Here is a 121,896-nt window from a genome sequence, read left to right as displayed (position 1 = left end):
AGTTGCCAGCCAGCGCCAGCGTTTTCATGATTTTCACAAAAGTTTAATGCCTTCCAGAAAATGTTCTTCTTCAAATATATAAACTTACAATATACCAAATGAAAGAACAGACTCTCCAAATGAAAGAACAGACCCTCTGCTTTCAAACAAAAAAAGTTTCATCCTACCTTCAGTAGTTCCTTTTGTAACCAGCTTTTGAATATGGGTAGGTTTCTGCAAAAACACCACATTTTGAGCAAAAAGCAGAGAGAATTCTATTTTTGTAACGGACTTTTCATAGAGATCCCATTCAGAGCGATCTTTAAAACAGACATGGACATGCAGCAGCTTGCCATAGGGCAATACTTCCGGTTTTAAAATGTTGCGGAAGGTAATAGTGGATAAAAGCGTTATTGCCGAAAGCCGGAAATACTCGTCTTGGCAGGGAAGCGTTTTCTCTTAATTGATGAGATATCTTGTCAATGGCGGAGAATGAGTTAATCATGTTATCATGAATTTCGATGCAGAACGTAGATAAGCGCATTTTTAACACGCCTTTGAATGTATCTCAGACAGTCACGTAATCCTGCATGGACGCACAACAGCTTCTTCAAATGTTTGCTTCACTGCAGCCTGACTCTTTATCGATTTGCTTTTGTATGTTTTAGCATTTATTTATTTTCAGGATTTTATAAAGAATCGAAAGAAAATGCTTATTTCCATTTCCTTTGTGTTACTCGGTGGAGGATACGTTTGTGCAGAAAGCCACTGATCTGCTGTTGTGTCACCTGCTGTTATGTCTCTAATCCCACAATGTCCGCTCTCGCCGCAGGAAAAGCTGTTGCGTCTACATGGGCTGCTCGGCCAGGCTTCAGCTGGAGAAGCGAATAAAAGAAAACATCATATTTCATGACATTATCATTTCATGAGTATTACAGTATTTACACAACATGTGCAACTACACGGTAGCAACTGAAACATAAGCCACGTATTAAATCCTCTATACAGGCAGCTGCCCTACAGGTCAACATGAAATTTACAATTCACTCCATTTACTTCACGGAAAATTGGGCCATACTTTATTCATGTTAATGCCATCATAGGTGTATGACCTTTTTTCTTCAGCCAAACACATTTAGGGTTATTTTAAATAATAACCTGGCTCTATAATTTGTCTTCCGCTTATTTTAAATGTCATTTATGCATTTGGCAGACGTTGTTATCCAAACGCATTAAAAGGTATACATTTGGTCAATGTACTTGGCGGCCAAAGGATTTTCATTTAAAAAAAATCGGAAAACCAAAATTGGGAATCAGGTTTCCTGACTGTCATTTAGAAATACTCCCAAAAAAAGTTGGGTTAAAATGAACACAATTTGGGTTGTTTTGTAACCCAAAGTTGGGTTAAAGATGGATCAACCCAACGCTGGGTTATTTTTATTCATTGGGATGATTTTTAACCCGTCTGTTGTGTAGAACTAACTTTTTGTTGGGTTGAAACTACCCAATGTTTGGTTTAAAGCTGTACAAAATGTTTAAAAGTATCTTCTTATTTTTGTGAAATTTTGGTGGTTTAAATTGCTTTCATATCTTTTAATGTGGTGTCTATAAATAACAAAGCATAGATTTAATTGAGAAAGCATATTTATTGCCCATGAACAATAAAAGAGTACATAGAAGAACAAAAAACACAGAAAACAATGTGTTTTCAGTTGTTTTTTTGCATTAATTAAAGAAAACGGAAAGCGAAAAACTACCAGTTATAATTTTTTTCAAATGTGTTTATACATTTTATATTTTACCGGGTCAAAATGCGGCACCTGCATTTGCAGGATTGACTACTGACAGTAAAGCGATAGTTAAAAATCAACAAAGATTGCAAGATTTCCTGCTACAAAATTGAGAAATACGATTTCCATTTATAAACACATTTGAAAAACCGTTATTTAATTTTTTCGCTTTCCGTTTTCTTTAATCAATGCAACAACAACAACAACAACAAAAAAATTCAGATTAAGATCATATTTTTTGATCTATTTCTAAATGACAGTCAGGAAAAAATCAGATTCCAAATTTGCCCTATTTGCTCTGCTAACACAATGCTCTACAATTGAGCTATACAGTAATACGGATTATCATTTATATTACTATACAGGAATATCATTGGATGATTATGGATTCATGGCACAGGCTTCAAACAGAAGGGGTGTCAACTGTTACGAGTACATGTTGCTTGTTTCTAGAAGGCTCAGTCAAGTTCAGATTTGACTCTCTTTGTCTTATTTCCTTGTTGTCACCCACACAAACCTTTATTCTCAACACCTGACAGGTTTCATTGGTGTCTGGCACTTCAGCTCGAAACATGTCCCTTCTCTAGGGTCCTGTCGGTAGATAAATCAACTTGTTAAGGGTCAAAGAAGCAATGAAATGATCAACACAACTGCCACTGGCTACCATGAAGTAAACAAGACTACACAGCTACTCACACATACACACACAAACATGTCAATGCTTGCTTGTGTCATCCGATCAAGTAGTTTTGTTATTATGTAAATAATAAATGTTACAATAATATTATTTTTTGGCAATACCCTAGAACAGGGATGATTAGATGGTACTTACTGTCCATTGATTAAGAAATAACTACCATATTCATATTGGGGCGGTTTCCCGGACAGGGATTAGAATAGTCCTAGACTAAAATAAATGTAAGAGCTGTCCAAACTGAAAACAATTTGCACTGACATATCTTAAAATACATCAGTGCCCTTTAGGCTCCATAAGGCTGAAAAGGGATACAAAACAATCTCAAAATGTTTAGACCCTCCATCAGTCTACACTTAGACAAATTGTCTATAAAGGGAGACAGTTAAATACTGTAGCTACCCTTCCTAGAAATGGGCACACAGTCAAGATGACTCCTAAGACACCATGCAGAATACTCAATGAAGTAAAGAAGAACCCACGAGTAACAGCTAAAGGCTTGAAGACATCATTGGATCGGGCACACAGCTCTGTTCATGAGTCTACCATACCCAAGTCTTTGGAAAGGCACGGTGTCTATGACAGTACACCACGGAGGAAGCCGCTGCTCTCCCAAAAAACATTGCTGTGAGCCTGAAGTTTGCAAAAGAGCACCTTGGCAAACCCCAGTGCTACTGGGAAAATATTTTATGGTTTGATGAAACAAAAGTTGAATTTTTTGGGAAAAATTTTATGGCTCAAAATGGGCACAGCTTACCAACATCAAAACATCATCCCAACAGTGAAGTATGTTGGAGGGAACATCATGATTTGGGCTTGCTTTGCTGCCTCATGGCCTGGACCACTTGCCATCATCGAGGGTAAAATGAATTATTAAGTTAAACAAAAATATCCTACAGGATAATGTCAGGGTGGCTGTCTACCAGTTGAAGCTCAGTAGAAGTTAGTTTATGCAACAGGACAATGATCTTAAGCATTGTAGTAAATCCACTATAGACTGGCTTAAGAAAAACAAAATGCGCCATTTGGAGTGGCCTAGTCAAAGCCAAGACCTTAAAGGAATAGTCTACTCATTTTCAATATTAAAATATGTTATTACCTTAACTAAGAATTGTTGATACATCCCTCTATCATCTGTGTGCGTGCACGTAAGCGCTGAAGCGCGCTGCGACGCTTCGATAGCATTTAGCTTAGCCCCATTCATTCAATGGTACCATTTAGAGATAAAGTTAGAAGTGACCAAACACATCAACGTTTTTCCTATTTAAGACGAGTAGTTATACGAGCAAGTTTGGTGGTACAAAATAAAACGTTGCGCTTTTCTAAGCGGATTTAAAAGAGGGACTATATTTTATGGCGTAATAGCACTTTTGGGAGTACTTCGACTCGGTGCAGTAACACCCTCCCTCTCCCATTATGAGAGTGAGAAGGGGAGCGGACTTTTCAGGCGAGTCGAAGTACTCCCAAAAGTGCTATTACGCCATAAAATATAGTTCCTCTTTTAAATCCGCTTAGAAAAGCGATATGTTTTATTTTGTACCACCAATGAATGGGGCTAAGCTAAATGCTATCGAAGCGTTGCAGCGCGCTCCAGCGCTTACGTGCACGCACACAGATGATAGATGTATCAACAGTTCTTAGTTAAGGTAATAACATATTTTAATATTTAAAATGAGTAGACTATTCCTTTAACCTGTGGAATGACCTCAAGAGGGCGGTTCACACCAAACATCCTACAAATGTGTCTGAGTTAAAGCGGTAAACTTTGTAAAGGGGAATGAGCAAAAATTGCTTCTGAACAATGCGCAGGTCTGATTCAGAAACTGGAATTATTTGTGTGTTGTCACCTTATCAGGATCAGATCACATTTTATGGCAAATCACAGTAGAAAACCAGTTTATTCCTAGAGGTTCACATACTTTTTCTTGCCACTGTATACTTTTGCAGTATACACGCGTGTTACGACACTAGCAGCGCGACCGTCAATGAAGAAGCAGCTTGGCAAGTTTAACCCAAAAAAAGCAACTTGTTGTGTATGTTTTGAGAAGACCAGCACTGATGGAAGTAAGTAAGCAGCGACTAATGTTGCAGTTTGAGTTAAATCACTCCTCAAGTTGACCCATCTTTGTTCTCACCGTCACAAACGGAAATACCTATGACGCAGTTTTTTTTACCTGACTGGAGGGGTTCTAGGGGACCAATCACGGCGCTTGCGGTCTGCGTAGAACTGATGCGCTGTTAAAAATTTGGCGAGGTGCACGTCAGGCTATGCAGAGTGAACTGCCACTGCTGTCACTAGATTCAAGCTAGGCGGGCGTGGTTTCAGCAACCAGCCACCTCAGCTTTAGCCTGGTCCAACCAGACTCTCGTACATTCATTTCATTTGTACAGAGAGTCTGGCCACGCTCCATTGCAAAGCGTTACTTCCGTTAGTAAGTACGTTTAAAACTATTGGATCTGCCCAGAGTCACTCAGGATTTGCCATAGGCGATCGCTAACGTGTGGTCGTGACGTATATCATGCGCTGAAACCGGCCATAAACAACAAGTACGAATAATCAGACCAACAAAACTTAGCAAACCTGGTTCTTGCTCCGGCTTTAACTTCTGTATATTCGGCAGTTTTGCAACAACGGACCGAATAGCTTTTCTCTCGTCTTTCTCCGCTGCTATTACTGAACTACAACTCAAACTGATGCACGACCTCAATGTCATCATTCTTAGCCACCCCCCTCTGTTCGCTGATTGGACCTGCAGATTTTTGGCAGGAGAAAACGAAACTCTACACCAGTGGTTCTCAAACTGGGGGCCGGGGCCCCCAGGGGGGCCGCGAGATGGTGCCAGGGGGGCCCCAGCTTTATGACATTTTATAAAATACATTAATTTATCATGAACTCTGTCTAATTAAACCTTAATAAATAAGGCTACTAACCAACAGCACTACTTTGTATACTGTAATATGTTTTGTCTAATTACGTTTTAAAACAAAATTGTCATAAATTTTCTTTGTGGGGGCGGCGAAGGAATGCCCTGTACACGAGGGGGGCCGCACGCTGGAAAAGTTTGAGAACCACTGCTCTACACAGCAGTCCCAGACGTAGTACTGAAGCGAAATGAAAATTAAGCGGAAGCACGTAGGAGGGCGGAGCCAGGCTACCTCAGCTTCACCCACGCCCCAGCTTTTTAACAATTTTCGGTTATCCGCGAGTGATTCGCGGTGACGCGTGGTGGCCAAGATGGCGTCGGCAGGCCCCGCCCACTGTTGGCTTTAAAAAGCTCTTTACAAACCTATGGGTGACATTACAAACACCAGGACTTGAGGTCCACTAAAGTCCATGAAGAAAAATCTTTAAATGTTTTCCTCAAAAATCTTATTTTTTCGACTGAACAAAGAAAGACATAAACATCTTGGATGACATGGAGGTGAGTAAACTATTATTTTTAATGAAAGTGGAGTAATCCTTTAATATTTTAGGTCAGTTTGTTTGCCAAACAACTGTACTCCAACGTGTTGTAGGGTTGTTTAAATTTTACAAATCTATGTTGAGTACAAAAATAATAGTGTATTATACAATCCAAAAATATCTGAATGAATGAATCATCAAGATGTCCATAGAGGCAGAGAGAGAGAGAGAGAGAGAGAGAGAGAGAGAGAGAGAGAGAGAGAGAGAGAGAGATTGTGGTTGTCCGTGAAGAGATGAAAGATGCTCTCACACAGCTATTGTGCCAGTAGACTGTGGTCACACCCTCATCCTGACATCCGCACCGTGATTGGCCATTATCCTGAATCCAAGCAACAGCTCCTTGGTGTCTCCTCCCCCTTTTTGTCTCCACAAAGAGCTGAACGCTGAATGAAGTGAATCTGCCTCAGACTGCTAGAATAGTGGAAACCTTTTTCCTGTCTCTCTTTCTCTCTCTCTCTCTCCGTCTCTTTTCACTCCCATTTCCTCTTTCTCCATTTTCACTCCCGTCTCTCTCTCACACACGCTCCATTATATGCTCTCTAAACCTCCATCCATCCATCCATGCACAGCCTGGTGAGGGATCAGAGAGGGAAAAGCAACAGATTATGTTCTCTGAACCAAATCCAGAAACCAGCTTCTGAGATGAGACTCTTGTCATCTTAAATCACCTTCCTCTCCTGCAGGCTGGATTGAAAGCAAAGAGACTTTGCAGATACCAAAACAAGATCTGTCTGAGAAGTCTGGACATCGTCTTGACTGAGGAACTTGGGGATTCAAAGTAAGCCAGGTCCACAGGGACTTCGGAGGAGACGTTTTCGATTTTTCTTTCTTGTTCGTGGCTGGCGAAGGGGCCGGTGGAAGTTAGCCAAGACGCCGCGCGCCGTGCTCCGCGTGAAGAATGCCCAGTCGCGCCTGCCCAAGCCGGCGGACACGGCGCCGACGCCGGGCCTGTACATGGAGCGTTCGCAGAGTCGGATCAGCCTATCCGCTTCCTTCGAGGCCCTGGCCATCTACTTTCCCTGCATGAACTCCTTTGATGAAGACGATGCCGGTGAGTCCATGCGTATGTCTGGATTTTAAAGTTCAGGGTTGGAGGTCAGGGGTGATGTTGCTGGATGGGTAAAGGTCAATTGATGGGTTAAGGTTCAAGCCCCCTGCAGGCAAAATCTTTATGCTTTTAGGATCTTCTTCAGGCCTTGAGGAAGACACTAACCAATGCACTTTTTTAAGGTTTACTTTGGCCTAGATGGTTCCATAAAGGACCTTTAACATCCACAGAACCAGAAAACAAAAAAGGTAACCTTTGAATGGTCATTTTGGGAAACCAAAATGGTTCCTCTATGGTGTGAAGAACCCTTCATCGCACCTTTATTTTTAAGCACAACATTTTGTAGCATTTATTCGTTTTATTATTTTGGTCATTCATGCCCTGGTGCATTTAACCTAAAAAAACTGAAGGAAATATTTCTGTTTGAGATGTAAAAGCCATGCTAACCTGCCCATCTAAAACCTGTTCTGAAATAATGTAAATGCACCCAAACACTTATTAGATGCCATCCTAATCTTTGACGTCTTCATTAATGAAAGCTTTCGTTTACAGAGTTGAATTGAAATGCTAAAAGAGCTGTGACTTCCTTCAAGCACGGCTCTTGTTTCACGCAGCGTCTGATCGGAGGTTAATTTCGTGCCTCAAATCCATCAGCAGACATCACGGTGCTAATTTATCGTTCATTAGAAACGTCCTGACTTCTGGTGCGCTACATGCAAAGTGTTTTTGCATAATTTCCCAAGTGCATGCATGCAACTGCCTAAAGATTGTCATGTATTTGCATAGCAATTGTTTCCATCCTTTTCTCATTCGCCTTTTCTTTCAAAAACCTTTTGCATAGCTTCCGTCTTACGCAGACACACGGACTCTATTCCCTCGGTCTGATTACAGAATACTCTCTGAAACAATTGCGTCTAGCCAGAGATATTCATTCGATATTTGTGCAGATTCACACACACACATTTGCACAGTAAAATTATATATTTCACCTGCACCATTATAGCACCTGCCTCATATTCACATTATCAGTCATCTCAAATATCTCATGTATTATATAATAGTTAGGAATGTGTGCATGGGATAAATTGTTTTTTATAATTATGTTGTAGCGGGCTGTGCTGTTTATTTATAGATTTAACAATCTGTAATTGTTGCAGTTGGATCGAGACCTATAGAAGCACTTTGCATGCATATTTAATATAATCTTCAGTAAAAATGAAACACTATCATATGCAATATATAAAAGTGCACAAAAAGTAATTGTTTTAATACCAAACGACTATCGTAAATCAATATAAACGTGCAAACTCTGACCTATATGATCATATCACCTATTTATGCTGATACGTACTTGCATAAATCAACTTAATAAATGCAAATCGCACTAATGAATATGCTAATGAACGAAGATTACCAGAACACATGCAAACACATTTTGCATGTACTTTAGTGTAACACCTTTACTGAATTTTAAGCGATTACAAGAGACTAATAATTCACAATTCAAAACCGAATTATGGGCATATTTTTGATGTTTTCTGAGATGCTATGGCATCATTTATGATTTCTTACAGAAAGAAGAAAAAAATGCTGAACTCCGTGTAAAAAATGAACTTGTCAGCGTCACTGGTTTTATAATAACACCCATTACTCAACGCTCAAACCCCAGGACATTTGTGGCCAGAAATATAGCAACAAAATTATCTTGTGGAAAAAACAAACTCCTGCATGATATTAATGCTTTTTGGACGAATCCGGAGAGAAGGCATTAATAATGACTGATTATAAGACTGTTCAAGGGGGTCTTGTGTTCATGTCCTGTTCACAAACTACCTATTGTTCTGATATTTCATTGAAAATGAATAGATTTCCCATCAACGTGATGTTTCGTCAGAGGAGTCTCAAAGAGAAACAAATGTGTCGAGATCAGTGAACCGTGCTATGCAGAATCATAGATCTTTTAAAAAACGAGTCATTACTGACTATAATTCACTTTTTAACAGACAGTCGTGTTCTCATCTTTGTTCTGTAATTATGTTTAATAAGACTAACACTGTGTCCAATCCAGGCGTAGCACAATATGTTTTTTGTATTTACAAAGTCATTGTGCGTTTAGCAAAAAACAGTGACACAATCAGAGCCAATAACAACATTAACACAAGGTACTTAAAGGTGCAGTGTGTAATTTTTAGAAGGATCTCTTGACAGAAATGCAAAATAATATACAAAACTATATTATCAGGGGTGTATAAAGACCTTTCATAATGAACCGTTATGTGTTGATTACCTTAGATTAGATGTTTTATCTACATACACAGAGGGTCCCCCTACATGGAAGTCGCCATTTTGTGCCGCCATGTTTCTACAGAAGCCCTTAACGGACACACTTTTTTTACTAAGTTGTCTCCGACGATGACATGTTAGTCCGGTGGCAGTTACCGTAGCTTCTCTATGTGTTTCCAAAGCGGGGTAAGCAGTGGACTGAGCCGTTCACCACTAGATGAGGCTAAAATTTACACACTGCACCTTTAAAAGTTGTATTAAAATATCTCATATGCATGTTGCATTTGTGCGGTTAAAGAGCACCTATTGTCCGATTCACATTTTTACATTTCCTTTGGTGTGTAAGTGTGTATTAGTACATGTTAACAATATGCAAAAGGTACAAACCCAAAGTAAACGATGACACGAGTTATCGTCTCCAACTGAAATCTCTTTTCTTGTACTACAACAAACATAAGAATTGTAGGCAACAGTTTACTTCCTGGAATTGGTGACATAGACAAGACCGACATTATCATAATTCCTCTCGCTTTAGACTCACAGCCTGTAAGGTAAGCGAATCTTTCAAACATGGTAAGGAGCATCACATTTCCGGCTGACGTCAGAGGTGTTCAGGCCAATCACAACGTACAGATTAGCTGGCCAATCAGGGACACAGCTTTTCAAAATCTGTGCATTTCAGCAAGAGAGTGAAATCTGGAGCTATAAAAATGTATGGTATGTGGAAAATAATGTGTTTTTTTAACCATAAACCACGCAAACACATTGTATTACCAGATATACAAAATAATGTTGTTTTTAGCAATGAAATAGGTGCTCTTTAAAGTATAAACTAAAGCTCAGCTTTGAGAATAATTTAAGTAGTTTTGGCAAAAAATAAGGCACAAAACATTGGCAAAGTTTATAAAGACGTATTACACGGCTCGCTGGAATGCTTGATTCTGATTGGTACAGTTTAATATAACACAAAAAAGAAATCTAAAAACATACAGTATATAACATTATATTTACAAATTATTAAACCAAATAGTGTATTCGTCACATTTGAACCTCTTGTCTTATCTTAAAACCGAAAGTAAGCGGGTTTTCCTCGCGGAAGGTCTGCATTTATTAAAACTGAGCAAATCAAATATTTCAAATCAATATTTATTGTTCCTTACCTTACTTATTAGGTAAATACATGTGTAATAAGCATGATAATGTACTGGCAGTCGGTTGTTATTGCGAAATAAGCGATATTTCTGCGATAACAACCATACATTATCCAGTCCCTCCAGAAAAACGCGATTGTGCGATCGCGCGATATATTGCATAATCAGCCAAAGTCCGCATATTTATGCGGGGCTGCATTTTTTCCAAATACGACCGCATTAATTACATATTTCCGCGCACAAAATATGCTTGCATGATTTCATAATCTCCGCATTTTCGTAGCAAAAAGTCACATATATATTAGCAGAAAGTTGAAAAATGTTGCATTTAAGTGACGTGATTATGTGACGTGAACATCATTGCAGTTTTTGCAAGTTCCCGCAATTTTCGCAAATTCCCACAATTCCATCGCATAAATTGCATAAATATCCTGCATATTCCATCGCATTTTTTAAGAAAACGTGCCGCAAAATCTAGGATTTTTGCCCGCAACAATCACAAAAAAACTCCACGTTTTTCTGGAAGGACTGATTATCTCTAACATAACCCAGGAAAAACTATGGAACCCAGGAATGACTATAGATTGATTCAGTTATGTCACACAACTTGGAAGTTGTTGGAATTTGGGCAAGGAGGACCTTGAGAATTGGACTAACATGATTTTTAAGATAAAGTTGATAATCTTAACTTGAGGCTTTTTATTGTATATCCTCTGCGCTCAGAGTAGGTCTGTCTTAAAAAGTTTATACATTTTAAAAATGTTTTTTTAAAGGTGCAGTGTGTAATTTTAGGAGGACGACAGAAATGCAGTATAATATACATAACTATATTTTCAGTGTTATATAAAGATCTTAAATAATGAACCATTATGTTTTTAATACCTAAGAATGAGCCAATTGTATCTAAATACACCGCTGGTCCTCTTACATAAGTCGCCATTTTGTGCCGTCATGTTTTCACAGTAGCCCTAAACTGACAAACTGCTCTACAGAGCGTGCTTTGTCAGTATGTTGTCTAAGACGATGACATGTTTGTCCTATGGTGGCTACCGTAGCTTCTCTATGCATTTTGAAAGGGAGGGTGTACTTAACCAGGGTCGGACTGGGAACAAAACTCGGCCCTGGCAATTTTCTCGTGGAACGGCCCACCACTGGACCGACATCCCCCCCCCCCTCCCCCCCCCCACACACACACTCCACACACAAGCCCACTGATGCCAAAATCACCTCCTGATTCCCCCCATAAATACCAAACACACAGTATTATGCTGAATAAGAGTCATCATGTAGCAACACTTCATAAACTGAACTCAAACATTTAGCTACAATGTAAAGACTAAATGAGGTATTTCCCACAGATCGGAAATATAATTGTGGTGGTAGCCGGTGAAAAAGGCAATCATTATTACCCACCGACAAAAAATTGTCTACTATACGTGTGACAAACAACTAGCAGGCTATTGTGTGACCTAACCCAATGCTTTGATTTATTGAACATTTATATTCAATATTAGGCAAGCGCCTAAACGAGCATTATATTAATGACGTTGAGTTTATTGTTTTTATTAATTTATATTCACAAAACGTATCAACAAAACATCGATTAAAATTAAGAGGCAAATTATCTGAAACGAAATTCATTTTAAAGTAGCAAACAAAACTTACATTAAACTGGAAAATAATGTCTGACCCATTACAATTCTCCCTTCATATTGGCCTTTACAACGCCTATATTGCGTTTAAAATTACAGTCTATCTTTCGTAAGCTAACTAAATTTAAACAAAACATAAACACTTATACTATTCTAGCTCCCCCTACAACATATTAATATGATTAATAGGTTAATTTTGATTTTATAACTAAACAGAAAGGTCTTTATGATTTAAAAAGAAAGCATTCTAAACAGTAGCGAACTTGAAGCAAAAATTAATTTCAGCAAATGCAAACTTCAATCAAACATATAGTAAGAAGTGAATTGCTTTAGCCTACCAGAAATGCTTATTGCATTATTTTTTTAAAGTGTGCGAGGTCCGTGCACGTCCTCCGCTAGCAACACACAAATAGCTAAAAGCCAAGCGCCTAAACGAGCATTATATTAATGACGTTGAGTTTATTGTTTTTATTAATTTATATTCACAAAACTTGTCAACAAAACATCGATTAAAATTAAGAGACAAATTATCTGAAACGAAATTCATTTTAAAGTAGCAAACAAAACTTACATTAAACTGGAAAATAATGTCTGACCCATTACAATTCTCCCTTCATATTGGCCTTTGCAACGCCTATATGGCGTATAAAATTACAGTCTATCTTTCGTAAGCTAACTAAATTTAAACAAAACATAAACACATTAAACCCAACAATACTCAAACATTAATATAAAAAAGACATTATCTATATGGATACATGTTAAAAAAATCCGATATAGCGTTTATAATAGCTGGTTGGTAGATGTTTACTATTTTTGGCAAAACCTCCGTTGCAAACCAACATTTACATCAATAAAATAATTTTTACTTTGAAAATGATGCGCTGTCACGTTAATATCAGCTGTTCGTTTACATAAGACTCCGTCTACTTCATTTACACTCAGAGCAACGTCTGAGTTCTCAAACTAAAACAGGGTCTTCAGCGTTTGCGAACGAATCCGTTTATGAGGGTCGAAAATGGTGATGTAGTGTAGATGAAAGGCGTAAACGTAGCAAAAGTAACGTGTTTTAAAGCATAAACGCATTAATGTAGAGGCAGCCGGTAGTTATCGGGAAAATAAGCCCCTTCACACTGTCGGGGCCCATCTCCCGATAACCACCGGCTGCCTCTACACCATCCCTTACGTAACCTGGCAGGGGTGTTTTTTTTTTTAAAGTAAGCAACAAAAATAATTTGGTTGCAATTTTTGCGCCCTGCAGAACATTTCGGTGAGAATGCATCTTGGGTGTGATTTTTATGGAGTCATTTAGTCTACAACTTTTGCGATTTTTAAAATGCGGGTTATTTTTAATCCTGCTGTGGGCAAAAAAGGGACAAACCCAGTTGACGGGAAACAACCCAGCATAGATTAAATTACAACTCAGTGGGTTGTGTTCGTCCCCTTTTGACCCAACGCTGGGTTGCCAAGGCAGCAGACAAAACTGGGCCGGATCTGCACTGGAACTGCTAACTTCGGCATGAATCCGCCCCAGAGACTTCTGCTGTAACGCAGCATTTTTTAGGTTATTTCACAATTAAAACCTATTGAAAAACCAATACGAGTTCAAGATTTGTTACCAAGGCACTACAACATCCACTGCATTTTGTTCTCTCAAACTTAAATCACTGAGCGAAAGTTTTCACTCACAGTTTTTTTTCATTCATTCTGTCCAAAAATGTAATCTTACAGCCACACAAGGGGGTACAACACCATATAACACACTCCCTAACCACACTGACAAGAAGTGCCCGAAGCCATTGTAACACACAACAGACCCAACTTTGCCACCCACCGCTTGTCTTGGCACATACAAACTTCATTTTTCATATCCCGTTTGCTGTTAGCACCGATTGATGCAATGTGCACTAAAAATCCCAAAAGCACAACGTGTCTTGCCGCCCCCTTCCCCCAGCACAGGAACAAATCTCTACTGAAGAAATGTGAACGCTCTGAAGTCTAGAGGCTTATTAACCCTCCCACGCTGACAGGTCCCGCATTGATGCTTCTGCTCAAAATAACTCACAAACAAACACGCGCGCGCCATCACCGAGATGTCGTATGGCAGCAGACGCAGATTCGGTGTTGCATAATAGCGTGTAGTGAATCGAGGACAGCGAGAGAAGTGGAAGGAGGTCAGAGTGATTGATATTCACAGCATCCTTCTCTATTGCAAGGTGCATGCGTGTGCACATGTGAGATTTTTATTGTGAGAATAATGTCTTCATGCCTAAGACCATGCATGCTAATTTATTACAAGAATAGGCAGCCTTTTAAAATCTGGATGCTGGCTGATGGAGGATAAATTTGTATATTTTGAAAAACAGGAACAGAAATCTGTATGCTGTTGTTGCTTGTACAAGTATAAATATTTGTAAAGTATTTGTATTGGTATAACCATTATGTTATTTTCAACCCACCGCTGGGTCAAAAAGGAATGAACCCAACCTGTTGTGTTGTAATTTAACCTATGCTGGTTTAACGACTGGGTTTGTCCCCTTTTGACCCAACGCTAGCTTAAAAATAACCCAGCATTTCTTCATTCCCTTATCAAACAGCTATTTTTCACAATCCAGTCCATTCATGATGCATTCAAGTCAGAATTATTTTGAGATGTTTTTAATACTGAAATTTGATTTTTTTTGGGAAAAATTTCTTCAAATAAACCGTACTGAATATGCACTTTCTTTATTCTCATTTTCCCACTGCTATTTTTTACCAGTCCTTCCAGAAAAAGCGATTATGCGATCGCATGTTTTAACTCATTTATGCGGGGGATGCATTTTTTCAAATACGCCGCATTTCGCAGCATAAATTGCAGATATCCATGCACAAAATATGCGGGGCATGATTTCATAATACCCGCATTTTCGTAGCAAAAAATTACTGTTGCCATGGGAACGTTATGAAGTGACGTGATTATGTGACGTAGACATCATTGAAAAGCTGCAAAAGCTGAAAACAGTTTTTGCAAGTTCACGCAATTTTTGTAAGTTCCCGCAATTTCATCACACAAAATTGCATAAATATCCTGCATATTCTTTTGCATTTTTTGAAGAAAACGTGCCGCAAGATCAAGGATTTTTGCCCGCAAAAAAAGCGTTTTCTGGAAGGACTGTTTTATTAAAGACCGGGTAAAGTCCAGGAATTGTTTTTAAACACAATTTAAATGTGAGAAATGTATTGCTGTTACATGTTACAAAGACTGTGAACTATATAGTACTGAATTATGAATTAACACCATTAAACAGTTTTTACACATTTCTGGGTTCAGGATTATTTGGGCGGAGCTAAAACAGGGGCTCGATGATGCACTGGAGCCACCGAGCATGGCCCCGCCCCTAACAAAATCGCGAGCATCCATTCAGGTTGTAGCGGTATTTGAAAGTTGATAGGGATGGTAACTTTCCTGCGAGCGGGCATGGTTTCAGCGCCAACTACGGGCACACCCCCAGCATTTAAGGGCAGAGAATCCTGCCTATTTTTCCGAGATTTTGATCATTTATTTTATTTACTTGGTGTTTTTTCATCATTCAAATTTGGCTGGGTGAAGAAGAACACATTTTTTTCTGTGGTGTGACCAACTGAGAACAAGATTTAATATCAGACTTTAATTGTGACCCTTTATGTCAAACACTAAAAATGTATTTTTTTTTGGAAAAAAAACAGTCTGTGGAAATATAATCTTGATTTCAAAGATTGAAATCAAACTTGCTCCTAATCTCTTCATTAGATTGAGTGATTTGAGAATTTTGCAATAGGATCAGACTGAATTAGGAGAGTGAAATATTGGGTTATAGTGTATCACAGAGGACTGAATTGTCTGTTAACTTGATCACTTGATCATCTGTTGCGCTTTTGAAAATGTCACAAGACCATTTTTCTTCATACAGATTGAATGTGTTTGTCTATTGCACCAGTTCAATTACTGGGAAAATGTCAGAATGACAAGTGTGTGGTTCTCAGCTGTCCATATAAGGCTGCCTGTGTGTGTGTGTGTGTGTGTGTGTGTGTGTGTGTGTGTGTGTGTGTGTGTGTGTGTGTGTGTGTGTGTGTGTGTGTGTGTGTGTGGTGATCTTGAATCGATGGCTGGTGAAGTGCTGTTCGATTCCCAGCCATCGTCCGCAGGTGAGAACGCAATCTGACGTTTTTTTTAAAGTGGAAGAGAGAAATAGTCGGTCAGGGTGAGAAATCTAGCACACGATGTTCTATCAGTTTCCTGTATATGACTCATAATAATTACTCATTTTTTTCTTTTTTAAGCATTTTTTCATTTCTAATATATCACAGACCTTTAAATGCAGTGTGAAATCTGCACCTACATGTGTCCAAGTGTTTAATTACTGTATAGACGTAAATATTGATTTCAATCAGATACTTACTTCAATAGGCCATTAGACATAATCAATAAAAAAATACATTTTGGGTGGTTTATACTTGAAACTAACACAGTCCTTACTTCATCATATCAATCATAAACACTCTCTGTTTAGATGTTTCTTAATAAAAAACATTTGCTTATATTTATAATACATTTTGTGATTAAAAAAATTCTTTATATTTATAATAGATTATGTAAAAAAGTATATATACATTTTTTTCTTACAGATTTTGTGGTATGCTTTTTATATTTATATTTATAACATATTTTGTGATGTTTTTATATTTTCTTATATTTATAGTAGATTTTGTGATTTTTTATATTTTCTTATATTCATAATAGATTTTGTGATGTTTTTATATTTATATTTATAACAGATTTTGTGATGTTTTTTCTTATATTTATAATAGATTTTGTGATTTTTTTTATATCTTCTTATATTTATAATATATTTTGTGATGTTTTTTATATTTATATTAATAACATTTTTTGTGATGTTTTTTATATTTTCTTATATTTATAACAGATTTTGTTATGTTATTTATATTTATAACAGATTTTATGATATTTTTTTTATTTTCTTATATTTATAACAGATTTTGTAATCTTTTTAATTTTTTCTTATATTTATCATAGATTTTGTGATTTTTATTTATCATATTTATAATGGTTTCTGTGATGTTTTTTATATACATATTTATAACATATTTTTGTGATGTTTTTTTATTTTCTTATATTTACAATAGATTTTGTTATGCTCTTTTATATTTATATTTATAACAGATTTTGTGATGTTTTTATATTTTCTTATATTTATAATAGATTTCGCAATTTTTTATTTATAATTTTTTTTGTTATTTTTTATATTTATAACATATTTTGTGATGTTTTTAATTTTTTCTTATATTTATAATAGATTTCGCAATTTTTTATTTATAATTTTTTTTGTTATTTTTTATATTTATAACATATTTTGTGATGTTTTTAATTTTTTCTTATATTTATAATTAATTTTGTGATTTTTTTAAATATTTTCTTATATTTTGTGATGTTTTTTATATTTTCTTATATTTATAAAATATTTTGTGATTTTTTTATATTTATATTTATAACAGAGTTTGTGATGATTTTAATTTTTTATTATATTTATAATAGATTTTGTGATTTTTTTTATATTTTCTAATATTTTGTGATGTTTTTTATATTTTCTTATATTTATAACAAATTTTGTTATGTATTTTTTATATTTATATTTATAACAGATTTTGTGATGTTTTTATATTTTCTTATATTTATAATAGATTTCGCAATTTTTTATTTATAAAAGATTTTGTAATTTTTTATATTTATAACAGATTTTGTGATGCTTTTATTTTTTCTTATATTTATAATAGATTTTATGATTTTTTTAAATATTTTCTTATATTTTGTGATGTTTTTTATATTTTCTTATATTTATAAAATATTTTGTGATTTTTTATATTTATATTTATAACAGAGTTTGTGATGATTTAAATTTTTTATTATATTTATAATAGATTTTGTGATTTTTTAATATTTTCTAATATTTTGTGATGTTTTTATATTTTCTTATATTTATAATATATTTTATGATTTTTTATATGTATACATATAATAGATTTTCTTTTTAGATGTTTTTCTTAAAAAAAAAAAAAATTCTAATATTTATAATAGGTTGTGTAATGTTTATCTTTAAAACATTTTCTTATAATCGATTTAGTGTGTAGATGTTTAGATGTTTTTCTTGAAAACATTTTCTTTTATGTATCATAGATTTTCAGTTGTTTCCTTTCTTTTATATGATCATATTCTTGATCATATTTATGCGTAAAAGCTTTTCTTTCCAACACCATGTGCACATGCTTTATGCCACACGTACTCCTTTCAAGTGCAACACTGACTGACCTCTCATCTGTTGTGAGTACACATGAGCTGATATGCAGCATGCAGGTGCATGTGGTCTACACCCTTTGTGTTGGCATAGGCAATGAGAAAGCACAGTGATACGGCGATGAGCCGGTCCGTGAGCAGATGGCTGAGCACAAATGTTCAGGTTGACTTGGCTGTCGTGTCCTGTATATGATCTGGAAGTGAAAAAGATGTCAAGGACATTAATCCTCAGGCTTTTTAGAGCATTACATTCAATCAATTAGCTTGAAGTGTTTAATAGTTTGTTTAGATGCGTGGTTACAAATATAATACTATTTTAATGAGAAGAAATATTGCATACTAATAGAATAATTAAACAATAATTATCAAATAATAGGATGATACTCATGCATTCTGATTTATTTTTTAATGCAATTTGGTGTAAGCGCTCACCAAGCATGTCCGTTTAAGTAGCCGTTGACCCGTGAATGCAATATGATATGTGATTCAGACACTTGAATAGTCAGCAGTCAAGGGCCAGCGAGCAGTACGACTGTTTTCGAGCGTTTGTATATGCCACTCGGATCAGATTTTCAGGACACAATAGTCACACACTCATTTGCTCAATTGCTAATGCATACATGTGTTTCATTTTCTGGAGTGTGTTTTTAATTCATCACAGCTATGTTTGCATGCTTTCTTCAATAAATAATACTTTTACTATATGAATATGCAGAAGATATACAGTGGCAAGAAAAGTATGTGAACCTTTCAGAATTTCATTCTGAATAAATTTGTAATAAAATGTGATCTGACCTTCATCTAAAAAAATTGAATTTATTGAACACACTCAGTCAACTTTCAAAATGGGAGTGGAAAAAGTAAGTGAACCCTTAGAATTAATAACTGGTTGACCCGCCCCCCTTGGCAGCAATAACCTCAACCAGGCACATCCTGTAGTTGTGGATCAGACCTGCACATCATTGAGGAGGAATTTTAGCCCATTCTTCCTGGCAGAACAGCTTTAGCTTTGTCATATTCGTTGGACGTCTCATGTGTATGGTCCTCTTCAAGTCATCCATAGCATCACTAATGTGTTGAAGTCTGGGCTCTGACTGGGCCACTCCAAAAGGTGGATTTAGTTTTTTTGAAGCCATTCTGTTGTGCACTTACTGCTGTGTTTTGGGCCGTTATGCTGTTGCATCACCCACCTTCTACACAGTTTCAGCTGATGTACAGACTTTATCACATTATCCTGAAGAATTGTCTGATATACTTGGGAATTCATCTTCCCCTCAATGATTGCAAGTTGGCCAGGCCCTAATACAGCAAAGCAGGCCCAAATCATGATGTTTCCTCCACCATACTTTACAGTTGGGATGATGTTTTGCAATGCATGTTCTACGGCATGTTGCGCTGTGTGTTTTTTCTAAATAGTTTAATCTTAGTTTCATCAATCCACAAAACATTTTGCCAATACCGCTGTGTGCTCACTTCAGGCGTGCAGCAATGTTCTTTTTAGTAAGCAGTGATTTTTTTTGTGGTGTCCTGCCATGGATCCCATGCTCCTTCAGTGGTTTACGTATTGCAGACTCATAAACAGAGATGTAAGCAAGTTCAGTGATGCCTTTAAATCTTTGGCTGTCATTTGGGGTTGTTTCTTTACCTTATTGATGAGTCTTTGTTGTGCTCTTGTTGTCATTTTGACTGGGGGCCCACTTTTTGGTAAAGTAGCAACCGTCCCAAAGCGTTGATTGTAGACTGGTGAATTTCTAAAGTCTTTGAAATAACTTTGTAGCCAACTTTATATAAAGCAACAATTCTTGATCTTAGCTCCTCTGAAAGCTCTTTTTGGCACGACATGACTCACATAAGCATGTTCTTCTTGTGCAGAGCAAACTTCAAAAGTTTGAGGGGTTTTTATCAGTCAAAGTAGCTGTTGTCCACACATCTAAACGTATTATCTTAATGTGTGCTAAAACCTGACTCCAATGAGCTTTTTTGAGGTCCTTAACTCACATGCTTTTTCCAAAAGCAATGAGTTTTTTTGGTTGTTCTTATTAAAGACATGAAAGATCAGATTTTTTGTGTTATTTCTTTTAGACACATTATGTATGTTAATACCATTTATAAAAGATTTTGTTATTTTTTATATTTATAACAGATTTTGTGATGATTTTAATTTTTTATTATATTTATAATAGATTTTGTGATTTTTTTCATATTTTCTAATATTTTGTGTTTTTTTATATTTTCTTATATTTATAAAAGATTTTGATATGTATTTTTTATATTTATAACAGATTTTGTGATGATTTTTATATTTTCTTTATAACAGATTTTGTGATGTTTTTTATATTTATAACAGATTTCGTGATGTTTTTATATTTTCTTATATTTATAATATATTTTAAGATTTTTTTTATATGCATACATATAATAGATTTTCTGTTTAGATGTTTTTCTTAAAAACAATTCTAATATTTATAATAGGTTGTGTAATGTTTATCTTTAAAACATTTTCTTATAATCGATTTAGTGTGTAGATGACATTATGTATGTTAATACCATTGACTTAGATGAAGATCATATCACATTTTATGACAAATTTATTCAGAAAACTATGAAATTCCAAAAGGTTCACATACTTTTCTTTGCCACTGTAGAAGGGCATATATAGCGAGGTTGTCTTTAAATTGATTTCTTAGCTTGGTTAAATAATATAAAACAGCCTTATTTCACCGTCTGGTTAACTTTAGACACAATATAGTCCAGCATTGAGTAACCCACTTCTAGACAAAATAAACTTGAATTTGGTTACATGTCATTTTTGCCTAAATAACTTGCGAAATATTTCCTCATTCAACAGTGCTTTCAAGGTGTTTGCTTTTATTTGTTTATTTATTTTTTGGGGGGCTGTGGTAAGAAATCTAGCCCTATTTGCCTTGTTTTAGCCTAGATGTTTGGACAGCTATTAGACATCTTTTAAACACAAAATCGTTTGCTGGAAATTGCCACTTCATTGCTGATCAAATAAAATGTATAAATTATGTTAATACAAACCAACAAGAATTAAAAAGTGATGAAACGATAAGAAACACAACACAATGTACTCCGCGTTGTAAAGTTATTCATAGATTCTTATGTTTCGTCCTTTTGCAGCTGAGCTCCGGTATATGAAAAATCAACCTCATAAAATCCCAGAAATATCTGCTATATTAATAAAACTCCTATATTTGCTTGTGACAAATGACCTCCCGAGGTCGTTTTTCTCCTCTTGCATCCATTTATAGCTCACATCAAACCTCTTACCTTCACTGTGTCCTCCTAAAGCTCATTTAGCCTGCACTCAAAACGTTGAAACCAAATTATAGCAGTACACGAGTCAATATTTGCCATGAATTTATGCTCAGCTGGACACATCTGTGTATGATCAGATCCTCGTCTTTGATTAAACAGATGGGTTTTTCTCTATAGACCAGAACATACTGAATGCCTCTGTATCTGCGGCTTTTAAAGTATCAAACTTCAAAATCTCATCATATCAAAAACATTTTTAGGTTGAGCCTATTTCTATTTTACTTCTATTCATTATTTTTATTGTCATTAAATATATGTAATTAACAAGAGTTGTTAGTTGTTAATCAGACAGACAGATTCAGGCGTGAAATCATCTCTTTATTTATTCAAAAGCAATACGGGTGTTGGATTTTGTGTCTGATTAGAGAGCACAGAGGTTAAAGCCTGTAGCCATGCATCTATCAACATCAATGTAGATCAATGGGCCTTCGGTGCTACAGATTTATCAAAGAGTTAATAGGTCATTAAGGCAGGTTGAGGTAATGCAAGGTAATGCCATGATCGATAGCTTGGACAAACCCGAAAACTGACATTCTCATTTAGATGACAATCAAGAGCTCCCTAATGATCTTCAGCTGGATTTAAATCAGACTGAAGTTAAGAGCATCCTTTTTTCTGTTTATCTGGACATGGAGGCAACTCTTAAAGAGACAGTACACTTAATAAAATTCTGGGTTATTTTCAACCAAGCGTTGGGTCATAAAAAGATGAGGCGAGCCCAGCACATGGGTTAAACTAACCCAGAACATTTTTCACGCATTAAATTCAAGTAAATGATTGAATTTCATTTTTTTGTAAACTACTTTAAAGGGACACCTTTTTTTTAGAAAATATTTTCATTTTTTAGCTCCCCTACAGTTAAATATTTGATTTTTACAGTTTTGAAATCCATTTAGCCGATCTCTGGGTCTGGCGGTACCACTTTTAGCATAGCTTAGCATAATCCATTGAATCTGATTAGACCATTAGCATTGCGCTCAAAAATATCCAAATTATTTTTAAGTCGAGTTTTAAATAGGAAAAATATCGAAACTCTTTGGTTATTTTTGAGCGTGATGCTAATGGTCTAATCAGATTCAATAGATTATGCTAAGCTATGCTAAAAGTGGTACAGTCAGACCAGGAGATCAGCTGAATGGATTCCAAAACTGTACAAAATCAAATCTTTAACTCTAGGGGAGCAAGAAAATGAGCAAATATTAAATAATATTTTCAAAAAAAGTGGAGTGTCCCTTTAAGTAAAGTAATGCACATGCACTCAAAAAATGCTGGGTTATTTTTAACCCAGCGTTGGGTCAAAAAGGGACGAGCCCAGCCGTTGGGTCAAACTAACCCAGAAAATGTTTATATTTGACCCAGCAATAGATTAAAACAACCCAGCATTTTGGGTTGAAACAACCTAGCATAGGTTAAATCACAACCCAACTGGTTAGGTTCGTCCCTTTTTGACCCAGCAATAACTCAGCATTTTAAAGAGTGTAATCCTAGCCATTTAAATTCACATATCATCAAACCAGATCTTTAATCTAATGTAAAGTTTAGTCTAAAGTCTTATAATAGGCTTTTCTTTTAGCTTTTGTCTTTTTGTAATCAAATACATGCCAAATAAATCTGATAAAGCACTCTGACAGGTGACTACATGGGTCAGAAACTACAACCAATATGCGAGTAACAAGGCTTTGATAGATAGGAAAGCTACCCATTTCCTTACTAAATTCATTAATGTCACTTTGATTAATGAGCATTGGTTGTATCGATGAAATGAGATACTTTATCTGTTGTTTAGAGATCAAATCATTGTGGGGTACCAATGGAACAAAACCTGACTTTGAATTTTTACAAAATAAAAGTTTTATTAAAAAAAACTAACCTTAAACTTGGCCTGTAATTCATCCTGCACTCTCAGAGATAACAAAAAATGCTGTATTGTTTCTTTCAACTAAACCGTTAGGTTAAATTAACCTATAAATGTCCATATTGAACCCAACCATCGGTTGAAACAACCCAGCATTTTTCAAAGGGACGAACCCAATCCGCTGGGTTGTAATTTAAGCTATGCTTGGGTTGCTGTTTCAACCCAAAATGCTGGATTGTTTTAACCCATTGTTGAATCAAATATAAACATTTTCTTGGTTTGTCTCTTCCTGACCCAACGCTTACGGTTTTTTACGCAACGGTTAAAAATAACCCAGCATTTTTATTTATTTTTTGCTACACACTATTTCAGTGATGTAATGATTTTTACCTGGGAAAAATAGCCAAGTCCTATTGACTAACATTTTTCTTGCAGCACAAAAAAGGGGAGCATGGTGCTAGCAAGTCAAAGTCATACAAAACAATGAAGTTATATGAAGTTATGTATCGGTATGCATTGAATACTAAACACATCTGTAAAACGTGTAACTGTAAAGTCGGACTTTTGTAAGATAAGTACAAGAAAAAACATCTAATGCCCTAGCAACCACATATCATTACTGTATGTTGAAACCCCATAGCAATGAAGGTGGTGGAATATTATATAAGGATATTGAAGAACAAAGAGACAAACACAGTCATTGAATCTCTGATCTTGTCTCCTGCACCACCCTGGCATTTAATGCATTTCCTGTTACACAGTGTTCTGTTGTGAAAGGTTACAGTGACATGCTAGTGCACCAGAAACACAGGAACAGACAAAAGAGGGCTATATTTTTAGGAATGGGCTAACTAGGTCATGTGCTTCGAGTCCAGGATAAAGCTGTGAAATTTTAGCTGTTTCCCCATCGATGCAGGGAGCGCTCGGATCTTCCTGCAGATCTCAGCGGATTACAATTTGCAACACAATCTTACAAAATAATCGTACTAATGTTACCTTTTGTGGAAACAACTGTGCATGTATCTATGTCACCTCAATAGGCACAACTTAATACTTGAATTAAACATGAGATTATAGTTTGCAAAAGGATTTGCTCATAATCCAACTGGTGCTTTATGTTCAGATCATGTTATCACAAGAGGATTTGATATAACTTGATTAACTTGCATGCTGATGTTTGGACAGTAATAAAGCAGTACCTGTATAAATATCTAGAGATATTTCAGATTCATAACTTGTAAGCATCTCAGATACAATTTAGCCATGAATGAAGTGGATTTTCCCTTACAGGCGCTACCATACATCCTGGCATCGAGCATTGGACAAGCAAGTGTGCTTCTGTTTCCTTTAGAGGAGGCAAAAGTCACTCTGATTGAATCAGTTTTTGGTTTAATCCATCTTGCTTTTCTTTCTTTCAGACCCCGAGGGTCGGCGGTTAAAGGGGATTCAGAGGAGTACAGAGACGGGACTGGCTGTGGAGATGCCCAGTCGCACGGTTCGACAGGCCAGCCATGAGTCTATAGAAGACAGCATGAATAGCTATGGGTCAGAGGGCAAGTGAGTGTTACGCATTTACAATGAACATCTTGAAACTGAATTGTGATATAATCTTCTGACTGGATGCAGGGTTTTTGACATCTTTTTAAACATGTAGTAAAAGTGCATTTTAAAATACTATACAGTAAATCTTTCTTCTGTTTGCTTCTGAATATGAATCAACTTCTGTATTGATTTTTGTAAACTCTGTTCGGATCTTGTATGTGCTGGACTGTGTCTGGTGTGTCACATCAAAGCACAATGTCGCTGCAGGTTTTGGATATTGTGTTATGCAACTTTACACTCGCCAGCTATAGCTCTATGGATGACAGAAACCATTTTCCATGCCAAAAGTTTTGCACAAGCTTTTATACATAAATGGAGAAGCTGCTTGGTTCTGATCAATATGCCGTGCTCCCATGATGAGTTATACTGTAGGTTTAGGACATGGCTTCTGAATTTAGTCATTTAGGGACATATAATGGTCTGTGTATATATAGGCTATCAGTATTTTCCCCCAATACACAGCTAACAGGAAACGTTCCCGTAACTTTACATTCTTGAAAAGGTTCACTTAAAGTTATCAAAAAACGTTCTTAAAACATGAACTCTTTCCCCGCCATTGACAAGTTATCTCGTCAATTAAGAGAAAAAAATTGCATAAAAACGTGTTCCTGGTGAATTTTATGTTAATCTGCAATACCGCGATAATCCACTACACCCAATTAAAACAACTGAAGAACCAAAAACGTTATTTAACATTTTAAACTCTGTGTATGTTTTGATAATCGTTTTGAATCTCTAACAAAATTCCTTAAAAAAAGGCAATTATTTAACTTTTTGCTAAAAAAAATATTTTTGAAGAAAAATACCCGTATATAAGAGTTTATAAAATATTGATAGGATGAAACTTTTTTTTCCATTTTGTTTGTTTGTTTGAAAGCAGATGGTCTGGGCTGCGTTCTCCGAAACTACCTTAACGCTACGTCGTTCTTAAGTTGTACCTTAAGCTGTACCTTATCGCTAATACGTGTTTTCCGAAACGTTCTTAGTTACGTATTACTTCTGTAAGTCGTTCGTTCGGAAGGTTGGTCTGGAGCACTCTTAGCTATACCTTATCCCACATGACTCCACTGGGGGCCATCACATTAAAGCTTACATTGCAGTCTATATAACTAAATATTTGTTTAAAAAAAATGCAATACACTCCGTGTTTAATTAGGCAAATATTTTTATATTTAAAGAATAAAACATTTAAATAATTAGACATCATTACATTGATGGTTGTTAGATTTTTAATTATGTTTTCCAACGGGACATCAACTGCGAACTATTAAATACTACAGGATTAAGAAACTATTTTAAAAATATATTTTGGGTGATGGAGTTGGTGAAACTGGCAGCTATACAGCGTATCCTACTATTTCATTTGTGCATTTCATATCCGTTAAATCTTAGTCTAACGGCTAGTATTTTAGCTGCATAAATAAATCGGGTAAAATTACAAAAATAATTATGATTATTAATGTTAATTCGACTTTGCATCGAAGTTTTTTTAATGTTTTATAACTTTGAGGCAACTGCATGCCATATTCTTTATAAACATTCAAAATAAACTGTGCACTTGATTACTGCTTGTATAGTCTAAGGTCAACAAAATTTCCACATTAAAACTAATCAAAGCTAAAACCTAAAGCAATCATACTATATATTTATAGGCTATTATATAATATTTGATATGTTATATTTAGACAGACAGGCTCCAGAAATGCGTCCATTAAGCTTTATCCGCATTGTTAACGCTACCCGCTGCTTGTGCATCCAGTGTCCAAGCACAATAAACGCGTGAACTAATGAACAACAGCAGTTTGTTTTATATACTTTAAGTGTAATGCACAGCCAAGTACTTGCACAAAACACTTTATTCCCCTGTGCAACGCACTTATTGGGAACCCCTAATATAAATGATCCTTTCAAGGCATAGCGGATGAATTGGAGCAGTTTAAACATGATACGTTTGGAAATAAAGTTGCGGGTTTTGCACGGGTTTGATATAAAATATAGAAGGTTGAATTTAGATGTTTGCAATTTGAAATATTTTTTACCAGATATTCCTAATAAATTGAATTTATTTAATAAATTTGAATTATTTAATAAAGAACACCGCTATCTCATAATGCAGCGAAACCTATTACATAAAGTGAATAATTGATTGTCGAGCAATCGATATCAACCTATTCAGCACCTCCACCATGGACAGCACCCGCTAAGGTCGAACTTAAGAAGGTTTACCTTAAGCAACATCCTAAGGTATAGTTTGGAGAACACACGTAGGAAAGGTATACCTGTAGTTAAGGTTTAACTTAAGAGTCTTCCTAGCGCGCTAAGAGACAACGTTATCGGAGAACGCACCCCTGTTCTTTCATTTGATATATTTGTATGTTTATATATTTTTAGAAGAAAATTTTCCTGGAAGGCAATTTGTGAAACTCACAAAAAAATGCTGGCGGGCAACTTTTCATAAAAAAGCTGACGGGAAATGAGTTAATATAAAAACAGGCTGAACCGTTCTAAAAAACGTTTAAAATAACATTCTCATAACCAAACAATAACGTTGAAACAATGTCTGAAAAACTGGACGTTTTAAACGTTCTAAGAACGTTAGATCATGTTTTTATTGCCTATTTTGAACGTTAAGAAAATGTTTTTAGAACATGAATATAATGGCGAATGGAAAGTTTAATAACGTTTTAAAAACGGTTTTATAAAGTTCTAAAACCATTTAAATACATTGTTTTATATCTTATTATGAACGTTAGGAAAACGTTCTTAGAACATTAATATAACAGACCAAACCGCTCTAAAAACAATTTGAAAAACGCTCTTATAACCAAACAATAACGTTAATACAACATCTAAAAAACTGGACGTTTTAACGTTCTAAGAATGTTATAAAATACACGGTTTTAAAACTTAAGTGAAACGTTATGGGAACATTTTATAACAGAAATTGTTAGCTAGTTATCGTCTATATCGGTATAGTCTGATTTAACCCTAAATGTACACTGAGGTCAGACAAAAGCTTTCTAACCAGCTCACATGTTGAATCTTATTTTCATCATACACTGTTTTAATAAATAATTGTTTGATCTATTTACAGTAGGAAATGTACAAATATCTTCATGGAACATCTTTACATAATAACCTAGTGATTTTTGGCATTAAAAAATGTATACTTTTAACCCATACAATGTATTGTTGGCTTTCGCTACACTCTAAAAACAAACGGTGCTATATAGCACCAAAAGTGGTTCCTTGCTCGCAACCACAGAAGAACCGTTTCCAGTGCCACACAGCACCGGCGAAGCACCCGTGCAGAACCACACAGTGCCACGTAGAACCAAATGTGGTGCTATAGTGGTGCTATATGGCCCCTATATGGTTCTACACAGGTGCTTCACCGGTGCTATATGGCACTAAAAACGGTTCTTCTATGGTTACGATTCAAATCAACAGTTTTGGTTCTATATAGCACCGTTTGTTTTTTTAGAGTGTTACAAATATACCCGTGCGACCTATTCCTGGTTTTGTGGTCCAGGTTCAACCGCTTAGAGCCGTGATAATACAAACACTTCATAAATAATAAAAAAAACAGCATGATTTCAGATACATTTAAGATTCGTTTAGTAAAACACAGAGACGCAGTCATAGCGAGGTTTGTCCTAAGAAGCAATGTTGAAAGAAAAATCTTATTTTCAAAGAAATATACTATTCATACTGTAATTATAGAAATGAGTTACTGAGCTACTGACAATTCAATCAGTATAAATCTTCCTCTCAATATCTTTGTCCAATACCCAGATCTCCGTTTTCAGTCCACAGACAGAAAAATATCCCCGCTACCCTTATGTAACACAGTTAGTTGCTCTTGCTGTGTAACTCCATCATGGGAACAAAATCCATCCCAATTCAGCAGGATTACTGTGTAGTTTATGGAGCATGGAGATTAAAGTTTGGGCTGCCTCCACTGTGGATATTTAATCATATAACATTGCATCTCACGAATACGCAACTAAAAAAAGGATATTTTACATAAATATTCACTATCAGAGAGCGCTCTGATCAACAACAGATATGGCAAGTTGTAGCATAAGACAGATTTGGTGTAATACCATTTTTGGATAGCTTTCCACTGAGTTTCAAAAATATTTATTCAGTATCTTCTAGGGCTTTTCGTCTGCTTTTGCATCTCTTTCCATCGAAAACTTAACATCTTTCTTATGTACACTCTCAGAAAAAAGTACAGGAAGGGACAAAATTGTCTCTGGGTCATTACCTTTTTAAAGCGTACAATTATGTACCTAAAAGGTGCATATTGGTTCCTCAAAGGTACACATTGGTACCTTGGAAGTACATACTGGTAGCTCAAAGGTACCTTTTTAAAAGGTACAGTCCCAGTGACAACTTTTGAACCTTTTTTCGGAGAGTGTATGGCAGACTGTTGGACAAAAACATCAATGTCTTGCATGTCTGACCTGCAGAAGTGCAATTTCTTTGAGTAAACTTTTAAAAGAGGACGCGTCACTGACATTTACGTAATCGACCTGTTAAAATGACCTAGAAAACTGCAACCAAATGCGCTAATTATAACTCTAAAATCGCTGTACTGCAACATTGAGTTATAGAAAACAGTGGATAGATTGAAAGATAAAATATAACTAAGTGATCCTGTAGCTCAAATGTTGGAGCACTGCGCTGGCAACACCAAGACTATTAGTTTAATTCTCAGGAGAAGCATAAACCGATCGGTTTAACTTGTTTTTCCTTGTATGATTTGAATAAAAATGCATAGAGTAAATGCAATGCACATGTTCTAAACACTATAGGGCGGTTTCCCGGACAGGGATTAGACTAGTCCTAGACTTAAACACTTTTAAGAGCTCTCCAAACTGAAAACAACTTGCACTTCCATATCTTAAAATACATCAGGGCCCCTTGTTTTACCTCAAAATGCACACAGGTAATGTTTTTAGTAAGGCATGTTTGTAAAAACTAGCTATATTCCATAATTAAACTAAGGCCTAGTCCTGGATTAAGCTAATCCTGGTCCGGGAAACCGCCCCTTAGCGGTTATCCTAGTCCCAGACTAAAATGCATGTTTGTGCTTAATTTTTAAAATATTTTGCACTGACATATCTGAACATATATCAGTGCCATTGTTTTGTCTCAACATGCACTCCAGTATTGTTTTTTGTAAGGCATATTTGTAAAAACTGCTTAAATGTCCTAATAACTAAGGCCTAGTCATGGATTAATCTCAACCCTTCCGGGAAACCGCCCCCCCCCCAAAAAAAAAATACTGACATACATTACATTTATGCATTTAGTAGATGCTTTTATCCAAAGCAACTTACAATGCATCAAAAGGTGTAGATTTTTAATAATATTCAAACGCATTGACCTTTGACACTGCTAATGCAATGCCCTACCATTGAGCAATATGTGACCCCTGCCCAGAAAAATTAGTCATAGGGGTCAATTTATTGAAAGTGAGATTTATACATCACCCGAAAGCTGAATAAATTGATGTATGGTTTATTACCCATACGGCAAAAAAAAAAAACATTTCTCTGAACAAAAATATATTTTAAATATATGCTAAATACATTTTGTAGAAAGTAATGCTCAATTAAATATAAACTGTAAAAAATTGCTGTAATTATGCAGCTGGTTGCCAGTAACTTACTGTAGAAGATAAAGACTGAAAATGTTTCATGTTCTACATAATCTAAATGTAAAATCTACAGTAAGCTATAGTTGCCAGTTATACCCAGCCAGTAATACTGTAATTTCTACAGAATTTTTTTGTAGTGTATGTTTGAATATGGAAATATATTTAGTTTTAACTTTCCTATTTTAAATTTCCTATATATATTGCAAAAAGTATTCCAAGGGAAAGCAAATACATTTCTAATTTTACATACCATATTGCAAAAAGTTGTTATTTATAAAAATATTTTAAATATATGCTAAATACAAGTTAATTTTATAAGGTATATTTTTGAAGTTGAAACTATATTTAATTTGAACCTTTTTAAAACGTATGTTTACAGGTTCGTAACAAAAAAAAAATTTCAATGCAACGTGAATATATTTCCTTGAATTGGTTTATATGGAGGGCTAAATATATTTTTTAATGCTTTAAAATGCATTTACTTTTAAAATATATTTTAAAATATAAAAAAAATTGCCAAATTGGTAAGCATATTCCAAAATATATTTCACAAATATATTTTTTGGCGTTTTTTTTGTATATTTTGATATATATTTAAAAATTTATTTTTTGCCATATGGGTAGGATAGGACAATATTTGGCCAAGATACAATTATTTGAAAATCTGCAATCTGCGGGTGCAAAAAAGCTAAATATTGAGAAAATCGCCTTTAAAGTTGTGCAAAAGTCCTTAGCACAGCATCCACTGCAAAAATAAATATTTTTAAATAAATACACAGTAGAAAATTTACAAAATATCTTCCTGGAACATGATCTTAATTGATAAATTGATCATTTTGACCCATACAATGTGTGGTTATTGCAACAAATATACCCAGGTGACATACAGTATGAGTCCACGATCACATACGTTTATAAAACAACAATACACTGTAAATTAAAATGCAACAAAATTTCCCACCTGCATCCCCAACTAGAAAACCTGAGTACATGCACGCAGGAATTGAGTATCTGTTTAGGAAAGTTTCAGCAGAAGAATAGTGAAGACAGTGATATATAAAAGCATTGGAGTGCACTGCACTGATGAACCCATAACAGAGACAAATGTTTATTGGAGTGACATAGAGAATGTGAAACAGTAATAGGTGTATTTGTCACTCTCTGAAGCATTCGTAGTAATGCGTGTGTGTTTACTGATGGGCGCTGCTGACGCCTGTGCTTTCACAGGCTACTGAGTAATAATGACTCTCCATTTTGTGAGACAGAAGCAGAAAATGTCACACGATAGAGAAGATGTGTTATGTGAGAGAAAGGATGAGGGTGAAAGGAAGAGTTGTGACGAAGACGAAAAATTCTGGCTTACCCTCACATCGGTCCAGATCCGTATGCCGTTACTTGTTTTTCGCCAAATGTTTTTTGTACATTGTGGTCACATCTGCACAAAGATAAAGCATTAGGTAAATTCGGAGGAAAGGGAAGCTTGAGACTCAAAATTCAACCTGGACTCATAAACAACTGACTTAAAGGAATAGTTCACCCAAAAATAAAAATGCTGTCATTATTTACTCACCCCCGATGTTGTAACAAACCTGTAAAAATGTCTTTTCAGCTAAACAAAGGGAGATATTTTGAGTGATGATTGTAACCTACGAAGCCCCTAAGGGGACATGGAGCAAAAATTAAATAAAGCTTATAGTTTCGCGTGCGCATGTGAAACTTTCACGTGTGCATGCAAAACTTTCACGTGCGCACGCAAAACTACATTTTTGATTTATTTACTACAATGTAACTTTAGGGGTTTGGTAGTAACCAAACATTTTTGAGCACCATTGCCTTCCATAGTAATATTGTTTCCTACTATGGAAGTCAATGGAGCTTCTGTTTCCTGCTTCATTACAAATATCAAACTTGTATATACAGACGACTCTGTGCCGGATCCGCTCCGGATCTGTGCCGAAGTCAACAGCTCTGGCGCTGATCCGGTGCGGATCCGGCCCAGAGTCGTCTGCTTTCTGGATTTATACATTTCTTTGTTCAGCTTTGTAATGAAGCAGGAAACGGAAGCACCATTGACTTCCATAGTAGGGAAAAATACTATATAAGGCAATGGTGCTCAAAAACGATTTGTAAAATAAAAACGTATTCCTTGTAATGCACTGTAAGTTGCTTTGGATAAAAGCGTCTGCCAAATGCATAAATGTAAAAACACATTTTATTTGAATTCCTGACCAAAGACTTGAGATTTGACGTTAGGGATTTGTACACGTCTGGCTCCGGTAAGTTAGTTCATGTCTGCCCAGGTAATAGATATTTAAATTCACCCTCTTGTCTACATAAATTTGGAAACACTGAAATCTCCAAAACAGCTTGTCAAGGTACATTTCGTCGGATTAGAAATATCATCTGACGACACTATTACTATATCATACAGCTGCTTAAGATCAAATCACACTAAAAACTGCACCACGGTAGATTTTTTTGTATGGGGAGGATGAGATAGAATCGAATAAAAACGAGCAAGGGAAAGAGAAGACAATAAAGGCATCTCTCGGGAGTTTGTCTGGACCCTCTCGAAAGCATTTCGAAGACGGCAAGCGAAAGAGACAGAATCCGGAATGAGTGGAGGGGCGATGGAGAGAATCGAGGTCAAAGCGCAGAAAGAAAATTAATTACGAAGCTGTTCACATTAGCGTGGAGGTTTATTGAGAACAAACAGAGAGAGCGGGGAAATGGAGAAATGAAGGTGGTGAGGCAAAGAGAGAGAAACATTTAGAAGGAGGTTTGAAGGAGAACGGGTGAACGATTGATTTCAAGTAATAGACAAAACAAACGTAAAATCAAAGGGTTTGAAAATTTACATTCATGCATTTGGCAGACACTTCATTCAAAGTCACTTCACTCTTAAAATTTAAGGTGCTTCACGATGCCATAGAAGATGTTTTCATAAAAAAACTTTAACATCTGAAGAGCCATTATGATTTGAAAGCACCTTCATTTTCACCGTAAATGCAGTGTACATGCTTAAAAATAAAGGTGGTTTAAAGGGACAGTTCAGCCAAAAATTTTATTAAACCCATGATTTACTCAAGCCATACGAGATGCATATGTCCATCATTTTTCAGACAAACACATTTTCAGTTATTTTAGAAAATGTCTTAGATCTTACATTTAATCAAATGTAGAGTTATGGGCGGCGTTACCAGAAGCTGGTTATTTTCGTTTATAAAGTTTTAAATATGGATATTTCTACAACAAAACCATGCAGATTACCCTTAAAAGGCCTTTGTTTATCATCGTGGAGCCGTTTGGATTCCTTTGTGAAGGATGGATACACATTTTTAGCACTTGAAGGAGTGGACCCTGTAACTTTACATTTGATTTAATGAAAGATCCAACATATTTTCAAAAATAACTAAAAATGTGTTCATCTGAAAAATTATGGACATATGCATCTCGTAAATCATGGGTTAATATAATTTTTGCGCGAACTGTGTAGTGTGTAGATTTTAGCGGCATCTAGTGGTGAGATCATCAATTGTACACTGTAAAAAATTAGCTGTAAATTTGCAGCTGGTTGTCAGTAACTTACTGTAGAAGATAAATACTGAAAATGTTTCATGTTCATTTAACTTTAAACAAACTGTTGCCAGTAAATAACATCAATGTAAAATCTACAGTAAGTTACTGGCAGCTAGTTGCCAGTAATACCCAATAATACTGTAATTTCTACAGACATTTTTTACAGTGTAACCAAGTCCACAACTCGCCCTTTTCTTTCGAAAACACATAGAGAAGTACAGAAATGCTCTCTGTAGAGAAGTTTGTCTGTTAAAGGAATAGTCTACTCATTTTCAATATCAAAATATGTTATTACCTCAACTTAGAATTGTTGATACATCCCTCTATCATCTGTGTGCGTGCACGTAAGCGCTGGAGCGCGCTGCGACGCTTCGATAGCATTTAGCTTAGCCCCATTCATTCAATGGTACCATTTAGAGATAAAGTTAGAAGTGACCAAACAAATCAACGTTTTTCCTATTTAAGACGAGTAGTTATACGAGCAAGTTTGGTGGTACAAAATAAGCGTAGCGCTTTTCTAAGCGGGTTTAAAAGAGGAACTATATTTTATGGCGTAATAGCACTTTTGGGAGTACTTCGACTAAAAGTACGCTCCCCTTCTCACTTTCATAATGGGAGAGGGAGGGTGTTACTGCGCCGAGTCGAAGTACTCCCAAAAGTGCTATTACGCCATACAATATAGCACGAGACTGGAAACAGGAACTCAAAATACAAACTAAAAGTCCCCAGAACACAACAATCATGACACTATTAACATTTTGTCCAATGCATGCTAAGGAATACATTTTCATTTTTGAACGATCACTTTAAAAGGAATATACAGGTACACACTGGGACATTACTCTTTAAAAAAGTCCTTATATATATTTAGGTACAGAATACATGTACCTTTAGGTGCAAAGGTGTGCTTTTTAAAAGATTACAGTCCAAGTCATTTTTGGCAGCATGCATCTTATATTTCACAAGGAGCAAGAAATTATGATGTTTATATGTGCGTGTATTTGCGTTCCTTCAATGGATCACTGGCCAACAAGAAAGCAGATCTACACTGTCAGGTTTAAAGGTTGTTTATCTTCATTACATAAAAGTGAGGGTTTGTCCTCCCATCGATCGATATGCTGTTATCGGTGTAGCCATCAAAAAATAAAGAAACATTCATACAATCTGTCAGATTATAACACCTGCATTTGATCTGCTTCAAACTTTAGTTCATATAAAAGTTTTATCTTTAAAGCAATTACAACTAACACAAATTGCACCAACATCAAACACATCTGAAAAAGAGAGAGCTTGAATTCTGAAAGGAAGGTATTTTTGACTTTAAAAGAGAAATATGGAAGCAGAATATGAGTTTTGTCAATGCACTTGAAAAATATGCTTTCAATGTGTTTGCATAACAGATTTTAAAAATGTACATATGTATCATAAAACCAATGTTAATTTGTGTACAGTATCTCTAACATATTTAAAACTCTTTTCTTCCTTTTAGTCTGAACTACAGTGGGATGTGTTTGGCCTCGGATGCCCAGTTTAGTGATTTTCTGGACGGTATGGGACCGGCTCAGTTTGTGGGAAGACAGACTTTAGCTACAACTTCAATGGGTGAGTGCTTATACTACAGTATACATCTTAGACAAATGATGCTAATGCAAATACTTTAACCTTTAATACAAAAAAGTTAGCATTAAGAAAATCCGATTTTGTATTTTCTTTTTATATGCAAATATTTTTAAATCATTGCTAATTATAATAAAAGTAGCATATACCATAACATCCACCTTTTTATTTTTATGTGAGCAACAACTTTCATGCAAAAGGTTTTGAATGATATATTTCTTTTTGGATAAATATATATTTAATAAATCTGTGTGTGTTTGTGTAAATAAATGTGCTTATCGCCACCATTTAAGATAAAAGGCCCTATTTATATAATAAAGGACGATTTTTAAAAGGCAGTGTAAATATCATTTAAGAAGTAAGTTGTGAATATGGGGGTCTATATCTATTATAAAACACAAGAACACCAGACAATGCTTTTGTATTGTTTTTCACACGTTTTTTCTGTATCTGCTGGTGTTTTGCAGGAGATGTTGAGATCGGTCTGATGGAAAGAAACGGGCAGCTGGAGGTGGAGATCATTCAGGCACGTGGACTCATTTTAAAGCCTGGATCTAAAGGCCCTCCAGGTGAGTTTTCATTATAGGGAAACCTGCTCTCTGTCATACTGAGGGATGAGACTTAAAGAACGAATACATTTGTTTAACCACAGGGAAAATTTGAAAATGTTTATAACTCGCTATGGGATCTGAAGTCTAATGATTGCTTAAATCTTTTCGTTTCTTGGATTCATGTGTGTTTCTCAGAAAATGAGAAATCGGGTCTTTTACATAATGAGTGTGATTTTCAAATCAATTCCACCTACTTTTTAAAGTTTTGACTTGTGATAGGTTGACATAATTTCTAAATTGAAATTGTTTAACTTAAGTTGTTAAGTTAAAGTAACAAAAATATTTGTTGATATAATATAATTTTTACAGTATACACTGAGTTGAAAACAACATGAATGATTTTTTGGTAGACAACTAAGTGGACTTGAAGTTCCCAGCATGCTTTGCCTGGGACTGCATTTGGAGAGTAAAATTTGAAATTAAACGCTATTTTATGTGTTTTTAAAGGTATAGCGGAGGATTTTCTCGAATTTTAGAAAAAAAAACGCCTTCTTCACTTTTTTAAAGCTCACGTAACACACACCGTTTCTGCATTTCTGATGTTAATCTGGAGTACCTATAGAGTAGTATGACATCCTTTATATCTCTGAAGAGTCTTTAGTTTAATCAGATTTATAAAAGAAAGATTAGCTTTACCGAATCTTTCCGATAACGTACGAAAAAATGAAGAAGGAGGAGTTATATCGCGGGAGGAGAGAGTACGAGTCATGCAACACTATACAACACTGTTTTAACTTATGATTCACTACATGTTCGTGTCATTTATATAATATGCACGCGACTATTTCCATCATAAGACAGAAGTCTTACTTACCACGTGCAACTCGCCATGACCTGGTTGGGAAAATCCACCGCATCAAACACACACGCAAAACTCCGCTGCTACCCCGGATAATAAACTATATCCATTGTTTCCATAAGGCTGGCTTTCTTCTCCTTACATCCAAAAACACACTTCTTCTTTCGTGCCATTGTTGACTTTTGAAATTAAACAAAGCTGAGTGGCGTGATAAGCTGTTAGCAGCTCTAGCGTCTCCCGCTGATTGACGGGTGGGCGGGGTTTTCCGGGGGAAGTTTTCCGGGGGAAGCCCATATAAAGAAGTGATGCGTATCGAAAACCCCTGAAACGTCAGTTAGAACCGTAATCGAAAAAAATTAGCCGAAACTTGTACGAACCCTGGCGAAGTGCATTCGGCACAGAAATACTCTGAAACACGCCCAACTGCGGTTTTGACACTTTGCCTACGTTTAGCATGAGGAAACACCTGTATGGGCCCTATTTTAACGATCTAAGCGCATTGTCTAAAGCGCACAGCGCAACGTCTAAATGGGTGTGTCTGAATCCACTTTTGCTAATTTAACGACGGGAAAAATCGTTTTTGCGCCGAGCGCATGGTCGAAAAGGGTAGGTCCTATTGTAATGGGAGTATTTTGGGCGTAACGTGCAGTAAACCAATGAGAGTCACAGCTCTCATTCCCTTTAAATCCCTATTTAGATGACGGACTTTGTAAACTGAAAAACTAAGCGGAGGTAGAAGATCCCCAGTTTAAGATTAATGTTAAATAAATGTTATTTTTTTATTAAAACCTTTAAAACCCGTTTTCTTTTAGTCATGGAAGTAAAAAGCAGGCTTGTAATTGCTTTAAATGTATGGCTATCCAATATCATCAAAAAATTATTTACAAGTATGTAAGAAAAGGTTTTTACTCTAAAAATACTTTATTTGTAACAAACAGGAGATAAAGAAATTACAAACGGCTCTCCTCACGTTTCAGCACTTTGGACAGCGTTTTTTTTAGCAAAGAGTTTTTTTAAGCATTACTTACAAATGTTTCTCATCTCGCCATATCCACAGGTACATCATATACAATAAATCCGTGAGGTAGCATTAAAAAAAAAACATTTAAAAACAGATGCATTTGTTTAAAGCATTTACTTATCAGGCTGCAGGTAAAGCAGCTCTTTGCGCCTTCTAACGTCTCATAATCAGTCCTCATTTATAAATATGTCCAAGAGACTCAATAATAATCTCTTAAATTCAATCCTTTAATCTTTCATATTTAAAAGCATTTTTGTGCTGCTGCGCATTTATGTACTTTGTGATAAGCAAACCCGCGCTGTCCTCCCGTTTATAGGCGCATATTACTAATGCGCTCTTTAAATAACATAAAACATATTGCGCCATTGACTTTAGACTTTAGACCAGGTTTTTGTTGGTCAATGGCGTAGTCTATTTTAGTTGCCTCAAAATAGCAACGCGCCAACAATGCGCCTGAACACACCTCGTTTTTCAGACCAGAACGCCCATGGGCGCAAAGGGGGCGCAAATGCATTTGCTATTTAAACAACGCGGCGCTAAACGTGAAAATTAGGGTGGAAACTAGCGAAAGACACTTGCGTCGCGCATTGCGCTGCATTGCGCCGGGTGTAAGATAGAGCCCTATAACTGTGTTAATAAGTCAGAATGCTTAAAATACCATTAAACCCCCCCCTTTAAAAAATTAATTGCGCAACACTCCTGATTGACAACTAGGAGGACCAATAGGCTTGATGATTCACCCGGAAAAATGAAATCCTCCGCAATACCTTTAACTAAAAAGAATGACTTAGGGGCGGTTTCCCGGACAGGGATTAGCTTAAGCCAGGACTAGGCCTTAGTTTAATAAGGAAATATAACTAGTTTTAACAGAACATGCCTTACTAAAAACATTACTGGCGTGCATTTTGTGGCAAAACAAAGAGCACTGATGTGTTTTAAGTAGGGCTGTCAATAGATTAAAAAAATTAATCTAGATTAATCGCATGATTTCATGAGTTAACTGCGATTAATCGCAAATTAATCGCACATTTTTATCCATTCTAAATTTACCCTAATTTAACACTTTTCAGGTTTTTAATATTCTAATCATATATACATATATAGATGCTTTATGCAAATGTATTTTAACAACAGCCAGTTTACATTTTAACAGAATCACCATCCATTGTTTTGTATATGCATTTTCCTTTCAGAAGATTTTTCTTTCTCCATTTTTGTTTGCTGCTGCATCATTTGTGACCTGTGCTGGCAAGTTGAGTCGGAATTAGCAAATTTAAAAAAAAATAGTTGTTCATATTTTGACATTCTCTATTAAAACATAGAACAATGCATGATTTGTTAACAAAATATGACAGAACTACACGTGTTTGAAGTTGAAAGAGTCAAATTACCACAAACATTTCCACATCCATACATTATATTACCACATCAATACCTTAAAATCACTGGTAAAACTAATAGATTTAGCACACACAAAGCAAAAACATCATCAATGTATGTTCAACTTTTTTTCCTTTTGTTTGATTGTCATTGAGACAGACTGCTTAAAATCTAAGTGATCTAATATAATGTTACACATCAGATAGTTTTACCCAACAGTTAACCAAACATTTACTTAAAACATAACAGATTATAGCGCCTACCTGCGTGAATTCTTATCAAAACAGATATTTGTAAAACTGTAATTTTGTGTAGATGTCTATATCCAGGTCGCGCACTCGCGCGTCTGTGTGCACGCGCTTCAGATATCAGTCAGTCAGCGTGAGGGGATCGCTTTTGAGTCTTGTCGCTCTTAATAACTCTTTAACATTAATCAGGTACCGAACTTTATCTCTCTTAATGACTCTTTTAACATCAAGCAAGTCCTGCAGTCTATTTTCTAAGTCATGCATAAAAGCGAAACCAAAATGAATTGAGACGCATTTTTGTATTAGATTAAGCATTAGGAGGACGGTAACGTTACACCTCTCAGACGTATAAATAAAGATCATATCAGATGTCCAACGAGCATTTAGAGCATTGGATTTGCTAGACTATTTGCTTAATGTTCTTATTTCTATGAAAACCTTTTACTCATTTAGAGAGAGTCACATTTGTCTGCGTCTCTGTTCATTCAACTATGGGCTGGACCAAGGGTCAAACAGAAATTGCGCGTTGCGTTAATCTCCGTTAATAAAATTAGTGGCGTTAAAATGAATTTGCGTTAACGCGTTATTAACGCGTTAATTTTGACAGCCCTAGTTTTAAGATATGTCAGTGCAAGTTGTTTTCAGTTTGGACAGCTCTTATATTTATTTTAGTCTAGGACAAGTCTAATTAGTGTCTGGGAAACCACCCCTTAGTGTTTAATGTTTATTTATCTTTGAGATTTAGAAAAGTTCCTGTTTCTTCTTTAAGTTTTAGTTACCACTGTTTAGAATATACTGCACTTTTAAAAGTGACCCTGGTTGACATTGAATAAATGTTACTATCTTCAATCTATCTTCCCAGCTTGTTCTTCTTCAATTGAATTTGTAATTGTTATTGACAAAGTCTGTTTATGTAAAGTTAATCACTGTAGTGCTTAGAATATAGACATTTAGATTTAGTGGCGGCCGGTGACTTCTTTTTTCGAGGGCACTCGATGCGAAGTTCGTCACAAGATGTATGTCGCCCATCATGTGTGTGGTTCCTTTTTTCAAAATGTGTGAGAGATCCTATGTACATCACGTGTCTTGTCAAAATAAGTGCCTGCTGCAGACGTATCTAAAGGGTTTATGATAAAGGAGACGCTTGCATTTGCCAGATACTCGCATAATCTCATGCATAATCAGAGTTTACAGTTAAGGGAGTGTCTTGCGTGTATTTTGTGAACGTGAGCGTCTCTTTTATCATAAACGGTTTTGACGCGTGTACACAGGCACTTATTTTGACAAAAAGCGTGATGCACATGTTTCACATGATGCAACAAACACATATTTAAAAAAACGCAAGCAACACACATTCAAAACACTTATTTTGAATTAGCGCCCCTCGGATGAGCAGTCACGAGCCGCCACTGATTAGATTTCTTTTCTGAGGTTATAGCCATGACTCAATGTTTATTCACATATGATTAGGTGAATTTTACAAAGAACATAAAGTTCATAAAACCTAATTAAATTGAGTACAGGTTACTTGTAGCAACCCTTAAATAGGTTAATCTGAGTAAAACTAGTAGTAGTAGTTAACTTGATTTTGTTGCGTCAGGGCATCTATTATACAAAATCCACTTTTACAAGGTGTTTGGACATAAATGTGTGTTGGCAAAACTACCCTACAATAATAAAAATGTTTTCCTTCTTTTTTTAATCCCTATTAAACCAAAGCAGTCTCATTAGACATGCTGTTTTGATACTCTTAACAATGTGATGTCACACTGCTAAAGCCCCGCCCATGGCCACTGACTGACAGTCCAGTTTTACCATAGTTTCTACTCTTAGTGAGTTGGACGCTGTCCTCTATTTTTTTGTGATTCTCTGCCAAATCAGATCTATTTTAACTTAAGCATCTCTTTTGTTAAGGGAGCAAAGAGCAATAGCTCATTTGCATTTAAAGGTACACACACAAAGCGTTTTTGCTCCCACCCAAATAGGGACAACTTTGACATGCTATAATAAATGACCTGTGGGGTATTGTGAGCTGAAACTTTACAGAAACATTCTGGACACACCTGAGACTTATATTACATATTATGAAATGTTACAGTGTTTATTATACTTAAAAAAGTTGACTCAACAAGTTAGATAAATTACTTTTTACGGTGTATGGGCTTCTAGGATACAGCTTACGTTGTTAAATGTATGTGTTTGTGTTCACAGCGGCCTACATTAAAGTGTACCTTCTGGAAAATGGTATCTGCATCGCCAAAAAGAAGACAAAATCTGTCCGGAAATCGCTAGATCCCCTTTACAATCAAGTCCTTGTGTTCTCCGAAAGCCCACAGGGAAAAGTTGTGCAGGTGAGATAGAAATGACAACTCTGAAACCGTAAAATAAACTTGCTTAATTTTCCTAAGGCCTTTAATAAATCAGATCGATCGGATATTAAATGACAAAGTATTCATTTTTCATAAGCTCAGATTGACAGCAAAACTTACCTTCTTTCCAGCTGAATGAAATGACTCTGTAGGTTGGGGTGATGTCAGGGGACATCTGTTTGAGTCCTTTCAGTGGAACTAGCAAAAAGAAATAGCAATGCGTGAATATTTAACTGAAGCAGAAGAGAAATAAACACTGAATATCTCAATAATATGCTTTAAAAAAAACAACAGCATTTACTTTATGACAGACTGTCACAACACACATTGCAGTTATAAACAGCCATCAGAACATACAGGAGCGTCGGGTGACAGAAGTGTAATTTGCATGTATTTATTCACTGACGTAAAGAAGCCTTTCTTCCAACATTCTCCATTATGTAACATTTATAAAAGAACTGCTACCGTATGAGATCATGCTTTTGAATTTAGTACAACCATTTTGTTTACTAGAATCTAAGTTATTCATTCAAAATCTGTCAAGAACATGTCACATTTAACTCCAAAATCATACAAAGGAAACTAGAAATTATGTTTGGATTAAAGTTTGAAGATGAAGAATAAAGTGTCACTTTATTCTGCACCACTAACAATCATTGTTTGGACAAACAGCACACATTCATTTGATTCAAATTTGACAACTGGTTGGTTACATACAGCTGTCTCTGCAGGTTAAGTATTCAAGTTAGCAATCTGGTACGAGAGGCTGTGCTGTTGTATTGTGGAATAAGTCGTGGCTGAGGGCGTGATGGGTCAAGTAGGGAGCTCACGGTTAAGAAAATTGGCTAATAAATTGTGACGATTATGATGATTAATTTCCTGTTTTACGACTTTGACGATTATTATCTGTTTAATTGCTTTGACATTCAATTCTCATAATTTTTTGTTTGTTCATGAAATAAATATTTTTTCAAAAACTGAAAATTCTTCATAAGAAATAAACACAAAGTGTCTGAAAAATAACTGAAAATAAAAATGCAATCAAAATAAACCGACTATACCAGAACAGGCCTTAAATAGTAGCCAATCTGATAGGAGACATCTGATACTGTCTCGTTTATACAGGCGCTGCAGCTCCCCCTTGTGTTTTTTAAAGAGATGAGCAATCATTGCAGTGATCTGAAATCATCGCAGTGATGTCAAACAATCGCAATGACGCGATTATTTAATCATTGTGACAGACCTAGGGTCAATGCAACCCCCTTAGTCGTAACTTATTTACGATATAGCACAGCCGGGAGTACCTTATTGCTTTTATAAAACAGTATTAGCGTAACTTTAATTAGGTAAAAATCACAAAAAGTCTTCTTTCGCTAAAAAAATAGTCCCTGAACGATTGTGAACAGAGCAGTGATATGCAGAATCAAGTTGAATGCAGCGGTCATAGCTGTGTTTTATCAGAATCAAGGACTGGAACTAACCGTTTTATAAACAAAAATGCATTACACACTTTACATTTAAAGTGGCCATGAAATCAAAACTGACAATATTTTTTTTCAGTGTTCATTATAAAAAAAATGTATCTGTGTGGGTCTTTTTTTTTATTAATTTGCCCTCATAAACTTCAAAATCCCAAAATTTACTCATTCAATGATGATGTCAGCTAGACGGCTTGGGCGGAGCATCCGTAAACGCCGCCCCCTCCAACTGTCAGTATGCTGCCAGTTCCATTTCTGAATGATACGCCTTCTTTTCTATATCCAATAAATTTACAGTGGAAATCACAAGCCACGCCCACTTAAAAAAAACGTCATAATGTGGAATTAAAGTTGATTGCGACTTTAAAATAAAACTCTAAGTAATGACAATTTATGGGTTAAAGGTGCTTAAATTGTCATAAAAATATAAAAAATAACGTAATGGTTTAAAAAAAACGTACTGTCTTTTTGTAAAATAGGACCTGTATATGTTTTTAATTGGAGAATTTTATTAATTTACAGTTCTTCTTTTCCAACAGGTCATCGTTTGGGGAAACTACGGCCGGATGGATCGTAAATGCTTCATGGGCGTGGCACGCATCCTATTGGAGGAGCTGGATTTGACAAACATGGTGATTGGCTGGTACAAGCTTTTCCCGACTTCTTCTATGGTTGATCCCACAATGGCACCATTGATTCGACACTCATCGCAGCTCTCTCTGGAGAGCAGTGTGGGACCGTGCTGCGAACGTTCCTAAGACTACTAACTTAACCTGGTTTATTTTTCTCTGAAAGGGCTCTCGAAGCCCTTTATCCTAAGAGTGCTGGTTGTGCATGACTGCGGCGCTGAAACCCTCTGAATTTCCAAGAACAGAAAACCACCTGGAAAATTCCAGTTTTTGTCACAGGAAATGAGGAAATGTTCTCGTTCAGCCTCTGGGAAAAGACTTCAGGACAGACCAAACGTCTAGGCTTTATTTTAGCTTTACACATTAGCCTGTGGTGGTCTGTGTGTCTTTAGAGAAGGAGACGTCCTCCGGTTTAGACGCGAAGGTTCGTGCGCTCATCGGTTTGAACGCTGCAACCTGTTTATTTTTATTACCGTATAGGTTGAACGGATGGGTTTGTGCAATATGACACATTATAGATGAATGTATTGTTTAAAAGTGCGGGTTTATATTCATTTTCTTGCATTATTAATGATAAAGAAATAGATATTTGTCTTTACAAGATTTAATATGTATAGTTCGAGGAGTCAGTGTTTGTGGTTCATGCTTTCGTTTGTCATATCATTGAACGGTGCCAATGCTACCAGCAAGTGGCTTTACTTTGTAGTTAGTGACTAGATGCTTTACAAAAAAATAAAAAACGATAATTTAGGCAGACAAAAATATTTTAAAAGACAGATGCTAGTTTTACACAATCTTTACCGATGTTAAAACATACACTATTCAAGGTGAGGAATTTTTGTTGTACGTTGTACATTTCCAATAAATTATGGATAAAGATGATTTTAATGGGTGTAAAAGCCTTTAAATAACATACAGGTCATAAAATGTTCATGGAAAAAGGGAGTTGATGTTTTTAAATAAGTTACAGCTTGATCGATACATCTTTTTAAAAGCGAGATATACTGCAGATACTATTTTAAGTGAATAAGACTTTAAAACGTTAAAAATATCTGGTAGATTTTAGAACTGACACCAGGCGGATTGAACACTTCCTGCTAATCGTCCAATCGGCAAACAGTTATTAACAGATCTCTTAATCTATCACCAATTATAAACTAATAATTTATGTTTGCACTTTATAATCTTAAATTTCATATTTAACTGCAAGTTTGGCATGAGTCTTTACTTTTCTTCTTCTTATTCTGGTTACATCGGGAGGCAGAATTTTTAAGTAGCATTGATACGGTCGTAGCATTAGATAGTAGCATAGGCATGAACGATTTAATGAGATTTTGCATGGAAGGGGTATAGATGACTTTAGAGGCAACAATGTAGCAGCAGATGATCAAACATACTGTTACATTGCACAAATCGTACTGTGTGCCATTCTGACGCAAAAAAAGAGTCTGGTATTTATAAACGCAGGTGTGTGATGTTCTGCTCACATGTCCTGAAAATATGATATGCCAGCAAACTAAAGGGAAGAAAGCAGAATTCTGCATAAATGAGAATTCATATAAAAAAATGAACACATGAACACTTTTTAATAGAAATTCTTGAAAGATTGTTTCCAGTTTAAGAAGCTTTGGATTCATGCTGAAAAGTATACCTCAATTTATCGTAACATGATCACGCGTGAAGGCCATATAGAAAACACTGCCAGATTATTTTTCAAGAATTAAATGTTTATTGTCTTTAAAGCAATAACTTGTCAATTTTGCTCGCTTTATGTTTTATGGGAGTAAAGCCAGATTTTTCTCTGCATTGACATCGGTAATTTCTGCATCCATGTAGCAATACTTGGTTTTCAACAAAGCAGTGAAAAACATGTACATTTTTGAGAAATTAGTGCCAAAACTTATAGATGTGCTGGGCTTATACGAGTGAATGGTTTGGAAAAATGTAATAAATTGCTCTGAATTGAAAACGTGAACTGTAAAAAATCCTACATTTTTAAGATGAATCAACTTGAATTTACAATTAATTTCTAATAAGTAGTTGCTATAAATTATGAAAATAAATTTGAAAATTACTAATTTTACTTAATATTTATAATTTATAGTAACTCGTCACTTAACTAAAAATCTAGGATTTTTTACAGTGTAGATTTTTGTTTATTAATATACATCAGTTTAATATATAGGAATTTCATACGTTTTACTCTTATTCTTAAATGTCAGTCACTGTCCAAAAAATTCAATATGATTCATGTTCATGTTGGTCGGTTCATGTAAATAGACTTGGATATACAATAGTTGGCAAAATTAATGGTAGTGAATTTGCTGAACGAAGGTTTTTGGATGTTAGATATTGAAATTTCTATACTTTGGCTTAGTCACACGATTATCTTGTATGTATCAAGATGTGATCATTTGAGAATTGGATACTTGTTGCTTCGAATCCACCCCATTTTTTGGCACCAGATGTTCTAGAAAATAAACACATTTTTAATTTATTTTTAAACAAATAGGAATTGTTTATGTGAAGCCTTAAAGGAACACGCCCACATTTTGGGAATTTAGCTTATTCACCGTATCCCCCAGAGTTAGATAAGTCCATACATACCTCTCTCATCTCCGTGCGTGCTGTAACTCTGTCTGACGCAGCCCCCGCTAGCTTAGCTTAGCACAAAGACTGGAAATGCATGGCTCCAGCTAGTATACTGCTCCCAATAAGTGACAAAATAACGCGATAATTTTCCTATTTATGTGTTGTGATTTGTATAGTCAAACCGTGTACAAATAACAAGGTGATATGAGACACAGCGATCTTTTAACAGTATACATACTGAGAACTATATTCTCTGAAGATGAAGCACTGCCGCATGGGCGGAGTGATTTGCACAATTCTGACCGAACTCTCTGCTCCTCACCAGGGGCTTCTCGTGTGCTGCGAGCAGATCACTCCGCCCATGCGGCAGTGCTTCGTCTTCAGAGAATATAGTTCTCAGTATGTATACTGTTAAAAGATCGCTGTGTCTCATATCACCTTGTTATTTGTACACGGTTTGACTATACAAATCACAACACATAAATAGGAAAATGATCGCGTTATTTTGTCACTTATTGGGAGCAGTATACTAGCTGGAGCCATGCATTTCCAGTCTTTGTGCTAAGCTAAGCTAGCGGGGGCTGCGTCAGACAGAGTTACAGCACGCACGGAGATAAGAGAGGTATGTATGGACTTATCTAACTCTGGGGGATACGGTGAATAAGCTAAATTCCCAAAATGTGGGCGTGTTCCTTTAATAACTTGTAAACCAGAGGTCTTAACATGATTCCAATTGCATTGAAGAGAAAGAGACATGCAAGAATGTAATTCAGTTTTTGTGTACATTGTATTTTTCTTTTGTCTTTTTCTTTTCAAATAGTTTTTTTTTACCAAATCAACTGCACTTGTTGGGGTTGATAGGGCAAAATAATCATCTTTTTTTTTTTAAATTAGATGGTGTGACATTTTTCTTTATCATATAATTCCTCGTTTAATTCATAAAAAACAATAACGTCACTGTTAATTAATGCACAATTTGGTGTATTGTTACTCTGTTGAAGATGGTTAAAGGAATAAAATGGCTCACTCTGATTTACAAAACATGACGTCCGATTACTGTCTGAGCTCTCAGAAACACTGCAGGTTTAGTTGTATGCTGTCAGAAAAACCGTCTGATAAGCTTTGACAACAAACAGCTAAAGGTGAGAGAGGAGGTTTTCATTGAGCTCATCACAGAGAATCATATATTTTGGATTGATTTAGTCTGGTTTTGTGTGCAGATGAAATCGCTTTTTTAAGAGTTACATCAAGGAAAATATGATCAAAGACTCTTCATCTGAGAATTGAAGCTCGGTGTTTTTGCAGGGATTGAGCGAGATGAGCTTAATTCTAATTCATGTCAGTTGCCGCTGTTTTGTGAAAAATTTGACTCGTTTTATTTAGACATCATGTGGTGACCCGACATGATAACAAAATTAAATATCAAACAAAAGTAAAAAATATGTCCTTAGAATCAGACATCAAAATTGTTTTTCTTTATGTTTTGCTTTATGCAGTTTTGTCACATTTTCAAGAAATGTAAATTAATTCACACACATACACTTTAAAAAAAATAAAGGTTCCTAAGAGGTCCTTTTAGAATCATTAACCTGTCGATTGCATAAATGGCTATTTTAGGAACATTTAAATACAAGGTTCTTTTTGGGAAAATAAAAATGTTTATTTTTGGAATCAATATGAAGACCTTTCCAGAAACTGTGATGTACAGTACACCTTTAAATTAATTTAACTCCGTCATTTTTTTTTGGTCTAGAAGCCTTGGTCTTGTTTTAAAGAAGACAATTTAAAAGATTTTCACAGATGTGTCTGGAGGTGAAAATATTAAATAAAAAAATTTAATAAATAAAAATAATGCAATAACATATTAGTTTTATAAATAAAATTATCAAAAATATTTATTATTTAAAAACAGTGCATGGCATCAGGTTACGTTTCAAACACGCAGGCTCTTCATCTTCACCAGTCTGATGAAGAGCCTGCGTGCTCGAAACGTAACCTGATGCCATGCACTGTTTTTAAATAATAAATATTTTTGATACTTTTGGAGCTTTGGTGTCGCCGACTTTGCATTACTATACTACCACGTTTTTTTTGGTCGAGCACCCAATTTAAATTGATGTGCGTGCTTTAGCCTGCTTATAAATAAAATTATAAAAATGTAAATGTTTCACAAAAGTAATAATGTGAAGCCACAAGTTTCAAGTAGTTTTGATCCAAATATCAAGTTAAAATCTCAAAAAATGAGGTTTGTGTCACACTTTTAGTGGGTTTACCAACAACGGCCACTAGGTGTCAATGGTTAGCTGCATACTCTTGTCACAAATTAATAAATTACTGTCACTGCATTATTATTAATGCAAAAGATGCACACCTTCAGAAGTAAAGGTACAAAAGTTCCAAAAGTTTAAAAATGTCCTAATATGTGACCCTGGACCATCATAAGTTGCACAGGCATATTTGTAACAAAGCCAAAAAACATTGTATGGGTCAAAATTATGAATTTTTTATTCCAAAAATCATAAGGATAGTGCAGATGATGTCCAATGAAGATATTTTAAAAAAATGTCCTACAATAAATATATCAAAAATGTATTTATCATTAGTAGTATGTGTTGCTAAGGACTATTATTTTGCACCCTCAGATAGTTGTATCTCACCCAAATATTGTCCTATCCTAACAAACTATACATCAATAGAAAGCTTATTTATGTAGCTTTCATATTATGTGCCTGTAGGGAACTAATATGCACCCTTTAAGTGTGCTTTTTGAAAGGGTACAATCCCATCGACAGCTTTTCTACCTTTCTTGTACCTGTGAACTATTTAAATATATTTTAAAGAAAAAAGAACATTGCAGATGAAAATGTTTTTTCTCCTTTGGGTTTTATTAACCTAAAGAGAGGGAATAATTTCCAGATCAAAACAATAAATAAGTTTTTAACACTACACATGATCAAATATCTTCGAATGTTTATAACAAATCCTTCTGTAAGAAGACTATCATGCTTTCATTTTGAAAGAGGTAATTACATCAAACAACACTAAACTAGACAATAAAACAATAATAAATAAATTTAAAATGTTCAGGAGGAAAATAATAACCTTTTGCATATCAGCACGCTAAAGATTCTCACATGGGCAAACTGATTTGTATCGAAATGCAATACAGACGAAAGGATTACAAGCAATGTGATATTATTTGTGAATCCAGTCAGGACCTCATTGGCATTCTGAGGATGCCTGATATTTGACGTGCGAAGAGACAAACACGAGACGCTCAATCTTCTTGTGTAAACTGTGAATAAAGAGTCACTCATCCACCACGTGAAGCCTTTAACCACTAAAACTCCACAGACGGCACTTTTAAAATATATCACGTACCAGAAAGAACACAGAAGTTCATATGTTAACGTCTGGGAGTTTTCTGGGACCTTCTCAAGGGTCTATGGTTTCAAACTTCCAAAAATTTTATAAATAGACATTCCAGCTATGACGGTTTTAGATATTGAGACTGTCAAGAGCAAGCAATCTATTTACGTCATATTCAGTATTGCCATTTTTAAAATAAAGGTTCCTAAAATGGTCCTTATTGGCTGTTTGGTTCCATGAAGAACCTTTAAAAGAAAATAATTACTACCCCTACGAAAATGAACTAAGCTTTGAAATGAAATGGCTTTACTATTAAAAAAAAATGTTTACTATACTGTATGCTTCCCACAAAATAACCGTGTTTTTTTTAGCACAACCGTTACTGTAGTAAAATCATGCATTTTTTTAATGCAAGTTTAATCAAATTGGTTATTAAAGTCCATTAAACCTACTATCTTACGTTTTAGACTAGTATTTTGTTAACACAACTTAAAAACAAGTTGCAATTATTTAACTAAATTAAAGTTAAAGAAAAACAAAAACATATTTTGATATGATTACTTTTTTGCAGTGTGGTTTCGCCAGTGAATATTAATATACCAAAAAAACAAGGTTACTACAAAAATTGGTTCATTTTCGTAAGGTTACTAGTATAGAAAAACATTACTCTCATTGTTTTCTTGTTATAAGCAACTAAGCCATACTATGATCTATTAGCATTCGGTTTTGCCAAATAAATATAATTGAGAGTAAAAAAGTTTTTAAGTTCAGCATTAAACCAAAAGAGTGATGATGACATCATCATCCTGGCCCTTCCACAGCATCTCTCCCTCAAATTCCACCATCTTGTGTTTGCGACAGCGCAACAAAATTCCAACGACTTTATCTGAGATTTTAACGTAGCGGTCGAACAGACGGCCGAAGGTGATCCTTATGCGGCCCTCCTTGTCCCGCTTGCCCATGTCGCGTATGATAAAGCACATCTCCTCCATCTCGCGATAGATGTGTTTCTGGGCTCGATCGGCTCGTTGGGCGGTTTTAGATCCATCTTTGGGCTTCCCGTATCCCGCGTCGCCCTTGTGGAGTCGAAGCGACATGGCATGGTCGTAGTCGAAATCTTCGCTGAAAGGATTGAGCTTCTGACCTTCGATGTGGTTTTCTGCAAACTGTTGCCATCTGTTCCTCAGGTCGTTCATTGTAGTCACCTTAATCTGAAATGAAGCGAAATACCAAGGTTGAATTAGGAGAACAGCAAAAGGCTTTTATTAAATTGATTCTAATATATATATATAAAAATCTTAAAGGGACACTCCACTTTTTTATAATATGCTCATTTTCAAAAAGTTAAACATTTGATTTTTACCGTTTTGGAATCCATTCGCCTGATCTCCGGTTCTGGCGCTAGCACTTCTAGCATAGCCCAGCACAATCCACTGAATCCGATTAGACCATCAGCATCGCTCTTAAAATAACCAAAGAATTTTGATATTTTTTCTATTTATAACTTGACTCTTCTGTAGTTACATCGTGCACTAAGACCGACAGAAAATTAAAAGTTGTGATTTTCTAGGCAGATATGGCTAGGAACTATACTCTCATTCTGACGTAATAAGGACTTTGCTGCCGTAACATGCCTGCAGCAGACGTAGTGATATTACGCACTGCCCGAAAATAGTCCCCTGCTATTGAAAGTTACTAAGGGGACTATTTTCGGCTGCTGCTGCTGAATCGCAACTTTTAATTTTTACACGATGCAACTACAGAAGAGCCAAGCCTCAAATAGGAAAAATATCAAAACTCTTTGGTTATTTTTGAGCGTGATGCCAATGGTCTAATCCGATTCAATGGATTATGCTAAACTATGCTAAAAGTGGTTTCTATGCTAAAATTTTTTAACTCTATTGGAGCTGGAATATGAGCATATTTTCAAAATAATTGGAGTGTCCCTTTAAGAAGAATATGCACAATAAGACCAGAGCGATAACTATTAAGAAAGCAAATGATTTAAACGTTTTGCTTTCGAGTAATCAATAATACATAATTCAAAACTAAAGGTGTAGACAAGCTGGCTGTCACCAAACAGTCAGATTACTCTACTGTCAGACAGGCTCGGTGTTACTGCTAAATATTTCCCGTGAGGTCTTCAAATGCCATTTCTTTCACAACAGCACCATCTGAAATGGTGTGAAGGCACCTTGTGAAATGTGAGATGGTGAGGCCACCAGGCCAAAGGCTGAGTCAAATAGCATGATGACACAGCGGTGATGAATATCATTTATCGAGCTAAGGGTAAGCATGCTGCCTTTTGAAGGTCAGATGGAAATTGTCCCGTTATATCACTGTCAACTTATTATATCACTGTTTATATTTACATATATTCCACTGCAGTAAAACGTGAGGTTATGATAGACGACATAACCTAATATAGATGAACAGAACATTTGCAATGATGCATTTGAGAGAGACTTTTATTCAAAATGACCTACAGTGCAGTCCAGCTATGCATTTTTGATGTGTGTTTAATGGGAATCGAACCCTCCACTTTTAGTGCTTCTAACACAATGCTTTACCAACTGAGCTACATCTGATTTAAATATGCAATGTATTATTAAATCTACAATATTTCCTCAAGTATACAAGTTCCTATCTGCAAAGCGGCCATTAAAACAATAATGCAAAAGACGTACCTTAGGTCTGCTGATGTGTTTCTTTGGTTCATTCTCATGTTGATCACTATTATCGCTCGAAGACGCTTCTTCTCCGAGACCGCTGTCCTCCGTATCCACGCTGCTGTGTCTAGATCCCAATTTCTTGACCTCCTTTTGTGCCAACGCCGATTTCCATCCACAATGGCGTCTCCTGGTTGGAGATTCATTGCCTAGGAAGTTTTTGTTGTCCTCTGATGTCAGCTGATTAGTGTTGATTTTTTCTGTGATGGTGTTAACTACATCTTTACCACATTCGCTAACATTCGGTGCGATGGCTTTCGTTACGGTTCTTGTCTTGATCTTGTCCGCCCCGTCTTCACTGTTGACGGATACAACGCGCGGTGTGACCAAAAGTTTCATCTCGCTCCTCTTCTTCTGCTTCTCTTTCTCGTCCTCAATTATGGTGTCGGGCATCCAGCCGCTTGGGATTGTGTCTTGCTTATCGGTATGGTCGTTGGCCCAGTTTTGCCAGCTTTTGGCAAGGCTGGTGACCATCGAAGCCACCTTGATCTTCCTGACGGACCTGCTGAAAGGCCGATCTTGATGGACTGCGGTACTCATCGTTTTTGTTGTGTAGTGCGACGAGGTTCGAGTCTTGGGTATTGTAATCTGTTTGCGAGTTACCCGTGGTCACAAGCGGCTTTTATATGGATAGAAAGAGGAAGTGACCTCGGAAATGGGCGGTATTGAGATTCTTCTTATTGCACATGGTGTCCACCCTGACCCCAAACATGTCAAAGAAATTTCCCCCTAGAGTAACGGAGACAACAGGTGGCCAAGTGATGATCACACAACAACATGTCGGTTCAGCCCAGCTACAGTACCAGGCAAAAAACTCTTACGTCATAACACCTGACTGTATCTCTTGTTTTAGATGCATCCATCAGAGCACAAAAATGCTTGAAGACAACTTTAGATACTGATAGAAATGGTTACAAATGCATGTCCTTCTGTACCGCCGGTGCATATTTTTGTACAGCATGCCAGCACCCTGTGTGAAAGTCTATTTTTGTAGGCTCGGTGTTGGATTGTGCATGTGCTGGCTTCTGTTGATTGATACACAGGCCTGTTCTTAAACCACGAGCCAGGCTATTTTCAGCTTGAGTCGTGCTGTGAAAAAACTCTGGATGAGATGAGGATTTGCACATGGAGTCGGTTTCATTTATGTCCCTGTGCTGATTTAAAAGAGATTAGGTGTTTTTGATAGTATTAATCTTTTACATGTTTGTAGACAGTAACAATTAAACAATGATGAACACTAAATAAACTTTACTGGATTATAATGATTACTGGAAGAATGTAGTATTCATTATAAACATTGCATTTATGCATTTGGCCCTATTAACCCCAGCTTGCAGTGCATTTAAGGTATACATTTTTTTCAGTACATGTGACAACTGGGATTGAACCCACAATCTTTTGCATTGGTAATGCAATGCTTTAACAATTGAGTTGCATGGACTGATGGCAAAAAATGCTAATTTCAAATATATGGAAAGAAATGTTGGGCCTCTTGCAATAAATGGTATTATTAATACATTTTACTGTTTGCAATGCTGCATTTAAAAGATTTAGTTATTTGAAATTTGTAAAAAAAGAACAAATAATCTGATCTATGCTACACCAAAGTCTCTTTAGTGAAGTTGCACTACTAGGCGGCAACGTACTTGAATGGGGAAAGACATATATCTTGAAAATCACATGCTAGCAATTAAACATGAAATCCATTGCACCATAACTTTTGTTTCTTAAGCTCACAATGGGCTAAAAACAACTTTTTCAAGGTTGTTTCAGCTACTGTGCATGTCTTTATCGATTGATGATTGGTCATTTTAAATGGAAGGCGGGACTTCTGTAGCCAAAGCGGCCATATTGAGCGTTGCATTGTCCCCTATTCATAGTTATAGGAGTGCTCCATCTGGTTATATCCAATATCTTTGGCTACACAAAGATAACTTGGCTTAACCATAGTGCGTTAAAAATGCACATGCACTTTAAAAAAAATACGCTGGATTTACTTAAAAATATAGTGCATAATTTTTGCATCCACTTTTTTAAATAAGTTTTACTAGAAATTTTAAGCAATTGCTTAAAATTCCATGTAAAACTTACTCCAAAAATTGGATGCAAAAATGATGCCATATATTTCTAAGTAAATCCAGCCCTATTTTTTTTTCATTGCGCGTATTGTATCTAAATTCCCTGTCTTAAAAAAGTGCTGGGTGGTTTCAACCCATGGTTGGATCAAATATGGACATTTTCTAGGTTAATTTATTTAATTTAATTTATTATATAACCCAATTATTTTTTTATTTTTCTGATTGTGGTAATTGAAGCCATGGCCTGGGCATTATTAAAGAAAATCTATATGAGGATTTAATACGGTTTTACAAATTAAAAACACAAAACCAAGCCTCAAAGTAGAGATGCACCGATATGACATTTTTCCCTCTGATACCGATAGCCGATTATTCAGACTGATATCTACCGATACCGATAGTTTGGTGGTTATATTAACTTTTAACTTTGTTAACTAAATTTAAGATTACATTTTCTGAATGTTGTTCATTCATATAATGACCATTTATAGTGAACAAACACAAAGCTCAAATTCATTCCATTTTCCTGTTCTCTTTTGATTGACAAACTGTAAAAAAGACACAGATTTTTGTCAAATCAACACATATTTTTATAAGTTATGTCAACTTTTTTAAGCCAAAACTTAAAGAGCAACTATTGTCCAATTCACGAGTGTTGTGTGTAGTACATGTTAACGATATGCAAAAGGTACATACCCTAAAGTAAATAACGACACGGGTTATCGTTTCCAACAGAAAACTCTTTTCTTAGACTACAACAAACACATGGATTGTAGGCAATGATTTACTTCTTGGGCCTGTTGAAGTAGACAAGACCGACATTATCATAATTCCTCCCGCTTTGACTCATAGCCTGTAAGTTAACTCCTGTCAGCATTGCATTGTGACCGAATCTTTCAAACATGGTAAGGAGCGTCATGTTTCCGGCTGATGTCAGAGATATTCAGGCCCATAACAATGTACAGATGAGCTTTGTACAGTACAAAATCAGAGCGTTTGAGGAAAGCAGTATATCTGTAACTACAAAAATGTACGGTGGTAAATAATGTGTTTTTTAAATCATAAACCACGAGAACACATTGTATTATACCAAATACACAAAATAACTGTTTTTTAGCAATAATATAGGTGCACTTTTAAATAGTAGGTTGAATTGACTTGCAAAACCAAGTTGTTTTAACTTCGTGCTGCATTTTTTTTTAACAGTGCAGGATAAATCGGCCATGACTATCAGCTGTTTATAAACGCTATTGGCCGATAGTGTGAAAAATTGCTTTTATCGTCCGATACATATTACTGGCCGATATATCAGTGCATCTCTCCTTAAAAGTCAATCTGTAATTGTTAAAGGATTATGAGAAATTGTTAAGCAAAAAATCTATTTCCACTTGTCTTTGCTTGATTTGGCTCCCACGCAAGATCCTTGAGTCTTGGAGGACAAAAATAAAAGGACTGTCATTGCGGATGCTGCTTTCATCGTCCTGTTTCCTCTTGTTTTTGGTGACTCACATATGGAGGAGTGAACCAAGGAAAGAAACCGGCACTTATATTACCACAAACACCACCAGCTGAATGCACACATATCCCGCTTGACACAAACACTTTAATGCTTATTAAAAGGCTTCACAGGCTGCTTAATGCAGCATCACCTAATGTGCCTGTTAATATAAGATCAAGTTACAATTCACTTTTACCTCACATCTACAGTAAGTGTGATCAAAAATCAGGGAATTTCAACACAAAGTTTGACATTGCTTTTAATTCCTTCCAGCACTAAATTACCTAAGCTATGCAAAATTACTACATACTAGCCAGCGATCAAATAATAGATAATAGGAACGCAACAAAGATGTCTGCGTTGTAGTATAACCAAGAGCAAACATTTAACCTTTCCATCCAACTTCCAATAAAAACGCATGGCCAATCTCACTTGGGCATTAGCAGCAAAGATTTCATCGACACAGCATAGTCATTTCTTTATTTACGGTCATTTCAATATGGGTCCGTGAGTAATGGGCTAATCCACACGGTTACGCTATGACGTTAGCACTTCACAGTAGTCAATCTTTTCATGTCATGGCCAACCAGCAGTAATGTACACAGCAGTAGTGCTCTGACAGCTTGGGTATCATTAGAGTCCAGCTTAGATGAGACGATTAGTGTCCTCGCAAACAGTTGGGGTCATGTAAACATGGCAACCATGCATTTCAGCGCAACGTTAGCACACAGCTATATCACAGATTGTTTCTTTTATGCTAACCAGTAAAACAAAGGGAAATGATAATTATAATGATCTCAAAGTATTAAGCATGCCTCTTATGTACTCTTGTTTAGTGTTGGGGAAAGTTACTTTTAAAAGTAATGCATTACAATAATAAGCTACTCCCAAAAAAGTAACTAATTGCGTTACTTAATTACTTTATATGGAAAGTAACACTTACATTACTTTTAAGTTACTATTGCGTTTCTTTGTCAGAAAATTAATATTATTACTTATTAAAAGGTAATATTATTAGTAATGCATTACCCCAACAAGAATAAATTGCTTATACCTACTTAAAGGACAAGTTCGGTATTTTACACTTAAAGCCCTGTTTTCAGATTGTTTATGATGAAATAGAACGGTTTTGATTAAAATTTCGACATATGCGGCGGCCCCACGAGAATTCTCGGGTGCTTGTTGTTCCACCTCCCACCTCCACAACGGCTGCATAGGTGCACTGGAACAATCCTTCCCAAAATGCATCAAACTTTCGCCCACAAAGACGTGAAACTCACCGAGTAGTCAGGGGTGGTCACTGATATGCTCACAAAAAAATCGCCGCAAAAGACGCCCTCCAACAGGTGTTTCATCATTCGTTGTAAACTTGTGGATCTATTTTTCCCAACGCCTCACCCCCGTATATTCTTCCGTTGAGAGCTTGAATAATAGACACTCCAGCCCAGGTGGTGGCGATAATACGCCTTTGCCAATTGCAAGAATACAAACAAAGTTCCCGGGCCGGAGTAATACCGTACCTCACAGCACATCTAATACAAGTTAATGGAGTTGGACAAAAACTACGATAAAATTGTTGGAAAGCATCTTTTGCAGCGATTTTTGTGTGAGCATATCAGTGAACACCCCTGACCACTCGGTGAGTTTCACATCTTTGTAAACGAAAGTTTAATGCATTTTAGGAAGGATTGTTCCTGTGCACCTATAGAGCCATTATAGAGGTGGGAGGTGATACAAGAAACACCCGAAAATTCTCGGGCCAGCATCATACGTCCAATTTTCAGTCAAAACCGTTCTATTTCATCATAAACAATCTGAAAACAGGGCTTTAAGTGTAAAATGCCGAACTTGTCCTTTAAAGGTGCAGTTTGTTGATTTTAACAGCATCTAACTTTGAGACCTGCAACCAACGGCAGTCCACTGCTCACCCCTCCTTTCCGAAGCACACAGAGAAGCTGCGATAGTCGCTACAGGACAAACATGTTGTTGTCTGAGACAACATAGTGACAAACACGCTTTGTAGAGCAATTTGTTGATTTAGTGCTAAGGTAGAAACATGGAAACGCAAAGTGGCAACTTCCATGTAAGGAAACCCGGTGTGTATGTAGATAAAAATGTCTCAAGCAAGAGAAATTAAGAGGAAACACTTCCCTACCAATGACGAGTTTTTCCGGCAATCCGTATTTCCGCTATTATCCACCAGGTGGCGCTCTTACCCAATTTTATAAAACCTGGAAGCAACCACTTATGGCAAACGGTAAGATTGTCGTGTATGTTTTGATCATCGCTCTGATTTCTATTAAAAGTCCTTCACAAAAATACAATAATCTCAGCTTTTTGCTCAAAATTTGGTATTTTTGAAGAAACCTACCCTTATTTGAAAAGTGATAAAAAGAAAATAAATTAATGTAGAATAAAACTTTTTTTTGAAAGCAGAGGGTCTGTTCTTCCATTTTATATTGCATGTTTAAATATTTAAAGTAAAAATGCGTTGTTTGGTTTAAGAAAGGAATTACAAATTATACTTTACTTTTGGTTACCCATAATAGCGTATTTAATATATTTATTAATAAAAAAATACAAGATCTCTTTACCATAGTACCACCATATTACTTTGCTTTTAGCAAGGGCTCAAGTCATACACAACAGTTTATTTACATCTTGATTCTTTACATACAACCATGACTACAGTAACTTTATACTACACTAGTATAAAGACTACACTAACCCCAAATGTTTCCATTGTCCACGTGTAAATGTTTTTTTTTCCATACATGACCACATCCTATATTAATAAACTGACATCATTGTTTGTTGAAGTCATTGAGGTATTCTTGGCTCTTGTACTATTAATAGACAATGTGTCCTACACTGTGTCTCCCTGATCTATATATTCACAGCCAAATATTTTTACCTTGTTTTGTCAATAGCTTTGGTATGGCATGCTTGTAGTGCTGTCAGTGTAACAGCTACATCATACTCTTCTTTGCAATATGGCACACGACCAAATTTGATAGCTTGTTAATATGAATTAACAAAAGAGATTCATTACAGTTTCTCCAAACAAGCAAACAAAAACACAATGATAGCGGCCAGTGTGTGTGGCTCGTTATGTCCAAAAATGTGTTTTGTCAACCTATGTGTATTAAGTCGTGTCATGTCGAAATACGTGCCTGCTGCAGACGCTTCGAAGGGGTTTTTGTGGGAAAGAGGCGCTCATGAGAGGGGTGCATTCATTTAACTGTCAGTGAACACACCAAATATTAACCCAATGATTGGGTTAGACAAAACTATTCAAAAAACTACCCAAGACTGAGAAAATAACCCAATTAAATGATCCAAAACGAGAACCTAGCGTTTGGGTAGAAAAAATAACCCAGCATTTTTTTGAGTGCAGCAGCTTCACAACATGGCGGCGGCAGCAACAATACTACAGCAAGAAAAAAAGTTACGCCATCTTTATTTGCGTATACATTTGGGCGGTGTTATGCAAATCTTCCCAAACAGTGATTAAGATATGTGTGGGCGTGTTTGAATGAGACGTTGTAGAAAGGCGTTGATGAGCAGTAACTTTTATGCTGCGTTCACACCAGCCGCGGTGGAGGTGTCAAGCATGAGTGATTTCAATGTTAAGTTAATGTAAAGACATGTTGACGTGCGAGTTGAAAAATGTGAACTTTGCAAAAAAAGTGCCGCATTAACCAATCAGGAACTTGCTAGTAGTGACGTGATTACAGGACGCGAGCGGAGTCGCAGAAGCTCCCCCCATGACGCGAATTTCCGTGTGAATGTCTCGATGACTAGAATTTCATGCGTGGTTTTCAAATGAAGCGAGTACACTCAAAATGTTCAATCGTCCAACTACGCGTGGTAGACTCGAATTTGACGCCTCAAATGCGTCTGGTGTGAACACAACATAAGAAAAAATATCACTTTGGTTTTGAGACTTTTATCTTTACGGATCGGCTCTATGCACACTAAGATAAATGATAACATGAAATCGCATCATATGACCCCTTTAAAGAAAGTAAGGCCCAATATTAGTGACTTAAATGCAATCTTGCTTTAATGAAAATGTCTTTCCTATATGGTTTGAACACATACCACTGGCAGTATAACTTAAAGGTGCAGTGTGTAATTTTTAGAAGGATCTCTTGACAGAAATGCAAAATAATATACAAAACTATATTATCAGAGGTGTATAAAGACCTTTTTATAATGAACTGTTAAGTGTTTATTACCTTAGAATGAGACGTTTTTATCTACATACACAGAGGGTCCCCTTACGTAGAAGTCGCCATTTTGTGCCGCCATGTTTCTACAGAACGGACAAACTTTTTTTACTAAGTTGTCCCTGTTAATTACATGTTTTTCCAGTGGCGGGTACCATAGCTTTTCTATGCGTTTCAAAAACGAGGGGTGAGCAGTGGACTGAGCCGTTGGTTGCAATTCGCAACCTCACCACTGGATGCCACTAAACTTTACACACTGCACCTTTAATATAAATCACTGTGTAAATACTTTCACATGTGCATATACTACTGTATGGGAAAGGCAACATGTTTACATGCACAATATTTTGTCAATCTGACTGAATTTAATACGATTAAAGGTTACATGGTTATGAACGTACACTTGAACACTGTAGAATGTACAGAACGTGACCCCATTACCTTAATAATGCGTGTCTATTGCCTTGCTATTGTACGTTTCTGTGACAAGAATTATTTGAGATGTAAATATGAGGTAATTATAAGATGTGAACTTGAGCACAAATGTTCTGCGCATGTGCACAAGGTATTTTTGCATTCGATTAAGAAAATACTACGATTCACGTGTTTACATGCATACTTTTCTCCTGATGATCGTATCACAGATCGGAGTACACCACCCCCTTCCATACGATCCAAATTTGAATCCGATTAACCTCAATTGTATTGATTAAGTTGTTTACATGAAGGCTTTCCAATACGATTGAGCCATCAATACGGATTATAACTGGATTATTATTGGTTGCATGTAAACGTACCTATTGTCTAATTATGCAAAAAAACAATTTTTACTTAGCGATCAATAAGTCAAATATCCATGGATACACACAGATCAGCACGGTAAGTTTAAATATGGCACCATGTCGATAACTTTAAATCTCATTGGTTGTTATGTGTCTCGTGACTATGTCATATGCGTGTTTGGTCAGATTCAACATTATGAACATGCATATTTGAATTTACAGTTCTGCTTTGAATGTTTCAATGAATATGAGATTAATCGGTGACTAAATAAACCTAATAATTTCCTTTACAAACGTACTATTTTGTATCCGAGTAAATGATGACAGAATATTTATATTTGGGAGAACATTTAAGTGGACATGGCAACACTCTCTCTCTTTCTCTCTTTGGGTATTGATAAGAGGGACTGCTGTGCTAGTGAGTCATTTTTCTCTGTGACTCAGATAGGATTCTTTAAATGTCCTCAGACATGTGGCACGTAGCAGCACCTGCATGAGATGCACAAGCTCTAAATAAATCTCGCTCTCCTTTTTCCACCTCATCCCTTCGACTATTCCCCTCTTTTGGAGTACTGATTTCCTTTATCGCTCTTTCTTTTCTGCTTTCATTCTTTCATTCCTTCTCGTATCAATAGATGCAATCAGGTCTGAATCGGGTGCGTGCCACGACCCCCGACCGCATGCAGACTGAAGTCGCTGATTGTGATTTGTCACATACAGTATCAGATGCGGTTTGGAAGATTATCGGTGTACGCTTTTTATGTTTAACATACCATTTTACGGCCTTTCAAACCAATCCTTGCCGAATGCTCTCGCCTGAAATCTATATGATTTTGTGAGAAAAGATTAGTGAGTAAACAGTGACAGGCAGAGGTTGTGTTTTGTACAGACATGCAATTTCGGATTGTAATGCACTGTAAGTTACTTTGGATAAAAGCATCTGCCGTGTGCGTAAAAGTAAATGTTAAAAATGGACAACTAGCCTGCTGTAGCCTATGTGTGCACTACGATTTCACCTGTATCAAGGAATAGTTCGGGTTCAAGTTAAGCACAATTGACAGCATCTGTGACATAATGTTAATGACTACAAACAAACAAATCATTTAAACTTATCACTTGTTTAATTTTAAACCAAAAAATCAAGCTAACTGCGAGTCAGTTACAATAAAAGTCCAGAAATGCTAAGATTACACTTATATTTACACAAAACCATCATTTTCAACCCAGCGTTTGGTCAAAACCCATTTGGACAAACCAAGCCGTTGGGTGAAATTAACCAGAATATTTTGGGTTAAAATAACTCAGTATTTGGGGTTTAAACAACCATAGGTTAAATTACAAACCAGCAGGTTGGGTTTGGTCCCTTTTTGACCCAATGCTAGGTTGAAAATTAGATCTAACATGATCTTCGGGTGACATATTATTGTTTTTAAATATTAAATTTCCATAAATAAAATTGTGTTTACATATAATGTTCATGTCTTTTAACTTTATTGTTTATTTTAGCATATACTGTAAAAAATGCTGGGTTATTTTCAACCCAGCGTTGGGTCAAAAAGGGACGAACCCAGCCACTGGGTTAAATGAACTAAATGTTTGTATTAGATTCAAACAATGGGTTAAATCATTCCTGCATAGGTTAAAATACAAACCAGCAGGTTGGGTTTGTTTCTTTTTGACTCAATGCTGGATTGAAAATAACCCAGCATTTATGTATATAGACTAGCCAAAATATTTGCTTTATATTGTTTTCAATCACCGTAATGCCACATACTTAGATTTGTGTTTCAGAATGGGTTGGGTTCGTCCCTTTTTAACCCAATGCTGGGCTGAAAATAACCCAGCATTTTCAGAGTGTTGAAAAGTATAGCCACAAGATTTGATTTTCGGGTGACATTATATATTTTTTAAATATTTAATTTCTGTTAATAAATTGTTTATACATATAATGTTCACGTCTTTTAACTTTATTGTTTATTTTAGCATACTGTAAAAAATGCTGGGTTATTTTCAACCCAGCGTTTGGTCAAAAAGGGATGAACCCGCCACTGGGATAAATTAACTAAATGTTTGTATTAGATTCAACAATGGGTTAAAACATCCCTGCACAGGTTAAATGACAAACCAACAGGTTGGATTTGTCCCTTTTTTATCCAATGCTAGGTTAAAAATAACCCAGCATTTATGTATATCAACTAGTCCAAATATTTGCCTTTACTATTATTTAAATAAAAAAGGGTGAGGTAAAATTACTATTTCAGTTTCAATCAACGTAATGCCACATACTTTTGTGTTTGAGAATGGGGGTTCGTCCTTTCTGACCCAATGCTGGGCTGAAAATAACCCAGCATTTTTACAGTGTTAAAAAGTATAGCCACAAGATCTAAAATAAATTTAGGATGACATTAATTCCTTTTTAAGAATATTTAATTTCCATAAACAAAAATGGTGTTTATACATAATGTTTAAATCTTGTAACTTTACTGTTTATTGTAGCATGCACTTTGAAATATGCTGGGTTATTTTCAACCCAGCGTTGGGTCAAAAAGGGACAAACCCAAGCCACTGGGTTAAATTAACCTGAACATTTTCTTTATTAGATTTAACAATGGGTTAAAACAGCCCAGCAAAGGTTAAATTAAAAACCAGCTGGTTGTGTTTGTCCCTTTTTGACCCAATGCTGGGTTGAAAATAACCCAGCATTTATGTATATAGACTAGCCCAAATATTTGCCTTACTAACTTTTATTTAAATAAACAAAGGGTGATGTAAAATAATTATTTCAATCAATGTAATGCCACATGCTTATGTTTGTGTTTGAGATTGGCCCAAGAAAGCAGCCTGCACTGTTTAAATGATTTATTGATCTTCCCATAAAAGCCACTGCATATATTTACTTTATAACCTCTTGGACAGCAGATTGGAAACATGTAATTAAAGGTGAGGAGTACAAATACTAAATTTAAATAGAGTGACATGTCTAGAATTACAGTATGATGTACTGTACAAACGCACCAGAAAAGTACAGCACAGCATGATCCAATGAAACAATATTACAGGCTTACATAACATCTATAGCTGCATAACAACTGTATAATTCATCGTAGGTTTAATTAGACATGCCTGATCCATTGCATGCTTTCCGTAATATAACAAGATAACCATGTTGGTCAGTAACGTGACAAATTAACAGCTAGCCACGGTGATCCATGTATAAACAAACCTAAATAAACACCACTTTGTATGAGAATGCTCGAGTAATCTCTGTAACGTACAGTTTATTTGGCCATGGCCACTATTAATGCTAATACAGGATTATTTAGTGGTTGGTTGTGGACTGAAATGGTACTGGGAGGCACCAGTTTTATGACATTTTATGAAATACATTAATTAACCATACAGTAAGGCTACTGTACTAACCAACAGCACTGTATAATTTATTATGTTTTGTTTAATTAAAAGTATAAGTTTGAAAATGTTTTATGTCATAAATTTTCTTGGGGGGCAAGGGATTTGCACGCTGATTAGTTTGAGAACCACTGCTTTAAGACATGAGATGCAGGCAGGGGCGTCATGCACCAATTTTTTTTAAGGGGGCACAGTGTCAACAGCTCACAGAAATTTGTGCATACACAGACATCAAACGAAATATTATAGAGCTTTCAGACTTTTCCATGGCACTTACATTTCTAACAATCTGAAAACCCCTGCTTTCATGCAAAAACCTCCAAAATAAGAGTGATGACTAACTTTAATATCAAATATTCAATCGGAATAATGACACGTTTGTATCATATTTACATCTGAAACGGCATGTTTTATTTATTTAAGTCTTAATGGCTTGTTTAATTGTGTCATTAATGCATTTTGCACAACAACTACATTATCATATATATATGTAATTTTAAATCCATAAAGTATATAAACAACGAAAATGACATAAGCTATAGCCACGTGATTGATTTTAATGTTCAATAATGATTTTAAAAAATATGTTTAGATAAAATTATTAGAGGAACGGATAAAATTTTTGCATTAAATTTTACCTCATGTAAGCATGTGAGATTCCGCGCCCGCGTGAACTCTGGCGAACTTTGGCGTTGTGCCAAGAAGATGAATCTCTACTAATATAATGTTGAGACGGTCACATTTAAAACCATACATTTTCTACACAGAGGAGGTTAACTGCACATTACCGTACTGGGATTTGGAAATGTTGTGAGCGTTTCTAACACAAGCCAGCAACAGCAGAGAGCTTGTGAGCGCGCCCAGACGCTGATGACGTCTGCAACTGCTCTGACTGCAGCGCCAATGTAACATGATCAGAACATTATCAAAACGGCGAAAATCTCCGAAAAGTGACAAAGATGCAGCACAGAATGTATAATATTGTGCATATTAAACAGATTAAAAGTCAAATAACAGATTAATGGACGCTTATTTGATTTTGAGTTTGGATGCAAAATCCATTGGCTCAAAAAAACCAAGGGGGCAGCTGCCCCCTCAGTTTGAATGGGCATGACGCCTCTGGATGCAGGCACTGGCAAGAAATTTTAAAATGATACTGAGATATCAAGCGATTTCAAGCGTTTTCATAATGACATGGCCTGCTATGGTTCATGTATTATTTAAGCACAATGAATCAATGTGGCAGTGCTGGAGTGCTTACTAATGACTAAATAGTGTGACATTTGATGATAACATTTCTAAATCAGGTACGATGGTCCATTTATTAGACATTTATTTTGACTTACTCTGCAAAAAATGACTTTCTTACTTAGTATTTTTGTTTTGTTTTCAGTACAAATATCTAAAAATTCTTAAATCAAGATGCATTTTCTTGATGAGCTTAATAAAAATAAGTCAAATTTCTGGACAAATTTTTTTAAATGAATTTGTGCTTAAAACAAGCAAAACAATCTGCCAATGGGCTAAGAATCTTGAAATAAGTTTACTTTTTGTTTTTTAAACAGTTAATTCAAGAATAATTCAAGAAAAATTTCTTACACCTTTGGCAGATTTTTGGCTTGTTTTAATCACAAATTCACTTACATGTTATATTTTTGGTCTAAAACTTATTTTCTTAGGTCATTTTGCTTATCAAGAAAATGCATCTTGATTAAAGAATTTTCAGATATTTGTACTAAACATAAGAGAAAAATACTAAAAAAGTTTTTTTTTTGCAGTTTAATACCCACACTGCAAAAAAAAAGATTTTCAAGAAAAAAAATCTTAGTATTGTTGTCTTGATTTCAGTAAAAATATCAAAAAATTCTTAAATTAAGATGCTTTTTCTTGATGAGCAAAACAACCCAAGAAAATAAGTCTAGTTTTTTGACCAAAAATATAAAATTTAAGTGATTTTGTGCATAAAACAAGCAAAAAAAATCTGCCAATGGGGTAAGCAAATTTTTCTTGAATTTAGTGTTTAAAAAAAATTTCAAGATCTGCACAAAATCACTTAAATTTGATATTTTGGGTCTAAAACCTAGACTTATTTTCTTGGGTCGTTTTACTCATCAAGAAAAATCATCTTAATTTAAAAACTTTTAGAGATTGTTAATGAAAACAAGACAAAAATACTAAGAATTTTTTTCTTGAAAATAATTTTTTGCCGTGCATTAGATGTACAAATACACTATGGTACAAACCCAGCAAGTAATTTCTCATAAAAAAGACATCAAATAGCCGTCCAAACACAGACTAAAACAAGGCAAAATTTGGGCTGCCAGTGAAATATTAACAAACGTCTAAAAATTTTTTTTAAAAATTCTGTTTTGTTAGTAAATCATACACCATGTTATGCACATAGTGTATCAAATAACAGAAAGTAAATAAATAAATAAATATGTCCATATGACTGCCCTACACTTAAACAAGAACACAGCTGAACAGGCTTAGAATAACTGATGTCCAAATTTATGTTTCTGCACGACTGTAAAAAATAACACCAGTGTAACCAATTGACGTAGTTAAACCAAACAAATATAGATTCAAATGGGGTTGAGGAGAGGTTATGTACAGAGCCACCTGCATTCAGAATGACAGGACTGAACAGCTGAACAGCACTGTTTTGGAAAAGTGTTTAACATGCCAACATAGTGGACAATTTTCCATATCAGTAGCGCATGAGATACATGGACATCGGTCATAAGATGATCAGGATGATGTGTGTTTACATACCCTACCGGCTGATGCCAGATATAATGAGATTAAAGAAATGACATAGCTTGCAAACAAGTTCAACTCTAATAACAGCAATTGTGTCAAGTGGTTGCCTACAACCAAAAATAAAGCAAAACTATATTCCAACAGTTCATTTATAAAGCCAGTCTGTTATAGGATATTAAGGATTACCAATGAAAACAATATACCTCAAAATCAAAATTTTTCTTAATAAATGGTCTGTTTTTTATTTTAGAAATTGCACATGGCAAAAAGGCAAAGACATATGATGGGAAAATGAAAACAATGCCCACTGTAAGTGTGTGACCATGTTCATCTTTGTGGTCATTGTACCCTTACTAATAGACAACTGTGACCAGCTGCCCCCTACTGGTAAAGTCTGAGTTAAAATGACAACCTCTAACAGCTACAAATGCTAGTCAAAGAGAAATACATCACAGCATGTATGAGCATCTACAACAGAAAAATGAGGTGTCAAAAAGTCAGCTTTTCTGGGATGTTATAACCTATAATGATATGCCTCCAGCATCTTCAAGAGAACAAGAGCTAAAGTGACAGAGCAAAAAAAAATTGAGATAAAAAAATGAGGTCAGAGGAGGGAGGGTGAAAAGGACAGACTGGATGAACAAAAAAAGTATCAGAAAGAAAATTTAAGTATTGAGGTCTTTATATACTACACACTGAATTCAGTTCACATTATGCATTGAGCTGTAACAATGTTATTAGTAGACCAGTCTTCATTCAGACATAATTAAAAATGTTAAAATGAATACTGATCATTTAATTTAATATAAACAGCAATATTAATATTAATCCATACTGTAATGTATGCTTGAAAGCATGAGGCACAACTTTGGTATGCAGTGCGTAACTGACCAGCTGGTCACCAGATGGCGCTGCAGAACAATAAACATTAAATGTTTATATTGTAAGACATGACCAAACAGGAAAACTGCATGTTATATATGTCTATTGATTCTGTATGGCAAAGTTTTTAAATCATGTACCCCTCAAAACAAAATGACACCTTTTTGAACACCCATAGACCTAATCACACTTAACTTACATAAATTGTACATTATATGTCATATATTACTGTTGAAACCATGAAACTATTTCCCTCAAAAATACTGTAGTAGGCTATTTACTATGCAGCTTATAATTAATACACTTTGTATACTATACTATTCTGTCATATTAACAACACTTAACTGAGTATATGTAGTAAATACGTTAGTAAAGTAGTACACTTCAATATTTATTACAATGGTATAGTTCAAAATCTTTATTACATCTTAGAGAAAATAAAACTACAGTTCACAGAATGTTTCATGTGGGTTTGTACCCATAAATTAAACAGGATTTTCTATAGTAAAACTCCAGACTTTTTAATGAGAAGTGTGTGTGTTTAACGTTACTCACATAACTTTGCAGTGTTTGGCTGTGTTGTCTTTTTCTACACCCCATTCGTGCGTGTTTATTCTTTACGCTGTAAAGTGTGGAGCAAACGTACGAGAAAGGCATTCATTTATTTACTGTTATTGACCGAGTCAATCGCCGTTTTCACTGAGGTAAAGTTTTTTTATTCACTGAGGTCAATTGTGTTTGTTTTAATTGGTGGATTGTGGGATTGACAGCTGCGCTTCGGCGTTAGGTACGCTTGAATTTAGGCTTGTTCGACTTCATGCGGCGCCGCAAGAACCGACAGCCGGATGACGTCAAAGTACCGCGAGAGCGAGACGAAATTACACTTCTCTAATCGATCTCGCGGTACTTTGGCGTCATCCGCTGTCAGTTCTTGCGGCGCTGCATAAAGTCGAACAAGCCTTTTTGCTGCACGACGTAGACCTACCGGCATGCATATGACATCAAAGTAGCGCGAGAGCTTTTCGAAATCATACCTAATATGGTCTACCTAATAACTGTTGTCACGTACTTTAATATGATCATGCTTTGATCGGTCTGCTCAGCGCCGCATAGGCTAAAGCTAACACACTTAATTTCTTCCGCTGCGGTGAATGCAACAATTTCCTCTTCAGAAATCCCAGGTAAGGTACTTATGCTACAATTCTCTAAAACATTTTTTAACTTTTTTATTGTACTAAACCAAGACAAATGATTCACTATTCTAGATTATTTCTACTGAATAGAGCAGGGTTCCCCAAACGGGCTACGCGACGGGTATGTGAGTTGATGAAAAACATATTATTACAATGTAAATAAATAATTTTACTATAAAAAAAATCGAAATTAAACACTTTTTATTTTTAACCCACCATGGGTCAAAAAGGGACAAAACTAGCTGTTGAGAGTGTGTGCAAACTACACAACAGTGACAAGGAAAAGATGGATGACACAAACATGTGTATATATGTATATACAAAAAACACCATATGAAACATACTGTGAAAAAAAATACTTCAATAAACACATTTTCATAAATTTACTATATTTAATATGGTTATTGTTGATTTATTAATAGAACAATTATGGAACATTTGTTAAAAAAAAATCCCTAGGGGTCTGCGGTGCTCAGTTAAAACACATATACAGTACAAATCATAATTAATAAAATAAAGAAATTAAGTAAATTGGAGATGTAAGGTGGATGGAGACTTTACATTTCATTATGTTCACACATTTGCATGTTATTTCTTCTTAGTCATATTATTAACAACACTAGTGGTCACATGTTCTTCATTACTCTGAAAATGGACGTTAATTGTGCCCTTTGGTTGGAATTCCTCTTTTCGTGCTTTACATGTGACAGTCAAAAAACACAGGAACAGAAAAACACCTAGAGAATAAAATAAACAGTCAATGTATTTTACACATTTATGCTAGCCTGGTTAGCCAGACCAACATCAAGATGTAAGCCCTGGCTGCAAATATATTTTGCGGCCGTTGGGGTGCATATAGATTTCTAGGCTACATTTATGCTTTAATCTAACACAATCTCATGGCAAACTGTACACATTTTACGAGGTGGCTAATTCGTATGACCACGTTTTAGCATGATTTGGTTTCATGATTGTTTTTTCGTAATAATAATCCTATGTATTTTTAGGATTCACTAAATTGATATGACTTAGCCACGTCATAAAATACATGCAAAATCCTGTTTTTATCCACTTGAAGACCTGAAAATAATTGCATAAGATATAAGTTTTAGATGACGTGAAGTTTATAAAATGACCAGTTTGTTCAGTTCCATACACTGTAAAAAATTTAGAAAGTTTTTGCTTTAAAAAGTTGACATAACATATTAAGTTAAACAATTTCAAATTGTTTTAGTAAGTTAAAGTAACATAAAAATATACTGTATGTTTATTTGAAAAAATGCAGCATTTTTGCCACATGCCAAATATTATAGTTTTGGGAATTAAAAAATGTTAGCAATGGAATTTTTAAATCTAATTTTATAATATATATTGAGCAAATATGCTACTTTTTATGCCAAAGAATATGACATTGGTGGCTTTATTGCTTTAAAAATGCTTTACCAATTGACACTTCTATTGAATGTGCAAAGTATGTGATTCATTTGCATTTCATTTCCTTCTTTCAATGGTTTTGTTAAAACTGAAATTTTTTAACAAATCTTACCCTGAAAACTGTTGAGAATGGTGAACCTATAAAGTAAAGGCAGATTCAAAGGGGCGCGGGTGAAGAAGACCAGCGACCACGGGACTCCCAGAACAAAGCAGAAGCCGTGCAGAAAAACCCAGTCTTTCCAAAGCCGCTTCTTATTATCCTTAATCTGAACATCCTGGGATCTTAACTGATGCATCTTAACCAGCACCACCACCAGCATAACCATGTTAAAGATCATCACCAGGCCAGGATAACTATTCATTGCAATGTAGCTTATCACAGTTGGTGTGGTTATCCAGCATCTAAAAAATTAAAAAGGCAATCAGTTGATACACTCATTCGGCGTAGAGAGCATGTTGAAGTAAAATATGCATTGTAATATATGAACCTTACATAGATGCATTTGTAGACTTGTCTTTTTCCTCATAAATAGCATATTTGCTATAAACTGATGTGTATTTGTCAATGATACCGTATATCATCACTGTAACCGTGGGTACACCTTTAAGAAATTGATGATACAATACTTTAATAATAATATACATATATATACATACATGCTCTACACTCAGATAAAAAGATACAAAAGTTGTCACTGTGACATTACCACTGATCTATATAAATGACTGGATTGCGCATGACGTCACACTTGTGAAGCCACCGCGCCGCCATGTTGGTATACCCAAACGTTCTATTAAATCAATGGACGTTGTCAGATTTTAATGATAAAACATCACTTTACTCGTCTTCGTTTTTATATGTGAAGTTACCCTGTACATTATTACAACACAAACGTCCAAAGCATGTAAATAGTTATTTACTGAAAGTTGTACATTTTGCGTTTTAAACAGTTATTATACATTCATCTTCATTACAGTATCAGATCAGCAGACAGACCGCAGCATATTTAGTATTAATGACAATAAACGTGCTCATTCTGAATTCTAAATAAATAATCATGCTTTGTACCGTATGTGCATGCAATAATTTGCTAGTTTTGTAATTATGTTATCTAAACTTACAAGTTACCTAAACTTATTTAGAGAAATAACGCTGACCGTCACCGTGTAGCTGAATGTCAAAAAAAACTTAATTTATACCCGTGTCATTAACAAATGCAACAGACACACTCACCTTAACGTTTTTTTGTAAATCCATTATCCTGCCCGATTAAAACATAAACATTGCAAATAACACCAGAATTAACAAATAATTAACGTACACATGTCCTAAAAATTAACCTTGTGTAACTGATACGCTGTAAAGGGGGTAAATTTTGATCATGATTTTGAATGGAAGTCAATGACGCTCTCTGCCGGTTGGGTATACCAAGATGGCGGCTCGAACTCTGCGCTGGCTTCACCTCACGCAGTTACGTCAAGCGTTCTATGCGCAGTCCAGTCATTTATATAGATCAGTGGACATTACCTTATAATTAGGTCCATATGCACATTTGGTACAGATATGTACCTTTGAGGTACCAATATGCACCTTTAGGTCCAAAAATGTACTTTTTGAAAAGGTACCACCACAGGCATCAGTTTGTGTTGAAAAGTGGTAAGGGCAAAAGATCAGATGAAAAAACTACAGCAGGATGGGAAAAATATTGAATAACGACGCATCAAAAATGGGCATAGTAGGCCAGTCAACAACACGAAAATACTCAGCATAAATCCCTCAACCATTTCGACTGCACATGTAACAGTCCCTGCAACACCAGCTCAACCGAATAGTGCCAAAGCACCATACTGTAGTAAACAGCAGCACGTTGATTACAATGAAATTCATTACATATGTAAAAGAAAACACACCATACAACGCAACATATGTGACCCTGGACCACAAAACCAGTCGTAAGTCACACAGGTATCGCTTGGTTTTCCAGAACATTTTAACCAAATGCTTGCAAAAAGCGGTGGGGACAAAATCAGCCATTTCAAAAAGTGGTGGGGACATGTCCCCAGCGTCCCCAGTGTAAATGACACCTATGGGTACCACCTTAGTGACAACTTTTGTACCTTTTATTCTGAGAGTGTAATAACTGAGCTACAGGAACATGATGTTATATTTCATCATCCACTGAATGTCATTATATACCAATGGCTACTGTGTACTGTAGGTCCGAATGTGAATTTTTTAACTCACCCCAGGCCACAAGACTTATTTTAAGCATGTATCTCCTGATGTAAATGTTAAAGACCAGCACCAGCAGCATGTACAGGTGAAAGCCCTCGATAGCTGTCCATGAGAACGTGGCCAAGAGAGACCAGTGCAGAATAAGACCTAACGCTTTGCAAACTTGATCACTTCGGTCTGAAAACACTGCACTGCACAAGAATGAGATGTGCAGTAAGAACAAGGAGCCTGCCAGCTGTGCGTGTATGATCATTGAATGATCAGAATGCTTCTTCCTGGGGAGGCAATGATCAAAAATGTATTATAAAACCACATTATACCACAAAAAAGAGATGACAGATAAAATGCTATCACTTTATGCAAAACCCCCTACTATTAGTGTGTCTGACATGTTTTCCTATAAACTAGCTTTTTTTTATCAGGCTCTTATGTTTTGGTCAGTGGTGGCTGGTGACTTCTCTTCAGAAGGGCACATATTCAAAATAAGTGTTTGCAGTGTCATGTTGCTCGTCATCTCAAAATATGTGTTGGGTGTGTCATGTGAACCATGTGCATCAGTGGCGGCTCGTGACTTCTTTTTTTGAAGCGCACGATGCGAAGTTCGTCACAACATGTATGTAGCTTGTCATGTGTGTGGTTCGTCATTTCAAAATATGTGTTCTGCGCTTTGAGAGATCGTGTGTGCATCACGTGTCTTGCCAAAATAAGTGCCTGCATGCTGCCTTGAATTTGAAAGGAGACGCACGCGTGTGTCAGATACTCGCACAATCTCATGCGTAATCAGAGTTTACTGTTAAGGGAGTGTCACTGCATTAAAACACTTATGATAAAATGTGGAATATGCAAATGATTAGGCACTTCTTGTCCTGTGTGTGTGCGTGCGTGTGTGTGTGCGCCATCAGAGAAGTTCTTAAAATAATCAAAGGCATTGCAGATATGTGGGAATTTATCTTTGTCTAAAAGCAAATAAAAGTGAACAAACACTAAAGAGCTGAAGTCAACTTAACCATTTATTCTAAACTGTCTTTCCATGGCTTGCCATCCACTTAACACAATGCAGGTGTTTGTAGTAATGAAATTAGAAAAATTGTCATTGAGAGAAACTTAAACAATGATTAAACAATGCCAACATCATATGCCAAACATGAATAAACTGAATAAAATTAATGATAAAATAAATAAATTCGTGATGTGCCATCAGTTGTGGCCTTGAAATAAAATTCCGAGTCCCCTTTGTCTGAGACCGAGATGAGACTGAGTAAAAATGCGGTCGATTCCAAGACGAGACCAAGACCTTTAAAAAGTGGTTTTGAGACCGGTCTCGAGAACTACAACACTAGTGTGTGCAGCAGGCACTTATTTAGACAAAACACGTGATGCACACATGATCTCTCCACACGCATGACACATATTTTGGAAAAGGGAACCACACACGTGACAATCTGAACACTTCTTTTGAATTAGCGCATCCTCGGAAGAGCAGTCACGAGCAGTGTTGGGTGTAACTAGTTACTAAGTAATTAGTTACTGTAATTTAATTACTTTTCCCTTGAAAAAGTAAAGTAAGGGATTACTCTTATTTTTCTTGTAATCTAATTACAGTTACTTTTGATGTAACTAAATACTGTGTATGGCCTGTAAAACAATTATGTATACTATAATACAAAAGTGGATTTAACATGGTTTAGTTTACAATTCTCACTATTAACTGGTTGATTATTATTAGCATTAATATTAATGAGATGTTGGCTGTTTATTAATACTTAAAGGAATAGTCTACTCATTTTCAATATTAAAATATGTTATTACCTTATGGTAAATGGACTGCATTTATATAGCGCTATTTATAGACCAATGGCCATCTAAAGCGCTTTACAATTTTGCCTCACATTCACCCATACATCGACGGCAGTGTCAGCCATGCAAGGCGCCATCCAGCTCGTCGGGAGCAGCTGGGGTTAGGTGTCTTGCTCAAGGACACCTCGACACTTGGTCAGGTGGAGCCAGGGATTGAACCACCAACCTTCCGATTTGTAGACAACCTACATGAACCACTCAACCACTGCCGCCCATTACCTTAACTAAGAATTGTTGATACATCCCTCTATCATCTGTGTGCGTGCACGTAAGCGCTGGAGCGCGCTGCGACGCTTCGATAGCATTTAGCTTAGCCCCATTCATTCAATGGTACCATTTAGAGATAAAGTTAGAATTGACCAAACACATCAATATTTTTCCTATTTAAGACGAGTAGTTATACGAGCAAGTTTGGTGGTACAAAATAAAACGTAGCGCTTTCCTAAGCGGATTTAAAAGAGGAACTATATTTTATGGCACAGTAACACCCTCCCTCTCCCATTATGAGAGTGAGAAGGGGAGCGGACTTTTCAGGCGAGTCGAAGTACTCCCAAAAGTGCTATTACGCCATAAAATATACTTCCTCTTTTAAATCCCCTTAGAAAAGCGCTACGTTTTATTTTGTACCACCAAACTTGCTCGTATAACTACTCGTCTTAAATAGGAAAAACGTTGATGTGTTTGGTCACTTCTAACTTTATCTCTAAATGGTACAATTGAATGAATGGGGCTAAGCTAAATGCTATCGAAGCATCGCAGCGCGCTCCAGCGCTTACGTGCACGCACACAGATGATAGAGGGATGTATCAACAATTCTTAGTGAAGGTAATGGGCGGCAGTGGTTGAGTGGTTCATGTAGGTTGTCTACAAATCGGAAGGTTGGTGGTTCAATCCCCGGCTCCACCTGACCAAGTGTCGAGGTGTCCTTGAGTAAGACACCTAACCCCAGCTGCTCCCGACGAGCTGGATGGCGCCTTGCATGGCTGACACCGCCGTCGGTGTATGAATGGGTGAATGTGAGGCAATATGTAAAGCGCTTTGGATGGCCATTGGTCTATAAAAGCGCTATATAAATGCAGTCCATTTACCATAAGGTAATAACATATTTTAATATTGAAAATGAGTAGACTATTCCTTTAAGTATTAATAAACAGCCAACATCTCATTAATATTAATGCTAATAATAATCAACCAGTTAATAGTGAGAATTGTAAACTAAACCATGTTAAATCCACTTTTGTATTATAGTATACATAATTGTTTTACAGGCCATACACAGTATTTAGTTACATCAGAAGTAACTGTAATTAGATTACAAGAAAAATAAGAGTAATCCCTTACTTTACTTTTTCAAGGGAAAAGTAATTAAATTACAGTAACTAATTACTTAGTAACTAGTTACACCCAACACTGGTGCCGAGAGCATTCGGTTAATATCATTATCTTATTTTTGATGGAGGTGGCCTTAAGCGGCTTTTGCATATGAGGTCGCAACATTAGCAAATAGGGGTGTCCATGGTTAACCGATTTACCGATTAACTGTTAAAAATTGTTTAACCGAGTAAAACATTTTGCTCGGTTAAATGGCATCAATGACGTGCATTGAATTTAGTTGTAATACATTTTTGCACCACCAGAGACCGCCAAAGAAAGTGCAACCGGCTACTCCTCCGTAAAGCGCTGCTTGAATGATGGGTTTATTATTTTTCTTGATAAAAAATACAACAAAACTATCTCGCTTATATTAAACATCATATATGTGCATTATAACAAAAACGAGTAAGCACGCGGCTTCTGCTATCATCTGGTCATTCAGCTCGCCTCGCAAACTCTGACAGAAATAAATGAAATCTGACACCTGCTGCTTTTTGACGTGACGCGCGTTCAGCTCCGCTGTGAATTCATGCAGCAGACACATTCAGTTATAAGTGTTCGCTCTCTCTAACGAAGCTAAATGATTTAATTACAAGAAAATATCAAAACGACGGTGAAAGATGGTGTCGGGGTGGGCAAGTGATCTAACCGGTGAGAGGCTGAAGCACCGGCAATCACCGTTTCACCGACTATCGCGGCAAACCCAGCCAACACCCGGGCATCATAGAGAGGCGGCCGGGGAAGCCTGCGAGTACCTTCGGCCAGCCTACCATCCCCGCGAACGCAAAAGTCAGTGACATACTTAAGCTGCTCTGTCCTTACCACTGCGTTTTATTTCTATAAATTAATTTTGTTTTAAATGTGGTCCAACCAGTTATTAAAGGTGTTAAAAATTAATACCTACCCATTTCTCGTGTGTCTGTATCTCTGGGTTGCCTTGCGCATAATATGGTTAACCGAGTAATAACCGCTAAGGGTGTCGGTTAACGGTTAATTAAAAACTTGAAAACATGCAGCCCTATTAGCAAATGTATTAGCTAAACTAAAAATTATACATATACATATATACATATATAAATATAGTTTTTCATTCTCCATTTCAATGTTGTAAAGAATAAAAATGATATGGTATTATAACAACTTTTTGATTCTTTTCTAGTCAGATGAAGTCAAATGTAATTAGGGTTATTTTAATAAACTCTTAATGGCCTTCTGCAAGCTGTTCTTCCCCTCCGTCTTTATATTTAACTTGTGGCTGAATAGAGGTGTTATCTCTATATAAGTGTTATATTTTTAAAAACAGACAAAACCATTTCCTGATAAAGGTTGAGATCTATTTGAGAAACTGGTCAAAACCTGTACGTTTTGGACATCTGCTTTATCTTTTTATCATTAGCCTCTTTAACACAGTAATTCTGGTAAATTACCATGAATTTACCAGAATGAATTTACCAGTAAATACAAAAATGTGCTGTTCACACACGCAGTGGCGTTCCGTTATTTACCAGTAAGACATCATTCACACATCAGTATCAAAATACCGGTAAATTCATTGAGAAAGCGGAAGTACCTGTAGCACGCGGCGAGCTCAGTGTTGTATCTGTAAACAATCCACGTTGTTCATATCCACGGTCCGTATTTTGTTGTTTTTGCGTCTGTGGTAAACAGTCGCGAAGTTGCTCATGACCAAACAACATTGAATGAGACGACGTCAAACCGAAAATGCGTTTTTAACAACACTACTGTTTGCACGTTAGGCTTCACAGAGGGCGTGCTAAGGACGTCGGCAATTCGGCGGTAAGCTGTTTTAAACAACTTTGGTGAAGAAATGTGGACGTAAACTTCAGGTGTGCTCAACTTTCAAGCAGCATGTGTGTGGAAACGTCCGTAAACAGTGCGGGGGTAAACGCATCATTTGTATTAAAACGCTATGATTGGCCCGAAGCTGTCAGCACGGTCTGACGTCGTCCATTCTAAATGCTGGTAATCCTATAATTTTCGTTCACACATAGCGCTTACCGGTAAATTACTGGTAATCTTACAACCTGTCTTACTGGTAAATTGGGAGCACTGATTTACCGGAAAGGTTCTGTTCACACATGATCTGTTAACTGCAATTTACCAGTAAATTACCAGTAAAGACTGTATGTGTGAAAGGGACTATTGATATAACAGTTCTATCAAGATTGTTTTATTGTTTATTTGATAAACTGCTTACCTCTGACAAAGAAAGATGATCATGGCGGTGGCCGTAAACCCTATCGAAAGAGCTGAGCCCACATAAGAAATGTAGTTGAGGTGGACAATATGGATCTCTTCAGGAATTTTAGGATTCTTATAGAAATATTAAGGACAAAAAGCACTCATCAAAACTTCCAATAGTAAGTTGAATTGACTTGCAAAACCAAATTGTTTTAACTTTATTTACAGTGTACAGCAAGTGACTCTTAAACTTACGATGAGCACTGCAAAAAAGCCGAGGCGATTACAACTGCACACAAATTCAGTGTTCGTCACACTCGTGCTGCAACCTTCTGTACTCCAGTAACCTGACAAAAACACACGTCAATGTAAAAGCAAAAATTTAAACAACCTATCATTCCCTCAGATTTTTGGATCAGGGTTTTTTTTACAGAAATGTTGTGTTATTGCCAGAAAACTATTTTGACTGAGGAACATCTCTCACTTGGCATAATCTGATTGAGCCTATACATTTAAAAAAAAAGACATTTATGCACTTTTCCAGGTGGTACCCTCAAATGTTCCTTTTTTACCCTTAGGGGTATACAACACATTGAAAATTTTTTACCTTTTTGAGTACAATATTATACCCTTAGGACAAATTTTGCACTTTTAAGGACCTATTGTGTACCATTTAAACATTAGGGGTACAAGAAATTTAACTATACCTTTAAAGGTACACAGTAGGTCCTCAAGGGACAGTAATGTACCCAAAAAGAAACAACATTGCATAATGTTTTGTATACCTGTAAAGGCTACCACCCCTGCGACATAAAAGGTAAACTTTTTGTATGTTGTAGATTATATTTATATTGTTGACACAAAAAACAGGAAATGCACATTCATCACATACTGACCATTGTGGTTTTGATCAAAATGCCAGTAGACACATGTTCCATTTTCATTCTGCAATTACAGTAAAGCTTTAATTAAAGTAAAAACAGGCAACCAGAGTATAAAAACAAAACAGCCGGGGAATACGGTTGCATTCTTCTTATAGTTACGGCATACGGCACTTTCTTAAGGAATACTGTTCTCTCACCTGATTGGTGTTATTAAACCGTAGCTGAACTGGCTCAGATATGTTGTGGATTTCTTTCACACGAAGCCGGTTGCGAAGCCAGACACCCAACACATAGTCCCCAGAAATAACTTCATGGCTTGAGTTTGTCTATAACACAACGGTACACCAAAAAGAAGGGTTATAGACAAGAAATCTCGATAACACTGGAAAATAAACTGTATCATCTACAGTACTGTATTTAGTCATTTACTGATTCTGATCACGAAGAAAGCTTTAAATACAAAAAAGTGCCACTGACCACAAAGAAGGTTTTGTTTATAAGTGACACTATCATTATTGTATTCATTCCCTCATTTCTTCTCTTCTGTAAGGTCTCAGAGGAGATGTGAACTATGAATCCTTCTGCAGTTACCAACATTGGCTGTTGAAACAAAGAGGAAAACACAATCCATTGGCATGACTCAAATGACTCTCTTATAAGATCATGCTCCTGATGCTTGCAGTTTAACTTCTTTTTTTTCTAATTTTTTGCCATTTGAACTCTTTAATCCATTTGTCAAACAGATAGTGAGACAATTTTGATTGACCATCATATTTATAAAATAGTTATTTACACTGTCATTTGTTTTTGTTGCTTTGGGTATAGGAAACACTTAATGCTTTTATGTTGACTAGTGATGAGTTACTGTACAACACAAAATACATTACAAAATACCAATTTTTACCAGTGTTTTAGAGATATTGGTTTTACTTTTGAGAAGGACATGTCCAGTGAATAATAGCCTTTCACTAGGATCCGTCTTACACCAGTAGAGCATCGTCTCATATGATTCTCCATACACCTGTATAAAAACACCATACACTAATATCATTAAATGGCACTTTGTAGTAGCAAGTCAAGCTTTTAACATAGATTTAAAATTCATTAAATTGTTAAAACACAGTAATCCTTTATCATTTCTATTTTTTTCTTTTAGAAAACAGAACTCACCATGGAATATTTTTGGAATGACTTTGCTGGCACAATTCTCGAACATTCTGACATATTACAAGATAATTATCTGTGAAGATGATGTCATAACATCAGTACATAGTCCTTCAAATAGTTATTCAAAATTTTCTTTAATTCTTATCACATCACAGAAATATTAAATATTTTAATTTGTTAACAACATCATAATCATAAACAATCGTTACACCTCTTTGAATATACACATTAGCTTCTGATATCCAAAAATGAAGAACATATTCAGACTCACCTTCTCCAGTTATTATTTTGGAGGATAATATCCAAATAATAAAACAGAAATCTCTCATATTGTTCTCCTAACGCTGAAGGGTTCAGCGTTTGTGAAGTAAGTTCTTCGGAAAAGCGCACCTCCTGTGATTTCCTGTGAGATTACATCATGGTACATGTTGTATTTTAAGTAGAGTTTCACTTACCGGTTTACTCACCAACACAAAACACTGTGTCTTTAGTCAATACTTTTTATTTGCGACAGCTGTATACATTGCAAATGTATACATGCAAATTAAATGTATGTTATTTACTGGCAACAGTTTGTTCAAAGTTAAATGAACATTAAACATTGGGGTGGTTTCCCGGACAGAGATTAGACTAGTCCTAGACTAAAACATTTTTAAGATCTGTCCAAACTGACAACAACTTGCACTGACATATCTTAAAATACATCAGGGCCCTTTGTTTGGCCTTAAAATGCACACAGGTAATGTTTTTAGTAAGGCATGTTTGTTAAAACTAGTTATATTTCCTAATTAAACTAAGGCCTAGTCCTGGATAAAGCTAATCCCTGTCCGCGAAGTCTTTATCTTTACAAAATAAAACTCAAAATAACAGCCTCATGCAAAGCAAATGACGCATCTTTATTTTAATTTGGACATTTCCGTTGCTTTCTGTTCTCACTCGCTATTAAACACATCCAAATGAAGAGATAAAAGCCTAAACAGACATAACAATTGTCATAAGTTTATTGCTATTTTCATGTTTTTTTCTTGTCTTGGTTTCAAAGAGAAGCAAAGATGCTGTTTTTTTTTTTATTTCACATCCTTAAAAGTTGTGGCGAGATCATAATGCTCTTCACTGAGTCACTGTAACCCTATGACCTGGGGGGAACAAACGTATGTGTAAAGTACATTTCAGGGAATTGTTTCTAAACACATTATAAATGTTAGAAATGTATTGCTGTGACAAAATGTAAAGCAACATTTATGTAGATGCCAAAATACTACAGTCTTTTCATTTCAGTTTTAATCTTTACTGCAACAGGACCTCTCAGCAGTTACAAAAAATGACAATAGTCAAAGGCAGTAGAACACAAAAATGTGTAAATTAACTTTAAAATCTGCATCAATATAATTTATAATCTATTTATTTTGTTATTAATTGTATCACACATTTTTATTATATTTTGTAATACTTGTGTTTACTTAACCCTCCTATTATCTTTGGGGTCCATTTGACCCCATTCAAAGTTTAACATCTGTAAAAACATGATTGACATCATTTTTTTTTTTTGCTTCAGATTTCATTACTTTTTCTAATTTAGTGAGGACAAGTCAGTAAACCAAAAATGTACGTGATGATATTTTTTCAATGTCCTCTACACATTTTGTAGCATTGGTTTTCTCTTTAAGGATCTTTAATCTGTATAACACATAGGAAATATCAACATTTTACATACATTTGTTTTGGTTGTTTTGGGGTGAAATTGAAGACACTTAAACATGCTATAATTTTATAATATTTACAAATTTTATACATTCAATATGTAAATATTATAAATATTCAATATTCAGAAATCTTCCCTCTTTTTCAGAGATGTAACCTAACAACCATGGTTCAACTGTGAGAACCACTGATACTTCACATGATCACATTAACGCAGGGCCGGAGTGGGACTCATTTTCAGCCCTGGAGTTTCATGCCTTAGACCGGCCCACTTTAGTTCACGACTGACTATTAAAATAATATCTTTAAACCCTCAGTATAAGTCTGCAGTAGTGCACTGTTCTCTGCAGCCTTGCAATTCACTGTATTTTTCAAATATATAATTTCATATTCCGTGCAAATGCAGTAAACAATTATAATTTTTGCCATAATCATGCAGCCCTACCATAAGACCATAATATTACTAAAGTAAACTTATTCAAAAACTAAAGGAAACAAATGTGTTTGGGTTTTCCTCTATATTTCTATTTCTAAAAAATGGTGAGTCTTGAGATTAACTGTTGGGTTGATAACATTTGGAAACCCCTGACATACAATACACAAGCAAGATTTATCAAGTATGCCTTGGAAACAAATGGAAAAAAATCTGTATCTCTTTTTTTAGTACTTAGATCATGTCTATTGCTAAATAACGTAGGCCTACATTGTGTTAAAAAAAGAAAACATCATGGATATACTTTTGAAACTTTTTTCAAATAAACTAATGAGTTTTGCATCAAATAGATTTTTGTTCCTCTTGCAGTAAACGATGAATAATGACTATTCATAGAGAATTCATCTATGACTTGAATAAAAAAATACGTTTTGTAAATTCTTTTCCTTTTAGAGGCCAGCCGGTTTGTATTTAGACGCGCTCAAGTTTATTTAAAATATAGACGCGCGGCCGGCAAGCGCACTCAAAAGACGCGCTCAAGTTTATTTTAAATATAGACGCGCGGCCGGCAAGCGCACTCAATATAGATGCGTCTGAAACAAAACTCGTGTTCAAGTAAGCGCTTTGAAAACCAGAAGACAGCGGCACGTCCTGCGTTTCCCATGCGTTTTAGATGTCAATGAACCCTAATGCAAGAATTCTTCCAATAAGTGGTCCGGACTCGGGACACAATCAACTTGTGCATAAAGCGGTGGGGACATCTCTCACCCGCAAATACGCGTCATCCCGGTGGCATGACAACACCGGCCCTCGTGGCCAAAAAAAACAGACCGGCCCACCGGGAATCCTCCCGGTTCTCCCTATGGCCAATCCGGGCCTGCATTAACGTTTAACATTGTCTGCTAACGTATATTTTGCATTTTGAAGTAGACGGTATCTGACAAAGCCCTCGCTATTTAATGTGCACTTCCCTTGTACAATACCTCCGAGTTGTCCTAGACACGATGCGGCGTTGAGCTGCGCGTCCGGTGTGCGACCCCCTTTAGAGGGGAGGAGGGTGTGTATGGGGACACTTGGAAAGACTGATTTGACTGACACATAAATATTGATATAGTGCACTCCACCTTTAAATAAATAATTCGGTTTTTTTTAATAGCTTAATTCTCCTACTGTGCCTACTAAAGTGCTGTGGTAACTTAATGGATGCTAAAGGCTGTCAATACAGGTTAAGATGTATGCAAGATTTCTTTTAGCTTTTTGCAAGGTTTAAATTGCAACCTTTTGGTTTCCAGCCCAGGCAACCACAAAACTACTGGACCTGTCTGTACATGTAAGGAAATCTGTGAATGATTGAGAAATATAAGCAGTCGTGATATCTGTAAGATAACACATTCTTACTCATCTTTACTGAGTTCCAGATCGTATGTATTGCTAATGATCTGAGCATGACTTTAGTGAGGTGTTAGGTAAAATATGTGGTATGAAACCTATTAAGAGGTCACAGAAGAATGCACGCACTATCTATATAAGAAGTACTTTATTGCTCCTGCAGACCTCACAAAACAAAAAATGTATATTTATCGTGACAAACTGCCATTTACAGAGGGAATCTTTTCCATATGATCCTGCTGTTTTTGGCAGAAACGTGAAGTTTAGTTCAATATAAAAAAGACATGAAAGCTCGACCACAAGAGACAGGAAAGCCTTTGGCGTTTTAACTTTTGTTCAAGGCAATAAAACAAACTTCAACCTGTTGAAAAGCTATTATCCACTTTGAGTGCAGAACCATTCTTTTTACGTTGTAAGGTTCATAATGAAAAAGTAATGATAGGCAATGAAAGGTTTATTGCCAAAAAGATATAATACATGTTGAAAGGTTTACGGGCAAAAGGTTATACTGTAAATACGACAGCAGCAACAAATAGCTTTATTTATTATCGGACAGTTGTAGAGAGAGTCGATATATCTGCTGTCTAACCCGATGGCCCACATATTTTGCATTTTAAAGTGCATCCTTCAAACATACATAACATGGTAACAACAGATCACACTAAATGTAAAGTAAAACAAAATATAGCATCTTTCTTTTACACACACACACACACACACAAACATACAAGACAAATCACACAAGTAAGGCCAAGACATACTTTGTGTAAGTATGCAAAATAAAAGCAGGTGTGAATGCTTAGCCACCATATTGCAAGCGTAGAGTCCCATTGTACATATTTAACGTCTCCATTTGCGATGGTTGTAACAAAACTTCAGCATTGTTAGGGTTACCTTTAAATGTCCATACGGATTTGTTATCATTCAGGTAGAGTAGCAACCCAACAAGAACGAGCAAGAGTTAAAGTCCCCATGAAATCAAAACTGATTTTTTATTGGAACATGGCTGTGTTCATTATAAACACTTTATCCGTGTAGGCTATTATTATAATTTTTTTTAAATTCATATGCCCTCATAAACTTTAATTTAATCAGAAAATGTTGTTGTGGCAATCCTTGTCTGATGAGGTCAGCATAATGACGTGGGCGGAGCATCTGTTAACTCCGCCCCCTCTAATAGTCTGCTGTGAGATGGACTGGTGGTGGAGGTGGACTGAAATGCCTACTTTTCAATATCCAACGTCGATAAACACAAGCCACGCCCACTATTTTCCCTTATTTGATATTCCATTTATCTCTGAAACATTACCATTTGCATTCACTTAAATGGCAGTGTTGCGGCTAGCACAACTTTAGGGCTTAATTGGTCCATGCTAACCAGTTATTTCTTGTAGCTAGGTATAAGCTGTCGACTTAAACTTTATTATTACATAGTTGACAGAAATATAGTTATCCTTGTAGATGCATAAAAAAGCATAAAATGCACAATATAAAAATATCCAGTTATTTAGACACAAGCCATATCTATCTATGAGGCTGTTTACACTTGGCATTAACATGTGTTTTCGTAGATAGGATCACAAGTGGACGACGTTAATGCCAGGTGTAAACGGTGTTCAAAACGTTTTGAGCTCGTCCACTTTCGACCACTTTCAACCACATCCAGAGGTGGTCGAAACCACTTTCGATCGGATCACTTTGGAGTTGCGGAACGCACATGTGGTTAAATGCGTTCGAACAGCCACACGCGACCGCCTTCTCTCCGCCCATTTATCTAATCTGAGGTATTAAACACAAGTTTTACGTCTTTTTTGACTTCTGGCGTGAACATTCGGTGAACAGCGCTATTTTTAGCCTTTCATTGATAAAACTAAGCGGCTGATCTCCGTAGTTTCGTTTTGAAAGCGGGTAAAAGTTGCGCGATCCTATTTCATCAATTGCGCTGAAAATTCAAAGAAAGCTCTTACATACTCATCTACAAAACACTGTGCAAACACTTACTTGCTAAACAAGCAGTGCATTAGTTTGCGTCCATATAAACTCATAATTACTCCCGCTCGGGTTTGAATGACAGCAGAGAGACTCGCCCACCGTCTAACAGACCACCCCCTCATAGTATTCAGCACAGAAGCGGTCGAAAGTGGACAAAAGAGACGGATTTAAATACCAGGTGTAAACGTAATGTGTCACTCTCGTCCACTTGTGATCCGATCGATGAAAACACATCTTAATACCAAGTGTAAACAGCCCCTATCTATCTATCTATCTATCTATCTATCTATCTATCTATCTATCTATCTATCTATCTATCTATCTATCTATCTATCTATCTATCTATCTATCTATCTATCTATCTATCTATCTATCTATCATGAACTTTTGGACAATACTGTAAAACCAGTCAAATATGAAGGTGCATTTGGTGTTCCTCTGGACAGCTTTGCCTGGATTCTGAGCATGTAAGCATCTAGACGAGTTCAGATACACGAGGAGCCTCTTTGAGTCTTTTGTTGAAAACCAAAATGAGTTTGTATTCTCTTGAGTCCTCCTGATGTTCTCAAGGTTCTTTGATGTCGCAACAATGACCCTCGATCCTTGTCAAAGCAAAGTTGTCATCGTTTCAGACTGTAAATGACACATTAATCCAGAATAGAAAAGTTTTGAGGGTTTAAGTGTGTTTGCATGCGTGAGCGAGAAATCGCAACGTGGAAATGAGGTGAAATTTTCATTCTGATGTCTTTTGTCCTCTCTGATTCGTTTTGAAACGTCACCATTTGATCGTTTATCAAAATATTAGTTTCAACTTTGATGCTTCCCAGGAAGTCTTCGAACAAGTTCAATCCGTCATTCAATGTGACACAGTGATGATAGACAAATCTCCGCATTAGAAGTCAGATGGTCGGATCATCATGGCAGTGGATTGGAGCGAATAGCTGGGTCCTCTGAAGTGATGCCACTTGATCCCATTCAGCTTGCGGATGTTGTGACCCACCGTGTAGTAGATTCCATTTAGGTTGGAGAGACCACATGCATCAAACCACCAGCCTTTACAGAAGAAAGATACATTGAGAAGAGATTTAGAGACCTGTAAATAACTATCAATAACTATCATTCATTGTGCATGCCTCTCTGTATGTACCCAACGTTGGGTCAAAAAGTGACAAGCCCAACCGTTGGGTCAATTAACCCAGAAATTATTTATATTTGACCCTACAACGGGTTAAAACTACCCAGCAAACTGTAGGTTAAATTGCAACACATAATTCCTTTTTTACGCAACGCTGGGTTGAAAATAACCCAGATTTTTTGGAGGGTAGTGCTTCGAGGGTCAGTGGTTTATTCTGCATTTATACAATATTCGTGCTATTATTGTGTTCAGACAGAAACTTCCATCTGTATTAGCTGTTATTTTTCCAAAATAATCTTCAAACTAGTCCAGACTTTATTGCTTTTATCCTCATGACCTTTCTGCAGGACTGCCAATTTGGTGAACATGATTTTACCAATTATGACATCTTTGTTTGTCCTGGAAGATCATTTCTATCAAACCATAAAAATCATACTATACGCCAGGGTTCCTCAATTAGTTTTTACCAAGGACCAAATTCTGCCGACAATACAAAGCCAATTATTATGTTATGTTATGACCTCAATGTTTGCTCTGCTATTATTGTTGTGATTTTATTTATTTTTCTGTATTATTACTTTTTCTTATTAGTCTATTTTATGTAAGCAATTATGAGCAGTTTTGTATTCAGATATGAAAAACTTAGGAACTATATCGAGCCTTCTGCCAGCTTCTGAGTAGCGCAGAAATGGTAAGATAGGAATATGATTGTTTTTTAATTCAGCTTGAAATTTTTGAGCGTTTAAGTGACGTGTTTCCGCGTTTTCATGTGTCTGTGGCACGACTTTCTTTTTCGTGCCAGTTTCACGAATTGGTTACTAAATATTTTCCTTTTTTCAAACCATTGTCGCTTGGGAATGGGGTTAGATTTGTGGTTTTCCTCTGATTTTTAAATTGTTTTCGCACGAGGATAAAGTTGGGTTTGGGTTAGGACAGTGCTTCTCAATTATTTTCTGTCACGCCCCCCCCCCCCCCTAGGAAGAGGTAAACATTTCGTGCCCCCCCAACTCTGCCGCGACTGTAAATAGTATAATTTGTCTGTAAAATTACACATCTGCAAAACATTGTATCCTTATTAACATTGAGAAAACACAAAAAGAAAACACAAAAAAAGAAATATCGATCAACTTACAACAAAGAATAACTTTATTAACATTGTTTTTTAGTCTGTAACAGAAAAGACTTAATGCATCAATTTGCCTGAAATAAAAAAATCAATCCTTATTTACAGTATATTTTTTGACCATTTGATACTGAAAAATTAAATATAATCAATAAATAATAATAAAAAACACAATCAGCGTGATTGGGGTGTAATGTCTTTAAAAATCACTTCCTGAAAAAGTATTTTCCCTGGGGTCTCGCGCGCCCCCCCTGGGGGTCCCGCCCCACTATTTGAGAAGCACTGGGTTAGGATGTCATTTTAAGCATTGGTTTATACGTTTATTTGTCAGAATTTTTAACTGTTTTCGCTTGGGGTTGGGGTTAGAGTTGGGTTAGGGTGAGGATGTCATTTTATGTAACAGAAAGTCGCACATGCGTCTGCCGAATGTAGTATGTAGCCTAGGAGATGCATTGCATTTTGTCGCAATATGCATGCGACAAATGTCTGTGTACATGCATGAGTCAAATAAACTGTACTTTGCAAGGATGTGCGTTCGACCGTGTGCGTACATTCCTGTCATGTAAAAAAGCACACTATACTTAGGGCTTTAGGGTCAATGATTTAGGATTGGGTTAGGAGCATGTGTACTATTCTTAGCAACTTATTATTTCCCTCTTATTTACGGTTAAGATCAGAACACAAGACATTTCCGTCCAAGACATCAGTCCTTCCAGAAAAACGCAGATCTTGATCTTGCAGCATGTGTTATTAAAAAATGCGATGGAATATGTGGGATATTTATGCAATTTTATGCAATGAAATTGCTGGAACTTGCAAAAACTGTTTGCAGCTTTTCAATGATGTTCACGTCACATTATTACGTCACTTCATAAGGTTCCCATGGTAACAGGGAACATGGCTGCGCTTTTTTTTACTTTCTGCTAAGATATATGTGATTTTTTCTACGAAAATGCCGAGATTATGAAATCATGCAAGCCCCGCATATTTTGTGCATGGAAATCTGCAATTTAGGCTGCAAAAGTGCAGCGTATTTGAAAAATGCGACCCCCGCATAAATATGCGGACTTTGGCTGATTATGCGTTGAATCATGCGATCGCATAATCACGTTTTTCTGGAGGGACTGATTTATACAACCTCTTCGCCCTGTTCTCTTTATAGGATTTTCTCCACCCTGTTTTTGAGCAGATTTTTTATTTCTCTGTGGACAGTAATTGTTTAAAGTACAGTATATACTGTCCCACTGTGTACAAGATCTCTCGGGGAGATCTGTCATAGCAAACTGTGATTCTTTGATTTTAACCAGACTTTCCCTTTTCTGAAAGGGACACGGTCGATCTAACTCCGATTAAATCGGTATCGCCTCCCTCGACGCGCGTTTTGTTTGGAATGCGCATACCGATGAATCCGTATCTTCTGATTTGAAATTCAAACATAAAGGCGACTTGGAGAGCTCCAGCTGGTTTGACAGTGATTAACTTCAACAATTTTCAAAAATCAATTGCAATGTATTAGAAAGTTGTTTTTCTTGGAGCCAAGAGGTGTGGGATCTGAAGCTAAGAGCAGCCCTAGAGTAAATTGTTTGGACAATGGGCGTGGGAGGTGAGGAGACCTGAACTTTGTGTTTTACATTATTAAGAGATATAGTTTAGGTTTCTTCCATCAGCAGTGGATTAGAGGGATTGAGATTTTGGATAACAGTTTTGTTTTCAGATCACAACCTACTGAGATCATCTAGGATAAAGTTAGGCCTTTAAGTAACAACTACGTCAAACTTTCTAAATGATGTGGTAAAATAAAAATAACATGAAAATCATTCTGATATTTTAAATGGTACTTTTTCTTGTTTTCCACAGAAAGAAGGTCAAGAATGACATGTAGTGAGTAGATATGGGTGTTTCTTTGATTCAAAGCTGTAGCTAGTTGTCTACGCACACGTTAGACGAATTTAAACTTGTGTTTTCATTTTATTCATTTATTTTAAAATGTAAATGTTCAATTCAGTTTTATTTATATAGCGCTTTCACAATTAGTAATTGTTTCAAAGCAACTTTACATTAATAGAAGCAGGGGAAAACAAAGAAAAATCGACAGACAACATAAGTAGCAAAATACAGTGGCTATGAATAAACTTTACAAGCGAGCGTATTAATAATGTGACGTATAGAAGAGAGTGCTAAGTTAATCCAATGTCAGCTGACTCCCCGTGGTTGAAAAGACCCCCTAGGAGAAAAATCTCCCGACTTTTTTAGCCAGGAGGGAAAAAAGTCCTAGGAGGAAAAAGTGTTTTCTAATGAGATAATACATATGTAAGAGCCATTTGTCTTGTAAAGGTGTCCACTAGGTGTCACTGTTCTATATTCAGTGAATATAGGTAGGAACCTTCCTTCAGGTGACAGGTGTTGCTGGAGGAAGGTGAACACACAGTTTTTTGACCGTATCACAAGGCCATGCTGTTACAACAATGCAACACATTAAATAAAATGAATACTCTGAGCATTCAAATGGTGAGTGGACATTTATTTAATGACATTTAACTTAAGCAAAGTGAGCGAGTACAAATACACCGTCCAGCAACCCTCAGCTGCTTTAAGTATAGACTTAGCTGCTTCAACATATATGATATATAAATGTTATGTAGTTCACCTCCAGTCATCATGAGGGCGCACTTGCAAGCGCACTTATCGTTGTCAACATCGCGGGTGCTGAAGCCCGGGCCGTTTGATGCTAAACTGCTTTGCTGTCCTGCTGTTCCACTGTAGCTACCCAGCAAAAGCCTGAGGAAAGAAAATTATTTAGTGTCCTTTCTCAAAAATTAAAGATTAAAATCTGTTCACATGTTTTTTTTAGTAGGGCTGCACGATATGCTGCAAGATAATATTTGCGATATACCATTACCCTAGAAAAAATGCTATTTCATTCGCTTTTTTTAGACGTACCAGTTTATTTAGGCACCAGTTTGTCTCTGTTTTTTTCTTTGCTCGTCTCTACTCCTGCCAATTATTTATTTATTTTTTCCGCTCTCTGCTTTGAGACGCTTGGTTCACCAACAGTCTAGCCAGTATTATAACAGTATAAGACCTACTTGGTATTTAGTAAGGCCTCTTTTGATTGGTCTAATTCGGACAATCTAAGCATGCAACACACAAATGATAGACACGTAAAATGAGTTAAAGTTATCGCAACTGTCTGCGATATAGATATTCCATACACTTTTATCACGATAACGGAAAATTTTTGATATATCATGCAGCCCTATTTTATAGTTTTTTTTTAAACTTGCAAATAATATTATAGTTGTTGTAATTTATTTTATAGGAACACCACACAAAACTGTTTCTACTACCTTAAAGATATTACTAAAAACCACACCTGTCTGTGGATCTGTCTGTGCATGTACCTGTGCTTTCACACTGCCACCGGCGACTGCCACCGGCGAGAGCGACAATAAAAGCTTTGGCTGCCCTACTAACGACGGCACAGAAAAGGTATAGTGGACGCTATGACGCTCGAATGCATTCTCTGGAATCCTCTCAAGGCCTTCCGATTGGTTGCCACCGAATGTTTCCGGCTTCCGATTGGTTGCCGCTCATTACCATACAGTTGAGCTGATTTCAACTCTCCTCAATGCTCACACCGTACATGACGCGCAGCGCCGCTGCTCCCATTGAAAATGAATGACTTCCAGCCACTTTGACGCTCTCGCCGGTGGCGGTGTGAAAGCACAGTTAGGCCATGCTAAATTTTTGGGAGTGTGGTTGAAGAATAAGCGTGGAATAATTTAGCAAGATGAATCTTTTATTGTTTAAAAACAAGCAAACTACCATGCAGTTGATACCTGTACTGTTGTTTTTCACTGGCCAGTTGAAATTTGTCATACAGTGCATAGGCAGCAGTTTCTTCCCAGTCCTTAAGTTCCACTCGAAGGGAGTACTGGGCTTGACTGGTGATCAGGTGAATGGCCTCATTACCCAACCAATGTTCTCCACTAGGATCACCGAATCCCTGCATAAGGAAGAACATATAGCATCACTTTAAATAAAATGTATTTTTAAAATGCATGCATTTGACACAAAGCATCTGTTTTTGTATGTACGTTGTAAGAATAGTTTCAAACATGATTACTGGTTTCCCAGAACAAGAGGTTCTTCATGTTCTTGGCACACGTTGCATTGGGAAAGTGCAGTATTGATTTTATTGTTTATTCATTTCTACATGTTAAAGCACTCAAAATATCAGAGAAATGTGCTGTGATTGCGTTTTGAACTTTCAGCTGGTTACAATTGTAGGTTCCCTTCAGACCTTTCGGTTATAAAACAGGACAGGCTAATTGTAACGTTGTGTTTTCTCGTTGGTTCGGTTCATGTTCACAAGGAAACTTGCCAAAATGTATTAATACAAATCACAGATAAGCAGACTGTTCTCACATTGAAGTGAGTTGTCTTTGCCTGATCTTATGACCTCAACATGGCAAACTCTATGATGCGATCTGTTCAAAGTAAGTTAAAGGCACAATATGTAAGATTTTTCCATAAAAATGTATAAAAAATTGGTACAGTGTGAATTTATTTTTAATCATTTTAAATATTTTATTAACGTGAGAATTCATATACCCCTGTCAATGGTGTTATGCCTGGTTATCCTCGGTTCCTGCTTTTGCTGATTCACATGTGACATCAAAAGATCGTGAAGGCCACAGAAGAAGTAGCATTACAAATTCTAATATTTATATCGCTGTTCTTCAAATTGGTTCAGGTATTTTCATGATAATAAAGAATATTTTGAATGATTTTTGTTTAACGAGTGTTGCTTTTTTAAATGCACGTTATAAACAACTCTGACTCATAATGATTTTAGATTGATAAGTACTTCCTTCTGACCAAATGCCGTAGTACACGCACAAGCTGTGCATGAAACAAAGAATCGCAGCCTTGCGATTCAGTATCGATTTCAGACAGGCATTTTTAATGGGACACGCGATTTAATCGTTACATCCCAAATCATCCATGAAAATTATTTGTAAGTCCTGTCGGATTGATTCCTATCGACAGTCAGTCCCTCAATGCATAATCAGCTAAAGTCCGCATATTTACGCTGGGTCCGCATTTTTTTAAATACGCAGCACTTTCGCAGCATAAATTGCAGATTTCTGCTCGCAAAATATGCGGGGCTTGCAAGATTTCATAATCACCGCATTTTCGTAGGAAAAAGCCATATATCTCTTTGCAGAAAGTAAAATAATGTGACATTTACTTCACAAAAGCACAGCCATGTCCCCTGTTGTCATGGTAACATTAGGAAGTGACGTAATTCTGTGAAGTGAACATCAAAGAAAATCTGCAAAAGCTGCAAACAAGTTCACGCAGTTTTTGCAAGTTCACGCAATTTTGGCAAGTTACCACAATTTCATCGCATAAAATTGCATAAATATCCCGCATATTTGCATATTTTAAGAAAACGTGCCGCAAGATCAAGGATTTTTGCCCGCAACAACCACTGCGTTTTAAGGACTGGACACGCTATTAACAGGGTCATCAAGCTAAGTCGTTGTTTTGTGACTTCTAGTGGCGAATAGTACATATTGTCTCTCTTTTATTAAGGCACTTTTGAGTGGATGAGTGGAGTCATCTCATTAACCAGGCTGACTTGCACTGCAAAGGTTTGGTCATGTGTGTCTGTGTGCATTAGGGTTTGTGCACACTTACCTGTTTGTAGTCTTTCCAACTTTTTTGGAAGTTAACACTACCATTAATTCTTCGTTGCACTAACGTCCATCCACCTCCACTTGTCTCCATATCACAGAAGACCTATGAAAACAGCAAGACACATCTTTCCACATCCCTGGCTCGAATTGTCTTTCAGATTTATGATTAAATCCCATACACGCTGCGTGATCTTAATAGCCAAAATCACACTCAGCACGTTGTGCTTGTGAAAAAACACATCCCACACCTTGGTTGGCTCAGTCATGTCTCCGATGTAAATGTGGTAGACTCCACTAATGTTGTGACCAGATTTATAGGCCTCTGCACAGTCTCGAAACCGCTGCAGATTTGGCAAGGACCCTGTAAGTGAAAAACACAGAGGCTCTAGAGTTCAGCACTTATCAAATGCAACAAATTCAAATATCATGTAGTTGTGTGGATGCAGGTTTGAATCCATCATCTCTCTCTCGATATTAATTAAGTTTTTCTTCTGATTGTCTGGCTTGGCGTGTGTCACTAAAACACTTTTGTCCCAACACAATGTTTGTTCATCAAGCGTCTGCAAATTTATTTAAAAACCCAGAACATTTGGTTCTGAGAGTGAGCCCCCGCATGGACGTCTATAAACTGACATGTATAAAACGCTGGAGTCTTGATTTAGCAAAGCTTATCTCTGCGTGTTATTGTGACGCATATGAACCTCATCCAAGACCGAAGAAAACACTGCCAAAGACATCACGGGCAAGAGCTCGTACTCTCTCTCTCTCTATTCCTATGAATCACGCCTGCTCCATTTGTCATTAGTGTCAGATTTAGTTAACCAGACATTTGAGGTCATGTAAGAATATGCCACCAGATTTTAGGGCTGTTGTATTGACCCCAAAATCAAACATGTCCTGCGTTCTCATGGACATGTTACACCGTGTTTGTTTTAACTCACAGAAAGCAACATGCAGCAGGAAAGCCAGTCAGAACATGTTTGTGTGTTTAAAGATGGTGGGGGTGTTTAATGGTATTTCATGCATTCTGATTTGTTAACTAACACAGTTAAAGAGTTGGATTCCTCATGCTAAACATGGGCAAAGGTTCAAAGAATAATTTTCAGAGTATTTTGTGCAAGTTTTTTCGACTACTGAATCTGTTGCGTAAGCAGTGCAGAAAGTGCAGTGGAAGTCCTTATATGGGCACTTCACCCGGGATAGCACACGCAAACAAGAGCTGGCATGAAATCAACTTCACCAAATAAGTTTTTGTTTGTGAGGGAAATTTAAGCTTGTTTAGCTTCCCAAAGAACCAAGCATTATGGGAACAATATATGTAGTTTATCTGTGGTAAAAGCGGAGTTGTGCGTGTGTTTGTTTTACGCTGAATTTTGTCAAAATGGGGTGGTCTGAAACGGGTCATGAGTTGCAGATGGTAAGTAAAACTGCATCAAATGGGTGTTTTGTTGGCATTCGGCACATAAGTGCATTTAATGTAAACGACACAAACATGTAGTGAATCGTAAATTATCCAGAGATAGTGGGATAATGTTTTGTATGTTGCATGCACGTGACTCGCTCCGTCCACGGTACATGCCTCCAGGACCTCAACTTTTTCGGAAAGAAGCGGTACAGGTGATCTGTCTTTTATAAATCTTATAAAACTAAAGACTCTTTGGAGAAATGAAGGATGCAATACTACTCTATAGGTACTCAAGATTAACATGAGGTTAGCAAAAACAGCATGTGTTACCTCTTTCCCCGCCATTGACGAGTTATCTCGTCAATTAAGAGAAAACATTTGCATGAAAAAACATGTTCCTGATGAGTTTTCATGGTTATCTGTAATACCGCGATTATGCACATGCGATTAGATGGCGCACTTACCCAATTTATTAAAAAATTGAAACAAAAATGATTTATTAATTTTACACTCCATGTATGTTGCTATTTTTTTAGCTTTTTGTTTAGTTTAGTTTATACGGAGCCCCTAAGGGGACATGGAGAAAAAATGAAATAAAGCTTAGTTTGGCATGCGCACGTGAAACTATCGCGTGCGCACGTGAACGCGAAAGTTTCATGTGCGCACGCGACAGTTTCACGTGTGCATGCGATAGTTTCATGTGCGCACGCGAAACTAAACTTTAAAAAAAATTCTGCACATGAAGGTTTCGCGTTAGCACATGAAAGTTTTACATGAGCACATGAAACTAAACTTTAGATTTTTTTTACTCCAATGTCACCTCGGTAAGTTTATAAGCAGAGAAAAAAATATAGATAGATGACACGTTTCCCTTTTCGTTTGTTTGTTTGAAAGCAGGGGGTCTTTCTGTCATTTGATATATTTGATATGTAAGGGATAATGTAGAGGCAGCCGGTAGTTATCGGGAAATAAGCCCCGACAGTGTGATCAGGACCCGACGCGAAGCGGAGGGTCTTGTATCACACTGAAGGGGCTTATTTCCCGATAACTACCGGCTGACTCTACATTATCCCGCTTATTACACGGCTACTTGTCACATAAGAAAAAAACTGGACATGAATATGAATTTGAAACATTTTATTGGCATATTTGTTTTAAATTAACATTTTTATCCTTCCGCGAAACTTTGCACAGATGCATAAAATGATCGTAATACCTTATTAAGATCCTCTGCTTCATACTTGTCTGTCTCCATTTTTTTCTTTGAGAAGTTTTAATGCCCATTCTGTATTTTTTTGTGTGTTGGCTTCGTAGCTGTCATGCTCTATTTTGTCAAGTTCAGTCTCAGTAAGCTGTCTGTGTTTTGTCGTGGTTGTCCAGTGTTTGTCACAAGATGGCGCCAAACAAACAGTAATCTTTATTGGCGCGGAGCGATTTTACTCGTGCAAGTAGTCCGGCTATGCGTTATTATTTTGGAGCGGTTATTATTCGAAAAGAACGAACCTGCAAATGTCTCAACTGACCAATCAGAATCAAGCATTCCAGAGAGCCGTGTAATAAGTTTATATATTTTTAGAAGAAAATGTTCATGTGCATTTCGTGTAAAAAAAAATGCTGGATGGCAACTTTTCAAAAAAAAAAAAAAAAAGGCTGGAAGGAATTGAGTTAAAATTCAAAATGCTAGTGTTTGCAACCCCTTTTACTTTCATGTAACAGGATATTCGATGATAATTTTTTTAATCTTGTCAGGCTGTGCTTGCAAATACCTTGTTTCAGATGCATTAAACCTCAAAGAATAAATGAAGAGTTTTGTTGCAAAACGAGATAAATCGATTTTTTTTTACATTTTTGTCAAAACATGTTTATTATTATGTTATCATGTTATTATTTTGTTTTATGGTGCTGCTTAGCTGTATTTTTTAAGTTATGAAGGTTTAAATCAAAACAAACCAACTGCAGTTGCATTGAAATTAATTGGAATGCACAACCAAAAAACGAGATTTCTGAACAATTAAAAAACGGTGGTTATCTCGTTTTGCTACGAAACTCTTCAAATGCAACCACCATATGCATTCCCTGGGTTTGAACCCCAATCACTGTCAAACCTGTGTGAAATGTGCTTATGTTTCCCATGGTTTCTGATAAAAATATCTTGTGTGTAGTATTTAGGAATTGTGTGCTTTTTCTCACCGGGTCCAACCGACACCAGGTCAATAAGAGTGTGGACAGATTTCATGAGCTGCTGATGTTGTCTCTGCATGGCTGAATTATTACTGCTGGCGGATCTCAGCTGTCTCTCCAGAGCTGTTATAGCTGCTGTCTGTCTCTTCACCAGGTCTTGGAGTCTTTCCTTCTCCACCTTCATGTCCTCCAGTTCACTCCTCTGCTGTGACTCAAGCACCAGGACTTTAGTCTCCAATCGACTGGTAAAGAAACATCACGTACATTTAGAAATGATCAACTGGAGGTTAATGTGAAAACGTGTTTCTAGAAAACCCTGAAGTAGGTCAAGCAGAATATCAAGTCTTTTGTTTTGATGACATCTTGTGGGGTTGTCATCTACACATTTTTGAGAAATTCTTAGACGGCGCGGGAATGGATGTTAACCTCGGGCCTATTCAAGGACTTGGCAAGTTGCTGGACGACTCTGCGCTGAGTGTTCCTCGTGCATCAAATCGAGCCATCACCAGTCATTACGGCTACAAGCTGATGTTAAAGTTTGTGACGGGAATGTCGACTCAAATTATGCGGCAGTATTAATAATGAAACCGCTGTGTCTCCCGAGGCGGGGCTCAGTAATAAGGAGGGCCCAGGGCCAATGTGGGAGAGGTTCAGGGCAGCACTGCATTTATGCTGTCACTTCAGTTTGCATGCCGTCTTTGCAGAAAACTGCTGTTGTGCGAGCAGATGTAAGGAGACAGAAGGCGTTCTCATATGAAACAGAACATGTTGGTTTTAAGAGGATTTTTTAAAGCTCAAACTGTTTGACTGTCTATTTATATATCTGTCTGTCTGTCTTTATTTCTGTCTGTCTTTAGAACTATCTATCCATCTTTATATCTCTCTATCTTTCTTTCTCTGTCTGTCTTATATCTGTCTTTCTATTTATTTATCTATGTTTATCTATATTTGTCTGTCTATCTATCTGTAAGCCTGTCTGTCTTTATATCTGTCTGTCTGTCTGTCTGTCTGTCTGTCTGTCTGCCTGTCTGTCTGTCTGTTTATCTTTATGTCTGTTTATCTTTATGTCTGTCTATTGGTCTGTCTGCCTTTTTGTCTGTCTATATATCTGTCTGTCTTTAGATTTATCTGTCGGTCTATCTGTCTATATTTATATCTGTATGCCTGCCTGTCTGTCTATATTTATATCTGTCTGTCTGTCTGTCTGTCTATATTTATATCTGTCTGTCTTTCTGTCTGTCTGTCTGTTTGTTTGTCTGTCTGTGTGTCTGTCTGTCTGTCTGTCTATCTATCTGTCTATCTATCTCTTTATCTATCTATCTATCTGTTGGTCTGTCTGCCTTTCTGCCTATTTATATATCTGTCTGTCTATCTGTTTATATTTATATCTGTCTGCCTGCCTGTCTGTCTGTCTATCGTTCTATCTATCTATGTATAACTGTCTGTCTGTCCGTCCGTCCGTCTATATTTAAATCTGTCTGTCTGTCTGTCTATCGTTCTATCTGTCTATATCTTTCTGTCTGTCTGTCTGTCTATATTTATATCTGTCTGTGTGCCTTTCTGTCTGTCTGTCTTTCTATTCCTGCCTGCTTGTATGTCTGCCTTTCTGTCTGTCTTTCTGTCTGTCTTTCTATTCCTGCCTGCCTGTCTGTCTGTCTGTCTGTCTGTCTATCTATAAATCTATCTATCTGTTGGTCTCTCTACCGTTCTGTCTATCTATATATCTGTCCGTCTTTGTATCTATCTGTCTGTCTATATTTATATCTGTCTGTCTTTATCTCTCTGTGTGCCTGTCTGTCTGTCTGTCTGTCTGTCTGTCTGTCTGTCTGTCTTTCTATTCCTGCCTGTCTGTCTGTCTGTCTATCTATCGGTCTATCTATCTATGTCTGTCTGTCCGTCCTTCCGTCTATATTTATATCTGTCAGTCTGTCTGTCATTCTATCTATGTCTGTCTGTCTGTCTGTCTGTCTGTCCGTCTATATCAGGGAGCTACACTGCGACCAAAATGGTCGCATATGCGACCTTTTGAACTGCCGTTGCGACCCTAATTTTTAATGGGTCGCAAATGTGCTACCTAATGTTTTAGACAATATGCTATGATTTACTATGAGCATTTATTAAAACAGAAATGTGGATTTTAAGAATACGTTTTATAACGTGCTCTAAGCCATCAACACGTTGGCTTCATTTTGCGTGGAAGCACGTCGTGTCTCTCCCTATCAGTGTGCGTTTGCGTGCTCAGCTGTTTCTCAATGAATTAGGTGCGACGCGACGCAAGCGCAGTGTCTTCCATGTTTCTGAACTTGAGCAGAGGTCTTTCTTCACTGAGGACGCGGGACCCGTATTCCGGGTTTATATTTTAAATGGTCTGTCGGGTCCGGTTAGGTCCTAGTTTAATTACTTTGGGTCCCAAGTCTGATTAATGTTGTGTTTATAACCCGAGTCGATCGGAAAACGGCCATGAGCGCTACCGCGCTAAAGCTCGAGTGCAGTTTCAGCGTGCCTCCGGTTTCTATGGCGATGGTTCTTGTTACGACCACGCGTTTGCTCTCACATTTTTTTAATGATCTTATTATTAATAAACCATATCTTTTCTAAAACCATATCCATATTAAGTTTGGACAGAGATTGTAGCAAAAAGCAGTGCTAATGTCAAGCCAATTGCACTGAACGAGCAAAGCAATGTAAAGTCTGTCACCGGGACAGTAAGTAGACTTTTAAATTTGAACTAATGAGTGGATTAAGCTTTTTAAATCGGCAAGAGAGAAATAGAAAGATAGGCACTTTCACTGCTTCTGCTCTATCTAATAGAAATTATTACCATTATAAAATCAGTCATAACATCAGTCACATTTATAATCTATAGACCTGCACTGTCTATGAATATACTATACATAGTATTGTATTATATTGAGTTTGATAAAAGGGGTCTAATTGCTTCATATATCAGTGCAAAAACAGTAAGTGTTTTCGTGGTGCTTTGACAAACCGTGTCAGCTTTGTTAATGGCAAAGAAAGTTTGGGGTGCTTAAATTAATGAAATATAATGTGAAATTAATATCAATTTTCAATGAATCAAAGTATTGTGTTGTGTCACACATTATTAGTTCTACGTCACATGTATAGTAGACCATTATTTGTCAGTGGGTAATAATTGCCCTTTTCACCGGCTACCACCACCAAGTAAATTTCAGATCTGTGGGAAACACTGCAACATTTAAGAAGACAAGGCGGCATGTGGTTTAAAATATGGCAAGTAAAATAAAAAGCATATCTGTATGCAATACAGTTTCATTATTGTTCATTATTATCCAGAGCGCCTTAATATAACTTGAAAAAAATATGTGCGACCAAATTATATTTTGCGCCAGTAACTGAAAAAGTTGGTAGCGCAAGTGCCACCAGTGGAAAAGGTTAGTGTAGTTCCCTGTATATTTATATCTGTCTGTTTGCCTGCCTGCCTTTGTCTATTGTTCTATCTGTCTGTCTGTCTGTCTGTCTGTCTGTCTATATTTATATCTGTCTGCCTGCCTGCCTGTATGTTTGTCTATCGTTCTATCTATCTATGTTTGTCTTTCTGTCTGTCTTTCTATTCCTGCCTGCCTGTCTGTCTGTCTATCTATAAATCTATCTATCTGTTGGTCTGTCTACCGCTTTGTCTATCTATATATTTGTCTGTCTTTGTATCTATCTGTCTGTCTATATTTATATCTGTCTGTCTGTATTTATATCTGTCTGCCTCCCTGCCTGTATGTTTGTCTATCGTTCTATCTATCTATGTTTGTCTTTCTGTCCGTCTGTCTGTATTTATATCTGTCTGCCTGCCTGCCTGCCTGTCTATATTTATATCTGTCTGTCTTTATCTGTCTGTGTGCCTTTCTGTCTGTCTGTCTTTATTCCTGCCTGTCTGTCTGTCTGTCTTTATTCCTGTCTGTCTGTCTGTCTGTCTGTCTGTCTGTCTGTCTGTCTGTCTGTCTATCTATCTATCTATCTATCTATCTATCTATCTATCTATCTATCTATCTATCTATCTATCTATCTATCTATCTATCTGTTGGTCTGTCTGCCGTTATGTCTATCTATATATGTGTCTGTCTTTGTATCTATCTGTCTGTCTATATTTATATCTGTCTGCCTGCCTGTCTGCCTGCCTGTCTGTCTATTGTTCTATCTATCTATGTCTGTCTTTCTGTCTGTCTGTCTATCTCCCTGCCTGCCTGCCTGCCTGTCTGTATTTATATCCGTCTGTCTTTGTCTGTCTGTCTGCCTTTCTATTCCTGCCTGCTTGTCTGTCTGTCTGTCTTTCTATTGATATATGTCTGCCTGTCTGCCTGCCTGTCTATCTTTATATCTGTCTGTCTGTCTGCCTGCCTGTCTATCCATTTATCTATTTGTCTATCGTTCTATCTATCTATGTCTGTCTTTCTATCTTTATATCTCTCTATGTTTTTGTATGTCTGCCTTCCTGCCTGTCTGTCTATAGATATTTCTGTTTATATTGCTAAAAGATTATTAAAGAGTGTAATTTGCATCTTTAAAAAAATAATAGTGAATCCAGTGAGGAAAAAGGAGAGCTGTTTCTCTAATGAAGTATCATTACACCCTATTATTCTGTCTGAATGTGAGATTATCATCTTAAAATGACTGAATACTGTTTCATTATTAGATTGTCTTCCTATGCTGTGGTGTGTTTAATAATTCTGTTCAACTTTGAGCTCAAGGCGAATTGAGGTTTTTCCAGCCCTGCTTTACTTGCATTATACACTGTGTATTCAGGATTGTGTGTCTGGATCAGAAATGGGACTAAATTAATCAAATTTGTTGTCAAAAGAATTTATAGCTGCAAAACAATGAGCCACTGCTACAAAACTCAGCAATTCTCTCTGTGTGTGTTGAAATATAACAGTTACCCTGGAGCAAAGGCCTAAAACAACTGGAAAGCAAATCAAAACTTCATCCAGCCATGTACTGTGACTAAACGCTTGCTTTGTTAAATTACAATAGATAGTCGTTTTACATGCTTTTGTTGCCAGTTGTACGATGTTTATAATTTGTTCGTGACTGATCACACAGATTCATTTTCACACAATCGATTGGCGGGAAGCGTGTACATTTCATGCCAGGGCTTAAGACGTGTACAACCCTGAACAATTGTTTGCTGGCTCTTACACAATACAGATAAACCTGTATCATTTCTGACAGCAATTATAAACATTTGTTCCCTTGCACAGTTGTAAGTCGTCGTGGAAAGCTCTTACACGAAAACTGAAATATTAAATAGCTTCGGTTTGTCTATTATAATGGTGTTTGATGACCCCATACAGCTACCCAAACATTACCGAAACGCAGTTGGTCGTCATAGCTGAATGACATCAAGCGTTATCTGTTTAATCTAGCGAGAGCCAAGTACAAAGGGTGCTTTATGGGAAAACCCTTTGTCTGTCTTTATAAGTGTACAAAGGAAATTCGCCTGGGGTCTGCTTTGTGTGCTGCCCCTATTCCGTAGTTATTAAACATTATAAACAATCAATTAAGTGTTTGATTAATTCCCTATACAAACCCATCACCCCTGCTGCGATCTCTTGAAGCTGTTAGTATGGGAAAGTAGTATGCGTTTTTAAGCACAATGAGATCTCTAGGATAAAAAGTGAACATATCATTACAAAGATACATATAGTGCTACTGACCTGTCCTACTTTCATTGATGTGAAAGTCTCAATTTTCTCTCCATTCAGTCAAATAATTTTTTTCTTCTTTAATTTACATGTTAACATTTTAGTTTAAATGAGACACATTTTTATTCCACTTTGTACAGTAATGGCGCTTTTCTATTGCATAGTACCCCACAGTTTGGGTCGGGTCAGCTTACTTTTTGGGGATTTTCCCCTGGGTACAGTACATAGTACTCAATACTTTTTTAGTACCACCTCGGTTGAGGTTCCAAGCGAGCTGAGCTGAAACGTGAACGTAAAAACACTGAAGATCAGTCATTGGTCTTAGAGAATCGTGACGAGCATTATTGTTGTAAGTACTCAAACTCCCTTTTAGCCGTGAAAAACATCCACAGGTTGAGAATCAGGAACACCATACCAGTGTTTCCCATTCGCGACTCGAAAATGCGCAACATTTTGCAACTTAAATCAGGGTCACGGGAGCGCGTCGATTGATGCCACGAGTCTAGGTACAAAAACTCATGTGAGACCGAGGTAGTGATAAATGCAATGTGCAAACATTTATTTTTTGTGGTCAATTTTGATTTTGTGACAGACTGACAAATAAATGAATGTATGGGAACGTATATCATGCCAACGACACTCTCACTTGTATGATGGCACAGCAGTAGGCAGCGCAAATATAACCACATGTCTATAATCCCTCACACTTTGAAGTGATACTAAACTCAATGGAAAAGCTAACCAAGCCAAAGTGACCCGACCTGACCCGTGGGGTACTATGCAATGGAAAAGCACCATAATATAAATCACAAGTGTGCCCAGAATTGTTTTGTAAAGTTCAGCTCAAAATAGCCCATAGATCATTTACTGTATTATAGCATGTCCAAAATGACTCTATTTAGGTGGAAAAAACGTGCTGAAATTGTGTGGGTTACTTTAAATGCAAATAAGATACAAAGCCACGCCCCCTTATCAGAACAGAATCAATAGGCACAGGCGGACTGTGGGTCTTAAACCCAAGACCATTTCAACTCGATTCCATACACGCTGATAGACAGCTGTTTTTAAACCGTCCTGTGCCTACATGTATTTGTGTTCACGTTCTGACTAAACGTTCTGATAAATGTTTCTAATTACAATGCAATTTGCGGGTTCGAGTTAAACGGGTCGGGTAGCTTACGGAATTAAATTAATGCTGCTGTCGGTTAAAGTGGTGATCGGTTAATTATGGGTTCTTCCCGTGCAAGACTGAATTTTGTGTTCTTGAGATTAACTTTGTTGTTACTATAGCGGTGTGCGTGCTAGAAGTGCATGTGCGTTAGTAAAATAAAGCCAAAAATGTTCACAAAGTTGACAGACTATTAGATCATTTTATTTATTTTTTATGAGATTTTTGTATTTTTTTTAAGGTGCGACATTTGTTGCTTTTGCGCTGGGTTATGTGATTACAGAATCACGAAAAACTGAAAAGGACTGATTAACATCTACACCACAAAAGCATGCGAATGCGTTACTGACTTCCTGCCAATGTGATCGAGCTTAAAAGGTTTCACACCATTTACACCTGTACTATGTATTAGGTTCTTCCACTTGTGATGTGATCTGACGCATCTTAAACAGCCTCTTACATCCAAACAGTGTTGGCCATTAACTAATTACTTGTTAGTTATTGTACAACTATTTATTTTGCTGGTAAATAGTAGTGTAAAAAATAAATTTGCAATAATACAGTTACCATCCAAAAAATGTCTAGTTACTAGTTATTGTCATCACCAATGCATGAAGCTAAGTTTTCATTCTGCCAACATATTTGGTTGGTTCCAGCTGCTTGAGGCCTATTGCAGTTTTTAGTAGACTATATTTTTTACTGCTTTATTTAATTACAACCTTGTTTAAAAAATAGTTTGAGCCAGTTGTATTCTTCATTTATCTGTAACTTTTATGGAGTCGCAGACTGCAAAAATTATGCATTTACCAAAATTAAAATTTTTTGGGATGTAATGGGAAAGTAATGTAACTAATTACTGTTGTCTGCACTGTAAAAAAAAACTTTGCTGCCTTAAAAAATTTTGTTAAATCAACTCAGATTTACAGAAATTAGTTGTCACAACTTATAAAATATAGTTGAGAAAAGTCAACTTAAATTTATACGTTATAACAACTCACCTGTAGTTATAACAACTCATCTCTAGTCAAGATAAATAATAGTAAGTTGAAATGACTTGTAAATCCGAGTTGATTCAACAAAAAAAGTATTTTTACAGTGAAATAATATTACTTTTGAAAGGAGTAACTACACTGCAAAAAATTATTTTCAAGAAAAAAATTCTTAGTATTTTTGTTGTGTTTTCAGTAAAAATATCTAAAAATTAAGATGCTTTATCTTGATGAGCAAAACGACCCAAGAAAATAAGTCTAGTTTTTAGAGCAAAAATATCAAATTTAAGTGATTTTGTGAATAAAACAAGCAAAAAAGTCTGCCAATGGGGTATGCAAAAAATTACACATTTTTCTTAAACACAAAAATCAAGAAAATTTTGCTTGCCCCATTGGCAGATTTTTTTGCTTGTTTTATGCACAAAATCCCTTAAATTTGATATTTTCGGTTTAAAAACTACTTATTTTCTTGGGTCGTTTTACTCATTAAAAAAGCATCTTATTTTAAGAATTTTTTGATATTTTTACTGAAAACAAGACAAAAATACTAAGAAAATCTTTACTTCAAAATAATTTTTTGCAGTGTAGTAATGAGTAATATATAAAACATTTTTGAGTTACTTGTCCAACACTGCCAAACACCAAAAACCTTGGTTGCCCAAGCGTGGAGACAATGGCGGACAGTGTACAATATGCTAATACGGCAGATTCTGTCAGCCGTCATGGGCGTGGCTTGGGCAATGTGATGTCACATTGCAAAGAAAATGAAAACTGCTTGATTACAAGACCATTTAGGTTTAATAGGGTTTCAGGTTCTACCCTCTCTTCGTATGCTCATACGGAAAATGTTCACTCTCACCTGTTCTTGTCTCTGAGTTTTGAAATTTCTGAAATCTGTGTTAAGAGCTCCTTCTCCAGTTTATTTGTTGAGAGTGAATTCTCTAATAACTGAATTGCAATTCGTGTTGTCTGGTTCATAACCTGCAAAATGCAATGCAATGAAATTAAGATTACACAGATATTTGGTTTTCAAATTTCAGTTGCTATGTTTAATTGTAATAATTGTTATTTGAATTTGGCTCTACGTTTGATAAATACTTTTCAATCTACATTGATAAAATGCTTTCTGTTCAGGTTACCTTGGCCTCCACGACATTAAGTTTTCTGGTCTGTTCAGCGGTCTGGGTAAGCAGGTTAGTGCCGATTTCCAACATAGTGGCCGTCTGGTTATGAACTGCATCAGCCTGGATGTGCACCATCCCAGTCTTCACATTCTGCTGAACGTAGTTTTCTAACTGTTGATGAATAAATTAGATCAATTAAAAACCTTTCATACAACTCAAGTAGGTGGGCAAATGACACCAGTGCTTGCTTACAATCAGAAAATAACCAGAAGCATAGTACAATGCTGTTTTCCTTTCATTACAATCCCACATATTGTTTGTGTTGTTTTGCAAGTGATCTGTGAACATTTCTGCTCTGACAACCTGAACTAAATCTTTGTTTTCATTGGCCGAGCCTGATTAAAGCCCCCAGCATGCTTCAATAACCGTGGGTCAGAACTAGAAATTTTATTATACACAGTTTTGTTGCCTGCCCAGTAGGGTTTTGATTCTTTGGGGACGGGACGCAGTGCCAATCTACGTTGCTGCTGAGTGACTACGTACTCCCAAAAGATTTGAAAATAAACATGTCATCACCAGGACCACATAGATTCTGAGAAACCGAGTATCTTTGTAATTGTATCACAATGGAAATAAACAGGTTGAACCCCGAGGGACGGCAAATGCGCTTGATGTGGTCAGAACTGAAATGTACAGTACATACACTACACCCTGTGCAAATAATGCAATGGGTACTTTTTATTGAGACGTCTGTTTGGCGCACACATTTGTGTCACAATTAAACCCACAATGGTCGATTGATTAAATTAATTAACACAAACAAGAAACCAAAAGTTTGGGATTTGTGCTGTTGTTGTTCACTCCCAGAAGACACAGCATGCCCTGACCGATTAATTGACCCGAGCTTCCTGCCCTGGATTAAAATCACACAAGTTGAATCCAGTTTGGGAACGCTGATCTGGATTCAGTTGGGTCAACGTCATGAGCATTAAGCAAAAGCAGATGTTTTATCTCTTGCATGTCTCCTCCTTACACAATGCGAGAACGGAAAGGTAAAGTGCATCTGCTTTCTGCTGGGTAGCGATGGAGTCACGACATGAGAATTGATGACATCATCTTTTTGGATCTCCATTCACATTGGCCGCAAATGTTTATAGGTGATTACAAAAAAAATGCAGGCCGAAGTTCGTTCGGTTCATAGCAATTCAGACAGTCACATTGAAAGTGTATGGATTACACAAATGTAATCTTCAAGTAGGTGTCAGTTGGTGGCCGCTTTTAATAAAAATAAATGATTCATTGTTTTACAACTCCTTTAGCTGAAATTGTTTCCCGAAAAGATTTACAGAAGACATATTAATGTCTCTCAGGATTATCCTTGGGTTAAATGCCTCACTCAAGGGCATAACAGCGATAGGTTAAACCTTGACGTGCTTGAACCTACAGGCTTTCCATCAACAGCTCTTAACCCCAGATCTTTAGTCACTATAAATTACACCACCCAACAAGTTGAAAAACTTTTAAACATGAACTTGATGTTTACAGTCATTTACAAGTTCTTCACTCGTTCTCAAAGGAACCAGAGAATGAAAAGTAAAAAGGTACTTTTTTAGGAAGACAGATTTGATTTAACTTTCTTTTAAAAACCACCTGCGGTGAGCGTGTGGTCTGAAAAGCAAACCCGTCTCCCTGCTGGTCTTCCACATTGACTAAATCTCCTGTAATCCTTACATCGCTCTCTGGGGTCTCAACACACCACAAGAACTCGCCAACCAACAAAACAATAAACAACTTCCTGCTGCGCTATTTCTTATTCCAGCGCAACAAAACCTTTCAGGATCCAGGGGAATTTCTGGCAACGCAACAAAGCCTCCCAGGTCGCAACCGCAAGGTTTGTTTATGTCTTGGAATGCTGCGGTTTATTGAAGAGGTTTCCTGGAGTTAAGGTATTCATTTCCTAATGAGGATTATTAAGCATAATAAAAGAGAGGTTTTCTTCAGGCTTGCTTAAACAGAGAGGGAAAAATGTTTGGTTTGAACTAATGGAGCGTAACATTTCGGTAAAGTTCATATCGAAGCGCCAAAGAGAGGCTGTCAGTAGACTTAGTTTATTTGCCATTATGTTTATTGGTTATTACATTTCCAAATAGCAATTGGATGTTAAAACGTTTCCACATTAAAATTCTGTAATTATGATAGAAGCTCTTAATACTTGAGCTTTATTCATGTTCATAAAACAAATGAGATCCAACAGCTAAGTACTAAAATGTAATACCTGAGGATGCTAGAAGACTTTAGCCGTTTCTCAATATGCGTTCTTGTCTGTACTTGTGTTCTTGTGGACTTGTGAAACGTCATCAGTCGCGGCCCAAGTACTGTTCCTATTCATAGTTCGCATCAAGCCCAAGTTCACATAAAATCCCGGATGTGTTCTTGATCCGCCCATTTTATCGAGGATGCATCAGAAGAGACTTGTGTGGACTTATGACAGCGAGGTTTCCCAGAATGCATTTCGCGTCAGGAGTTCGTTCTTCAGAGTCTGAACTTGCAAGTTCGAACTACGAAGGACACAAGTCCGAGTTCGGCGTACTTGGTATTGAGAAACGGCTTTTGACTGTTACTGGAGTAGTTCACCCAAAAATGAAATCATTATTTATTTACCCTCGTGTCGTTTGATCGCCAATGTCTTTTAATGTTCTTCAGAACCCAAGATTTGTTTTTAAAAGAAAGTGTTGTTTTGGGTTACTGTGGGAGTGGATGGTGACCACCTCTTCGAGCTTTAAAAAGAGCAAAAAGTGTTAAACAAATAACTCCACTCGACTTGTGCCGTGTGGTTTAAGTGTCCTAAAGGCATACAAAAGGGTTTGGTAAAAAAATAGCAATTTGATGAAAGTCTTGACCTCTGTACCTGACATCCAGTGTACCTGAACTGTTGTTTAGACAAACTTTTGGGTCCTATTGAAGCTTGAAGGCTTTTGTTGTTTCTATTTGGAAGTGGATTGTGGCCTCGGTCACAAAGAGAGATGTTTGGGGGTTCAAAACATAGATATGTATACACATAGATTTATCATTCAACCGCTCCCTATACGCAGACACATCCACCATTTTGGAATGGTCCAGATGTCGTTCACAGTTTTCCAGGATACCATGACATTGCGCGGCCTCTGGTTCGTAAAAGATTTATATTCCTGAATATATTTATATTGAAAAATTTTTTTAAGTAAAAATGTTTTGTTTTTATGTATTAACTTAATATCACAGGTTTTTAACTATAGTAACTTTTAATGTTGTGTTAGCAAACACTTTCATTGTGGTGTATCATAGTTTTAAAATTATTGTGTTTGGGTCCACAACATTTTATTAAAAATCAGTATAACTACAGTTGCGGACACACTGTCAGTTTGTTCTATAGTGTTCAGAAACCGTCGTGTAAGGATAACTGGCTTAAGTTAATCTCTTTCCGGGAAACTGCCCCTTTATTTTCATTAAAAAATAATCTTAACTTAATATTGACAGCCGATAAACAAAAACATGGCTTTAATCTGCTTCCCCAGTTTTAAAGTGATCACAATATGGTGAAACTGGTTAAGGGGCTGTTCAGATGGAAAATGCTTGGCGCGTTGGTTACCTGGCGGTGCACTTGAAGCATTCTGAAAAGTAGAGATGCCGCATGCGCTACTTGATTGCTTCGCTTCCATTATAAGGACACATACCGCGCGCCTACATTTTACAACAAACTTGAGCGTCCAAAAATGCGATACGTGAACCGCCCCTAAAACTGCATTGGACCGTTCAAATCTGGTCAGTGTTGGGGAAAGTTACTTTTAAAAGTAATACATTACAATATTAAGTTGCTCCCAAAAAAGTAACTAATTGGGTTACTTAGTTACTTTTCATGGCAAACGCAAGCGTCTCTTTTATTATTAACCCTTTAGATTCTTCTGCAGCAGGCACTTATTTTGACAAGGCACGTGTCAAACTCGACGCGCAGAACAGATATTTTGAAATAACGAACTACACACATGACGGGCTGCATACATGTTGTGATGAACTTCGCATTGAGCGCCCTCGAAAAAAGAAGTCACCGGCCGCCACCGTCTTTGAATAAGTTTACATTTTTGGGTGAACTTTCCTTTTAAGATTTTTTCTTTAATATCTGTGACTTGAAGTGTTACAGCACTGTTCATTTTGGAAGCATTTGTATGAGAAAAGAAAGCTTGTATGTTGGATTGCCATATTTAATTTAACATTTGCAAGATGTGGACATAAAACTGTTCTTGCAATATTGTGAGTGGTGACATTAGAAAAAAACTCTTATTTTTTAATATCTTTTGTTATATTAATTTTGGCACCTTTGGAACATGACTTCATAAAGGAAGGGCAGTATACGCCCTTAAGGCGAGAGTATATTGTTCCCTGTAGTAGGATATATTTAAAGGGGTCATCGTGTCAGATTTTACAATATATGAAGTTAAATTATGTCTGACGGGGTAGATGACCTTACAGAGGAAATTATTTTTCTTTATAAAGGTGAAGGGGAACATGTCTCTTGATTATTTTCATGATTTTTTGTAATACTAGTGATAACGATCTTTGTATGCATTATAGCGAGATATTCGATGAGGGTTTAGTGAGGGACGTGCTGCTTCTGTCAAGAAGTATTTTTCATACAGTAAAATCTGTGTGGTCCATATTAAAATGCTTTTCCAGCCATATAAGAAATATGTAAACTTACTGTCTGTTTTGGATGGCAGAAATCCCTGCTTTATGTATTTTATTTCAGATTACTGCTAGATAAACTGGACTTATGCTATCATACTACTTATCATACTAATTTATTTAAGCAGCATGTATATTGTGCACCATGCCAATGTTCTGACACAAAGGATCAAGAAATGGTCCCAGTCAATGGGGCAGTGCCCTTTATAAAGCTCTTAATATGGTACATATATGTATGAATTTTTGTACCATTTTTTTTTTTTTAAAGTGTGAAAGTTTTAAGAAAGATTTATTGTTTCCATAGTGCACAAAATAGTATGCATTATTCATTGCATACTGTGCATTAAGTAGCATGCTAAAATGCAAGTACAAACCTTTGAGTTACTGCAGCTTGGTTTTTTACACACAAACACACAGAAAACGTTATATTTACAGTATTATTTAAAGTTTAGTGGCGAAGTTTGATTTATGGAAATATGAATTTTTTTAACAACTAGCTCAATTTTATTGCAACTCTAATAAAAAGATATTTATCTTGCCAAAATATTATTTCATGATAAAAACATTTCATAAATATTTTTGACCACTTTTATAAGATCCTGTTTAATGTTTCTTTTTATTAGAAATAACACTGAAGATATTCACCCGATACAGAAACCTTTCCATTTTTTTTTATTATTATTCTGGAGCATATTGAACATCCTTTTAAGGATTTGATTTTGTAAATCTGTAGGTGTGAGTGGTACGCCTCACATATTTGTATAGACCCCTATATGGTTCCTGATTCATTTTTGTCATGTTATCTTTCCGCTTTAAGACCTCCGCATACCCCACAGCTCAAAAACATGCCCTGATAAACTTGATCTTTTGTGCCTTGACATGACACTGTGCAGTAAGACAGAATTTAGGGTGAGCGCACCCGACTAACATCGCTAGATTTGAGCTAAACTTAGCAGAACCGCTTTAATCTCAGACTCTTTAGAACTTCCTGGAGTTGAGGGTTTGTGTTAATACTTGGACCAACTGTACTAAATTGTGCCTTGTACGGGGGCAGATCGAGCAGAACCAGTGCTGACCCGCGGGGAATTATTCCAGAACAATCTTCTCTCACATCTCAGTTTTAAATCAGAAGCAGATGGACGAAATCTGTGCTGTTGAATCTGCTCTCGCTCTCTGTCTTTTCAACAAGCCTCCTTTGCATAGGAGGGATATTAATTTTTCCACCTGCCTCTCTGTTTTGCATAACCTTTCACCTTCTTTTAGTGTAAAAGACATTTCTCAGACACATAATGCATTAAATAGATCATTTGACACAGATTATTTGTCCTGGTAAATATGCCATATATAGAGAAGACTGGGGTTAGTTGTCACAAGAACTACACTAACATGCAGTGATTGGGCACATAAGTATTACTCAAACTAGGATACGTTAAGGGTTTTAATTACTGAAACTATGAATGTTGAATATATACACTCACCTAAAGGATCACTAGGAACACATGTTCAGTTTCTCATTAATGGAATTATCTAATCAACCAATCACATGGCAGTTGCTTCAATGCATTTAGGGGTCTGGTCCTGTCAAGACAATCTCCTGAACTCCAAACTGAATGTCGGAATGGGAAAGAAAGGTGATTTAAGCAATTTTGAGCGTGGCATGGTTGTTGGTGCCAGACGGGCCGGTCTGAGTATTTCACAATCTGCTCAGTTACTGGGATTTTCACGCACAACCATTAAAAGGGTTTACAAAGAATGGTGTGAAAAGGGAAAAACATCCAGTATGCGGCAGACCTGTGTGCGAAAATGTCTTGTTGATACTAGAGGTCAGAGGAGAATGGGCCGACTGATTCAAGCTGATAGAAGAGCAACTTTGACTGAAATAATCACTCGTTACAACCGAGGTATGAAGCAAAGCATTTGTGAAGCCACAACACGCACAACCTTGAGGCGGATAGGCTACAATAGCAGAAGACCCCACCGGGTATCACTCATCTCCACTACAAATAGAAAATAGAGGCTACACTTTGCATGAGCTCACCAAAATTGGACAGTTGAAGACTGGAAAAATGTTGCCTGGTCTGATGAGTCTCGATTTCTATTGAGACATTCAGATGGTAGAGTCAGAATTTGGCGTAAACAGAATGAGAACATGAATCCATCATGCCTTGTTATGATGTACCCATCCTCTGATGGCTACTTCCAGCAGGATAATGCACCATGTCACAAAGCTCGTATTATTTCAAAATGGTTACTTGAACATGACAATGAGTTCACTGTACTAAAATGGCCCCCACAGTCACCAGATCTCAACCCGATAGAGCATCTTTGGGATGTGGTGGAACGGGAGCTTCGTGCCCTGGATGTGCATCCCACAAATCTCCATCAACTGCAAGATGCTATCCTATCAATATAGGCCAACATTTCTAAAGAATGCTTTCAGCACCTTATTGAATCAATGCCATGTAGAAGGCAGTTCTGAAGGTGAAAGGGGGTCAAACACAGTATTAAAAAGATGTTCCTAATAATCCTTTAGGTGAGTGTATATTATGTAATGTCATTTAGTGTGACAATTGACAGTAGACTACATACAAACTATACTATAGTAATATTGGTTATATCGTGCTATTATAATGCTAAAATCAGACAACTTTTAACCTTTGTACATAATAATAATCCAAAAATGTCAAGGCTGTTTTCAAAAAATAAATTAGGTTTGTATAAAATAATTAATTTAAATAAAACAATCACTTTATAGGAAATGTGTCATGTGACTCGCATAACCTTGCTATGTTTGTTTGTATTGGAAAGAGTTTGAATTCAGTGTCTGAACCCATTTTAGCAAAGATACTGTATAGTCGTGAGGGCCAGCAATGTTTTTACAACAAGATTTGCCAAGTTGAGATGCTCTGAAAGTGAAAGAGAGACTGTTTAAGTCAAGGTATACAAGCATTTTCAGTTCATTTCCATGTAAGTCTTCAGTCGCAATCCTGGATTGTGGGATTACAGTGGTACTGATGAGAATGACGCGGTAGACATTGCATCAAATAAGTTCAAGTTTCTCTTCTTTGTGCAAATGTGGAAACCATCTTTTTCCAACAGTGTACGATTGAGCTGTATTTACGTGAACAGCATTGGTGCGATTTTTTTCCTCTGCAAGGGAAACAAGTGAGGCGCAGCAGGTGTCATAAAACTGCCGAAAACTCACTGCAGTTGGCCAAATTCAAGATTTTTGGGTATGTTTTTTTTTCTGTGAGGCCATCAGACCTGGTAATCCTTCATACATCGTAAAATCCATAACTGTGCTGAAATATACAGTATGGGAATATATCATTTTTCTGTCAAAGTTGATATAAAGCACACAGCACAATTTGATAATGTGACCTGCCAAGTAGCTCTTAAGAAAAGAGACCAATCCATCATACGAACAAAAGGTTCACCAGGGAAATATCAGATATCATTTTATATTTTATTTCTTTATTGTATAAAGTCAAAACTTCTGGTAATGTAATAAAAAAGATAACCACAAACCATGGGGTCCAGTGGTTCATGCAGTGTGTATTCAGCTTGTGTCTATCAGAAAAAACTTTTTTTCATACGTGAATGTCAAGAAAATAGTTCACTTTGGCTGTAGTTTAAAAAAAGGAATGAAAGTTATTTGCATTACATAAAAATATATGGTTACATTAATTTTAATGACCTATAGCACTTTTTCAAGCAAAATATTAGTCGTAATAGATTATGCTGTTTAACGCGCTGAATTACCACCATAGTGCGATGCATAGTTTGAGAAACTTTGTTACACATTGTCGTTCTAATCACATTCTCTGTTGTTTCGGTTTATTTCCGAAGTCTCATTCAAACGCAAGTTCCCACTTGTGTCACTGTAGGGTTCTCCCAGCATACTAAAGCATGAACGCAGATGCCCATTCTTCAAACGCAGCGCTTTAATTCTCTTGACAAATTGAAAGATCACACACCTAAAGGATTATTAGGAACACCAGTCAAGTAAGTGGCATTGATTCAACAAGGTGCTGAAAGCATTTTTTAGAAATGTTGGCCCATATTGATAGGATAGCCTGTTGCAGTTGATGGAGATTTGTGGGATGGACATCCAGGGCACGAAGCTCCCGTTCCACCACATCCCAAAGATGCTCTATTGGGTTGAGATCTGGTGACTGTGGGGGCCATTTTAGTACAGTGAACTCATTGTCATGTTCAAGAAACCAATTTGAAATGATTCGAGCTTTGTGACATGGTGCATTATCCTGCTGGAAGTAGCCATCAGAGGATGGGTACATGGTGGTCATAAAGGGATGGACATGGTCAGAAACAATGCTCAGGTAGGCCGTGGCATTTAAACGATGCCCAATTGGCACTAAGGGGCCTAAAGTGTGCCAAGAAAACATCCCCCACACCATTACACCACCACCACCAGCCTGCACAGTGGTAACAAGGCATGATGGATCCATGTTCTCATTCTGTTTACGCCAAATTCTGACTCTACCATCTGAATGTCTCAACAGAAATCGAGACTCTTTCGAACATTTTTCCAGTCTTCAACTGTCCAATTTTGGTGAGCTCGTGTAAATTGTAGCCTCTATTTCCTATTTGCAGTGGAGATGAGTGGTACCCGGTGGAGTCTTCTGCTGTTGTAGCCTATCCGACTCAAGGTTGTGCGTGTTGTGGCTTCACAAATGCTTTGCTGCATACCTCGGTTGTAACGAGTGTTTATTTCAGTCAAAGTTGCTCTTCTATCAGCTTGAATCAGTCGGCCCATTCTCCTCTGACCTCTAGCATCAACAAGGCATTTTTACCCACAGGACTGGATGTTTTTCCCTTTTCACACCATTCTTTGTAAACCCTAGAAATGGTTGTGCGTGAAAATCCCAGTAACTGAGCAGATTGTGAAATACTCAGACCGGCCCGTCTGGCACCAACAACCATGCCACGCTCAAAATTTGAAGCAACTGCCATGTGATTGGTTGATTAGATAATTGCATAATGAGAAATTGAACAGGTGTTCCATAGTTGACTAAAGGGGCGGTCACACTAGACTTTGAGCATGCGAATATTTCTCGAACATTGATGCGATTTGGCGGGGTTGCTTCGTCCATATTAGTTTTTTTCATGCCGTGACGTACCGATGTTTTATCTGGTCACATGTCTTCACGTGATACGAATTTGCGAGATACAAGTTCACCAGACTTGAACTTTGGCATGCAACAATGCTTTTGGGAAACACACCCAAGGTTGTTGAATGTTAGGATGCTGCTGTTGAAATTATCTCAGAGTGATTTTTTTCTAGCTAGTTTATAATAAGAACTTTGACTGTGCGCATATCGGTTGCCATCCGTTAGGTGAGGGTGTTGAGAGTTATTGCTGTATGTTTTTGGTGAGAATAGGTCCGAAGTTAGTCAAGTGATTGGATCTAATATGCACACTTTGTTTCTTGAACTGGTGCATTAATGACTCCCAAAAATTGTGAATCAGGCAGCCAATCAAAATGAGATAAGACATGTCCACCTACAGAGCCCTGGAGCCAAATCTGACAATAGTTTCTAACCACATTCGGGCCAGTTGGGCAGTTGATAGTTGGGAAAGTCCCTTAACCCCCAACCCTTAATGTATACATTTTTTTAGATGCAACATTTTCATCCATTTTCATCCTCATGATGCACTGCGGTCATTTGCACGTCCATTGTAAATTGTTGTTATTAGTTAATGTTAATAACAACTATTTCGCAATTGTTTCTGTTATCGCCAGGGAAGGGTGTATCGTCAATCGATGTGCTTGTTATATTTGTTTGTTGTAATGTTATTTGACCCTGTTTACTTAGTTAACATCGATGAGATCTCTATTTGTTTTAATGGCTTAAGGGGTGTTCTTTTCATTGAGTCAACGAAATGTGGATGTTCAAGTGAACAAATAAATATCTGTTTGTTTAAAACCTTACCTTATCAGGGACCCACAATTCAACACAGAACACACACATTCAAACAAGCAATTATCTGACATCTAAGTCAATAGATCTCACTGTGAAAAATGATTGCGCAACGTTTCTCAGCTGCTTCGATAAAAGTCGGCGAGTTACTCGAACGATTACGCTTCTCTAATCTTGCTGGATGATTATTTAGAGGTGGAAGGGTTAAGACTATATTTGATTGAGCTAGACTTTAACATCTATTATGATTATTAAACCTTACTGCTTCTCTGAAACCGTGTTTTCTTTACAATTCAGATCGGGCTGCAACCAATCAGAGCGAGGCTGTTGACCCTGTGGTGGATGGGGCGTGCAGCTGTGCAGAAAGAGCCGTGATTCCTCTCTCTCTGAGCTAACATAAACAAACAAACTGTGGGCTAACGCTCAGGGCTGCGGCACAATCCACCCTGGACGACAGGAGGCTGATTGGGTAATATATGAGGCACTTACGATCTTTTTCTCTTTTTTTTGTACAAGGTTAAGATTTAAAGAACGTAGAATAGGCTTTCTGTTTTATAACACTTTCTGAGACAGATAGAAAAACTCCTGGTAAACATTTCCATAAAGTTTTATAGGCAAACTTGCGTTTTGGCAGACAAATGAGATGAACATTAGGTAAACAATGCAATTTAATTTTGTTGTTTGCTAGTTTTTGTTCCGTTCTGTCGTTTGCAAAATTTTTACAGTTGTAGTGCTATCTTTTTTTATTTAAAGGGGACATTTCACAACTTTTTTAAGATGTCAAATAAATCTTTGGTGTCCCAAGAGTAGATATGTGAAGTTCCAGCTCAAAATACCCCATTGATAATTTATTATAGTATGTTAAAATTACTACTTTGTATGTGTGAGCAAAAATGTGCTGTTTTTGGGTGTGTTTTTTTAATGCAAATTAAATGCACTAAACGGCAGTGTCGTGGTTGAATAGTGCAGATATTATCCCCTTCTGACATCACAAGAGGATCCAAATTTCAATTTTTTCACATTCTTGCAGAGAATAGTTTATCAAACGTTACTGGGTTGTTCTTTTTCATGATTTCTAGGTTGATAGATGCACCAGGGACCAAATTATAGCACTTAAACATGAAAAAGTCAGATTTTCATGATATAACTTAATTTAATTAAACTCTACGGACCCACCAGCAGGGCCAAAACTGCATCATTAGAAAAAAATGTAAAAAAATATGTAAGGTATAATTGACGACGGGCCATTGAATTAAAAGAAAATAATGCACACCCAAGGTGGTTATGCGGCACGACGCAAAGTGGAGTGCCGTTACACCGCGGGTGTGCATTATTTTCAAATATTTCAAAGGACCGGAGTCAATTATTCCACTTATATCACGGTTACCACAAACATTGCTCTGGTGCCTATTTTTAAGACATTTGAAAAGTAGGCGGTTATCGAAAATAATGCATACCCATGGAACATTTCTCAACCAATCAGAATACAGCATTCAACAAACCCATGGTATAAATATTTTTTAAATAAGACAATTTTTTATCATAGATGATTCTTTTAAAGGTCATGTTCTTTCTGGTCCCATTTTTTAAACCCTAGTTAGTGTGTAATGTTTCTATAATAACATAAATAATACCTGTCAAAGTTCAAAGCTCAAAGTTCACTACCAGGCGATATATATTTTCTTTAACAGAATCCAGCTTTCAAAGCCTACAGCGAACGGCCGGTTTGGACTACAGCCCTCTACCTCCTGCTTTAATGACATCACTAAAACAGTTTTTTGACTAAACTCCGCCCACAGGAATATGTCAGTCGCCACCTAAGCTAATTGCAAGCTAAGCTGCTATCGAATCACAACACACTAAACAAACTACACAATCAGAACTCGATACGTATTTCTGAAGGAGGGACTTCATAGAACCAGGAAGACATCAGCCCGTTTTGAGGACAGTGAAAAGAGCGGTATACAGATAAGTAAATTATGTAAAAAATACCTCGTTTTTTACATGTGAAACATGAACACATGTTATATTGCGTACTGTAAACACAATCAAAGCTTCAGAACACCGAAAGAACGGGAGCTTTAAATTCAGGCATGCCCAATTCTGAGCATTTATGATTTTATGCAATATGGAGTTTTGTTTGGTTTGGTCCACGTACGGTGTGTTGGCTTGGACCATTTATAATCTGATGTTAATTCACTTTTTGCAGATATACACATTTTACAGTCTGCATTTTGTTAGATTACAGACCAAAACCATACTGATGACTCATACTGCACTCAACATGATTTTGACCAATCAGACGTTCTGTAGAACGAGGATGCCCCATCCCCATTACAACATGCAACACTTCGGAGTAGCAAGGATCATCTCATTTTATGCCTTTAAGCATGCTTTTATAGCCTGACGTTGTCATACTCAATTCAAGTCAGAATTTGAGTCTGATACCGCTCCATTGAGCTATAATTATGAGGCGTGTCTCAACCGAAAAATGCCTCTGCACTCAATTGGATAGACCTACGACCAATCAGAGCAACGGAGTGTGTGACGTATGTTGAAATTACGTCTTTGCAGCCTGACAGAACTGCAAGTTATTTCGCTACAATGACATTAACATTGTGATTATACTAAGTCTGAGTTAGCGAATGTACATCAACACCTATGTTTACAACATTTCATTTATATCACAACATTAAGTATTTACTAAGTCATACAGTAAGACTATCTCTTACCATTTGTACGTTAGGTGAACTTCATCCACGACGATACCCATTATTTTGGCTTGAAAATATTGGAGCCTAGCATGTCCCTCCACTTATTCAGCAACCACGATTCCGGGCTTCTGAAAAGAAGCTGGCCACGACCGCTAATTATATCCATCTCGTCGTGCACGCCGAGTTGCATCGCCGTGATAACATTACCCATTTCAGTTGCGTCGAACTTTTGCCGAATCCCGTAGGAAGGACGGCAAAAACATCCAACAAATGCCTTGATCGCGTTTCTCTGTTCCTCTTTTAAAATCAATACTCTGTCAATATCTTTTAGAACAGACTCAATGTCAGATTCCACACATCTGAACTCTACAGCGGCAGCCATTTCGTTGTAAACAGATTCAACACACGCGCTCTTTGGTGACGTGGTTCATTACGTTACTGTATAAAGCCCGCCCTGACAATTTGATTGGTTCGACCAGCTTTGGGTCTAGCATAGTAGCTCCTCAACGGAAAAACGCCAGACCGATCTTCCCGTTCTCAAAATCTTGTGGGCGGGGCTAAGATCGGCTGGCACCCAGGCTAATGCTTTTAAGCATAGGCGCCGATTCCCACTGAAATGGCAGACATGCTCAAATAATTTTAAACAAAACACTTTATTCGGGAGCCTCTCTGATTGGTGTAATATCTACAATGCTCTGATGAATAAGCTAAATAAGGGGCGCTTCATATTTAGTGTGTCTAAAACTGTGCAGAAAATGCAGAAAATTCATCCATCATTCCAAAGCGCCTGGGCGTCTGCCATTGCTAAGCAACTTAAGTGTTGCGCGTTGTTGTGCTGAGCACCCACCGGAGGAAAAGTTATCGGCACCTATGGCCTTAAGTTATAAAGAAAATGTCACCACATATTTACCTTTGATTACCAATGTGCATTGGTAGGAAGTTCTAGTATGGAAAAAGATCAACAAATTGTAACCAGGAGTCCCATTTTTACCGTGTCTTGTAAAAGCATTAATTTTATTTCATATAACGGATTATTGCATTTGTGTAATGTCCCGTTGGAAATTCTGGCAGAACAAAGTATACTGACATTTTCACATCAGCGAGAAAAAACAAAAGAGGTCTCTGACTGTAACACAGCAGATGTCCCAGTACTCGTGTGTGTTTTTTCTTCTAAACTTCTTGTTCTGGGTTGCAACACTAATGGGCTTTCAAGTAGACACTGGGGCAGGTTAAAA

The 121,896-nt window shown here is 36.6% G+C and overlaps 4 protein-coding genes and 1 long non-coding RNA gene across 7 annotated transcripts in view; 1 reads left to right on the top strand and 4 right to left on the bottom strand.

The window, feature by feature from the left end:
• Positions 1-670: 670 nt before the first annotated feature.
• Positions 671-43,265, bottom strand: LOC129451085 (uncharacterized). Its single transcript, XR_012370775.1, has 5 exons — positions 42,600-43,265; positions 42,342-42,481; positions 18,407-18,585; positions 2,287-2,360; positions 671-854 (listed from the first exon to the last, which is right to left on the bottom strand). It is a non-coding gene; the product is annotated as an uncharacterized lncRNA (long non-coding RNA).
• rims4 (regulating synaptic membrane exocytosis 4) lies at positions 6,264-47,115 on the top strand. 2 transcript variants are annotated; one of them, XM_055214131.2, is made up of 6 exons: positions 6,264-6,977; positions 25,004-25,142; positions 35,924-36,036; positions 36,519-36,620; positions 42,322-42,461; positions 44,497-47,115. In XM_055214131.2, exons 1-6 carry the CDS (start codon positions 6,881-6,883, stop codon positions 44,713-44,715), a joined length of 810 nt encoding a protein of 269 aa, XP_055070106.1. In that variant the 5' UTR covers positions 6,264-6,880; the 3' UTR covers positions 44,716-47,115. The 2 variants fall into 2 exon arrangements, with proteins under 2 accessions (XP_055070106.1, XP_055070107.1); XM_055214132.2 differs by lacking the exon at positions 6,264-6,977 and adding an exon at positions 14,078-14,276.
• A 2,927-nt stretch (positions 47,116-50,042) lies between these two features.
• abraa (actin binding Rho activating protein a) lies at positions 50,043-53,891 on the bottom strand. The gene is made up of 2 exons (XM_055214129.2): positions 53,235-53,891; positions 50,043-51,758 (listed from the first exon to the last, which is right to left on the bottom strand). Exons 1-2 carry the CDS (start codon positions 53,814-53,816, stop codon positions 51,321-51,323), a joined length of 1,020 nt encoding a protein of 339 aa, XP_055070104.2. The 5' UTR covers positions 53,817-53,891; the 3' UTR covers positions 50,043-51,320.
• A 16,665-nt stretch (positions 53,892-70,556) lies between these two features.
• LOC141365961 (adhesion G-protein coupled receptor G1-like) lies at positions 70,557-81,665 on the bottom strand. 2 transcript variants are annotated; one of them, XM_073870968.1, is made up of 12 exons: positions 81,538-81,665; positions 81,270-81,339; positions 81,030-81,120; positions 80,577-80,699; positions 80,297-80,425; positions 80,112-80,160; positions 79,471-79,562; positions 79,232-79,347; positions 73,792-74,057; positions 72,040-72,148; positions 71,659-71,948; positions 70,557-70,849 (listed from the first exon to the last, which is right to left on the bottom strand). In XM_073870968.1, exons 1-12 carry the CDS (start codon positions 81,593-81,595, stop codon positions 70,701-70,703), a joined length of 1,542 nt encoding a protein of 513 aa, XP_073727069.1. In that variant the 5' UTR covers positions 81,596-81,665; the 3' UTR covers positions 70,557-70,700. The 2 variants fall into 2 exon arrangements, with proteins under 2 accessions (XP_073727069.1, XP_073727070.1); XM_073870969.1 differs by having other exon boundaries at positions 81,004-81,120; positions 81,538-81,661.
• Positions 81,666-85,499: 3,834 nt separating this feature from the next.
• The window catches only part of angpt4 (angiopoietin 4), a 50,700-nt gene continuing 14,303 nt past the window's right edge, over positions 85,500-121,896 (bottom strand). Inside the window, exons 2-9 of the mRNA XM_055213435.2 lie at positions 107,302-107,457; positions 107,022-107,143; positions 98,340-98,572; positions 94,993-95,105; positions 94,746-94,847; positions 92,879-93,045; positions 91,687-91,817; positions 85,500-87,834 (exon numbers count right to left, since the gene is read on the bottom strand). Coding sequence (XP_055069410.1) covers positions 87,674-87,834; positions 91,687-91,817; positions 92,879-93,045; positions 94,746-94,847; positions 94,993-95,105; positions 98,340-98,572; positions 107,022-107,143; positions 107,302-107,457 — 1,185 coding nt within the window. The 3' untranslated portion in view covers positions 85,500-87,673. The remainder of the gene's footprint in view (positions 87,835-91,686; positions 91,818-92,878; positions 93,046-94,745; positions 94,848-94,992; positions 95,106-98,339; positions 98,573-107,021; positions 107,144-107,301; positions 107,458-121,896) is intronic.

This window comes from Misgurnus anguillicaudatus, chromosome 8 (assembly GCF_027580225.2).
Source record: "Misgurnus anguillicaudatus chromosome 8, ASM2758022v2, whole genome shotgun sequence".
Taxonomy (NCBI): domain Eukaryota; kingdom Metazoa; phylum Chordata; class Actinopteri; order Cypriniformes; family Cobitidae; genus Misgurnus; species Misgurnus anguillicaudatus.
Note: the sequence above shows the minus strand (reverse complement) of the source record. Positions and strands in the feature narration are given on the sequence as shown.

Bases quoted from the DNA above. Each gene is read 5' to 3' on its own strand.
- rims4 (XM_055214131.2), top strand. From the start codon at position 6,881: ATGGAGCGTTCGCAGAGTCGGATCAGCCTATCCGCTTCCTTCGAGGCC. The intron at 36,037-36,518 runs GTGAGTGCTTAT...GGTGTTTTGCAG, and splicing joins TTTAGCTACAACTTCAATGG to GAGATGTTGAGATCGGTCTG. The intron at 36,621-42,321 runs GTGAGTTTTCAT...TTGTGTTCACAG, and splicing joins TGGATCTAAAGGCCCTCCAG to CGGCCTACATTAAAGTGTAC.
- abraa (XM_055214129.2), bottom strand. From the start codon at position 53,816: ATGAGTACCGCAGTCCATCAAGATCGGCCTTTCAGCAGGTCCGTCAGG. The intron at 51,759-53,234 runs GTACGTCTTTTG...GCTTCATTTCAG, and splicing joins AACACATCAGCAGACCTAAG to ATTAAGGTGACTACAATGAA.
- LOC141365961 (XM_073870968.1), bottom strand. From the start codon at position 81,595: ATGAGAGATTTCTGTTTTATTATTTGGATATTATCCTCCAAAATAATA. The intron at 74,058-79,231 runs GTAAGCAGTTTA...TTGCCTCCCCAG, and splicing joins ATCATCTTTCTTTGTCAGAG to GAAGAAGCATTCTGATCATT. The intron at 71,949-72,039 runs GTAAGGTTCATA...TTAATTTTTTAG, and splicing joins AAGTCTACAAATGCATCTAT to ATGCTGGATAACCACACCAA.